This window comes from Fringilla coelebs (assembly GCF_963513975.1).
Source record: "Fringilla coelebs genome assembly, chromosome: 4".
NCBI classification, from domain to species: domain Eukaryota; kingdom Metazoa; phylum Chordata; class Aves; order Passeriformes; family Fringillidae; genus Fringilla; species Fringilla coelebs.
Genome location: NC_140032.1, coordinates 8,184,660 through 8,319,078, shown reverse-complemented (window position 1 = coordinate 8,319,078; position 134,419 = coordinate 8,184,660). Strand labels below are relative to the sequence as shown.

General features: G+C 46.1%; 1 protein-coding gene across 2 annotated transcripts; it reads right to left on the bottom strand.

Moving 5' to 3' along the window:
* Nucleotides 1-21,877: 21,877 nt before the first annotated feature.
* FGFR3 (fibroblast growth factor receptor 3) lies at nucleotides 21,878-76,641 on the bottom strand (the record flags this gene model as incomplete). Of its 2 annotated transcripts, none has more annotated exons than XM_084204905.1 (17): nucleotides 21,878-24,807; nucleotides 24,895-25,000; nucleotides 25,420-25,557; nucleotides 26,980-27,050; nucleotides 28,638-28,760; nucleotides 29,446-29,636; nucleotides 29,780-29,890; nucleotides 31,128-31,249; nucleotides 31,358-31,506; nucleotides 32,409-32,596; nucleotides 35,183-35,327; nucleotides 39,818-40,008; nucleotides 40,427-40,550; nucleotides 45,195-45,364; nucleotides 51,236-51,289; nucleotides 55,564-55,827; nucleotides 76,461-76,641. In XM_084204905.1, 17 exons carry the CDS (start codon nucleotides 76,639-76,641, stop codon nucleotides 24,643-24,645), a joined length of 2,493 nt encoding a protein of 830 aa, XP_084061031.1. In that variant the 3' UTR covers nucleotides 21,878-24,642. The 2 variants fall into 2 exon arrangements, with proteins under 2 accessions (XP_084061031.1, XP_084061032.1); XM_084204906.1 differs by having other exon boundaries at nucleotides 31,358-31,503; nucleotides 76,461-76,582.
* Between the last annotated feature and the right edge of the window lie 57,778 nt (nucleotides 76,642-134,419).

Here is a 134,419-nt window from a genome sequence, read left to right as displayed (position 1 = left end):
CATGCATATCCATACAGCAGCATGATCCCATGTATTTTTAAGCATTCTTTCTGCTACATTAGACATCATCCTCTTGGGACTATTCCCCATCTGACTTGGGAAGCATTACAACTTTCAGCTCTTGTTTTTTGCAAAGACCAACCTCGCTTTTAATGGTTGAACCTGTATGAACTTGTGGGAGAGCTAAAGCAAGTTTCCCTTCTGAATTCAAACGTCAGTATTTGGTGATGTGCAAAATTGTTTTTGGCAAAGTTCCTCTCCAGTCAACACACTATCTCAAGTTAATTATTATAATTTGACCTAAAACTGTTACATGTTCTGGAGACTCTCTGGGACTGAAGGGAAATCCTTTGAGTTGTTAATCCCTTAGCATGCCATCTAAAACCAACTAAAAGCTGATGAATTTATCTGTCTTTTGATCTTTTCTATCTGAGACTATGATAAAACTGCTGATCCATGATACCCTCAATTTGTCAGCAAAAACACTGCATATTTGTTTATTTGTTGTTATATGGATCTTTAATTCAGCTTGATCTCCCTAAATCTCCTAGGAAAGATGCAAAAAGAGTTGCAGAGGATCCAAAAATAAAAATCCCTTTTAAAAAGCCATTGATGGAATTACAGTCAGTGGGACCAGAAGGGCCAATTAGATCATCCAGTCTCATCCACTATAGAATACAGAGGTCACAGAACTTCATCCTTTTACTTTTGTAAGCTCAATACTTTGTGTTTCATTGAATTGTATCTTTCAGAGAAGTATGCAGTTTTAATGTTAACGTGGAAAGAGAGAGATAATCCCTCAGGGTAAAAGGCTGAGCATACACAGAAAGTAGGGATGAAAAAAGAAATAACCCCTCCATTCCCCTCTATTAATACAACCATTTATTTAATGTATGTTCTGTATTCTTTCATCCAGTGTCCGTAAAACCTTCTGAAATGTGACTTCTTTAATTTCCTTTGACAAATTATTCCATTATTAAGGAAACAGTGAAAACAGCAGCTGACATTCAGACTGAATGAGTTATGTTCAATTCTGTTTCCTTAAAATGGCCATAATGGTTGTTATTACTCTCGTTTTATTTCAGGAGCACTGGTCCCCTGGACCATGGAGGAATTATGGAATTATTGTCCCCCACAGGAGTTGCAGGCCCCCTGCACAGCAAAGGTAAAGATGATCCTTGCTTTAAACAACACATGCTGCATCATTTTTCTCATTCAGCCCCTGTAAGTTTCCTTTGCCTTGTCAGCAATGACACCCTCAATCTGCCTTTCTTTCCACCACGTGGACACTGGAAAGGGCTGAGCCACACAAAGGCCACAGAGTCTTGCTCAGTTTTACTCTGGGACGCGCAGCTTGCTCAGTTAGGCACTTTGAGGCTCCTCCTGCGCCTGGGATGGCTTGGTGTGATAACAGGGTTTGCCCCTTCTCGGGTCCCAGAGTGCTGGGTGAGCTGCTTTGCCCTGACACAGAGCCACAGAGATGACACCCTGGCTTTGTCTTGCCCTCTCCACATATTTAAATCTGTCCCTACGTGCCTCAGAAGAACTGCTTGTCCCAGGGAAGAGAACTCCTGTTTTCTGCTTGAGTCACTGCACTTCTGGAGGACCAGTGTGACCTCCTGTGAGACACTGGTGTTTGGGCTGAGTAACTTGACCTCCCACCATGGATTATGGTGTGAAGCTCACCCTTTGTATGGTGCATTTAAGCAAAAAACTTGAAAACAGGGGCTCTCTTCTGCTGAGAATATATTCAGTGTGGTTGAGGCTGTCTGGACAGACTGAACTGAATCAGGTCAGGGTGTCTCATCGTGCTGGGGAGGGAGCTGGTGTGGGTCTTTTGTCATCATGAATGCATTGGCAGGTTGGTACCTGTGCTCAGATTCAGTGTCCCTCTTCTGTAGGGTCCAGCAGGTTGGCCTGGATCCATGGCTGAGCTGGCACTGCTGTGTTCTTTCATCTGGGCTCAAAGCTTGCATGATCCTTCTGTACCATTCCTCCAAAACTCCTGAGAACTTTTCCAATCTGGAGAAAAAGCAATTTTGGCTCAGGGGTAACCACAGACTTTTTTCTCCTCTCCTTCACAGTGACTCCAACAGCCTGTCCAGAGCTCTCAGGGGTTCCATTGCCAGCTGTGGGCTGTGGGCAGAGGAAATCCAGCATGTCCAGGCTGGCTCTGCTCTGCTGGTCCCCATGGCCAGCCTGCTGTGCCTCTGCAGTGACACTGCTGCCGTTGCAGCTGTTTGAACTGGCCCTCCACAGTCCCAGGAAGAAGGATTTTCTTTGGAAGTGGCTTCATTTGCTTCTGAAAATTACTTTTCACTCCTAAAAGCAGTGGAAATCAGACCTGCTGAAAAGGGTTAAGCACCCAGTACACTCATTGCCTGCTCTTTGAAAACTGTCCCCTGCATTACCTTTACAAAATATTTCAGGGGATTTTGGTGTCTGTCTGAGTCATTCCATTAAAATCACCATAGTAAAGAGCTGAGGATATCTTGTATTTCCTAAAGGGCTAATTTTAAAAACTATTTTCCTTTTCTTCAGGGCTGAGTGCTGCAGTCAGGAGGCTGCAGGCAGCTCTTCCTCTCCAGCTCTCACTTTGATGGTCACTGGGAACTTCTTGGCTGCAGAGATGTCCTGACTCCTGTGCTGGAGGTTTCTCCTTTAGGCTTCTCCTCAGGATAGTGGTTGAGGCAAGCTCATGGAAGCAATGTATTTCAGTTTCCTCACCCTGAGGAAGCAGCCAAATCCCAGTTTTTTATTTCTTGGCATGTTGCCATGGCTGCATGGTGTTGAGAGCTTCCTTTGGGATGTGTTTTTGGTGAAGGTGCCAGTGGCTGCTGTACATCATGTTAGCACACCACATTCAATTGGCCCTGACATTTCATGCTGTTAGAATTCCCTGCTCAAGGAACTTGTGTATCCCAAATGGATTTGTGCAGGAAATTGTTTTTTCCTGTTTTATCTGAGGAGGAGGTGGCTCTGGGCACGCACAGTAGCAGAACTTTGATCGCCCTCTTAAATATGATGAAAACATAATTGATTTCAGCAAATTTTTTTTTTCATCAAATAGGAAATTAAAAACAAGTTGTACCTTCAGAGTCACCCCGTTGTTAATCCAGTATTGTGGCAACACAATTACAGCTGCCCCAGCGTGGGGTGGGCACAGCAGGATGGAGAGGAGGGTTAGGAAACCTGGCAGGGCTGTGCAGCAAAGCAGGGAAGGCTGCAATGCTTTTGCTTGGGAAACTGTGAGATAATGTGAGGGACAAGCTGAACTGAAAGCTGCCATGGCAGCAATTAGTGCTGTGCTGATAATCAGAGGACAATCAGGACTAATATTCTCATAGTTCTGCTCAGTCTGAACTTGAGTTAAATATTTCTTCCAGTGTCTGAGGGGTTGGGATGTAGCTCTCGAAAACTGTCCTGGATGCTGGGGCATTAACTTTAGCCATTTATTACTTGTAACTCCTTTCAGACTTCAAGAATGTGTTTAACAATCCCCTGCTTCATGTGTTGCACTGAATTTGTTGTGATGGGAGTGGAACCACGGGAAACAGAACAGAACTCAGAGCAGCCCAACTCACATTGTCTTTGCTGTTGTTAGATGTCTCTGTACCTATCTTTTTGTGCCAAAGAGAGAGAGAGCTCAAAATACACCAAATCTGGTTGCAAGCAGCAGGTTGAGAGCTGGCTTGGGTATTCGGGCAAGTCTGCACAGAGGGAGTGTGGATCCAAGGTAGGAGACCTCTTTTCTTGGAACACTGTCATGAAAATAAATATATTTGAGTTCCTCAGGGATCAGATTAACTGATCCCTTGTTCCATATTAAGTAGAATTTGTACATTTCCCCTCCTTTTTATTGTGTCTCCTCGGGGCTGTGTCAGCAGCTGCTTGGGTGAGTTCCAAGTGAGTGGGGCTGTGCACAGAGAAAATCCAGCCAGGTCAACCCTGTGCTTGAAGTTCTGCTGTGGAAATTGATGGAGGACATGAAGATGCCTGGGCTGGGTTTTGCTGTGGCTGTGTAGGATGCAAAATGCCAGCTTGGATGCCAAAGGAGCTACAGCAGCAGGATCTGGCAGAGACCAGTTTGAGCTCCTGAGGGGTGATCCCTTTCCTCTCTGTCTCTGGCTCCTGTAGTGGTCCCACTGCTGCAGAACCCAGTGGGACCCACGGTAGCATCAGCCTCAGGAATCCTAATGGAGAAAGATCTCCATGTGGTCTGCCTCAAACAGGATCCTCAGAGTTTGCTTGGGGAAGGTGTAAAAATCTTGGCAGTTGTGAACTCCTAAAACCCTTGGTTTTAAAAATGTCCCCATTAGAGGATAGCTGTTTTCTGTCTCCTGCCCAAAGTACTGCAGCCCTCAGCTGCCTCCAGAGATATTTCACCTCCCTCTCCTTGTTAGTTCAGCCATTCTTCTCCTCCAGGGCTTGTCCAGACTTGGCACAAAGGTGCTAACACGCTTGTACTGACACATTTCCAAATGAAAGATGACATATTTTCAACTGAGCAGCTTTATCTTTTCCTGCTAATACCTGCTAAAAAGCAGCTCCTTCTGTCCACACTGGGATTTGAAAACCTGCTTGTTCAAATATTTTAGCTGACACATTTCAGAAATGCTCTTTTTGCTGCCATCAGACTAGGCAGTGCACTGTGGGCTGTGTTCTGTCCCCATCTGGGAATGAGGCTCACAACAAAGCCTGGCTGATTTGAATAGTGCAGGATCAGGTTCAAAAAGAGTGAAGAGCCCTGTTTGCTTTCACTTAGCAGCTGGGCTTGGGTGGAGAGGAAAGCTCCCCAAGCAAGGCCCTTAGCTGCAGACCCTGACCTCCTGCAATTTAACACCTCTTTCAGCTGAGCTTCCAAATGAAAACAATTTGTCCTGACCTCCATCTTCCTCTTCTACTCCTTTTGGGTGATGTCTTCAGCTTTGACTCATCTCTCCTTGCCCATCTCAGAGTATCTAAACCTAATCAGAAAGATGATTATTTCTTTATTTTCAAAGAAACTGGCACCAGGTATCTGTGGCAAGGCACACTGCCTCCCAAGCCAATTGGAGTGAGCTCCTTCCTCTTGCTTTGTGGGTCAGGTCAGGTCAGGATTACCTGAGGTCTCATCCCAAAAATCCTCCAACCTCATCCACACACAGAACTGCTCATGTAAGCAAGGGAAGAGCTGTAGGAGTGATGTCTGCAGGGCCAGGCTCAGGAGTTCCAGGCCTTTTGGGTAAGGAATCATGGTCCACTGTTTTCTTCACTTCTCACACAGGAGCCAGCCAGCAGAATGGCTCTGCTAGCAAAATGTATGAGTTAAGGCTCAGTGATGATCTGTCTGGGCTGAATTCCCCTGACTGAGCTCACTGACAGCACCTCAGGTGATCATGTTTTATGCAGCAGGTCCCTTCTTGGGACTCAGGAACTGCCCAATGTGCAGGAGATTGGCAGAGTCCTGCAGGCTCTCAGATTTAGCAGCACCACCTCTTGCCTTGTCCCCATCCATGCCATGTCCCAACCCACCTCTCCCCAGGCCCTGCTTTGCCAGCCTGGAGCTCCACAGCCCCTTCTTTGGTGGGAGCTCTGCTGAAGGTGGAAGCCTGTGCTGGGAGGGGAACACAGCCAAGTGAAAGTCAGAGAGCCACAGAACCTTAGAGTGGCTGGGGCTGGAAGGGACTTAAAGCTTGTCTTGTTCTAGCCCACCTGCACAGGCAGGGACACTTTGACCAGACCTGGGTGCTCAGAGCCCCATCCAATCTGACCTTGAACTCTTCCAGGAATGGGGGTTTCACAGGTCTCAGGGATGGTGGTGGATTGATGGTTGGTGGGGCCAGGTGGGGTTAGTTGTCTCTAATCACTGCCAAGAGACAAGAAAGCTGGTGAATATTCCTTCCCAAAGGCTGTGCTTTGTATCCATGTGTTCAGTAGTGGAATACAAAACATGCACTGTGTATAATCTAGAAAGAAGACTTTGCTTCCCAATATATTTCCTTGAAGATATTAGTGTTCAATAGCATTATTGAATATATATATATTCAATAATATATTCAATATCAGGGAAAGGAGTGAGGGAAAAAAATCCTCCCTAATTACAGCTGCAGTGAGAATTGACTGGCATTGGCTAGGTTCATTGGTTTTCTAACATTGTCCCCTACAGCTACTGATGGAAGCAGATAACCCTGTTTGTTTCAGCTTTCATAGCTTCAAAGACAGTTTTCATTTTGCATAGGAGCAAGATAGAACTGTTTTAGATTGGCGTCCTAAAATGGAATTTTTAAACATTGCTGGGTTTTGGTCAAGAAGTTAATGAAAAGCAATCTACACCATACCATTACATTCCTCTGAGATATAGATTCCTCCAGCTTCCAGAAACTACAAATCCCCCAAATTTATTGTCAAACTCAAATGTCTTCAAAGGATGGCTGTGCTATGATGTGATGACACACTTTGAGAAACTGAAGATGTTCAGTGTGTTTCCCTTGCTGCCTTGAAGTCCTTTGTACACAACATTTGAAATCTCACATCATAAACCTTTATTTCTAACAAATTTATCCATGGCTCAGTAATCCCAGTAAAGACCCTTGGGTACATCCCCTCACTAATTCCCTCATTAAAAAACTGAGCTTCTTCTCCTAAATATATGTAAGACTGTAAGTCCACTTTAACCATTAAAAGCAGATGTATTCACAGAACAGATGCATTTTTCAAACAGATTAATCTTAGGGGGACCGTTGTGCTCAAGCCAATGGAGCTAAGCCAGTTTGCCCCCACAGGCCCCTGTTTTAAAATGAAGTGATGAAAATGGGTGACAGAAATGGTAATTGCCTGATGATTTTCATTGCCCTGAGCCCACTGGTGGTTCTGTGTGTTTTGTGCTCGAAGTGAGGCGTGGCTGGGAGTGCTCTGCTGCTCCTCAGTGCCTTCCTCCCTCCCCGGTTCCTGGGCTCGCTTGGATTGCTGCGGGTGCACCTTTGACTATTCACGCGTCATTTCAGCTCTGGATGTAACTACCAGGCTTTATTTGATGAGAGGAGGAGCAGCAATCACAGTGCTTGGAAGCAAAAGGCGCTGTTTGTTCTGTGATGCTCACAGGGATTCCTGTTTTGCAGCTAGGACGTGCACATTTCATAGCCGTGCAGACAGCTCCTGTCAGTTCCTGTGAGTTGTGGCTCCAGAAGCCTCCATTCCCCATAAACCTGCACTGCATTAACTCCTGAGTTCCAACCCCTGCCAGTGGCAAACTCATTGCAATGCAGATAGAAATCACTTCGAAACTTATGACTGGAAAGCCTTTTCCCTTATGGGATTGCTGTTTCTGATGCTGGGGATGCTTTCTGAGGTCTCTTGGGGTCTCTTTGCATATCAGATTCAGGCTGCAAACTCCTCCTGAAGCATGTGGCTTCTTGCCTCCCATTCTGTTCCCAGCTGGAGAGGGAAAATCCCTGCCCCTGGCATGGCAATAGTGGCACAGGCTGGTAAACCTGGCCTGTCTATCCGTGTGCAGGGAGAACAGCTGAAGGGAGAGGAGAGCCCCTCCCAGCACAGCCCAGGATGCCCTCGCAGGAGAACCCAAGAGCCCACCCAAGGACAATCCAACAGCTCATTTAGGACAAATCCCCATCTTACTCTTCTCCTTCCTCCCACCTCTGCCCCAGGTTGTGTGGTTTCCTGGCCCTTCCTGAGCTCTGGGGCTTGCCAGGGCCCAGCAGACTTTTTGAGAGGTAGATTAGTTTACTTCTGGTCATTGAATAGGATCATGGAATAGTCTGTGTGGCTAGGAGGTGGGAGATGGGATAAGGGATTTTGTGAAGCCCCAGGGTTTCAAAGAGCAGGAGTTAAACTGGCTTTGTCCTCTGGCATTGAAGGCTGGGAACTCTGGTCTCTTGAGAATTCTGAAGACTTCTTGGTAACGTTTGATACCTGTCAGGGGGGAAAAGATTTGCAGGTGTAAACAAGAGTAAATCTTAGAGAGCAAAGGGAGATGATTGCCTCTGGGCTGTATCCATGCAGTAACTCACCAGCTCGTGTCTTTTAATAGCAAGGAATGCAGGGTTTGCTTATGTTTACAAGCAGGAAGAGTGGAGAGAACTCTCTTTTTTGGGTCCACAGACTGGATGCCATGTGTGGGTATTTAGGCAGTGTGCTCAGGCACTCAGCTGTGGAGGACAAATGGATTTCAGGTGGGGGTTCTGAAGTGGAGCTCAGCTGAGCTGCCATCTCCACTCTGCTGCAGGCCCTTTTAGAGTCTTTGGTCCTTTATTAAATCTTGCCTGTGTTTCAATTACCACCTTTGAGACTAAGGCAAGGGAAAAGTCTGATCCAGGCATGTCTTTGCAGTGCACAGATCTTCTGCTTAGGGGATCCATGAAAGCACCTGGGCTGGCAGATAAAGCAAAAGTTGAAATGCTGCTTAGAAATTTCTCCTGACTGTGAGGAAAAGGTAACTTCTGCCACATGGGCTTTTCTGGATGTTGGCCCAGGTTCTTTGCAACACCATCTCTCTGGCTTCTCTCAATCCAGGGCAAATCTTTCTGAATCTGATCTTTTGACTCCAATGTTTGCTTTTATTGTAGAGTTTTCCTAGGCAGCTGAGTAAGAGTCAGCCAGCCAGAGGAGCCACACCAGCTGCTCCATACCACTATGCCAGTGCAGAGCAAACCAGAAAAACTGGCTCAGCTGCTGAGGGAGAGAGAGCTTCCATGGGCTGGGGAATCCTCTGGTGGGTCAGAGTCAGTGCAGAACCGTTCCTTCTGCCAGCACGTGGACTGGATTACAGATGGGTAAAGAGCCAGAAGTGCCTTTATCCCAATGTGTGACAGGTGAACTCGTGTAGGTGGAGTTCAGGTGATGACAGGAACCTTCAGACACCTTTGATGGGGGCCTGTGTATGGTCTGAGTTGGCCTTGCCATTGTCTGTAGCTCACCAAGTGAAGCCCAGGTGGATGTGATGCTCACAGGTTGGTCCTCCAGTGTGGCTCTGATGCTGCTGTGCTGACTGACCTCTGCTGCAGAATAATTTCTTTGCTGCAACAGAGCACTCTTGTAGCTTTTACATCTCCCAGGTGGGTTACAGAGTGGGTGTGTGTAATTTACACCTAGCAGGTGCTTTTCACTGGGTGTGTGTAGGGAATAAGGAGCAGCTTGGGGAAATATCTTACAGACACAGCAAGGTTTGTTAGCTCCTTCTGTCCAAGTAACTATTCCCGAGTGTGCAGTATATTCAATTTGCACCTCATCTGTTACCTGCCCGCACAGGTAGAGTGCCTGCAACCACTGGAGAGGGAGCCTGTGCTTCTCAAGTAACGTGAGACAGCATTAGCAACTGAAACCTTCACAGCATCAGCCTTGGGAAAGCAGTTTGGTGGGCACTGGGGTGCACACAGCTGCCCCCAGGTCTGGGGAAGTGCACAGGGAAGAGAGCTATGGCTGTGGCGCAGGCATAGCCTGCTTTGGTGTCCAATCAGCCCTTTGTAGGGAGTGTGCACTGCTAATTTATCTGGTAAACAGCCTCCAGAAATTCCCAAGACCGACTGCAGATCCCAGCAATGCCTAATTCTGTGGAATTTTCCTGGGACTGTGCAGAACTCCTGTTGATGCTGGTGCCACTGCATAGAGCTGCCCCTGCTGAGGTGGGTGTTGACCCAGCCCACACATCCAAAACCTCAGAAAGATTTTCATTTACTCAGTGGCCACCAAAACCGGTTCCTTTGCTGTGGCTTGTCTGTTGTGGGAGACTGCCTTGTGTTGGAAAGGATATTATCTGACATGCCTTTGCTAGCAGCACGTTAAATGCTGCTTTGCCCAGCTGTCCTTGCTGCTGCCAAAGGCAAAGTAAAATTGAATATTGTGGTGGTGTTGATCTAATCATGCTAACGAATATGTTTGCTACGGTGAACTTTTCCAAGATGAACTTTTCCACTGTAGACATAATCTGTAGTTCCAGACAAGTTAAAGGGTACATAAATGATTCATCTCTAGCTGGTGTCTGTACTCACTGTGGTTGTAACTACCAGCTGCCTTTACAGAGATGTTTGTTGGAAAGGAGAGCATTGGCCCATTTACCTCAACAGAATTCTTGGTGGGAAAGGTGGGGGAACTTGGAGAAAACTTACTGCTCCCTCAATTTCTTTTCCAACTTCAGGGCAGGTGGGATACAGGCATTAGGAAGATGGTGAAAGTCATTGTAGGCACAAAGTAAGGAGCTGAGAATTGTGCTCTTGCCTTCTCATTGCTGGTTTTTGCTGGCCTGACCCTGTGCAATGCACACACTTCTAAGGAATTTGGTAAATCTTTGGTAAATCTTCTATCTTGAGCCAGGAAAGTGGATTTTGAAAATTGTTTCACCAAACTCTGAGACCAAGACGTGCACAAGGGCCACTAATTCATCTGGAGTATGGGAGCAGTTATCACTTGGTCAGCCCAGTTCATGGCTGAAGTGTCATCATTCCCCAGGATGGAGAAGTTGTGGCTGCCCCATCCCTGGAAGTGTTCACAGTCAGGTTGGATGGGGCTGTGGGCAGCCCAGCCTTGGGAATGGCATCCCTGGGGTGGCAGAGGGGTTGGAACTGGATGGTCTTTAAGGTCTCTTCCAACCCAGGCTATTCTGGGATTCTGTGACTGCCACTCTGGTACTAGGGAGGCCAGAGAGGTCCATGTGTAACTGCCCATTTAGCCTTACAGTGATATTAAGAATTTTATTAAGAGATGGAACTTGAACTGGACTCAAACAACTCAGTGGCAGTTTTGTTCACTCTTAACTTTCTCCTGCAAGCCAAAGTCAGCACATCTCTTCCTGTGGGAGCCACTTCTGAGAGTCAGGGGGGGTGTGGCTGATAAGATGCGTGGCTCTGAGGGTGACTGCAGGGCTTCCCTGCACACAGAGCTCCTCCAGGGCAGTCCTTGTCTCACAAAGGGCTTTTCATGGCACAGTCTGGGATCTGAGGGAGCAATACACTCACTCAGCTGCAGGCAGTGACCTGGAGCATTTTAGGAGCTGGAGATGATGAAACTGTGAGTGAGGCAGTCCAGCAAGATCTGAGGTACTGCCATCACTTATGCCTGGATGCACTAGTTGGTAGGAGACTGGAGGCAAATTTAAATAAAAACACACTGCACAGTTATGAGAGATTAAATCAAGCTGGATTTACCAAAGCTGCAGGAGTGAAGGGAAGAAGCACGTGGCTGCAGTTTGAGTAGGTATTACAGAAACTCCCTGACCCTGAGCATCCCAGCAGACACAACTCTTGAGTATCCAGCTGAAGGGGGCTCAAGTAATTACACTTTCAGCTGTACTCTTGGGCCAGGTGGCTAACTCTGCAAAGGACCAAGTAAAAGGGTTTGTAGAGATTTTAGTAGAGGGGTGTTGAGGTCAGAGCTGAGTCCTGCAGAGCTCGTGTTCATTTCCTTTCCTTGGTGCTGTCTCCAGCCTGAGTTTTGATGTCAGCCTGTGTCACAGCAGCTATTTAGAGGTCAGGGGTTGGGTGCCATGAGCTTGAACAAAATAGTGCTTAAATAAAATATTGAGAGTGAGCCCAAGAAGCCCAGGAAAGGCTTTTTGTCCATGTTTGCTCAGAGACTGTTTGCAGCCTAATGAGAAGAACACACAATCTCCAATCTCAAAACGAAGCTCTGAAGAACAACCACCAAATCATAGAATCATTTAGGTTGAATAAGACATTTAAGGTCATCAAGTCCAACCATTAATGCAGCCCTGCCTAGGCCACAACTAAACCGTGTCCCTAAGGGCCACCCACACCTGCACATCTTTTAAATGCCTCCAGGTACTTAAATACCTCCAGGAATGGTGGCTGCACCACTTCACTGGGCAGCTTGTTCCTATGGAAGAGCACAGAGTCATTTAAGAAAAGTTCAAGCAATGAAAAACAGAGAGTACTAAAGTGTTACTTGTTTTCATATGGCTGAAGTTTAAGTGTGAAGCACAGAAGTGACTGAAACAGCACCTCTCACAGAGGCTTTAGTGGCCAGTCACCACCATAATTCTAAAACACTGCTCTACTTAAAGCAGCATCATTGGCAGAGAGAAGGAAAGAGGGAGAAGTGCATTCAGAACTGCACCATGATCTAGTTCTGCAAAACTTACAGATATTTTAATGTCTGAAGATTGTCTTAAAAAATACTTTTACATTATCTTAAATGTGAGTGAAGAGCAGAGTTGGTAACTGTTATCTTTGTTTCCTTTTTTTTGAGAGCTTAGGTACTGGGACTGTGACACTACAGGGTGTTTGGGTGTTGTGAAGAAAAGCTGTCAACATCTCCTGGAAAGTACTCTCCAAATTAAACAATGAAAATTCAAACAAAAAGGTGTCCCACTGGTGGGTTAGACTGAAAAGCAATCAGAATTAAAAGTCCTGCTTCTTTGGGCTGGGACTGTGAATGTGTGGGTCCATTAGTATAGGACATTGCTACGAACCCCATACCCTGCATTTGTCTGGCACAGCAGTGTCTCCTGCCATGCCCAGTGGAGCAGCACTCCTCCTCTTCCATGGAAGTTCAGTCTTTGGTGTGAGGGATGGAGTTTGCTGTCACCACCAGGGACTTAGGGAGGGTTGTCCTAGTTGGCCAGACAGCCCATTTCACAAAAGCCAAGGTGGAAGCCCAGCTAGAAATCCATCCCCTGGGCTCTCGCTGAGCATGGATTCCCAGGGGAAATGCCGTTCCCAGGGTGCTCTACATCCACACTCAGGCCATGACTGACCCGGGTTGATGACAATAAATGCTCTTTGAAGCCTATTATGGAGAGGGAATGGCAGGTATTTCACCTGAACTGACTGAATTAAGCTCCTTTCCTTGTGCAAGCAGTTTCCCAAAGTGCAGCAGTGTTGGTTTGCTCCTCTTCATCCCGCAGCGAGGATAATTTGTGTGGAACGCGTTTTCCCTCCTGCTAAATACTTTTCCTTAGCATGTCAAGCGTGTACATTGCTGCTGGCAAAAAGCAGCCAGACTTGCAGAAAGAAAAATTTCTGAAGAATGTGTGGGGTGTTTGGGTGGAGCACAAATGAGCAGATGTTCCCACAGAAGAGCAGGGTTTTATGGTGAATGAGCAGAGGTAAAGCCCTGGCTCCAGGGCAGCTGGATGTGTTAGATGTGCTCCAGTGTAAGAGCCACAGAGGCAGCAGGACTGCAGGAAAAATGACTGCTGGGATGTGGCTGAACCCTTGAAATGCTGTGTCTGGGCGTTTCCTGCCAAGGGGGATTATTGGGATGGTTGGATGTGGGATTAGTGGGATAATCTGTGTCCAGCTCACAGCCACCCTCAATCGACAGTGCTTGGCTTTCTGAAGCAAACTAATGTGAAGTTAAATGTCAGGCAGAAGAATGTCTGTAAGAGGTTTCACACCTGAACATTTGAAGATGGGTCATCTAAATCCACGTTATTTGGAAATAGTAAAATGCCCTTTCTTTGGCTTGTAATTACTTCATTTTTGTAACTGAGTGGTCAAAAATTACAAAATATCTCTTTCACCTCCCCCAAGCAAGGTCAAGAAACCCAGAATCTCATCCTCCACTCCATCCAGTGTGGTCCCCGTGCCCCAGTTCCATGGGGTACTGCTGCAATGTGACCAGATAGTGAACAAAGCTATTGCTTTAATTTGCAACATATTGAACCTCTCAGCCCATCTGAAAATATGTGCTTTAGCTTCAGTGTCTGTAAACCATGGTAATTAGCTGTAGAAACTCATCTTTCAAGCCTGACGTCTTTGGCACCATCCTAAAAGATTACTCAGAGAAAGGAAAAGCCCCTCCAGTGCCCCACTTGTCACTGGACCCTGCCTACGTCTGTTTTCCTGGGAGATGTGTTGCCAACTCACCCCATTCCTTGAGCTGCATTGCCCTACTAAATACTCTATTAAATTTGCCAAAGTCTTTCTTTTTCAGCACATGTAAGATGTGAAAATAGAGAGCTTAATAATTAACCTAAATGTTTCTCTGGTTCTCTGTTAATAATTTATTTTCTGCTGAAATTCCCACTCTCTGCACATTAGATGCCCCACCCAAAATCTGCAGCATTGGTGCCTGAATTTCAAGGTACCTAAGATGAATGGTGTGAGCTGTGCTTCTGGAGTGTTACTGAGAGCTTGGTGATATCTGATTTCCTCTGTCTTATTTGTATCTTGCTCATGCATGCATTCTGCACAGAAATCTGGCAAATGCCAACTGGACTAAATTGAGATGTTGCACCTTCTCTGATATTTAATGTGAACCATTCACACCTTTCAGGCTGGAATTAAGTGTCAGGTTTCAGTCACTGTAATTAGCAGTTGCTTGAAATGATAGTTAAATCCATTTTCTGAGCCAAACCTATCACTCAGATACTGAGGAAAGAAAAATAAACACAGATTAGAGCAGAATTAGTTTGGATAATTTGGAATTATATGCAAAATAAGCTGGAAACTTTGAAGGGCAAAGAAATGTGGAAGCTCATCCCTTTGCAGCCACAGATTCTCATTTCTCAGGGGGATAACAAAGCTGTGTTATAAGCCATGGGATGACTTTGCTGGCCCTGCCTGTCCTGTGTAGCTGAATCCTGAGGGAAGATGTGGGCTTTGCAGGGGAGTAACTGCAGGAACATTTTCAGATGCTTTTAGAAAGGGGCTGTTGCCTTGATAGGAGTCAGCTGTGAGGAGATCCCAGCTCAGAGTCACAAAACAGCCAATTCCTGAGTGATCAATGAAGTCTCCAATTAAAGTGTTGCCCTTTTTTTTATTTTTTCCCTTTGCAGGACAATTGCAGGTTGACTTGCCACTGAAGAACCCCAGCTATAGAATATTTCACAGGTCTTGGCCATTGCATGGAGTCACAGTGAGATGCAAAACCTCCCTGGAGGTGTTTAAAAGGCATGTGGCACTTGGCAGCATGGTCTAGTGGTGGGCACGGTGGTCCTGGGCTGACTGGTGGATCCTAAAGCTCTTTTCTGTTCTCAGTGACTCTCTGATGACCAACACTTAAATCCCAGGAGGCAACATTGCACCTGAGCATTCACCCCTAGCGCTGCATTGCTTGGCTGCTTCATTTCCCAACTTTAATGTTGCACAAACAACTGTTTTTGTGCCCTGCCCTACGTGCTCACACATGCACAGAGGCCTCGCTTCTCCAGTCCCTCCCACACAAGCAAAGCTCTATTGGCTTTGCTGGAAATTTTGCCTAACACCTGAAAGGATGGTGTTTCACAGGGTTCCTTGAGGCTGACTGTAATAATGAGGATGTGTCTCCCTTTTGGAGGGCTGCCCACTCTCCTTGGGCTCATACAGATTGTACATTCTTCTCTGTTCATAAAATCCATGAGACTCAGTGATCTGGGCAAGGCAAATCTGAGTTGTACCCCTGATGTGAGGATTGGGATGCATTCAGAAAAATTAACTTGGTGTTGATCAGCCAACCAAAATTATTTTGGATTCTGTAACCTCAGAGCAACCCCTTTTGCCAGTAATTTCTTGCCCTTTCTCTACCTTGTACAAATTTCTTAAATTCTACTTTTGAGTACAAGACTTGGAAAAGTCATGCCAACAGCACTCTGTAATGTTGCAACGAATACAACACTTACCTTTCTGTTTTGTGAATATCCAGTGACAGCCTTGCTTTTGCAAACTCAATTCCTGAAAATGTCATTAAAATCATTCTCAAAGAATGAAAACTGATAGTGGGGTTTTGCATGAAATGAACTTGGTATCTGAAGGCTCTCACTGGCTCAGGTGTCTTAACTCCTGTTTATTTTTTTAAAAGAGAAAAATAAATGATCATCACAAATAAATAATAATTTGAAATAAAGGCAAAGTGTGCATGTATCTCCTATGCTCTGAGACCCTTTTGATGAAAAATCTCATCACAAGTAATTAACAATTTGGGGGCACAGAGGAAGGGAAGGGAAGGGAAGGGAAGGGAAGGGAAGGGAAGGGAAGGGAAGGGAAGGGAAGGGAAGGGAAGGGAAGGGAAGGGAAGGGAAGGGAAGGGAAGGGAAGGGAAGGGAAGGGAAGGGAAGGGAAGGGAAGGGAAGGGAAGGGAAGGGAAGGGAAGGGAAGGGAAGGGAAGGGAAGGGCATCCAGAATGTTTTAGCACATCTGAGACTTTCTCCAGCTTAAGGCAGAATTAGTCGTCATGGTAAAGATCAGTACAACTGGTAAGCAATACTAAAAGCATCCATTTTTACCTAACAGCAGAACTGTTCCTAGGCTGAAATTGTACCTAAAAAGCATGTAGATATCACCATATATTAATCACAATGTATTTGTTAATAGCAGGAAAAAAACACTTGCAGAGTAAAGGAGGGTGATGCCCACCTGGCAGACCCCCAGGTGGACCCTCCTGCCCTCTGCACAGACATTGATCTGAGCAGAAACACCAATTTTCTGCCATTATTAGGCTGCAGGAGGTCCAGCTCCACTCATCCATCATGACCCTCTTTGCTCAGCCTGTACCAGGAGAGATGGGAGATCCTTTGCCTTCCTCCCCAGCAGCCTGGAGCCAGCAGCCCTGTCTGGATCTCAGTGTTGGTTCAGCATCAGCCTCAAAAGGTGTTGCCATTATAATTTATCATTTATTTGCTTTTTTTTGTGTGTTCTTTTTTTTTTTTTCATTATTATTTTTAATCTCATAGTCACTGTGCTGTCCAGGAGCCAGATATGGTGGTTTCAGACCTTGGTGGTTGATTTGCCAGATGAAGTCCCTGGTCATCAGGGCTATTTTGCACATCCTCTCCTCTCTCTTGAGCTCTTGGAAAGATGATAAAACTTGCAAAAGCATGACCAAATTTTCATGTGTTTTTGTCATATGAACATTTCCTTGGGTAGTTTGTCAAGGGCTTGTTGGCAGATGATTTTTATTATTTGTGTGTTTACACACCTCAGGCTGGGGCAATAAGGGCTGTTCTGAGTGGAATGGCTTTTTTGAAGAGGGAGACCCTGCATGGTCTCATCAGGATGGTGCAGGTGTTCTCCCACAGTTTGACCATAAATGCCTTTGGGAGTTACTTGCAGAGGTTTTGCATGTGTAAGCCATAAACCACCAACAGGAGCATTCCATAGGAATGTATGTGCTGACAAGGGCATTTCCACAAAAGCACTTTACAGTGCCAGATCAAAAAGGCCTAAAATTTACCTCCTGCATCCCTTGTGTAGGTTAGAGTTGGCTGCATGGTTTCTGTCCAAGAAAGAATATCACTAGATATTTGCATTATGTGTATAATAAGAGCTCTGAGATGACTTTCAGACTGCCACAACTTTGAAATCCTCACATGCAGGCTGTAAATGAGTGGCCCTTTCTGACAGCAGCACATTCCCAGTGTGTGAACTCAGAAGTAGCTGGAAAGGTATTGCACCTTTCTTTGGAACTTTCCCTGCTTTTACAAAATGACTCAGCTTCCCCTGTGCCCATCTCTGTTCTTCTCCTTTGGTTTCCATATTGCCTTTACCAGCTGAATATCTCAGTGTCTTTATGCTGACATGCCCAGCCCTGCCTGCTCAGCAGTGTCCTGAGGGTTTAAGGTCCATGGTCCTGTAGTTATCCCCTTCTGGATTCCCTTGGCTGGGCCAGGATGTGTGTGGTGGAGGCCAGGCTGCTGCTAAAGCAAGAAACTGCCATCAGATGGGAGAAAAAATCCCTGGAAAATGGTATTAGGCAAAAACCTGGGATTGGCACTGGACATCCTCTGAAGCCACTGGCCAAAGTGAATCAATTAGACACATCCAAGAGCTGATCCTGTCCCTCTGCTCAGCCCTTATGGAGATGCATGAAGGTATGAATGAAATTCATGAATGAAAATATGGTGGGCATCATCCAGGTAAGGTACGCATTTAAGCACATGTCCTTCCCACGTGTGTGCCTGTCACTCCAGGACAGGGAGGGGGCTGTTCTGGAACTCTGTAATGTGCAATGAGCATCTGTCAATGCTCTTTTGGTTTGTTCCTCCAGGATGGCTCAGGCACCATCACCTCTGGGCCTGCCATTGCCTGTGGGACAGACATGGATGTGGGACAGACAAACGCTGCTGGGAGGCACAGGAGGAAGAAAACAAATCTCTGTCTCCTGCAATATGAAGAGGTTACCTGTCAGCACTACTAAAGCAGGGTCTGCTTGAAAACTTCTGCAAAGACAAGCTCATTTGTTTGGGAGAAAATTGGCTTTTTCTGCCTCCTCTGTGTTATTGGTGTGAAAGTGGGAATATTGTGTGAAACCAGTAAATGTGTTTTCTGCCTTGCTGAGCAGACTAGATAAGGGTCTGATGGAAGGTCAGCAGAAGGAGTAATTTCTTGACTAAGGACAAAAAGTTATTTTCTCTGCTGGGGGAAAGATAACTGTGCTACTCAGGAAAGACAAGGAAGGATTTCTCTTGTGTTGGGTTTGGGCAGATTCAGCAGGATCTCAGCTACCACATAGAGCAGTAACATGCTGGCTCCTGGCTGCTGGCTGGACCCTGGGTGTCCAGGCAGCTGTTCTGGCTGTGCAGGAGCACGTCAAGAGTGCATAACAACACTTCTTCAAGGAGCTCAGTGCTGTGTCTGTGCAGGCTGTGAGCACTAAGTTATTCTCCAAAGCTCCTTGAGGCAGCTTCACTGAAGACTTGTGAGAATTCATTTGGGTTTTTTCCCCCAGTCCTACCAGTCTGGCCGAGCCCTCAAGGGATGTGCTGTGTTTTATATTGCCTTTCTCAGCCTTGATTTTCTGCTGCCCACAGTTCTGCTCCTCTCCTATTAAGAGGTTTTGCTGGTATGAGTCAAAAGTTTCACCACTCCTGCTTGTAAGCTGCTCTTTAATACAGACTGTAACATCTGTCAGTCTCTCATTACACCAACATCCATGTTGCCTTTGGCTCAGGGTTGGCTGAACCCAGAGCCTACCTGGCATGTAAGGCAGTGGTAACACCTCCCACCCCAGCTCAGTGAGCATGCAGAGGGTGCCCAGGCAGCCCCAGAGCTGAGTGTGCATGGCATTTAGCTAAATGCCAGCCACAAGGGCTAGGCAGGGTGTGTTGTCACTGCAGAGGATGTGTGCTGATTGTCCATCTTGTTCTGCCCAGTATCACTTTGTGCCGCCTGATTTTCTGGCCAAATGTGTCCTGGAGGTGGGGAGGTACCTTATGGTCTCCTGGTGCCACATTTCCTCTTGCTTTTACTGTTTAAATTTTGGGCCCAATGCCTATATGAATGTAGCACTGGGTTGGAAGATGCACTTGGCTTTGTCCCTTATTTCTGCTCTCTTCTCCCAGCTGGGGTCTTTCCCTCTGGATGGAAATACCAGTTTTTCCTGCACTGGTGTGGAACCTGCAGCAAACCATGGGTGGTGAGTGTGATGCAGACTTCGGCCTTAAGCAAAATCATTCCTGTGCCAATCCCACTTGCACATTTGGTGAGATCTCTTTCTTCTGCTTGCATGCTTCCCCATCCCCTGCTCCTGCCAGACACCACCACCCAAGGAAAAAAGAGGTCTGGGACAGGGCTGATCTTCGATGGGCACCATAACCTGGAGTTGTGTGTGGCCAGCAATGTCCCCACCAGGCTCAGATTGCAACACTGCACACTACAACAATGATTTCTTTCTTGGTTTTAGATAATAATCTTGTTGGGGCAGGGCACAAGGCTTTTTCAGCTTGACATGTTACCGACACCGGAGATGCTGTTTGTGAAAAACAACACGATGGTTATGAAACAGAGAAACTAAGTGAAAGCTAACATGCCTGAGAAAGTGAAGGAAAAAGAGGGTATAAACAAGAGTGACAAATCATTTCCCTGTCTCTGGTGAGCCCATGGTCCTGGGCCACAGAGCCCATGGAAGTTCTTCAGCTCGTGGCATGTCCTCTGGCCATTCCCTCGTGCCCTCCTGTTGTTATAGCTCTGCTGTGTTGAGCAGAGCCATCACTCACCCTTTATTCTCCTTTTTCACATCAGCACACACACATCTCCATATTCCCTTTTCTGGAGATTATGTAGCCCCCATAAGGGAGGGATGAGTTTGCTCAGAAGAGTCACCAGCAGGAAACACCTCCACTGAGAGTCTGAAATGGCACCAAGCACCAGGAAACTTTGCTGTTATGGTTCTAGCTGCCTTCTCCTACTGACACTTGCAGGGCTTCAGACTTTTCTCCCTTTTGCCAAATCCTCCCTGTCTCACCACGGAGCCATGACCAATGGAAATAAATCACAATTTTAGGAATTTATTTGAATGTTGCTATGAAACAGGTCACGGCGGCCAGCGAGAGCCTCTATTTGCGCAGTCACCCACAGAGGAAAGGACGTTAGTTTTGCTTTGAAAAATAACTCTTTCATGTGTAAAGGGCATTTTGGGTTTGGGTGGAAGGCTGCAGCCACTGAAGGGGAGATGAGCTGCAGTGGGATGTTCACTCAGTCACACAGCCTAACCAAATAAATTTGCAAATTCTCTTTGAGGCTGTTTTGTGCGTTGCTCAATGCACATCACATGCTGCAGCCAACTGTTCATCCTGGGCTTAGAACTGGATGCATTGTAGGGCAATTAAAGTAAAATATTACCCTCTCCTCCCTGGGCCACAAGCAAACACGGCTGTGGGGGAAGGCCAGCAGAGGAAGAATGACATCATGAAACCCAAGAGGGAAGGCAAACACCAAGCCAGCGCCATGTGCAGGTCAGCCACTGCACCAGGACAGACTTTCCTCTTTGTGACTTTCACTTCTGTGCTCTCTGTTTGCCCAGCAGGCTTTTATTGGGAAAGCTTTCAAGCACAGGTGTGCTATACACCACAGTCTCTGCTTTTCCAGTCCTGCTGGTGGCAAATGGAGCACAGCATCCTCACCACCCTGCCCTGATGAAGAAAGTTCCTCATGAGCCAGCAAAAGGCCATTTAACCACGCTCTGCCTGAAGCCCTGGATGGCCAGGGCTGCTCCTCTGGCCAGGGCTGCTCCTTCTGAGGCAGGGCTCAGGACTGGCCCCCAAAGTGTGTCCTTAAAGCATGGAAGCAACTCCTTTCAAGTAGCAAGACTCCTCTCACAAGACAGTGGTGCTAAAAGAACAGTGTCTTTTCTTACCATGGCAAGGAAGTTACCTGAACCCCATGTAATTTTGAATTTCTTTCAATCTAGGATGGAACAGTGCTGGTGCCAGTCCCAGTGCCACAGACAGAGCCTCCTTGGATGCATGCCATCCCATGCCCAGCTGCTTGAAGCACAAAGGTTTGATAGTGGGCAGGCTGTACACAGGTAGGCAGACTTGCATGTCAAGATCCTGGTCCCTGGGATGCAGTTTAACAGGATCACTTGTAGGAATCAGTATTCTCTGAAAGCTCTGGGAGGATTGGCCCAAGCTGCAACATCCCCTGCATCGTCTGCTAGCAGCAAAACCAGGTTTTACTGGGTTCCCTTGCTTAGCCCCCCCAAGTCAAAGCCAGGGCTGACACCTCTGTGCACACCATGGCTGGTGTGGCTATAAATGCACCCACTAACAAATACAGAAGATTGCCCTTCAATCAAAAACGGCTATAATTTATTATGAATACAAAACCTGAACTGGCCAGGACTTGCAAAGCAGCACTATAAAAAAAAATTTAAACCTTCCTGGCACTACAGGTCCCAGTGCCTGGAACACTTGGTTTTGCAAAGGACCCTCACAACTGGGAATAAACCCCAAAATGTATCAGCTTGTTTATTTTTTTTTCTTTGTTTTGGTAGAAGTCAATTTCCCATGTTAACAAAAGCAGAATAGTTTTATTTAGTGTTCATCTCACACCTTTGACAGCTGCAGCTGTCAGGCACAGAAGTACAGTATTAAAATAAACTGAACAGAGTTGCTCATTGCAAAAAATCACACTATGCAAACCTGTGGATTGTAACATCAACAGTATAAAATGTAACAAAATTGGAACTTTTAATTTTTTTTTAAGCTTTTAAAGATAATAGTCCAGGCTATAAAACTATATAAGCATTGAATAAGAAATGTTAAAGTCAACAAGTCTACAACAGATACATCTTGTAAAAACTCAATAAATTATATATATATTTATAATATCTAGTAACATTTAAAACCATGCACAGTTTTGTACATTTTCTTTTTTCAGTACAGGAAAACTCTTTGCTTCGAGTACTTGGAATGTACACAATTAGCAGACATTTGTAAGAAAATACCAAAAAATTCTTTTTTTTTTTTATTCCAACAAAACAAAAATCTATAGAAATCTACCTTCTCAAACTTCCACTGAAGTAACCTCAAACTATAAATTATTTATTTTAGGATAAGGATTCTGTGGCTCTAAGAAGAAAAAAAAAATCTTTAAATGAGATGCTGTCATCCTGTTATTCTGAAACATTGATATGCAATATGCACCAGAGAAAAATGAAAACAAAGAATTCAGGATGTAATTTGCTTTGCCTCTCCTGGTAGTACATAAAGAAGTCTTCTGGATAAAAAAAAAAAAAACCCACCCAGAAAAAATCCTCAGCCCAAACATCCCCCACTGTCAGCTTGATCCATGCTAACATTCTTTAGGTCACTCCTGTGCTTTTACACAGCTATCTGGCGTTGAGGAACAAAACAGCACAGCATCCTAAACACCAAAAATCAGGCATCACTGGCACTTTCCAATGTGTTAGATGCAAAAGAAATATGCAGCTGTAGCAGCTCTCCTGCAAACAGTGTCACTATTTTGCTCACATGGCATTTCTGAAGCCCAAAATACAACAGTACTGGCAAAGGGGAGCGAAAAAAACCTACCCTGCACCATCCAAAGTCAACATTTCACTTTGCTGCATACTTGTTATTAAATCGACCACAAAGAATACCTTCATTTGAAAATAGAAAAATAAACACCCACACCCCCTTAATGCACAGTGGTTAAACTGATGGAAGAATTCTTGGCCCTGTTTTTCTGAAATATGTAAAAATCATCTCTCTGCTGCTATTTGTTTGGTTTTAACCACTGGTGATGTATTGAAAAATAAACTTACCTTTGCTCACTGCAATCCAGGATAAACTAATATTTTTTTAATGAATACATATATATATTTATAACATTAAATGTAATTTGTTAAAGGACTGTACATCTATACATTCTTTCAATATTTCCCATAAACACAAAGGAAAAACTTGATTAATATATTTTTTCTCCATTTTTAATAAGTTAAAAAAAACACCCTTAAGTTTGGTGAAATTTAAAGTTTACAGTAACGCTATGCTATTTAAACCAATGAACAGATATGTTAATGTCTATAAATAACTTTACAAATATACATGTTAAGGTACAATTTTTAAAACAAAACTGTGAAGATACAAAACAAACAATCAAAAACATCTTTTCTTTTGCCCAGATCAGTATATCCTAGATTGCAATGCTCGTATTTTGAGACTCTCTCTCTCAGTACTGCTTTATGTTGCATTAGTATTATACATTCTTTTCTTTTAATATATTTATTTATATATATACACGATATATTTATAGATATATACACAGATTCTCTGGAATAAACCTTTTTGATATAAGTTAAAGGCTCTTGCCTACAGGTACCCGTAACTTCTTTCTCCAAGTCACTGCATGTAGATGGAGCCAAATCTCTGGCCTCGAGGGGTGCACGGAGGAGCTGCTCCCCCTTCTCACCCTTGGCAAACAAGAACAGGCAAACCCCAAAAACGAGATTTATTCCTTTTCCCCCCCACAACTGGCTGCTCTCAAAGGTCAGGGTGTGACTGGAGATGCCGTGTGGGCTACAGGAGCCAGGTGTCAGGGCACCCTCTGCTCTCAGCTGGGTGATGCTCTGCTCCCAAGGGACCCCACAGGGTCTCTGCCATCCCTGGGCTCTGCTCCTGCCTTGGCACTGACCCATCGCTCCCCAGCCCCCTGCAAGGGCCGAGGCGCTGACACTTCAGATGACTTGACCATCTCTTTTTGCCATTTTTACTTTCATTTCTCCATGACAATTTGCATTTTACTTAGCTTTGTCTTCTCTTCTTCCAGAAAGGATTCCTTCTATGTAGCTGGGTAGTACGATCACGAAGCTATAAAAACGACGACAACAAAAATATAGATATTTTTATAAATATATGAATCCCTGCAGGCAACGTGGCTTTTCAGCTCCACCAAAAAGGTTCATGTACAGATTGCATAAGCGAAGAATTTCCACATTCTTGACACTTTTTTTTCTTTTTTTTTTAAAGGAAGATTTCTTTTTCTCTTTTCTTCGTATTGCAGGCACAGAACGGTTACTGCGGCACTCGGAGCGCAAGCGCGGAGGCTGGGAGGTCAGGGAGGTCAGCACCCCCCAGGTTCAACATTCTGCATAGTAAAGAAAAAAATCCCTAACAAAATGGAAAGTAAACAAAAAAAAAACCCAAAAAAAAACCAAACAAAAAAATCATCTAGATAGATCATCTTGGCAAGAGATTAGTTCCTTCAGGCCAAACAGTGCTTCTTGACTTTTCATACAGCAATAGGGAAAAAAATATTTAAAAAAAAAATTACGAAAAAAAAAGTTACTTTTTTCTTTTTTTTTTCTTTTTTTTTGTTTTTTTACCCTGAACAGCTCGTCAACAACACAAATCTCCAGGCACCATCACACAGTTCCACTGGAAGATCCTTCAGTACGGTGTCACGCTCGGCGCCCCGCACTCGCGCCTCCACGGGCACGCTGCCCACCCGCCCGTCCGTCAGTCTGTCTGTCTGTCCGTGTGCCCGGGGGTGCTCACGTCCGGATGACGCCGTTGCAGGGCGGGTGCTTGGGCAGGCAGGGCTCATCGGGCAGCAGGTCATGTGCAAAGACCGAGTCATCCCCTGAGGAGCAGGTGCTGTGGGTGTCCTGCCCGGCCGGCGAGTACTGCTCGAAGGGCACCGAGAGGTCCAGGTACTCCTGCCAGGGCGACAGAGCCATCAGTGCTGGGTGTCCCCCGTGCCAGGGACCAAGTGACCCCCTCCCAGCCCATCACACCACACTCACATCGGTGGATGTCACAGTGAGGACCCTGTCCAGGTCTTCCACCAGCTGCTTGAAGGTGGGTCGCTGCGAGGGGACGGCGTGCCAGCACTCCCGCATGATCATGTACCTGCACATGGGGACATGGCACAGTCACGTGTGGCCAAGTGACACCCACCCACCTGCCCACCCATCTCCAAACCGCTGAAGGAACAGCTGTGGCCAATGCAGCTTCAGCCACAGCCAGCCGGGGGAAGAGGAGGGTTTTGTGGAGCAATGGTCCTTATTTACTGATCATCTGACACATGACTGTGCCCTCAGAGCAGGAGGAGGACCTGTCCTGAAGGTGACACACCAGAGCTACACCCCCAGGTGCCACCTGCCCAGTGAGGGACGTGCTGCGTGTCACTCAGCAGCCTTGGGCTGAGGAAAGTCTGCCTGGAGATGGGCACCCCGTTTCCCAGTGGGGATGTCCCAACAGCCCAGAGCCGTATTTGGCCTCAGAGGCAATGGGGAGTGGAGCAAGGTCAGCCCCCAGCACACACTCACAAATCATGGGTGCAGTTTGCAGGTTTGTCCATCCGATGGCCTTCCTTCAAGAGCTTGAAGAGTTCCTCAACGGGAATTCCTGGGTATGGAGACCCTCCCAAAGTGAAGATCTCCCATAGTAGCACTCCAAAAGACCAGCTGGAAACCAAAGAAAGATCTTTAAAATTCAATGAGGTTTTTTTTCCAAGCCCCCCCATGTCCCATCCCCCTTGCTTGGCTTTATTTCTGTGCAGCCATGCATAGCTAACAAAGTCATCAATAGCATGACTAATTGCCTAGGCCATTTTTACTAGTTACTTGGAGATCTCTGCTGATCCAACTCAATAGCAAAGAAATCCCAGGCACCAAGTCTGAAATTGAAATGAGCATTTAATCAGATAGGTGACAGCCCATCTATCACCGCCAGCTCTTTGTTAGGTCTTCCACCAGCTCCACTGAATGGAACAAATCAAATTATTCATGCACGGCTTCACTGAATTGCAGGCTTGGAACCACAGGCCACTAATTGTGCAAGCTGATACCAAAACTTGCTTGTTACAACACCCATTTCACTGGGCAAGCCAGGGGGAAAATACCCCAACAAAAATCAGCAGAGCACTAATGTTACACACTTCAGTCCTGCAGCTGTGCTCTGGTTAAAAGTCCTTTCTTCAAAAATATCTTTTGCCTTCTTCATTTTCTTTCTAAAAACAGGGATTATCTGTCTCTGTTTTGCTTTCACGCACACTCACTCTCCCATTCTCTAGCTTTGATTTATCTGTCATGCCCTCTGCAGCATTACCTAAGCAAGGAAAGTATGATTTAAGATTAATAAAAGCCAAAATATCTGAAAAATACAGAAATAGAAAGGATTTGTTTGTCCAATTGTGAGAAGTGAGCTCTGGGGAGAAGGCAGGCTAGCTACAAAAATGCCATTATTGATCAAATATTACAATAAAAAGCTAGTGTGTATGTGGAGCTGCTTCAGCCCTTGCAAAATTCAGATGTGTTACTGATTTACATGTAAGGAGAGCTCTGCTGTTTGGTTACCGTGCAGAGGCATTAAAACAGATGAGACAGGATTAGAAAAAATTAAGAAAATAAATGAAATGGCAAAATTAATCTGAGACCATATTTGTTGAATATTCTTTGATCAATTCTAACAAGAGACAGAATATTTCAAGCTCATTCTACATCCTTGACTGAAGTGTAACAGTCTGGGGCAAAGTGTGGAGGACGCCCAGGGTAATTTTTTTTTCTCATGAGTTTTTTTTGGCACAATATTTTTCAACTGCTGGATGAATCACCTCATCTATAAAGTGGACGAAATACCTGCCTGCTTTCCAGTAATTTTTCAGCAGCTCCCTAGAGACCCTCAGATGAAAGCAACCAGATAACAGCAAAATAAAACCATGTGCGTGAAGATGCAGCTTGGAATCAATTCCTGTACTTTTGCATGCCCAGGCACTCCAGCAGGGAACAAGCCCTGGTCATGCTTAGCAGTACTTTTGTCTGTGAGATAGTATAGGTGTTGATTTCCCTGCTGTATTATTTTTTTTAAAAAAGTGTAGGTTTGCTTACACATCGCTCTGGTGAGTGTAGACCCGGTCAAACAAGGCTTCTGGAGCCATCCATTTCACAGGCAGCCGACCCTGTAATTAGGAAGACAATGGGAACATCCCATCAGCATATTCCCCCAGCCACAACGGCACCATCTGAATCTTCTTTTCTAATCCAGTTTGAAACATTTTCATTAACAGCCACATCTGCCTTCCCGGTCACTGGGCAAAGCAGCAGTGGCCATATAAACAGATTAGAGCATTTGATCCCTGGATCTTCACTGACAATCTCTGCAGTAAATGCTCCCTGTAGAGGACTGTATTTCACTGCCAAGCCAGGTTTAACATATCAGTGCATCTAAATCTTTGCATGGGAACAGCATCCAAGGCTCAGAGATGCAGTGAACTCTGTGGCAGAGCATGGGACAATACTTTCCATCTCTTTGTCTGGAGAGTACAGTTGACTCCAAGTCCAAACCCAGTTTAGGCTCAACTTGAAGGGAAACTTCCAAAGAGTGAAGGCAAGGGCCAGGTCCTCTAAGAAACAAATCCTGATCCTGCTGGAGGCTAAAGGAGGAGGTCTGATCCCATCCTACATCAGGGCCATAAACACAGACTGTCATGTGAAAAATACAAGATGAGAAAGGCTAGATTAATCATAATTCTCTGGGGCTTTGTTTGGTCCCTGGAGGGAGACAGAAAGCACTGTTTTGTGTTTGAACCATGATTTGGATATGGGGGAACTTTGTCCTCACCCACTGTCTCACTGTGGGAGACAACTAGAGATGAGACACAGGCAGGATATGCAAATGGAATTCTGCTCTCAGTTGTCCCACACAGCTCAAACAGGGAAAAATCCATCTGATCTGTGATTAAAATTCCCAAGAATTGTTATTAATTTATGATTAAGAAATCCTGGCAATTAAGGAAGATTTCTTATCTGCTATTGAAGTGGATCTGGATGGACATGGTGGACTTCAAAGGACTGCTTGGACATTTAAACCCCTTGCAATCCCAAGACTCAGGTTCTGCACTGCCCTCAATCTTCCATCTCCTCACTCTGTCCTAGTTAGGGTTTTCTCTCAGGGCTCAACATCTGCTTCAGGCTCTGGACCAAGACACAGGGCTTCTTCTCTCAGCCCTTCATTTGTAAATTCATCTCTACAGAAAATATAAACAGCTCCAGGCCTCAGCCCTTGTCTGGGACCATCTTTTCACTCTCGGCAGTGGAGTCAAGAAGCTCAGATGTAAAAAAGAGAGAAATACATGAAAGACAGGTAGATCCAGGTATACAAGAAGTGACATTCCTCTGTCAAGGGCTCTGATGAGACATAAGTTAGCTCCTTGGGACCTTTATGAACAGTAGTGGAGCAGACTGGAAAGGGCTCCATTCCTGTTTGGGAGAAACCTGAGTTTCTCTTAGTCTAAAGCATCCTGGCCAGAGCTGAGACCTCACAACCAGCTGCTAACAGGACCAGGATCTGTCAGGAAAAAAACAGATGGTGGATAGACTCCTAGGACCAGCCTATCTACAGTCCCTCACCTGATAAAGTCCCTGTAGATTTCTTCCTCCTAAGCCCCTCTAGAAAGGGAAATGTGGGACAAGGGCCTCTTGCTGCAGGGATGACCGAGCACCCTGCTAGAAGAAGAACTGCGTGTTCTTGGCAGCTCTGTACTTACATTGGTGGTTTTCTTGTAATAGTCAATGTTGTGAACGTCTCTAGCAAGGCCAAAATCAGCAATTTTCATCACATTATCTTCAGTGACTAACACGTTCCTGGCTGCCAAGTCGCGATGAATGCACTGTGAAAGGTGAGCAAGCCAATAAATAAGGGCTCGTTAGCTGGAACCAACAGCACCGTGCGCTTTATGAGCTGAGCTGCTGTTTCATTGACTCCCAGGCTCATAAAGCTGTGGGCACTGCTCAGCTCCTGGCTCTGTGTGTCACCACCCCACCGTGCCTGCTCAGTGGGAACCACCTCTTAGCAACCCTGAACTGGTGACCTCGGAGCCGGCACAGCCACGCACGCGCCTTTCCTCTGCGGATGGGATGTAGGGATGAGAAAGCCAACTCCTCTCCCCTGGGACGTGCAGCTGCTTTTCTGTGCTGCTTCCCCCAGGAAGGGGAGTGCAGGATGATGTTTAAGGATCTTCGAATTAAGGTATCCTAAATAAATCCAAAATGCATAGACTCACAGGATGGTCTGGGTCGCTGGTGCTTTTATAGGCATTTTGTGGGTGCTAATGGTCCTGCAGGTGACAGCTGTACAGCTGCATGGTTCAAGAATGCAGCCTGCATAGGGGGACTTGGCATATGGATGAAGCCTCCAGCTTCAAAACCCCAAGATATTTCATCCAGAAAAATTTGGCCTCTAAAGGGATTAGCCTGCAATGTTTTGCCTGGGGTTGTCCCACACACAGAGCATTCCCTGCCTTTGAACACGTGGCTTTGACCAAGGCTTCTACCGAATGAGGTTTCTCAACTCACTTTCTGAGATGCCAAGTACTCCATGCCCCGTGCCACCTGGTAGGCACAGGAAACCAGGTCCTTAAACGTCAGCTGCTCCTCGGGCAGCTTGCAGGTGTCAAAGGAATAGTCCATGCCAGGTGGGCGCCGTGCCCTGAGGTATTCCCGCAAGTTCCCCTTTGACGCGTATTCCACCAACACGTAGAGTGGTCCTGCAAGGAGCAGCACATCAGCATCCAGGCTGACCACCCAAATCTCATCTGGGCCATTCTGGGCAGCCAGTAATTACAAAGAAGGGGTGGCCAAATCTGAGCCTCCCACGACCCTGTTAGTCCTGGGCTGCTCTGCTACGTACCATCCTGCGTGCAGGCACCGAGGAGGTTAATAATGTTTTTGTGCTTCCCAATCATTTTCATCATTTCCATCTCAGAAACCAGGTCAGAAAGGTCTTTGTCTGTGGCATCATCTGGAGAAAGTAGAGGAGGAATGCAAAAAAAAAGTCAGGAAGAGAGTAAGTGTTTAGGGGTATAGTTACAACTGCTGTGCAGCCATGCGGGGCTTTGATGGGGAAACACTACTCAGAATATGGCAGTATTTGGCTTTATTCTACTTTGGGAAGAAGGATCAAAATAAAAACAAAATCTACTACCATGGCAACAAAAAAGACAAAAGAACAAATAAGTGGAGGTAAATGTTCATATGGAAATCAATAATGCCTTTTGTCTTTTGTTTCATCCTCACAAGTATTAAAAAAAAGATTCACATTTTGGTAGCTGGTACCTACTTTTCTGATAGTTTCTGTCTCTCATCTCTAGGGGACAGCAGTTAATGATGGTGGAGGGTCAGGGAGGGGAGGGAATGTGTTTTTTGGATGAAAAGTTGCAATTTCTTCACAGAAATAGAAAAACCTATCTACAAAAGTACAAAAAATAGCAAAAACTCCCCAAAGGAATGTTTTGATTTGGAAAGATGGAAATGCCCCTACTTCCAAAACCAGCTTCAGAAAAGACTGAAGGAATTGTAAATTAACCAAACCTGTTTCAGATAAGAAATGAAGGAAATGTAAATGAACCAAACCCATTTCTGATAAGAAATACTATGTTTTTTCCCAGTGTCCCCCCAGGGACAAGCCCAAGCTGCTCACTGCCTTGCTTGCTCCAGGTGAACTCCTCAGCTGTCTGTGGTTACTATGTCTGGGGGCAGGATGGGAAATGGAGACTTATCCAGAGGCACCCACTGGATCCCCCACTTCTATCTCCCTTTAACTTCTCAGGTGTCTGGGACCAAGTTTCTTCAATGAAAAAAGTTCCTCAAGGAGTTTTACAGCTGAAATTCTGCAAACTCCCTCTGAGGTTTCTGCACAAGCTTTTGGTAGAACAGGCAGCGCTGGTTAGGGGAGGAGTAAGGAGTGGGCTGATTCATGGAGCTGGCTAGAAGTGAGGGGGATTCCCCTTCTTGTCAGGGATGCTATTACCCCTGGGCAGAGAACTGGGCTAATTCCCAGCCCCTCTTCCTGATGGGATTTGCACTTTTGCCTGCTCTCCAGGGACAGCCCTCACCCCCAGGCTATGTGGGTAAAGGGGAGGAGAGGCTGCTCCCGCTTTCTTCTGCTGTATCTATTTTGTATAAAAGACTTAAAAGAGGAGCAAAGAGAGGAAATCCCAGCACAATATACTGTTCTGTCCTCTGTGGACTCCCCATACCTTTCAGCATCTTGACAGCAACTGTGATGGCCTTGTTTGGCTTGTCCTTATCAATCCCAATGGCTTCTGCCATCACCACTTGGCCAAAACACCCCTCGCCAAGCGGCTTCCCCAGGGTCAGGCTGGAGGGAGGAACAGACAGACAGACAGACAGACAGCTATGTTAGTGAATCCTGCTGTGGGGACGCTCCCAGCAGGCACAGAGATCCCGCCCCGTGGCTCTGACTGACCGAGACCGTGTCAATTCCCACTTGGGATCTGGAGGTAGTTCCAGCTCGGAGACGTTGGCCAGCATGGGCCCGTCGCTGGAGGAGAGGCGCGTGATCCGGACCAGGGGCGTGTTGGAATTCATGGAAGAGTTGGACTCCAGCGACACCTGCTTGGGTAGAGCAAATGAAGTGTTATTGCCACCTGTATCTGCAGGGCAGGCCGTGCCTGAGATGGGTCACTGAGGAGGGCTGAGCTCTCTGGGCCCATGGACAGATTTATGGGAATTTCTAACTGGGAAATGCCCCCACCCCTGCAGAAATCCACTCCTTTAGGCACTTGTGGTCAAGTGTTTAACAGATGGAAAGGAGGGACAGGTCAGCCAGTGCCCTCCAGCATCAGGAGGTATAACCCATCCAGTTGTTCTGGTGCATCTGCACAGCCCAGACAGGCTATGAAGTGCCTTCTCCCATGCTGGCACTGTCAATGCCCACCGTGAGCTTGCAGCCAAAGCCTGAAATCTGTACCCCTCACTGTGGGGTTTCACATGGTGTCTTTTGGTCCTGCCCCTCTGCAATTTCAGGCAGCAGAACATCTCTAACTCCACAGAGGACCTTTGCCACTGTCACAGGAACAGCTTTGGGCTCACCAGTGACATCTGTGAAAACAGGAATGAGCACAAACAGTGCCCTTTCTCCCCAAATCCCCAGTCCTCCAGGGAGCCTGGACTGGGCTTCCCCTGCCAGATGTGCTTTCTGTGGCACGCACAGCTGCACTGCCAAAACCTCTTGGGCAAGGCCAACAGCAGTGGGGGCTGCTCACAAACCAGAGTCAGCTGCCACCTCTGCCAAAGCTCCACGGGCATAGAAATAAATAAAATATTATTTATTTTACACTTCTAGGCTGCAGCCAAATTATATCCCTCTTGGGCAGTGTTTTTCTGGTGAAGCTTCTCACCTAAAGAGAGAATTTCAAAGAGATGGAGGAGAAAAAAACAAAACAAAAAAAAAAGAAAAAAAAAAAAAGAGGGATACCATAGAGGGGAATAGGAATCTTGTATCTACTTTCTGTTACCTGTCTCTTGAGTGGGAATTTGGAGACTTTCTGAACAGTGGGGGTGTTCATGGCTTTTTTGTTTGGCATTTTCATCCTCCAGACAATCACCGAGACCAGCACCAGGAGAAGGAGGAAAAAGCCAGTGCCATAACTGAGAATGCCAGTGTACACTGAGCCCGAATCATCCATCTCCATGAGCTCCTCGGCTGCAGGGTGACAAGAGACGGCAGTCAGGACAGGCTGGGCAGCTGCCCACACACAGCTACACACATACAGCACAGAGAATCTGGGCAGGGCTTGTTCAGCTACATCAATGTCAGTGACTTCAGTGAGGGGACTCTCCCAGGCCAGTGGTTTTCCACCTGCAGCTGTAGCTAAAACTTTGGTTTGCCCTTTTTGAGGTAATTTTACTCGGTGTTTTTAAGAGCCCCCAGCCCACAGATTGAAAACCACTGCTCTAGGCTGAAGGCATCTTCACACGTCTGTGCTGTCCCTCTGACCAAGATCTTGCTCTCTCCACAAATCCACACGAGGTGGCTGGGATGCCTTGGATGTGCAGGACTGGGGTTTGCTGCACTTTGCTGATTCAGATTCTCCAACAAACATTTCCACCAGACCAGTGCCTGCCCTGAGGGACCAAGGGGCTTGAACAGCACCCAGCAATGGGGATGAAAGTCTCACAGGGAGAAAGTCTCACACAGGGAGAAAGTCTCAAGAGGAAAATCTGTTTAATTATTTAACAAAAACTTATTTCTGCTGGGAAGAGGCTGGAAGGTTTGTCCCAGAGAGGTGGAATAGCCAGGAGGGTGATGGCATGAGCCCACCAGCAGTGGCTACCTGCTTGCAAGACTTCTCAGAGACCAGCAAAGGTCAGCTGTGCTTTCCCCCTTGTTCCTTTCAGGACAGGCATGTCGACTAGAGGAAGGAGCCGTGGTGGGACTGGTTTTCTGTCCCCCAAAGGTGTGCTGGCATCAGAGGGACAGTCAGCAGTGGGAAGCTTTATGATGAAGTCATGCTGGTGTGGTTAGCTCAGCAATGGGTCGTGTCCATTGCTGAGCAGTCCCTTCAGCAAGCAGCAGGAGCCTTTCCCTGGCAGCAGCAGGCTCTGTTTCAAGTATTTGGTGGCAGAGCCCAGGAGGACATGGAGAAAGGGCTGTTGGTGACATTGGGGGCTGCTCCAGCCCGTGGCCATCTCCTCCCACAGGACAGGAGTACCAGATCTCCTGGGATCAGGCACTGTGGTTGGTGCTGCAGCTGCCTTGCCCTCTGCTCCCTGTCCCTCCTCCTGTAGCATGGACAGGGCATTGCAAGCTGAAGCTCCCCAGGTGGGCTGTATCCTGCACCCCTTTCTGTGGGGACCTGCTGCTGCACAGATAGCTGTCCTTCACTGCATCTGACTTCAAAATAAAGTTCTACTTTCTGATTTTTGGTCAGTTTTCTCCTGCTTATTTTTTGCTTAAATAAGAGGTGTGAATTCATTAACTGTAAAACAGAGTGAGAGTCAGATGAGACAACATGATAATCTGAAAATAACAGAGACATTAGTCTTCTAACCTAAGGAAATGTTTTCTCATCAGTGGATGTCAGAAACAGAAACAGGATCAGATCAGCTATTACAGAGCTGGCAAATGAAAAGGAAAGATCAGCAGATCCCACTGGCAGCAGGGCTGGGCATGGAGGAGACCTTCTCAAGCCTCAGTAAAAGTGATTACACCCAAATCACCCGCACAGATAAAGTCAAGATTAGAAATGCCAAAGTTTCCGGTTCCTAAACACATCCTGAGATGGATGTGTTGTGAGATGGACCCAAATGTGGTCTATGACTGGGTGAATAAATCAAAGTGGGCTCTTTAGGATTTTGGGTGCCTTTTCAGTAGGGGGTATTGAACATAGTCAAGGTTTGCTTCTGTACTGTCTGCAAGGCACAGGACATATGAGATTCAATATGAATATTGCTGGTACTTCCCTGGACCATGCTCAAGCCTGCCCTGCAGCCAGAGGCAGATTCAGCAGGTGAAGGGGCAGCACAGCCTCATTCCCCCTTTTGCAGATCAGCTCTCTCTGTTGCACATTCTGTGCTGGCTTCATTGTCAGTAAGAGCTTTGCACATGAAAGGACCACAAAATTGAGGTCACTCCGGCCTCGGGTTTCAAGCCCACTGCAGCTTTCATCGATCCCAGCTGGAGCAGGCAGCATGCAATGCCCCTGGGAGCCAGGACTCCTGTGCTCTGCCTACAGATGACTCTCCTTGACCTTCTGTTTGAGATCGCTATCTTGGCCTGCTCATCTGTGAAGTGGAAATAATGCCACAGGCAGGGAAGGGTGTGCTCACACCAGACACTTATGCATCTAATTTTAGGTTAAGATATGAGGTCAGACAGAAAGGATCCTTCATAAGAAGATCCACAGTTCATGTCCAATTTAGGTGCCCAGGATCATCTGATGGGGAGGTTTTCTTCTCCCACTGTCAGTGTAAGAAGACAAAGCTCCTTATTTTGGCACTTAGCAGCCCCAACAAAGAGGCTGTGAATACCTCCCTGTTGTTAGACAGAAAAAGAGATTCTGTGTATTTCACTGTATCATTACTGCAATCATTTAAATTTTGAGATCCAGTGCAAAAAGAGTCAGCTGCAAGTATGCAACAGGGGTCTGCAGCAAATCCCAGAGAAGGGGCCTCCCTGCAAAACACCCCTGCTCCAAGCAAGGGGCAGCCTCCGGGAACTTGGCATTTCCAAAGCAAAACATCGAGGCATCCTGGAGAGGGAAGGAGAGGCCAGCACAGAAGGAAATACCTGGTAGCACCGTCAGCCAAGCAGAGTGATGTGAGAACCCAATAGAATTCCCTGCGAGACAAGTATATTCCCCAGCATCCTCAAAAGTAACATTTCGCAAGTACAGAATCTCTAGCTCCTTATCCGTTGTGTTAACACCTGCCGTCTACGGGGAAAAAAAACACACACATATAGAAAGAGGGAAAACAGAGAATAAGCCACATTCCCAGCAAGTGTGAGGACACCACAGGCAAATTTCAAAAGCAGATTAAGGTGGTTCTTTTTTTATTTTATTTTCCAATGGCCCATCTTCCGCATTTATTTATTCATTCCCCTCTGCAACCTGTAGTCAGAAGCAAAAAAAAAAAAAAAAAAAAATTCCCTTCACCAGGTTCTTACTCTGTCCCACTACAGAAGCATGCAAGCAAAAGCATCCAAATGAAAAATTGCCCCCACAATATGACTGACTTTGGGTTAGTGAGGTGAGTACAGGGGTGGGGAAAGAGAGATGGGAAATGAGGACAGACAGACAGAAAGGGGAAATGAGGGGAGATGTAGTGGGGAAAGACTCAAGTGCTGATCAGAGGAATATACAAACATTATGGTTCACGAGTTCATTGAAAATATACAATTCTAGAATTTTTTAGGATTTCTTCAGTGGGCATCTCAAAGCCATATATGGATTACACAGACCTCAACACTGCAGGCTAATAACCAGAGGGTGCCTGTAAGGAACGTTCCTGCAGTGGCACTGAATAACACAGCAGTCAAACCCTCTAGGCTGGAGTCAAACCCCAGAGCCCATGAGATTGGTTCTCCTCTCTAGTTAACACGTTTGCTTCCATGAGCCAATGTTGGTATTTATTTCTCCATTACTTCTCCAAGGGACAAAACTGATTAACTCAGTTTTGTAGGTGAAAAAATCCAAACAGTTTGGTTTTCCAGAGCTTGGAACATCACAGGTCATTAACATGCAGTTCTGTTATCAGCACTCAATTGTAAAGAAAGGAAAGGAAAGGAATAAAAGTATGAAAAGTTGATAGGAAAATTTGACAGTCATTTTATTGTGGGAATTTTTCCATGGCAATTGCTGTATAGGCGTTACAGTCTTGTAAAAAAAAAAAATTAGCAAGAAAATAAGATAAAGCCATTCAGCGTCAGTTGACAGGGTATAATACAAAATGAATAGTAATTTTAATCACTAGATTCTTAAAAATGTTATAGCTCATTCTTGCAGTTGCCAGGGCCTTGGGACAGAGTCTGTGGTTTACCTGGTTTTGGTTTGCGAATGTGGAGCCAAAATGGCTTTTCGGCTATGCCTACGAAATTGTTGGCTCTACACAGATATTCTCCTTCATCTTGTTCTGTCACATTGAACAGATTTAGGTTAGCATCGGCTTCAGCGTTTTTACTGATCCAAGACTGCAGGAATAGACAGAAACCTGAACTTCAGTAAACCAAACAATAGCTCCACGGCACCTACATCAGCTAGGATTGACTGTGCACGGCTCTGGTGACATCCCCAGCTCACCCTGTGCTGAGACACCTCACCCAGCACCTGGGTGGTGAAAAGAAGCTGCCTTTGGCCCCCAAACCACGTGCAGGTGAGCTCCCTTCCCTTCACATATGAGATTTTTTTCAAACAGACCAGTTTGCCCCTTCTCCATCTGACAGCACTCAAAGGCTCCATGGTTTCTGAATAACTCCGCAGACAGGAGCGCCAGAGAAAGGGCTTAAGCAGAGATTTGTGTTTGCAACCCGGCTCAGCAAATACTGTTTCAATTATCAGATTCCAAAATAGAATTTGGAAACAAAATATAAGCAGTGGCGGTCTGAAACTCGCTGCTGACTTTGCCTTTCAGAAATTAGCTGTAATTTTTTCCACTGCTTATAGGAGCCTCTTCTTTACTAAATAAAGTGGTGTATATAAATCAAACAAACTTCAGACTTTTAAGCAATGGGTTTATTTCTCTTCTTCTATGCTGCCACAACAGCACACCAGCTTTTTCCCTAAACACTAAACAGTTGTTTTTATTTTGGCTGAAAATGCATAACTGTTTTAAGTGGCCTCAGAAGAAGCTTCAGTTCTGGAAATGAAAATAAAGCAAATGTCTTCTCTGTTTTGGTCTTACACTCTCCAGCCCAGGCTTGATGCCTTTCATTTCCAAGCCTGATCCTGCCAATATGACTTGCAGCTCATTAAAATCATTGGGGCAGCCAGCTCTGATAGGTTATTAGGAACTGAACCCAGAGGAGGCACCAGAGAGGAGCCCCAGTGTCCGTGTCTGATGACAAACATCACCAGTTTTGACCTGAGCTCATCTCCAAGGCTTACGTGCAAGTCTGTCTGCCCTGACTAGTGGGGAAACGTGCCCGCCTGCTGTTGCTGCCTTGTTTATAATTAAACCAGGCATGTTTCAATGCAGAATGTACTATTTAGCTTTTGACAAAGCTTGGGCACAGTGTTGCCAGCCCCCCTCTGTAACTGGAATGCATTTAGTGCTCTTCTGCAAAGAAAAAGGGGTTTTCTTTGATCACAAATTAGCTCAGGCTTTCAGGAACTGATGCAGGTGATGGCTTGGTTTTGTCAGGCTGTTTAAAAAATGGTTTGAAAGTACAGCATTCAACTTATCCATCTGGACTTGGGTGGGGTTTGACACCCCCTCACCCTCCCACTTTGATGTGGGGGGGGTGGATTTTACATGCTGGGCACCCCTCTGTCTCCCTTGCTGCGATGGAGACTGGGATATTCCCCACACTTAAACTGCCCCGTAGCAGCTCCCACACTCCAAAAAATCTCCTGAAAGCAGGAGGGAAGGGCAGGCTGATAAAAAAGCCTTATCTCCCTGCAGGCTGCAGAGCACAGGGCAGGACAGAGCAGTTCTGTGGGCTGTTAGCAGCCCCCTGCTCCTGCCAGGACGCTGGGGCAAGGCAGCAGCGCTGCATGGCATGAGGGAAACAACTCCATAACGCCGATGGACGGGCCCTGAGACGACAGCAAGATCATTTTATCAGATCTTTATGTATAAAAAACAAGCACACCACATTTAAAAAGGAAAAGAAAAAAAAAAATCCCTGCAAAGCTGGACCTGACACAGCTCTGTGGAGGCCCAGGACTGGCGCACAAAAGATGCATCCCAAAATGGAAATGCTCCGTGCCCCAGTGCTGATGCCGGCATTAACACAATTCAAAGCATTCCTGATTAACCAGAAGTAGTAAATAGACGTGTGCTGGTGCTATTCAGCAAAAAAACATAAAACCAAACAAAACTTGTGCTTTCAAACGCCTGCCTGTGCTCCCCTTCGAGGAATGTGGAGCCTTTGCTGTCCACAGAAGAGAAGGTATTTGGCAATTCTAATTACCTACCCACCCCGGTGCCGCTCCAACTTAATCTTAAAACACTATTTATAAGGACTATTTATATGTTCTTTGCCACGGCAAAATGGGGGCTTGTGCTTGTGACACAAGGCACTGTTCACAGCTGCTTTGCAAACTTCCAAAAGGTAGCACTTTATCCCACGGGGACCACACACGGAGCTCAGAGACTATATGAGATGGCATGTGACACAACCAGCTATTCAGAGCTTGGTGCTGGGCTGTGAAACCAGGGGGAAATTCAAATATGCATAATTCAAACACATTGGGAGAGGTGGTGAGGAATAAAAAGTTTTCTAAACTCGCGAGAAGCACATGTTGCCAGTCCTGAAGAACTGTCTCCAACCATTTCTTCCAACCAATCTGTTATTTCAATCTGTAATTATTTCCAGGGTCTCTGGCTTTTATTATAATGTATCTGGCTGCGTTACAGTTTTGTAGATACTGTCTGATAAGTGGTGGTTGTTTTTTTTTAAACTTCATACAAAGAGAAGGAGGGCGTGTGCAGCAGGATGTGCACAGGGAATGTCCACACACAGGACAGCCTCAGCTTGAAGCTGCAGAGACAAAATCTGCTCAGCACTAACTGCAGAGCCAGAAAAACTCCATTTGGCCCTATATATTTTAATAAACACCGCCACATGATGCCTTTAACTATTTTTTAAAGTATTTTAGAAGTCCAATGTGCTCCTCACTCCCTATTCCCTACTTTTATATTTACATTTCTTGAGGGGAACCAAATCCCCTGGCTTTTTTATGGCTGTATTCTGCCTTTCAAGAAAGATTTTTAGCAAAGTACGGTCTTACTATGTACTTTTTGCTCAATTAAAAAAAAAAAAGGGCTTTTCTGAGCATTGATAACAGTAATGTTCACAAATTTAGTGGATGGAACAAGATCATGTTGGCTCTCAGGTGCTGGTAGTTCAGCATTATTTGGTATGTGCACACTGCAATGTGCTTACTTGTAAGAGTGTGTTTTGGTTGGGAGACTTTTATTTTAATAAACCCTGAAAATACCTCCATTGAAGCTGCAAAAAAAAAAAGGGTATTTTTACAATTTTAGGTCAAATGCAATCTGACAGCTCTTTCATTATGCTGCATTTCTCACAATTGCCTCACCTCTTACAACTTTGCTTATCTGTGCCACCACAGTAGTAATGTTATCTCTGGCACACAGAAGAGTTTGGAATATGGATTTCAGGACATTTTTGCTGTATCCCCTCCAGGGCAGGCTTACAGAAGATCTGCCCTGAGGGTGAGAAGGAGGAGCCTGTACCAACCTTCAGCACTGTGACGTACGGGGTTCCATCAGGTCCATATTTGCTGCCATTGACTTCCACGTGTTTCAGCCACTGGATGTGAGGCTGGGCATCGCTGTAGACCTTGCAGTGAAACTCCACATTGCTCCCCACCACCACAGTCTGGTTGGCAGGGAGCCCTGCTTGCAGGATTGGTCGGTGGGGTGACCTTTCTGAAAAACAGAGAGGAGGGGAAATCCTAATTTACTCGTCTTATTTTTCCCCCAGCAAGTATTCTCCTCTGAAACATTCATCTTCTGGCTTTTCAGGGGAAAGGGTACAAATTAGTTTTGTCCCCCATGGGTGTCCTGATCATTGCTCTACCTAGGGCTTCTCAAGCCAGACAGGGAAGGGAAGGGGCATTTCAACTCTGCCATTCCTTCTCTGGGCCCTCTGCAGACCCACTAAGCAATTTACTGATCACAGATGTGACCCCGAATTGTTGGCCAAGAAGAAGCTTGTTGTTGGTTTTAGAAGACACATGATCCAACACTTTGGGAAAGAAACTGAGCTCCTGCTTCCCATATCCTATCAGGCAGCTATTCCACATGGCCACAGGTCAGCTGTTGAGGGACAGCAGCGGGATCTCACCTAGCACATCCAGCTGGTAGGTGTGCCTGATGTTGCCGTATTTGTTCTCCACGACGCAGGTGTAATTCCCTCGGTCTGAGGGCACCACGCTCTCCATCACCAGGCTCCACTGCTGGTGTCGCAGCTAGGAGAAGAAATCAAAACATTAACACCTTCCAAACCAACGAACCATCGCTGAGCTTCACACACCTGGACCCCAGGGGATGCCTGAACATCACAAGGACCTGTTTACAAGGAAAAGGAAAAAGCTTTTCACAGAAAGCGTCATAAAGTTCAGGAATGGTCTGCCCGGGGAGGTGGTGGAGTCGCCATCCCTGGATGTGATTAAAAAAAGACTGGATGTGGCACTTGATGCCATGGTTTAGTTGAGGTGTTTGGGCGTGGGTTGGACTTGATGATCTTTAAGATCTCTTTCAACCCAGTGATTCTGTGAATTCTGTGAAGTCTTAATGAGAAAAGGCATTAAGACCAATGCAAAAATGATGCAACACAATGTAACACATCGAGATTTCAATGAGGACTTCTATGTTTCCACAGCAATCACAAACGAAGCTAGCTGACAACTGAACGTGGCATCTCCCACTAGAATAATGACTTCAGCAGGCATCACATAGGATCTATATTTTATGTATTCTATATATTTTAATATTCTGATCTATATTTTTAAATGTGTGCACTATGGAGGTAACAGGTTATGGCATTTGTCTGAACAGAAATGGGTTTCTCCAACTGAGTTAGTCCCCTAAATTCCCTCTAAAAACCAGGAGCAAACATGTCCAGCCTCAAATCTGGTCCCTAGGATCCTTGGCCAGCCCTTCTGTTTTGGCACTGAGTTTTATATTAGTTGGTTTTCTATATGTGGCTCATGTCCAGAGCTGATGGTGGTTCAGTAGCAGAAGGGAAAGCACAACCCCTGCCTGCAGCCTGACCTGCTGCCCTGTGATCTCAGCTAGAACGTTTGTTTCTAATGATTCTAAAGGAAATAATGGATATGGAAACCAAATCTTGAATTAATACAGAAAGCAACCAACAGTAACAAAGATGACTTCAGGGTGCATACCATATGAAAGGTCTCCAAATCTCTGGATATTAATTTGATGCCTTCTGCCACCCAAAGCAGAACATTTCACTTTATTAAACATTTTGAAGGTGACCCCTTCAAGGACACAGAAATAGGAGATTTACAATAATGCTGCACTATAGAATGTCAGGGGCTGATGGAAAAAAACAAGGGTGTAATTGCTCCTGGAGATTTCTTGCTGCAGCAGGTGAACTCAAATATGAAGTCATTTAACCTCTTTTGCTACACATAAATTGCATCCACATGCTTTCCCCTAAGAGGGCCAAGTTGCAATCAAAGCCAGAACTTTGCAAAGAGCAGGTTTAAAACCATAGGACTGGACTGCTTAGGTGCAAGATAAGCAAGCAAATGTCATTTTAACAATTTGAAGACATCTACAGCCCTGAAAACAGCACTGCTGAGCACCCCATTTTTCAGAGAACACTGAATACGGCGTTTCTTTTCATTTTAGAGTGTGGGTAACAGGAGGTTGTGACCAAACATTTTGTACAGACATCTCAGCTGTGGCAGATGTCTGGTCAGCTCTGACTGCACCTCTGCCCAACCAGGATGGCACAAATGGAGGGGCTCAATGAAGGAGCAGAACCAACATCTCCTTTTACCCCTTGCTGCATCTCTGTAACAGTGTGGCAATTACAGAGTGAGAGAAGCTCTGGGAACAGAGAGCCTGGACCCTGAGCCCACAGCTGAACACACCAGACTGTCAGGGAAGTTTCAATGCAAATTTGTGGCTGCTCAGTGGCTCATTTCCATACTGGCTTGTCTCACAGTTGTGTCTAAAGGCTTCTTTAAATCCACTTTTCAGCATTGCAAAATGTTTGCATCTGGAACCCCCAGGAGCTACTCCAAGGAAATGGGCTCCAGACACATGGATGACTCCCTAGTCTGACCTATATTCTAAAACCAGGTCCAAATTAGGTGTTTTGCAAAGGATGCACTTTCAAAGACACTTTTATGACACTTTCAAAAACTTTTCTTCCTCAGTTTTGTGATGGGAACTCTGAATACAGAAGAACCTGGGGGAACAGACTTATGAGGCAGAACTAGTCTGGAAACTTAGGAAGACATTTTTAGTTTTGAAAACTTTTGGCAAAAGATAGTAATTCTCATGTTAGGATAGTCACTGCACTCGATAAAACACTAGAAACATGAAGTGACTTAGTGCAGGCATTAATCAAGTGGGTGAGATACTGGAAATCCCTCTGGTTTATTTGGTGTTGTCATTCTTGGCTCCTTGTGAAACAAACATTTACAGACACACTTGGAACCTCGTGTTTGCCAGACTGGTATGCAAGCCAGTGCAATGGTCTGGGGAAGGGATAATCCTCCATCTCCCCTCCCCCTCAATCTTCCCTTCCAGGGTCATTTAACACACACAGGCTTACAATATTAGAGATTCCAACACGGATTTAACCATTAATGCTCTCTGGGAAATTTCATATGATAAGTCATATGAATTTCTTTCCTTTACCAGTTAAGGATGAACTGTAACAAAACCAGGTTAGCCAGCCTGTCATGTTTTCAACACTCACCCTTCTCTCTTGCAGGCTTTACACTGGGCAGTCACACGGGTCTAAATGCCATGTGCAAGGGGCAGATATGGAAGAGTGGTCAGCTTTCATTTGCTGACAACAAACTTCTCACAATCAACATTAAAATTCTTTCATGCACTGAAAACAAATGAGAACATTCCCAGCTCAAGGATTTCTGAGTTAAGATCAGATCTTGAGATGAAGCGAGCCAACCAAACTCTGCCAGATCTGGATTTTGCCCATTCTTTTCAAGCTGCCTAATCCTGTTATGAAGTTAAGTTGTAACAGGGAATTTAAATCTTAAATACATGAGATACCGAGCAGGTTTTCAATCCCCTTTTCTGGTTCAAATTTCAGCCGATATCTATCAGTATATTTATACTGGATGAGATTTACACTAGATTACTTATATCTAACTGTGGCTCATGACCAAAAGCAAGCAAATAAAGGAAGGAAAATTACAGAGAAAGATGTCTATATCAAAAATGGGACAAAGAACTACACCTAGACAGAGAGCTTGAACCAATCTTCCTGTAATTGTCCTGACAGTGCCTTCAATAGCTCTTTTAAGCATTGACTTGTTGCTGGAAGGTGCCCCTAGAGAAACAAAGCACAGCGATGCCAAAGACTCACTACTGTGTTTCAGAGGATGAAACGTGTCAATTTAAACTCAAAGGTAGATTATAACTACTGGAAAGTGGGATGGGGAATTGCTTTCAGCTTCAGATTTTTTTTTCTGCAGGCATAATTTAGTGCAGCTGATGTGACACAGTTTAGTAAAAAGCCGCTGGAACGGCGCACGCAAGCCTGAAAACACTTCAGGATGATCCTTACAGCCTGCAATTAGTAAAAGATGCTTGTGCTTTGTGAATGTCATCTGCTGAAGAGCAGCTTACCCCCAGGAGTTGCCTCCCCACCTCTTTACCCTCCATGGCTTTTCAGAAGATCCAAACCTGAGCGTGCTCTCAGCCTCATCCAGACTGGAGCAGGAGCTGAGGAAGGAGCTTTAAAGGCTTCTCTGAAACCATCACAAAAGGCTCTTTCAGGAGCAGGTCTGAGCTAACAGGAAAGAAACAGCCCAGAACTGTGGGGAGGGGGGACTTTTTTTGAATCCTTCTCTGGTTTCTGGAGCATGGCACGCTTTGCATGCCCAGTCCCCTTTCAAAACACTACGGATGTGGCAGGCATCAGCACACAACTATTCCGAGTTCTGGTGAAGGTGTCTTCCTACAAGGCACCTTCTCTCCTTAGCAGCAGAGTCCTGGGATATCTCAGGGCTGGGAGAGTGCAGGCAAAAGTTGCTGCTCAAGAGTCTTTCCTGCTATAATAATTTTGTTATAATCAGCTGCAGCAGTTTTATTGTCCCCAAATAAAACCAGAAAAAAGAGTTGGACTGTGACCTCAAAGGGACAAAGTAATAACAACAGCAGCAAAATGTGAGAAAAGCTGATTTTCCTTTTAAAATCCTGACATAGTTCATATAAAGTAGCACAGAGACTTCTGGCTAATTAAATAATTTGACTGCAGGAGTTTTGTGTCCCTGAGCTCTATCTGTAAACATGAGCCAGAGCGTTTTCCAGAACACCTCATGGTAGAAAGGAAGCAGGAAGAAGAAAGCAGCCAAGGAGCAGATGCTATTACTCTGGCTACAAGGGAATCCAACACTTGACCAAGGGTCAGTGATTTATGCCACAAGAATGTTAATGACTACCAGCATGATGATCCAGCTCTTTGGTGAGGTCTTTCCTATACCTTCAAAGGACACTGAATAGGTTTTCTTTGAGAGCTGGGAGCAGCTATGGCTTGGTCCAACAAATCTTAATGCACTGGGCTCATCTCCAGAAATTAGGACAGAAGTTTCTGCTCCTGCTTTTTCATCCCTGTTCACAATGCAACCATAAACCCAACCCCATTTTTACCTACTCTCTGAATGACCACTATAGACAAACTCAGAGGGAATTAGCCTTTGATCCCAAAGGACAGCAGTCCTTTTTAACACTTCTGGTGCCAAGCAATTCCTAAGAGTGCAAGAACCACCTTCATTTCTACACACTCAGGACAGTGCTCTTAAAACTCCCCGTGTTAATCACCGCACAGTACAATTTTCTAGTTGGCAGAAACGACAAAAAAACTGAGATCCAAACCAAGACCTTACCTTAATGCCCCCAATCCTGTGCTCCCCTTTGAACTCCTTGCCATTTTTCAGCCAGTAGATGGAAGGGGTTGGGTTTCCACCCGCCGGGCATCGGAAGCGAACGGTGTTGGCGGCGGGAACTGCCAGCAGCTTCTTCTCCATCTTATCTGGCCGGGTCCAGAAGGGGACACCTGAGAAAGGAAAAACCAAGCTGAACAGGCCCCTTTCTGCAGCAGAGGATATCAGCTGGTGAGCAGATGCATCTGAGGAGTCTTTGGCATGTGCAGATTGACAGTTAAATTGCTACCTGCTGCCGTTGAGATACATGACACAGAAATGCTTTCCAGCTAAATGACTCTCATTGACATAGAGAGGGTGTTTGCATTTCAGTTTTGTGATGAAAGGTTCATGACCAGGTTCTTGTCTTGGTAATGCCAGTATAAATCTAAAGTGGCTCCTTTTAAATCAACAAGTAGAGTTATCCCAGATCAGGATGAGAATCTGGCCTCAGTGTGTAAAAAGATACAGATGTACCTTTGGGACATTAGTAGCCAAGAAGCATAAACAGCAGAAAGATGTTAAAACTGTAAAAGAATGTTGATGGGCCAGCAAGGGAGCAGACAAAACGTATGAGCTGAGTGCCCTGGAAAATGTTCCTCCTCAGTGAGTACAAATGTAGTGTAGCCTCCTCAAGGGAAGGAAAGAAAAAAAAGTGCCACTGCCAAACTGGTTTATCGTGTTTATGTTCTTTAAGTACAAGTGATTTTAGTTTTAAAGATTCATGTTACCTTTGAACAGGGATAAATTTTAAAACACCAGTGTTAGCATGAGATACTTTTTATAATCTGCCTCAAGTACAGCTATGTTCCTTGGCTGTGTTACAAACATTACATATTAACTCCAAATTAAGGCAGCAGCAGCGGCAAACTCATTATACTGGGAAGAAAGAAAAAAAGTTTTTTAAAAAAATCCTCCCAAGCTTTCATTTCTGCTTAAGGCAACACTGCAGAGCTGCACATGCTGTGTTTCCCCTGCCACACCAGGGCCACATCCAGCCCCCCAGATCTGTGCTCCACACCAAGGGCAAAGGGAGATGGGGGCAGGCAGTGTCTGGGTGCAAACAGCAAGAAGGAGGGCAAGGAGTGTAAATGGCACCTCCTCCAGCTGGGTAAGAAAAACTCACAGACAGGGAGCACCTGTTGCAGAAGCACATGTGCTGCTGGCCAAGACAAACTGAAGGCACTGGTCCTCAAAGAACTGCCTTGGAGAACATGACAGCCACCAAAGCTGTTGGGACAGCCTTGCTGCTGGCCTCTCCTGCAGTGGTGACAATGCTCAGAAACACCAACCAGCATCACAGCCCTGTCTCAGTGCTACTCTGAAGCCCCTGCAATTCCCTGCTTAATGACCAGCATGTACAAAGTTTTCTCTCTTGCTGCATCCCTTTGAGACGCATGGGAGCTGCTCCCTTTCTCCAGCACTCCTTATCCCTGATGCATTTGGCTGCATGATACCAATCACATTACAACTCCACCAAGTCACTGATTGACCCCACCTTGGTGTTAGTCCCCAGTGTCCCCCATGCAGGCTGCCTGCTGCATTCCAGCTCCAAGGATATTGCAGGGAAGGTCATACAGCTCAGCCAAGGCAATCCATGCACCCATTGGTTTTCAGCACCTGCCAACACTCTCCCCATGTTCCCTCCACCTTGCAAAGTCCCTGAGGAGCTGGATGCCAGGAGCCCCACCCAGGGTGCCCCTCCAGGTGCTAGAGACAGCCCCGCTGGGCACACCTCGTGTCCCATCTGCTTTGCAGTGGGATGGCTGGACACAGGTGCCTCAGTAACACCATCTCAGGGAGGGAAATCCAGTACTGAGGGTTTGCATCTGCCCTCAGCCTGCCTTGTACAACAGTGTGATGCCTATCAGAGTCAGCCCCACGTATCAGAGGGATCTGCACTCACACATCCCGCGTACGCCTCGTTTTTCAAATAACGAAACTGCTTAAGGCCCTTTCCTTGCCAGGATCCAGCAGGAGCATGGCTGGCACAAACAACAGCAAAAGGAGGAATCCCCGCAATTCCCATGGCCCTGGAAAATCCCAGCCACAAACTTTGCTGTGAACACACAGCACATCCAGGAGGCCTGAAGTACTACATGATAAAGCGAATTAAAATGGGACATCGTGCAGCCATCTACCGTTCCAGATGGCAGAACTGCACAAACATGGGGAATATTCCATGAAACGTTAGAAGAGAGGGTGCAACCACTAAAGGAACAGGTCATGATGGTAAAAGGATGATGCTGTTATAGCATGAAGGAAGGGCAGAAACCAGGCAAAGACTGGGCAAATCCCCAGGCAGCAGCAGGGGAGTGGATGCAGAGGACACTTGGGGTGGTGTTGGGAAGGCTGGAGAGGAGAGGGCTCCAGAAACCCATGCTGGTCCTTGGCTTCTGAAGCCTGGGCCATTTTCTGGCCAAATGTCTCCTTTTGGCAATGCACCTTTATTTTTTGGGGATGCTACAAGAGGCTAACAGGGCTACAGGGCAGAGGTATGGTAAAGGCCAGGCACGGATGGAAAAGTCCCCTTTTGCCACCACCACAGAGGGCAGCCAAATAACCTGTCCTGTTGTTTGATTAACATACCTGCCCACAAGAAATCCCATTTTATCTTGTTGGTGGCAATCATCTAGGCATGGAGGTGTAATTACATCACACGGTCACCTGGTCAGAGCCAGGTTCCTCCTTTTGCTTTTTGGGGCTCTTCCCTTTTACACAACATCTGCATGTGCTGCAGGGTGATGTTTATCACATTTTTTCATTCAAAAGATGAGTTTGAATCTCACAGGAGATCCATCAACCCACTGGCTGCAAATGTAGTCACTGAAGCCAAGGGGTATTTTGCTATCAGACATCAGAGAGGAGCAGGATGGAGCCCAGGAAATTTTCCAGCTGGGGATATTCTCCATATGGAGCAAAGGCAGGATTCACTCCTGCCTGCTGCAATTAGACACAACTTCTTCCCTGAGTGCTTTCCCTCGTTTCAGTGCTCTTCTGTAAGATTCAGGGCTTGCCAGGGCTGGGCACCCCTGGATTATTGTGCCAAAACTCAAACAGGGCATTGCTCTCAAGTCAAACTGGAACTGGAAGAAAGCATCTACACATTGAAAACAGCGCCTTTGTTCTCACTTGCAGGAGCAGCGAACAAAACATCCCTGCTTTTGCTTTGCTCTGCCCTCTGAGTCCCTTCATTACCACTTTTTAAGGGCCTGAAAATGTTGCTAACTCTTCTTTTCAAGCAAAGTTAGCAAAGCTCCAGAGAGTTTTGGGAGCAGGAAAAGAGGAAGGATGAAAGACGAAAAAATTCTAGACTAGCTCTCTGTAAATTAATTACTAGCAATGGTTTTGCATGTGCAGGTGTGAAAAAAAAAAGGGACCCCCAAACATTATCACCAGCCCTTTCCCATCATCAAACACTAAGCCTGACGGTCCGTTTTGTTCGTCAAAGACACCGGCCACCCATCCAACTGGAATGACCAATTAAAAAAAACCTGAGAGCAATACTTGGAATAATTAATACAGCCAAGCACTCATTTAGCAATTAGGAGCTGCCACCAAATTCTGTGGCAGACAGAATCAACCCTAATTGTGTAATTTCCCCAGCTGACGCCTCCGAGGACAGAGCCAGATTTAATTGGAGATTATGGGGGCTCTTTGAAGGTGCTGGGGCTGCGCAGCGGGGGCTCCAAACAAACAGATACAAGAGGGGTAGGGAGCACTGGGGCAGAAGCACAGTGTGTGAAAAGGGAGTTTTGTTTTTGTTTCGGGGCCAGGGAAAACAGCTGTAGAGAACAGAGGTATTAGAAAGCCGCTTTCTGCAAAGGCGGAGCGCGGCTTGTGACAAGGCTGCGACAAACGAGCTGATCTGAAGCTGCAGAAGTTTCTCCTTATTCTTTTCTGCTCTCCATCCCTGCTTCTGTGCTGCCCTTCAGAGAGGAGGCTGAGAGTGAGCAGAGCAGGGCACTCCACATGGAATTTTGTATTTCCAACCCTCAAGATTGGCTTCAAACTCATGATGCTGTTGGAATCAGCTTTCTGAACTCTCCACTATGTGAGGATGAGAAACTCTGTTGAGTAACACAAGCCAGAAAAGTAACTTATCATCACAAGGGGCCAGGACAAAAGCATTTCATTCAGTGACATGCAGCATGGCAACAGTCAGTGAGCCAGTCCAGGATGGATTGCCTCCCCACAAATATGAAACACTATCAGTTTTACTGACAAGACACCTTTAAGGTCGCTTCCAACCCTAACCATCCTATGAGTCTGTGGTATTTTTCTTTTGCATGAAAGCATTTATTGCCTTTCCTCCTCTAACTACTGACCACAGCTGTGTCTGATGCCTGAGCAGGGGCTCATACACCCCATCAGTAGGGCACATTTTTGCCACAGCAGATAGAGGACTTGGGGCTTTGGGCTATTCACAGAACATGGCACTGGCTACACCGCGTGTGCCTGCCTGGGATGGTCCTTCAGCCCCTGCTCCTGGTGGGATGTCCTGGCAGTGATGGTACCAGGGTTAACAACACAGCTTCCCAGGCTCAGGAGACCTCTGAGGGTTAAGTGGAGGACCTGACATCAAAGAAAGTAACACAAAGCACGCCCATGTCACCAAACACCGCTGCGAGGTTTCACCGCACTGACACATTAACCTAATCAACCATTTTTAAAGCAGAAGAGAATCCAACTTTTTATAATGAGGCCTTTAAGCAAAGCCAGCCATTACCTTCAGGTCTAAAACCAGAGACAGCCTCAAAGTCAAGAAGACCCAGAAAGCAGGCTATAAATACATGTGGTGAAATGTGTGTTTTCCTTTCCAGTGAAGAAAAACGTCTATCTGTACCATAAGCCAGCTGATGTTTTGTGATACCTGTTGCTAAGAGATTGAGTTCTCTATGAACCACATAAAAAAACGTACAGAACAATCAGTTGTCCTCATCAGAAGCTGCTCTGCAGCAGGAAAAAATCCTGACCAAATCACACCTTCCCTATGTCTGTACCATTCTTCAGCAGGTACCAGGAGCCCTGAGCACCTCTGCAAAGGTGCCTGTCACCTGGCAGGATTTGGCCCCTAATTAGAAGCTCTCAGAAAACCACAAAACCACAAGTTGCTGCTGCTGGGTCTCCTGTAACTCACCATTACTGTCCACACACTGCACACACAGCAGTATTAACTCATTGCAGTGGCAGACCTGTTTGAAAGAGTCCTGCATGTGCAATGTTATGGGCAGGAGAGATTTTCCAGTCATGTTGAACCTCTGCCAATGTACATAGCTGATTGGGAGTTCAAATGTAAAGACATTTGTTTATTAAAAATACATACACATGGGCAGCTCACTCTGAAGAAGTATAAAGAGAAGAATAAAACCCAGCACTAACACCTCTGAAGCCTGTAATGATCCTGATTAATGCTATTGCACTTAAAGAAAGCAGCAATGGAATTGAAAGATTCACTGTGAAAGGACCAAGCACTGTCTTGGGACTCTCTTCCTCACAGGAGTGAAAGAAAAAGCCAGTAAAGCCAAAGAGGTTGCTCTCACTTATGGTATCAGTAAATCTGGCCCTTGGTTAGTGTATGTTTTGTACTCTGACCCCTGTCAAGATGCTGGTAAGGATCAGAATCAGAATCGTTAAAAGTAAAGCAGTCAAGGTTTGAAATGTTATAAAACTGGTGTAACATCAGTGCAGTAAAACAAATATGCACATATATATAGTAAGTGGGCTTGTCTGTATTTACATGCAAAGAAGAATTTGTAACTACTCATCTATTCAGATTCTTAGCATCAAATCTTCAAAATACAGTTCTGCTGCTGTAGGATTCTGCAGCAGCAATACCACTCTGGCAGCTGTTTCTAAATTTTTAGATAAATTTCATCATGGTTCCATCCTAAGGTCACTGATTTCAACACAAAGCTGCTGTGTGACATCCAGATGAGCTGCACTGCTTGGGAGCCACAGCTTCTGCAAAGAAAAGGCCTCTGTATCCCAGAAAAATGAATTACCTGTATCTTCTGACTCATCATCGTCATCCTCATCATCACCTGACGAAGGGGAATCTGGAAAGAGACAAGAAAGAAGTGAAGCAGAAAGAGGATGGCACAAGGGGACACTGTGCTGGATGAGGCCATTGGAGTCACACAAGGGACATCCAAGTGATGGCTCACCCTTCCCTGCAGCTCCACCAGCCCACCCCCTGGTGCTGCTGGGCCAGGCACAACTGGACAGCAGCTGTCTCAACTGGGAGAGAGGTGTCAGGAGTTTGCCAGTGTTCTGAAAACATGGTCCAATGTCAAAACACTTCTCCCTGTGTGAAATGTTCTCTTCCTCATAAACACAAAAGGAATTCTAAACTGGAAAATTTCTTTTTGCAGAACAAGCTCTCTGACTGTTTTTTTTTTTTCCTTCCCTCTAGCATTCACTCTGAAGACTTTTTATTTCACCATGTCTCAAAACAACAGGTCAGCATTTCTAATTCACTTTCCCTGCATTTTTCTTTTAACTCAATATCCTCCTGCCACACCTCCCTTCATTAACTCCTTGTTCAAACACTAAGACCAAAACTTTTGAACTTCTTGCAATCAAACCTCTCTCCATCAACATTCTGATGGCTATTCCAGTTCCCTTTACTTATATTCCTCCCACAGAGGCACCTCAAGGCTGTAATTCAATACAGGTAAACAGGTGGGAATTTTCCATCTGTTTCTCTCCAAAACATTCTGAACTGTTTCTTTTAATGTGGTCTAACATTTCACCTTCTCCAAGCTGTCCACAATGAAGGCTCAGTCCCTCTTCCCCCCATCAACTGACTACTGTAAATGTAAATGCCATTATCAAACAGCAGCTTAGTGTTTGATTTAGTTCACACAGTTTAGTTTAGTACACTTCAGCATCTGGAAGATTTAGCATCACTGATGCTACATTATCTCCAGGAATTTTCTTTCAAATAAAGGCAAAATGCAAATAACCCAGCAGCCTTTATGCTCTGAGACAGTGGTAAGAGAACTTGGCCTTAAACACTAGAAAACAGGAAACATTATGAGTGCTCAACATGTGGCCAGAAATGTAAAGAGCTGTTTCAGATCAAGCCAGGCAGGACATCCTTCATTGCAAGATGCACTTGAGTCTTCTACTGTTTTCTGGCCAGCAGAGTGGAGGTAAAAATGGAGAAAGAAAAAGGTGGGGAGGGGATAAAAGGAGGGAAAAAGAAGGAAAACTAACAACAAATAGTTCTTCCCTGCAGAATCTGGAATGGCCCACCAGGCATTTTCACCATCCACAGAAGCAACACAGGAAACATCTCCCTGCCTTAGACTGCAGGGGCTCATGGTGCTTTGCACCTTCTCCTTGGCAAAGGCTCAAGGACGACTCCAAGCACGTCTCTAACTGCAAATGCACAGTTGAGGTCCTGCTGGCAGCAGAACTAGGGAAATGCCATGGGGCTTGCTGAAAGTGAAGTGGATGTTTAGGTGTTCTGGCTGATCCAGCAGGTTTACTCAAGTCAGGCAGAAAGTGAGCCAAATCCCCACCAGCATCGATGGAGAAATCAGCACCTTCTCAGCTCTGCTCTCAGATTTGGTTACCCACATATTAACACATGATTACAGTTTACTTCTGCTTTCCAATGAATCCATCATGACCAGAGGAGGAGAATCAATTTTTAACCTAATTCAAAATAATTTTCACAAGGTTGAGGGAAGTCTTTGACTTTGTTCGTCTTTAGGATGAGAACTGCAACTTAGATTTTAAGACCAAATATCCCATATCCCTTTTTTAAAAGGTGACTAAAAATTATAACCTATTTGTTTATCATTTACTAAAACAGTAATCCTTAGCAGAAGTTGTTGAAGTATTGGCAAGAACTGCTCAAAAAGGTTTTAATTATGAATGAAAAGGGACTTAATTTGTTCAGTCACCTGTTTTGTAATGCTTGGCCTTGCATATTTTGAAAGCTCTGTTTGCTGGTACCAGCCTGCAGCCCATGCTCATCACAGGGGTGCTGCTCAGCCACCAAATCCAAAAGCTGCTCTGTGCATGAAATGGCTGCAGAAATGGAGCTTCTGCCAACAGGGCTGGATATCAGATTGGGCATGCAGCCTCTTCACGATCCTCTCCAAGTGCTCAGGTTTTTAGGGGACAGTATGTTTGTTTTTGTAAACTAGCAAAACACTCAAGCCCTTGTCTGTCAAGGGAGGAATTTTAAAGAGATCAAATCCTGCTATTAATCAGCCTGGTTCTCAGCCCTTGAATGCCAGCTCCAGCATCTACTTGCTCTGCTTCCAGCATCAAACATCCCCCTGTGCACAGGCAGAGTCACTGCAGCACAGTCAGCTTGTTGCAGACTCAAATCTCATGGCTCTGTGTAGGAAAACCCTCATATGCCCCTAGGACATGGAAGCATTCTCAAAATGGAACTTACATGTGGATCAGCTATTCCAAGCATACCTAACCTAGCTTTGCTCACTTAAGGACAGAGATCAGAGCAATTCCAGTCTGTTAGTACAGCTTTAAACCAGTTTAATGCAGAGAACAACGCCAGCCCCAAACACCAGATACCCACATGAACACCTGACCAGATACCTGAGCTAATTGCTGGCATTACCTTTAAGAATTGGGGACACAAACCACAAATCTCTGATCACAATCTCATCTCTGCAGTGCCATGCTGAGCAATCAATACTAATTATGAAGAAATATCTGAGTATATGAGAGGCGCCACTATTGCCACATAAAGCAGAGCTTCAAAGTTTAAAACAAGTGCTGCTGACAGCTAAAAAGGAGGCTCCCACATTACCAGCACTTTGGTGGTAATGACAGTGGGCTAATAGAATCAAAGACTCATAATGTTGTCAGAAAGCAGGTTCAGGTTACTCGCCAGTTCTTAAGCTGTTATTAGCTATTATTAGCGAAGAGGAAAAATACAGGGGCTTAAACTTTTTAAAAGCAGAGGATTATCAGTCCTTCCTCTATTAAAAACAATTTCTCACTTTACAAACTTTTGGGGCTGGCAGCTGTTTCATTTGAGCATGTAACCAGCTGCCCTCTCCTGCCTCCCTGCTGCCCCTTGAACTCAAAAGCATTTTCATGTCACTTAGGAAAAAAAGAGAGAGTAACATTTCTAACAACCTGCAGTTTGCTGGATAGTTCCAATAATCGTACCTAGTTAAAGAAAACCTTTCAAGGGCCAAATACTTCTTTAACCATTTAATTGATATGACCTTGAAGCATTCACAGCAATCTCCAGTAACGCTCAATAAAAAGCAGATGTTGCTGAAGGCTTGGTGAAACGAGCTTTTATTCTCATGATGGTTTTCTCTCACACAAAATCCTATTGCACGAGAAAGTTCTCTATGGAGTGGACGTGATTCCCAATCACAAACAACTCCGTGTTTGGTTTTCAGACAGAGACTCTTACTTTTTGAGGGAACTCAACTTTTGGAGAAAGGAGCTGGTATTCAAGGATTCTTGAAAAAGCTCCAATAGTTTAAGGGCAAATGAAAGTTTTCAAAACCTGAGATCCCCAAGGGGCTAATTTTCCTGAAAATTCAGGCCTATAACCTGTGATCAGGAGAGTTTTTATCTACTCACAGTGATCCACCTACCAATGCACCAGCCTGAAATTATGAAAATGACCTTTGTGTTGGTGGTTAGCTATCTGGAAACAACAGATTTTTCTGGCACTCTGTGTTTAGTGATCCAGGCTTGGACAGCTTGTAGCTGTTCTGTTCTATCGTCCTCATCACGAAAAATATGGCCAAGCAAATGACAGCATGTGCTTTGCTAACACAGCACTTGTTTGCAATGCATGAATCCCAATAAGTAACTTTGATGAAGCACATATTTTGGATATACACAGTTTACAGATAAGCTACCTCTAAAACAAGCTAGCAATTGGTGATAACTGTGATGGAGGGCAGAGATTTACCATCTACAACAGAGAAACAGTCTTCAGGAACTTCCAGCTCTTACATGCAACTTTGCCACTGATTTGTCACATAACATAGAAAACATCACTCACTCACAAAAAACTTCAAAGCCACATGTAGCATTGCATCTGTCTGAGTGTTAGGGGGGATTTGGGGTTTAATCTGACCAGCACCCTTTCTAAGTCTTCTCAGCATGAACATCAAGGTTCAACATTTGGTATGGACACGCAAGCATTCTTCAATCGGTTTGTTTGGCCAGTCTAATCACTGTCAGGAGTTACCAGGGAGTACAGACCTTCCCAGGAAAGACAAACACCACAAACCACCAGGTGTGCTGAACATGTGAAAGGGGCAAAAAAGAAAAAAAGAATAGAAAATCACTGAAACAGCTGCATTTCTGCACATACCTGTAACTCTGACTGTAAAGTTTCCCAGGACCTCGTTGGAATGCCTTGGCTTGCAACTGTACAGCCCCGAGTCATCATATGACACATTGATTATCTTCAACAGTTTTTGTCCAATATGAGTTCTGTTGGTAGGTGCAATTCCAATACCATCTTTAAACCAGAAAACAGACACAGAAGAGCCTTGGGTGTTACAGGAAAGTTCAATGGTATCTCCATTTCCAAACACCAGCTCTTCCAGAAAGGCGGTCTCGCTCCTCAAGTATTCTGCAAAGGGAGAAAGAAATGGAGATGAATAAATAAGAACAGGTGTCAGAGACAGAGTGTTTAAAAAAGAAACACATCTTGTATTCTTGTATTTGCTCTACTGATGCTTCCATGTGCCCAGACCTTCCCCTTGCCTGCCAAGGCAGGTAGCTGTGCAAAGACAGTCAGGTCTGATCTACAAGGATGGCTTTGACCCTGCAGCAGCCAAAACACAACCAGCCCACCAGGTGCATCCCAACAAACAGCACAGACCTCCAGAAGGGTCATTGCAACACCCAGTGCTGCAGGTGAGGGGGTGATGTGGCAGAAATAAGTGTGTGCTGGCAAGTTCACAGCTCAGTCTCCAGACTTCCTTTTGTTTACTCCTGTGAGTCTGCCCACAAACCCTACGAGACCCAGCAAGGACAGAAAGGAGCAGAACCAGGGAAAACCCAAATTTCTTATGGGACTCTGGGGGACACAAAAGCAGTGTCTGTGGGCTAATGAAAACAGGTGGAAGGCTGGACAGAAGATAAAGGCTGGAAGAGCTAAAATAAATGAAAGCATCACTAGCTTCCTGCTGAAGTTATTCCATGTGCGAAAAAAGTGCAGAACCAAAGATAACTTCATAGATAATGACTTCACTGTGAAGCCAGTGCAAGTAGAGCAGCTTCAAACACCTGAGGATGTAGCCTTGGCTCCAGGCTGCTCTTTTGCCTTTAGGTGAAAGGGTTGGAGCAGGCTACAAGAGGAAAATGTATTGCCTTTCTCTTCTTGTCATGTGTGTTTTTATTCTTGTATAAATGTAAAGATTTAAAATATAAAAATGCTGTAGTCAATAGCCTTGCAGGGTAGAAAGAAAGGATTCTGGGAGCCTGAAAAGGTGGAATTTCATGGGAGGTATTGTCTAGCAGGAGGTAAAGCCCACACTCACTGGGATTACAAAGAACCTTCCCTCATACCATGGCAGCAATTCCAACTAAAATATTTTATGGTTTGGCCAGAATGTTGTGGTGTTCATGCAGTCAAGGTTAGGGTGATTGTTTTTTTTCCCTTTTAATAAAATTTTTCCCTGAAAGCATAACTTTTAGTAAATCAAAAAAGAAGACTGAGCTCCATGCAGAATCTCCTTGCTATCAGACTCATTGCAACATTTGAGTGTTTACCCATGGTCTCTTCCCAACTGGGATATATCTCTGGGGAAAACACAGCCAAGAAATATTCTGATTTAAATGTTCAAGTTTTTTCTTCCTTCTTCTAGACTATGAGGATTTTTTCACTGGTACCAACCTTGGGTTCAAATTAAAAAGCCCTGTGGACAGCTTTGCACTTGCAAGACTGAGTACTGGTCTAACTTTGATGGAACCTCTTGCTAATTTAATCTACTGGAAAACAAACCCCACACAACTGTACAAGCCCTCCACACAAAACACAGTTCTACCAAAGCTGTTTGCCAGACGACCAAGCCTTGTGTATCTTGGCTTTTGTATTATAAACCTACTGAACAGGAACAAGCCCAGACTAAGCACAGGCCAAACTGTACTGGTTAGCTGTTTAAAAGGAAATAACTCTTTTTCAAAAACCATAATGAACCTGGGTTAATGACAAAGCAACAAAGAATTTTTACAAAATGTATACAGGGAATGCTGGAATGAAGAGGAAAGTAAGACTCAGCAGACCAACCGGGGTCTCAAGCTTCTTCTGTGGAATGAGGCAGCACCTCTTGTTTCTGTCAACTTGATTTTGGCATCTCTACCCTCAATCTCCCCAGGCAGTCTCCAGCAGATGTTGTGATGCAAAGTTTGGTTCTAGTGACTTCCTTGGTACTGACCAGGAATAATCTCAGGGTAGATGGAGCAGTGAATTAAAAGGAAGACACTACTCATGGTCTTAATCTCACTTCTGTTAACTGTTTTTCAAACCTTTGTTTATATACTTACGGCTTAAAAAATAAACAGGACCCAAACTAGAGATTTCAACAAAGTATTTAAATGGGCACTCAAATGCTTTTAAGCACTTTGCCAACTGTGACCTTGGAGAACCAATTTTTACTCTCATTCCTTATATAGCTTTCAAGTACAAAGATAAATCTGAAAGCAGAGACAGTCTCATTTCCATGCTTGAAACAGCAGGAGTTCAAAGCAGAGAACCAAAGCTCACATCTCCCACAGGGTGGCCAGAGTCCAGCACCTCCTTCCTGCCCTCCAGCTGCATGTGCTTGGTGCTTCCAACACCTTTTCAACCAGAGACACCAAGACATGAAGGAGACATGAAGCTGCCCCCTCTAAAGCCAACTCTCCAGCTATAAAAAAATGGGAGGGGACAAAGCCAGGACAACTGAGCCCAGCTGACCCAAGGGATATTCCAGACATCATGCTCAGCAATATAACTGGGGGAAGAAGGAGAGGGGGGATTGTTTGGGGTGGTGGCATTTGTCTTTCTCAGTCACCCTATGAAGAGCCTGGCTGTGCTGGGGATGGCTGAACACCTGCCCTGGGGAAGTGGTGAACTAACACCTTGCTCTGCTTTGCTTCTGTGTACAGCCCTTGCTTCTCTTATTACACTGTCTTTATCACCACCCTTACAGGTGGTTTTCTCACTTTTACTCTTCCAATTCTCTCCTCCATCCTCAGAGTTGGGGTGAGCAAGCTGCAGCGTGGGGCTGAGTTCCCAGACAGGATTAAACCATGACACACAAATTACCAGGGAGCTAACCCATGTAGGGGTTACGGGAGCCCACTCTGACACTCGCCAGCAGAGCAGGGATTAACACATTTGCAGCTCTAACAGAGAGAAAGAGAGAAGAGAGAGAAAGAGGCAATCTGGGTTATGGGCTCCCAAGGTATACCTAAAACTCAACTAATTAGTAGATTAGCCAAAGCAGTAATGACTCAAGAACCACCATGAGATGCATCTGTTGGACATCAGCACTTGCAGCATCATCACTGCTCATAGCAAACACACTGCAGAGAAAGAGACCACTTTAAAGCTGTTCAGAGGATCAAAAAGGCAGCAACTGGCAGAAAACACCTTCCACAATGAGGAGCAGTTGGCCCAGCAACGCTGAAATGCTTTTGTATGCATTCACTTATAAGGATAAGATACTTCATCTCTGTGGCTGCTTGGCTCATCCCAGCAATAATTCACTTTCTGTGTGGTTCACAGCTCCACGTACTTAAGTGTGTCAGTATTTCCATCAGCTGTCTGCTCCTCTCAGACATCAGTACTTGTTTCTGGCTGAGCCTGGAAATGTTTTATTTTGGTTTTAACACATGCAGCTCCCAAGTTATTTTTTATTCAGGCACAAAAGGACGAGGAAGAGGTGGAGGGTGGTGGTCTATTCCTGGGCAGCTTATGGCCCCCAAAAAATCCAAGCCAACCTTGAGGCTGCCTGCTGCCCTCCTGTGTGTCAGGGACTATTTCCACATGCTGCTGAGGACTGCTGCTGGGCAACAAAGGCACAGCAAGGGGTGAGGGAGCCCCAAGGTCCCATGTCACCTCACAAGGCGCTAGGTTCTGGCTCCAGAAAACTTCTTTTCACCTTTGATTTTTCCCCTGGAACGACTTCCCACAACCATACTTTTTCAAAGTGTTCAGGAGCCTCCTGAGGAACTGCTCTGGTGGGGTACATGCATCCCCCATCACCATCACCCTTTTCCCCCAGTGGGCACCTTGCAGCAGAGGAACATCCACCACGCAGCTCAAGCCACACTGGGACAGCCCCACAGAGCACTCGAGGCACACAACCTTCTGCACCACCAGCCAGGGATTCCTCACCCCACCCTGAACCCCAGCAACCCCGAGAGGCTCTCCAGGACTGCTCCACAGCCCAGTGCTGGGATGGACTGAGGCTCAGCTCTAAGCAGATCGTGTTTTTCCCTTTTCAAGCTGGACAAGCTGTATTTGGCACGTTAACGAGCACAGAGACGGCAGCGCTCCTCCGCGCATTTCTCTCGTCAGGTTGATCTGAAATAGTTTCTTGTTCTGTGTATTTTATTGCACCAAATCCACCGTGACAGGATACATTACAGGATCACAGAGCAGCAGCCACGCCAGGGCTTTCTCCTGTTGAGTTTGTTATCCCATTCCCAGAGGCACCATGGCCCCAGACAGCAAGCTGGTGGATAATTGCTGGAGGTGCATGAAAACCTCCAGCATTAGGGAGGTGAACACAGCCAGGGTGGCAAAGAGCATGTGCACTATCCCCAGGCTCAGACCAGCACTGTGTCCTGTCTGTTGAGCCCTGGTTTATTCTAAATAAGTGTCCTACCTGTGTTAACTGAGTATTATTCACCCAGTGAATAACATTCAGGTGTTTTACACAACACCTGTGTGTCTGCTCTTGGGATGGAGTCACTTCCCTGCCTCACCTTGGGGCTTCTGCACTGGGAAAAGCAAACTTCCCAAAAAGGGAAATAAAACACTTTCCTTGCCAAATATTGTTCATTTAAGATCTGTCTAAATCTAAAAAGCAGCCAGGAAAAGTGACAAGTGGCCTCAGTGTCACCTCCCCATGCCATGCACAGAATCCACACCCACATTTCCTCTGTCTCCTCCCAGGGAGGCAGAGAGACCCTGGGGCAATATTGAAAACCTCCAAACCAGTCCTGAGCCCTTCAGCCCCGGTGAGAGCTGGGCATGATAAGATCATGGCATCACCTGTTTCCCCAGGAACCTGCCTTCTCAGGGTCCCTGCAAACCCTCACTGCTCTGCAGGGAGCTGATGGGGCATTTATAAGTATATTTTTATATTTATTTATATAATTATATATATTTTATATTTTTATATATATTTATATATATTTGGCAGTGCTTTATGCAGGGCACAGCTTCCCCTCCTTTCTGCACAACTGTGATGGTGCCAGAGGTGGAACATCCCTTTTCTGGCTATGGCCCTGTCTCCCCAAAATGTACCTCACCAGCCTGACACAGCAAATATATCAAATACATGCATGATATTATAGAAAGTATTTTGTGTACACATTTTCTATTATTTATAAAATAAAAAGCATTATAGAAAACCTTCTCTTTTTTCTCTTTTCCAGCTCCTTTCCCCTTGTGAGGTCAAGACCCCTCTTGCACCACACTTGCCAGTGTCAGGCTGCAGCCATCCTGGGAAGAAGGGGCTTGCTCTGGCAATTACAGCAGCACAGGATGCTTTGATGAAGCAGTATCACCTCCCAAAGTGTGTTTTGCTGGGTTATCTCCCCTGCTCAGTGGGGCTCACACCCAGAAATGAAATACTGCAAAAATAAAATATCTGTATCTGTAAAAGTCTAAACTGTGATACAAAAATATGTCTTTAGATAATCATATCTGAAAAGGGTTTGCCTCCATTATTTCACAGAATCATAGAAGCACAGAATGGTTTGTGTTGGAAAGGATCTTAAACATTATCTCATCACAACATCCCTGCCATGGGCAAGGACACCATTCCCTAGACCAGATCACTCAAAGGTACCACTTCATCTTTCCTATATTGCATGTGTTTGCTTGGGAGGAGGCAGTTCTCCTGGAAAAGCTTAAAACAGCTGCAATAATAATAATAATAATAATAATAATAATAATAATAATAATAATAATAATAAGGCAAAGCAGACTGTTTATATCGTATTTGCACTGCAGTGGCCTCTGCAATTGTTACCAGACATTTCTTTCAAAGACATTAACAAGTAACTGCACTGTGTAAAAACCCCGTAGGGGTTTTCTTAGATCTGTTTTAGGAGAAAAGCAAACCTTTTTCCTAGAGAATTAGCAAAACAATAACCAGGTTTAGTTCTGTCATATGCAGCTTTCTTTATAAACAAGAGATTATGGAAAGGAATTAAAAAAATCTCTACTGTTTAGCTTGGCTATCCCCGACTTTGGAAGAGCTTCCAAAATGGAAAAAGCAGATGTTGCAAATCTGCCTTATCTAGGGAGCAACTGTTGACTCTGTTGTGCAAATCCTAATTTACATCTGCATGAAAGGTTTCAGAGATTAAATGGCATTCAAGGAGGAATATTAGCTTTTCTCCCTCCCTCCAGCTCTCCTTTGAATGGATTTACTACTGGCAATTAGCTTTCTGTTCCATCGGCCAAGTAGAAAACAGGATTCATCAGGACTCTACAGTATCCTCCTTTTAATGGACTGTTTTCATAGATCACCCAATTCAGGCACAGAGAGTTTAAAGAAATAAACTGTCACAAAGCGAAAACAGTTACAAAAACACTTTGGCCAGGAGGATTTCCCTCTGACACTTGGAAGCCCTGAAGAGGACAGAAAAAATCTCAGCAGAGAACAAATCAAAGGGGTCTCCTGGCTACACCTAAAAAGATGGGAATGTAAACCCCTCCAAGGGGCACAAAGCCTTGGTTGCTGCTGAGAGCCCAGAACTGATCCCAAGCCTTCAGCTGGGGGTTGCTGGCTTAAAAGAACAAGCAGTGATGAGGAGTTTTCCTTAAAATCTGGCCAGATTGTACAAACAAACACTTGGTTCCTCACTGAAACAGGGAAGCAAACACCCCTTGTATGTATCTACTTACCTCGGAGTTCTGCATTGAACATTTTGAGCTTAGCATGGAACTTTTTTTAGAGAAATAAAAGAACTGATGTGAAATGTCTCCAGTTCATCAATGGTCCCCAGAGACAGGGAGCAGCAGATGGGAGGCAGCATGGGCATGCTGAGTCCCCAGGCTGTGAGAGCTCCTGCTCAAGGATGCCCACGCAGATGGCTCCTGCTCTCCCAGGTGCCAAAGTCTCTGTGCTTTGCTCCAGGAGGGCAGCAATGAGCTGCATCAGTTCTCAGCAGTTCTCAGCAGCCCACACTGACAGTGGGGCTGACACCAGCCCCAGCCTGGCACCATGAGCACACCCTTGCAGCTGCACCCCACAGGTCACACAGACCAGCTCACCAGCCCAAAGGTGGCCAGCCCACACTGCTCCCTGCTCCAGGCAGCGATGGGAACTCCCTGGGCTGATCCTCGGGGAGCACAAGAGACTGTGTTGTCATCCTTTTGGTGTCTTGCCTCTTGCTGCCTCTGAAGAACAGTGGCCAACTTGGCCTCAGCTTTTGCTCAGCACAGCAGGGGCATCCCAGCTTGATGCTGACAGACAGATCCCACCACAAAGCAGCTGATGTTTTACATTTCTGCTCTACATGCCTCAGGAAGTCCAAAAAACCCTCATCACTGCAGCAAGCAAGCAACTACCACGAGCCCTTTCAAAGCCAGTGGCAGCAGCTGTGTAAACTGAGGCACAGAATGAGGCTTCCCAGCATCCCAGCAGATTGGGCAAAGCTTGCCCCAAACTCCACTGGAGCAGAAATTCCTGCCAAACTGTGGAGGCCCTGATCAAACCTGTGCTACTCAGCATCAGCGCACCACAGCATCCCTCCTGCTCCAGGTTACCTGCAGGGGTTTTGTAGGTGACACACCCCAAGTAATCAGCAGAGTTTGCTACAAGGACACAGCTTACACAAACGACTGCTACACAGAGCATAGGGAAAGGAGAGCAGCTGTATCTTTGGAAATGTTTTAAAATTTTCTTAAAATGTTGCTGAGTGATTCTTCTGGTTATTTTTTTCCTGGGCTCTTTCTCTACATCTTTATTTCCTTCCTAAAAATTTTTCAAATATTCATTACTGCTGGAGCTTTGACCTCCAGGGTGGGCTTTCAGCTACTTGGTCAGTTCTATCAAAATTTCACCACCTCTCAAGTGCTCTTGCAGATGAACTTTTAAGAAATACGTAAGTTCCCCAGGTTCAGAAGTTTAGGTTTACCTCAGAGGAACTTTTTAAGGGATGCAAATGCTCCTGCTCCTTTTCCAATTCCCAAGCCAGTTTTGCCCTGGAAGCTACTTGTGATGCTTTCTGAAGTGGGCTTTAGGATCACATGGCATCAGAAAAAATTTGCCATAAAGCCCCAACCTTTCCCCTTCGATTCACAGCTATGCAGCTCCCAAATCCCAGGTCCTCTGTATTTCCCTTGCACTTTTAATGTGCACTCCTCTAATCTTCATTTAATGCAGGCAGCTGGCTGCAAATACCCCCAAACAATGACTTTAATCCTAAGTATCCTGAAGCCCCCCTTTCCTTCCCGCACCAAAACTGAAGGAAAAAAATAAAAAGAACAGCCTCAAGACAGCAAGATGGAGAAACCCAAGCTATCCACTGGGCCAAAGGATCAGAAAGACACAATGAGCTAAATTTTGCCGGGTTTGCTAATTAAAAACGGAAGCTACCCCACTTTGGAGCCAAGGCAGGGAGGTGGGGGGAGTTCTCATGCTATTCAAAAAATCGGCTTCCAACTGGGACCATATTCACTCCACATTAATTGTCATTCCAACTACGAGTGTCCTAGTTTCAAAATGAAAACTACTCTCCGGTGTAGCTAGTGAAAACTAACACCAGTTTTGAGGCATTAAACAAAATTTATTGATTGCATTTTCCCACCCACTAAAACTTTAATAAGCATTAAACCTGAAACTCCTGGCCCCGTTTCCTCCCTCAACCCTCTCTCTCCATAAAAAGGGTCAGGCTCCTCTATATGGAGATTAGGACTTAATGTTTGGTATTTGTTTATAAGCCTATCAATTGCCTTTATTTCAGGGGGGAGAAAAGGACATCTTAAAAAAAAAACCCTCTTGTACAGGGATTAAGAGAGGGCAAAGGTTTAGGGTAGTTTGGGTGGGTTTTTTTCCAACTGATTGTGGGTTTTAGATATATGAAGGATCATGTTCACGTGAATGAAAATAAGAAAATATTCCCCTTTTTGCAAGTTTCCCTTGAGTAACATAAAATGCTATTTCCAAAGATCCCTATTTCTCAGTAATAAGATGCAGAACTCCAAGTCTTCTCTGCTGGCCGTTTTCAGCTGTGTAAAAGGGAAAAATAATAATAATTTGGGGGCCACTCTGTCTGCATACTTAGTAAAGAAAACAAAGGTCAAACATTTGAAATGCAAAGGTCGGTGATTAAGCCCAGAAATCCATATCTATGCATCAAAATGAATAGCCAGATTTTGAGAGTGCTTAAACGATTTAAATGCAGAGCCTGACCTGGCTCAGCATCTTTCAAAACCAAGCTTGTTATTTCAGAGTCTCAAACGAGATTTAGGTGCCAGGTACCCCGGTTGGAGAAATTTAACAGTAATCTCCTTTCAGGAAGTCTGATCCACTTCAACGTTGCAAATGACAAACGAAGATTTTGTTATTTAGAAAACACCTCTAACTAAAGCTGCAACACTTTGTCCTTGTGCTAAACTCAAGTCTTATCCTTCACCATTATTAGGAAGAGTTGTGAGAGATGGCAAAGAAAAGTCATGTCAAAAATTCTTTTATTTCTCCTCTTTAAAGAAGGCTGCTAAAGGGATTAGACAGCTCTGAGTTCACTGCTCTGTTAAATCAACCTTACAATATTTTTTCAGCTTGTTTGACTTGCTGTTTCTGTATACATTTGTGTTTTCACCTTTCTGCATTCAAATCCCACATTTAGCATTTATTCTGCGCTTCTCACAGGAAACTTAGTCAGTTCTTTATTTGTACTAAGTCTACAGGGTTATAGAAAACAGATTGGAAAACAATCCCTAAATTAGCAGGACTTACCAGCTCCCATGCATAGGCGCATGCAGGCAGGGCATGGCATACCATCCAACCTGAATGCAGAGGTTTATCTTTTCCAGCAGCAGCACCAGGGCATCAGGTTCACCAGGAGGGACCTTTTAATGGTCTCCTGTAACCCTATCTATTACAGCAGGGTTGGGACTCCACTTTACAAATTAAGAGAGAGTTCAGGGAAGTCATGCGTGTCTTGGTTCCCACTGCCTCCAAGCAGTTTTAGGGCTCCCAAATAATCATCTGCAACCTGCACTACATTAGGATCCAGAGGCAGGGTAGACACCTCTGTGCAGAGATATTTTAGTGCTGTTGTAAGGAAATGCAGACTCTCTTCAGAGGGCTTTTTCCACCCTCCTACTACAAGAGGACGTGGCTGGTCCTACCTGCATGAACCAGGGACCTTCCACTGGCACTTTGGGATATATTCCCCATCCTTCTGACTCTCATTTCCCCAGCTTTTCCTTTCCTTTCCCCACCAGAAACACTTATATATTCTTCTCTGTGCAAATGAGCCTCTAGGAATCAGAGGGATGCTGCTGTGATGCCAAAGACGGCCAGTGCAGCAGGCAAGGCAATGGAGGAAGAAAAGAGCTGTTTGCCAGGTAGAAGATAGAGATGGTGAAAACTGAGCCCAGCAGCCACCAAAGGGCTGGGTTTGTCTGAAAGTCAGGCACCAAGGCTCCTGTCATGCTCCCTTGGGTGGGATGAACCACCAGCATGCACTACTCATGAAAACACAAAGCTGGACAACCTCCCTTGATGCATACCCCATAAATGGAGCAAGAGCTGCACACAGCATTCTGCCCCCTCCACTCCCTTTCCAGGGGCAGGTGGCTAATCCAGGGTCATCTTCTCTTCCTGCTTGCCCTGAAACATCCTGTGTCACCCCTCCAACTGCCCTGTCCCATGCCCAAAGCAGCTGGGCTCAAACACTGGGTGAAGTTATTCCTGCAAAGACTGCCCCTCTTGTCTGCACTTCATTTGCTATGCACAGGGGCAGGGGGGGAGAAAACCTCTACTTCAAACATTTACATGTGTTTTGAAAGCACCTGAGGAGGTTTCAGGCCCTTTTTTGCCAGGGCTAACACATCCCACTCACAAGACAATCTTGCTCAGAGCATGCAGGTGACAGGAGGAATTTGCAGTGCACAGGGCCACCAGACCCAGGCTCAGGCAGTGACCCACCACTGAGACCACAGGGATGGCTACAAACCTGCCCCTTTTTGTCCCTGCACTGAGGGGGACAGGGCAAAGGAGAACCCCTGCTGTCCCCTCTGCTACCTCTGTGCTTCCCTCCCCTTCAGGAAGACTTTTCCAATGCAGGAGCCCACTGCCTCCTCAAAATCAAGATGCCAGCATACCTGCACTTAAAAATGAGGCAGAAATCTCATTCCTTCACTAAATAATTCACAGGCTGGAGCCCCAGCACAACTTCATTGACACTTTGCAGGAGTTGTTTTCCTTTTTTGACTGTGCAGATTGCAAACCATTTCTGCAGTGGAGGCTTCGTGTTTGGGTTTCCTTTGCCTCCTAGTTCAAATAATGGCAATACTAACCAAACCACTGGGCAAAAAAAATTGAGTGTGACCCTTTTGCCAAAACTCTGGTGGTTCCCATTTGCTCCTCCAGGTCTCCTGCCCTAACTGCAACCAGGGCAGGAGAAAGTGCTGCTGTCAAGATGCCCCTCTCTGAGGTGCTTTCTTTCAGCCTGGGGTATCTGTAACACAGTACTCTGTATTTAAACTCCACGATATTCACTGTATTTTATTATATCCCAGGATGGCAGCTGGAGTGCAGGAGAGTGGTTTTACCCAGTACCTTTGAGTCTAATGCAGTATACCCCGTTAACTACTTACATCCTTCTTCCCAAGCTGGGTGAAGCAGGAGCCTGGAAAGCCTGAAACATATTTTTTATGCTTGATTACAGATTTCAAGTGCCTGACACCAGGCCCCCACTCATTATATTTTGACAGTGATGACTTTGGGCTGAGCTGGAAGAAACGCTTTGCGCTCACCCATCTCTCACTACATCCAGCAGTGTTTAACTCGAAAGAAGGTGGGTGATGGATTTGTAGCAACCTTGGGCAGGGATGCAGAGAGGACACCATCTGCTGTTCCTTACTTTCCCCCCACTCCCCACCCCACGCCTTCCTTTCTGTAATTAATCAATTCACAAATCAGGAGGCAAAGTTTTCTTGCAGCCTCCTCTAGCGACCACCCCGCTGAGGACAGGGCAGGGCAGCTGCAAAGCCCAAATGCTGCCTGCAGAGCTGGGAGCAGCATTTGGGGTGCTCAGTGGGAGCACTGGGGTCCCAGCCCTGCAGCTCATCCCACCCAGGGGCCTCCCAGGCTCAACCCACCACATGCTGGAAGAAAGAGGCTTTCGGAATTTTCTTTGGAAAAAAAAAATTATGCTTTCACAGAAAGCTGTGAATTCATGCATAACACGCTGGCTGTAAAAGTGAAAAGTATTTTTAATTTTTCTCCCCAACTGCATTCAGCTCTTTTCTTACACAGTGAATACTGGAGGTTGGAACAAGGTGATATTTCAGATCCCCTCCAACCCAAACCAATCCACGATCCTACGGTACTAAATACCAGCTAATTTATGTACCTCCATTTACTAGACCCCCTCAGTTCTGCATGAATCCCCAGCCTATTAACATAACTATTTAAACTGGACATGTTTTCTTAAAACATTCTTCTTTCATAAACTGCCAAGTGACAGTTGTTTACTGTCAACAAGCCTGGGTACTCCAAGACAGGGAGAAATATGCCCTTGAAAAAGGCAGACACATCGGCTACCGAAGGAAGATTAAAATCTGGTGTTTCTCTCCCTCCTCAGAAATGCTTTATTCGTACAGATACTCATGATACTGATCAGGAGAGATGATACTATGCCTAATTCCAATCATTCTTTTAATTAAAGAAAGGCTCATTGAGGATTTATCTTCACTTGAACATGCTAATTGTCAGGGCACACTCAGAACTCCTTAACCTTCTCACTGCAATTGGTTTCTCCTCTTCACTTCTAGCTGTGAGACTCCCATCTCCCAAGGCACATCTTGGCTCATCTTGCACAGATCCTGCTACTGCCTAGAAACAAAATGCTTTCCTGGGGGGATCTATAGAGAGAAGTTAAAAAAATTTTAAACAAAAATGAAATCACCAGTTCGTTCAGGCCCTACACAAGCTGCTGAAGTATTTTGCTGGGAGGGAATTGCTTGCACTTGAGTCTCGCCCATGAAAGCAGGGTTATAAAAGAAGAAAAAAAAAAATAACAATCCTGTGGGAAAACTTTTTCTTGTGCTCTGTCTGTCCAGGAAGTGCCAGGAAAGCTCCTCCACGGGCTCCTGAGTGGTGCAGGGTCCCAGGGCTCAGGCTCACCCCCAGACCCACAGGGGTTGTGAACACGCTCCCTGTGCACTGCGCTGCCGGCAGCTCGTGGCACTGGGGCTGATGCTGGTGACACTGATAAAACAGCAGCCAGGATGGGGCAGGAGGGGACAGCTGCCAGCACGGCAGCTCAGCCCCACAGAGGCACAGGGAGCTGGGGGGTGGCTGTCACCACTGCCTCTGGTGCTTGGGCTGTGATGCTGCCGCGGGCTCCCATCGGAGCTGGAGTTACAGACAGAAGGTGGGAAGTGAAGGTCTGTGCTACAGCTGCCCAGAGAGCAATGGAGGTCACTGAAAGCCAGTTCCAGGGACCTCCACCCCGAACTGGCAGTCCTTTCACTCGCCAGAGTTTCCTCTGCTTGTTAAAATGTTTGGGTCATTAGAAAACTTCCCAAACAATCCCTGCTTATGCTAAATAGCTGCTCCCACCACGATCCATGAAGAGCTTCAGCCTGCTCTCTTGGAAATCAATGGGGGCTTTTTTTGCCTAGGATTCAAAAGGCACAAGATCAGGACCTCATTATTATTTTTACAGGACGACAAGAAGCAGAGAATGGCAAAACCCCAAAAGAAAGCAATGACCCTCCAAACTGGGAGCCAAATTTGCTGTGAAGGGTCTTTACAGGCTCTGTCAAGCATCAAAATAAAATTAAAAATCTAATTCTTGGGATCTTTTCAGTTTTCTGACAGGGAAGGCAGAAGGCTGAGAAAGGCTGGCCTCATCATTTGGATCCAGAGACATCTCCTGTAGCTCCTTTTTCCTCCAAAGAAAAGCCTTCACAGAGGTGTACTTTACCTTCCCTAGGGGGAGTGAGCAAGAGGGGATGAGCTGTCAGTTCAGGGTGATGCCAGTTACCCTGCAGTGCCCTGTGGAACAGAAACAGCTCCAGGGCTTCACATGACCTCCTCTGCCACACACCACAATGAAACCCCCAGAAAATCCCCTCTGCAGAGGCACCTCTAGGGGGCTGGATGGCTCCTGGGACATGGTCCTGCTGCAAGGACCATGCCTGAATCCATTTTCACAGAGCCAGGTGCCACCTGCCTCTTGTGAGAGGAGGTTCAGAGATGCTCTGGTCCTCCTTGGAGCCCTCTGCCATGAAGTCCTCCCCTCCTTGCCTGTTATTTTACACCACTCCTCCCTCTGCCACACCACATCACCACCACAAGGTCTGGCCCCTAAGAAATACCCAGCTATTTTGCTGTCTCCCCTACACCCAACTCGTGCCAGGTCAACTCCAAAATGCTTAAAATACATTACTTTTGGATAATAGTCCAATCCTTATAACACAGCATTAGTCTCCAAAGCTTTAGTGATTTAACTACATCAGCTGAAATAATTTAGTGAGATTCCTTGTGAGCAGCACAAGGTAGCTCAGTGAAATCAACTATAAAACACTCCAATTTCCAGGGCAAAAGATTTAAATGAAGATAAACACACAAATACTTTCATCAGTTGTGAAAAAGCAACAGTTGGGAAGCCACCACCTCTGGAGGCTTCTGGCATGGCACAGTGCACTACCATTGCCTGTTACTGTCATTCCCTAAAATCCTCATACTCAAGGAATTTAACTGATGGCTTGGCTCCTTGGGTGGAAAGGAAAGGAGGGGAGAAAATCCCAGCCAGCAAAAGCAGAGCTGGAGTCCTGGTGCTGTGGTGTTCCCAGGGAAGAGCCTTCAGCACACACTGCAGCCTGTGGAGCAGAGCCTGCTCCCAGAGAGCAACCCTGGGCTGCCTCCTTTCCTCACCCAAAAACTTGGAACCCTTCTCACTTGAGTTATTAATTCTTTCAACCCCTCACAACCTGCAGAAATGGCACAGCCCCAAAATCTCACAGATGCTAAACATGTAAGCACATGGCAATTGTTTTGCATACAGTTCTGCATGATAAAGAGATCTACTTCCAAGCTGCAATATAACATTTTTATTTAACCAGCTCGATATCTTGCCTTGCTCTCTGGATTTGAGAAAGCAAGGCCAGCACACTAGACCTACACTCCATCTCTGCAATAAATACCACCCCTTTTTTAGATTAATACATCTGAAACTAAAGCAGTTACTGGAGAAATGTTTTCTTACTTGACTGTGCTGCTATTCTTCAAAAATAGCTTTGCTACATTGAGTAACCTGAGTGTCACTGCACAAAAAAAATTGGTTTATCTTCCTCCTGGCTAGTTCCTATCCACCTGAATGCAAAAGCCCTGATAGCCTATCAGAATAATAGGGCAGGTTTACATCTGATTACCTTTCACATTTTAACTATCAAGTTTGCTAAAGGTTTTACTCAGCTCATATCTCACAGTTCTTGTTTGCTTTTGATACTGCAGAAACTTCCTGGTCATTCAAGCCAAGGAGCAGATACTTTAGGGGTAAGCACACCAGGAATATAGCATTCACTGCAGGAATAAAAGCCCTTCTTCACACATATAGAGCTTTAAATCACATCTATGGCACTTGGCAACCTGAGCTCTGAGCAGTAGGAGGAAGGAGACACTGGGGGAGTCAGCTTTACCTCAGAGAAAAGGCTTTTTTTTTAACAAGACCACCAGATAAACAGCCAAAAGAGTAGAAACAGCTAAACTGACGAGCTATGTAGGAGGCCAAGGAAAAAAATTCAGGGTGTAAAATGGTATTTTAAGGTGCTTTTGTCTTTGTGTGCATCTTCAGACACGGTTTCAGCCCAGCGTTTGCAGAGAGGTGCTTTCAGATTTACTCCTCCTACAGTCTGGGCTGCCTGCTGCCACATACCATGAGTGGCTGTGCTGAACCAGAGTCCCATTTGCTGCAAAAAAATCCAGTGTAAGGCAAACTTTTAGCAGGCACCATCCTCTTTGCATACAGTCTGGTACATGTACAATCAAGTTTATCACTAATCGCCGTTAAGAGATGAAACGGCAAACACTGAAACAGCTGCATCAAACCACTCTAGTCAATGCCTTGGAGTCAGCAGGCAATTTCAAGGCTGGAGTGTTTTTTAAGGGACAGAAAAAAGGGAAGAAACAGATATGCAGAGTCAGACAAACTCCCAGGACACATGAAAAGTTAAGAGCATGTAGCCCATAAGGGACAAGACAGAAATCTATTCAAGCAGGGAAACATAAGAAAAATAGCCAGATTCATTGTCTGTCTGTGTATCAGGTTCAGCTGGGGGAAACTGCAGAGGGAATTTCAACTCTATTTTCAGTATAAATATCTGAATTTGTTATAAGCCTGATGGTTCTACCTTATATATAGTAAAAAGTGTCAAAAGCTAAACCATGATGACAACACAGCCACTTCTCCATGAATGGCTCATGCTCAGGCTCCTGCACTGAATCCTGCACACTTCAATGACCAGCCAGGAAAAGCCACCAGCAGGCCATGCCCTAACCTTAGCTAAAATTAAGGTGCAGCAAATGTCTTCAGTCACAGCTCCACATGCCAGTGAGAGATCACTGTCAGAAACACCTTGATCCTATGCTTTTAAACTGAAAATTGTATTTATTGCTCAGAAACCAGGCTGATTCCCTATCCTTTAGGATCCCTAAGTGAATAGCAGATGTACACAGTAAGTATTCAAAAGGACAGTTTTCTAAGCATTCAGGTGGATATCAAAATTCACTGTTATTTTAAAAGGAAAAATTTTGTTCTCAGCCTTATAAATAAAGTGCAGGGGGGAGAACCCTCCTCCAGCTTTATGAAAAATTTCAGCTTTTTGCAACCAGCAGACTGGGTCCCACCATACGGAAATCATCTGGATACAGTGGGAATGCTGTAATCAAGGGTTCTCTGGTGTTCACCTAATTTCAAAACCCACATTCAGTCAGGCTTCACGACAGGTTCACCTTCCCAAAGAGCACTGAGGATTTTTTTAGAGGGAGTTGTAAAAGTTAACATGCCAGTCAGAGCGGCTTAGTTTAATTGCATAATTTAATTAGCAGATCAACACTTTGCTACACAATTTTCAGATCTACTTTCATCACGTTTCCTATTCAGCAGTTGCTAATAAATTCTTTACTAAAAGAAAAAAATCCTCAGATTTAATTGGAGTGACCCTTGTCAGTATGTGTAGAAGAGATCATGTACTGCTACTATTGAATATATTGAGTCCATCTCTGCACTGGAACAGAGTTCAGTTTCTAGTTCACTATTTGCAAGGTAAGAAATAGATTTTTTTTTTAAAGAAGTGATGTTTCATCGTCTTTTATTTGTGTCCTCTTATTTTATTGCATATAGCAAAATATACTAGTCTCAGTATTAAAGACTTAACTAGCTTTAGCTGCTACTGTTCATGAGAACAAATGGATCAAGTTTTAATCTCAAAACTATCACTCACAGCTGCCCACTGAATCTGTAACATTTCTGGTGCAGGGCACAAAGTAAGGAGCACCATCAATATATGAGAGACTCTCTGCACAGGGTTTGAATGCATAAACCCCAAGGCCAGCTCCAGGAACAGCCAGTGCCATTTGGCACTCGCTTCAATACCCCTATAATTTCAGGATGAACTTTGAAACACTCAGATACACAAAGCAAAGTGACACAGATCGGCGTACCCTACACCTTGGACCCCTCGCTGAGCTCATGCTGGAAGGCTACAAGAGCCCAGTTGCCATCAGCTGCATGAAAAACACTGCAGCTGGCACATCACCACTTCTTTCCACACAAAAAAGTCACAGGAATTGCACATGCCCTCCCAATAAACTTAAACAAAATCCCTAGACGGTCCTTGCTCTGTCCTTCAGGAAAAAAACCTGCCTGTGCAGTATTAACTGTGGGTGACAATTCCACTCCTTGCACAAGGAAACTTCGGTTCCTGCTCCTGACAGACTGGGAGAGCTCTCCCCTCCCCTTCCCGCACAAACCTGATCAAACATTAGCAGCTCTCTATACAACACTTTCAATGCACTCAGACAGCCTCAGCAGCTAACTAGTGCAACACAAATCCTAAAGAGCCCAGAAATTGCCTTTTTCACATATACCGTGTGCAGACACGCACACAAGCAAGTTACAGGATATAGGATGGTAATCAGAAGGTTATCAGAATTTCTTAAAAGTTAAATGCTGCTGTTTCAGTTGGGCTGCTCTCTAAGAAAACAGCCAGCATTACTTGACATTCACAAATCGTACGAAGTAATATCTTTATCTGAATACTAATGCAAATTGGACGGGCTTTTTTATATTGATGTCTATTCTGTGGCTGCTGAATAGAGTGACCGCATGCTCAAGGCTGCAAAGGAGTTCACTGACCTCCCTAATCATCTCTGTCATAGCCCCTGAATGACATACACATTCAATCCTGCCTCGCCTCTCTTACTTTCATTCATAAAAAAAAAAAAAAAAAAAAAAAAAGGAGGGAGGGGGGAAATTTGACATTGTTCTTCCTACAGCAGCCCCGAGAACGGGAGAGAAGAGAAACTCAGCCCAGATGAGGCCCCTGGTGTTTTTAGTTTAGCTTCTATTCAGCAACAGCCCCGCCATCTGCCTCCTTCCTGCCAACAGCCGAACACCTCCCTGCGGAGATGTTAAAACCTGCACCCCCTCCACCTCCGCTAATAGCCAGTATTCATATTAGCAAACATACACATACCTCGAGAATGCCTCCCTTCAATGTGTGTTTTATGTAGCTGAGTATAGGCACAAAGCAGTAGCTGTTATAGCCTTCACAGCCCCGTGTGGAGAATTAGATCACTGGGGAAAAATCCTTCCAAGCCCCTTTATGGAAAATAAGGCCTTAGACTGTAAATGCAAAGCCCAGCGAACAACAACCCTCAGTAATGAGCCAATACCCCATGGCCCATTTGACTAGGAGAAAGAATTTGCTTTTTACCATTCAATTCAAATAGATTGAAAAAGTAAAATGTGTTTTTACTTGGCTCTGAAGGTTTATATTCTTTACAGTTTCTTTTGCACAACCTTTTCCCCCCCAGGTCGGACAGGCAGTGGGTGCCCTCTGGGTCGCAGAGCCGCTGGCTTTGGCACAGAGCTGGGGAAGCAGCACTGGATTCACCTTCCCCACGCACGTGGAAGATGACGGTGGGATGGCCACTAGCACTGAAAAGCTGTCTTTCCCCTCATAGTCCCTGTCCACAGGAGCTTTCAACAGCTCACAGTCATGGGGCAGCTCTTGAAGACCTTTCTAGGGGTTAGGGTTGACAGGAACCCTCCTGGTTCAGGGAGGAATCCCATTCCAGGGACCAGAGCGGGAGTTGACAGTGCCACCTTCGCTTTGGAGAAAGCTGACTGAGAGGTAAGAGAGACTGTCCTGAGCATTTCCACGGGAGGCCCTGGAAATGCCAACCCATCACGCACTTCACAGACATCACTGGAAGGATGTTTCCCTTCCCTCCGTGTGACCTCCGAGTATGCCACTTGCTACGATTCCAACAGCGTCCCAAAGCTTTAACTTGCAAAAGTATCTCAGAGCACGGGAGGGGTTTAGCACCACTTCAACACATCATCGACCCCAGCTTTGGGCTGAAGGTGAGGGTGGAAGCCCAGGGACCACTGAGGCTGCTCCTCACCCCCGTGGGATCGACTGTGCCTGAACTGACAGCACCAACGCGCACTTCAGGCTAAGCCAGAGAGAGCTGGGGACACTTCGCTTCTGTCACTCGCAGCCCTGTGGCCAGCACAGGCTGCTCGCTGCCTTCCGCACACCGACCTCATCTGCTCTGACCAAGTCCCTGCGATGTTGCCCCATAAATCAATTCTTTTGGCTGTGAAAAATGAGCCAAACGAGTTACACTAAGAATCTGGTGTTTTATTAGGACTTTCTTGAAAACAAACCCAACCCCCTGTGTGATTTATAGCTTTAACCAAAAGGGGTATGAAAGTAATGCCCCCCACCCCCCAGCCTCCACGAAGTCCATTTATTCCCCTGTCACTTTTTTGGCAAACAGGCTTCAAACCCTTTCCTGAACAATGGAAACTTTCTGCCGGGTACATGCAAACCGGAGGACAGGGGGCTGCGAGGGGGCTCCCTTCCATTAAAGAGCTTTGAAAAATAAACAGGGACTCAGGTAGCAGCTGAGGCGGATCAGAGAGACACGATGTTTCAAACCCGCCGTATATTACTTCGAAAGAAGAAGGAAAAAAGCAAAACCCAGCTTTTGCCCGACGTGTTAACTTTTTTTCACTTGCAACTGCAGCGCTGCCACTCCAGGGGAGATCGCCACCGGCTCCCCGAAACGCAGTTCCCTTCTCAGCACAGCCGCTTATTCGGCTGCAACCCAGCTTGTGCCTACCCGGAGCTGTGGCATCTGCTCCCAAGATGAGGATAAAAAATGACCTTTCCTTACTTTTCCCACCCGAACACACGCAGTCAGAGCATTTCCGATGAGCGCCGAAGATGCGCCGCTACACAGGCACGCAAGCATCTTCCCAGCTGTTACCACGGGGTGCCCCATGCACTGCCTTGCTGGGAGAGAGCTCCTGGCAGACAGGGATCCTCTTAAAAGCACTTTGTCCCTCCTGGGCGCCTCTGAGCCTACCCCGAGCCACGGCGAGATGGAACCTCCCCGGCCCCGCGTTCGTAACTCCCGCTCCACAGCCGCCTCCGGCGCTCTCCATCCATCCGCCCCACTCCGCTCGCTCAGGGACGGGGACTCGTAGCGCCGACCCCGGCCGGGCCGGAGCCGTCCCCGCGGAGCACGTGTGTGTGCGCGGCCGCGCAGCCCTTACCTGCCGGCTGCCCGCCGCTCCTCGCCGCCGCCGCCTTGCCGCCGCCTTGCCGCCGCGCCGCCGGCATCCCGCCGACGGCCGCCGCCAGGCACAGGCACCAGACGGAGCCCCAGGCCGCCCGCATGCCTCCGGAGCGGCGCCGGGGCAGCGCGGCCGCCGCCGCACCGCCCGCCTCAGACATCCCCCGGCCGCCGCATGCTGCCGCCGCTCACCGCTCCGCTCCGCCGCCGCGCTGCCGGGAGAGGGAGAGAGGCGCTCAGCGCGGGGAGGAGGACGAGAAAACCCCCCGCCCCTAGTGCCCACACGGAGAAGGAACAGGAAAAATAATAGTAAAAAGGCGGAAAAAAAGTGGTGGGAGCAGTAAAAAAAGTGCAGGGGGCCGGGCGAAGTGCGGCGGCGGGGCGCCTACCTGCGCAAGCCCCGCGGCCGGCCGCGCACCGCGCATCGAGAGAGGGAGGGAGGGAGGGAGCGAGCGCCCGCAGGAGCCGCCGCTGCCGCCCGCCCGCCGCCGCGGCGCTCCTGCGTCTGCTCGGCGCGCAGCGGGCGCGGAGCGGGGCGGCCGCGATGTCCCCGCCCGCCGGGCCGGACCGCCCGCCCCGCCCCGCCCCGCCGCCGCCGCCGCCGCGGGGGGCCGCGCCCGCCCCGCGCCGCTCCGCTCCGCGCCCGGCCCCGGGGCTGCGCGGGGGGGCGGCCGGGGCTGCGCCCGCCAAGCCCTCGGGGTGGAGCGGCACCCGCTTCCCACAGACTGAGAGTAAAGTTGGCGTGGGGCTCCCATGCGGATCCCGCGGCGGTCACTCGCCCGTCCCCTTCTCGTGGCCCTGGAACAGAGCGATTTCTGAAGAGAAGCGGCGGGAAGAGGGATCCGTGGGCTGGGGACAGCTCTGTGCGTGCAGCAGTTCGGCTCAGCCCGGGACTGGCCCTTGCGCCCATTCCCCCTGCATGACCGCTCCGTACCCCGAAGTGAAGCCGCCCGCTTCGAGCACCCTGACTTCACCCCCCCACACCCATAATCGCTGCGGTACGTGTGTGAGAATATTGACGTACTCCACTCTGAGTGTTCTCCTCTGCCAGCTGGAGTAGCTGTTTTAATAAAGTCTGACTAAATGGATCTAGTCACATTTACAGTTACGATTACCGAGCTCTAGGCACTATCACGGTTATGGTTCGGGGTATTTGTGGTCATCTCAGAGACCCCCGACACGGCCGAGTTGCTGAAGTGACACGCATCAGTTACTGCTGACAGCGAGCTGAGCTGCCTCATACAGCGAAGTCACAGCTCTGCTTTAATCCCACTTGACACAGCAGCTCATTCGCTGAAAATAGACGCAGATATTATCAGAGCTGAAAATGCCCTGCAGAAGGGGCCCCAAAAACCCAACCTGCATAAGAGTCAAGGGGAGTTTTCCTGGGTCAGAGGAAAGGCGGACAGTGCGGAGGTTTGGCTCGCAGCGAGGGCAGTCAGCGGGGATCGCCCCTGGCCGCCGTGGAGGGCTCGGCGTTCGCAGTTGTCGCTGCAACCGGGGTCTCTCTTGACACCTTTATCAGGCACAGAGACTCTGACATCTCAATACTGTGGCATTGTGTGGGGAAGGATTGAGACGGGGCTGCGGCGAGGAAATCCTACATGTCAGCGGAGACCCTCGCCAGTGACACCGTCGGTTTTAAATGAAAACAATGGAGGGAGAAGCAGACATATAAATAAGATGTGCTTATTTCACCGTCACAGAGAAGGTTTGGCAGCACGTCTAGCCGTACTATGTTTGCTCTCATAACTGCTGCGCTGGAGGTGCCAGAAAATCACTAAAAATTAAAACAACAGCGTGATAACTATAATACTGCACAAGGAGTTGTTGGTGTCATTACTTTGAAGACAGAATTTCGAAAGCAGAGCCAAACTCTGCTCTCAAGTAAAGCCATCAGGGTAAGATTGTTGTAGCATTATTGCTCCTCTTGCTACTAAGTGTTACTATTGGTACTATTTCTACCTCCATTTTCCAAGAGGAGAGCGGCAAAGGAGCACCAGGAGCTTTTCTAAGTTCGCAGAAAAAATAAAAACGTCCGTGAGAATTCAATGTGGTTTTTCACACTGTGGCTGAGTTTTAAAAGTGCCACAGTGATTGTTCCTTTCTGTCAGGTGAGGGTAAACACTCTCGTGCTGCTCCTGGAGTAACAGGATGCAAACGGCAGATCTGAACCCAGAGAGTTTTAAGGTTGCTGGGAGATGTAAAGGTCTGCACCGTGGATCAAGTTAGCTCAGCCCTTTAATGGTTTTGAACTGGTTTTCATTTGGAAAAAAACCAAGAGCTTATAACATTTGGAAGCCCTTTACAACAGGAAATCAAATGGGTATTGAGATAGTCCTGTACGAAGGACTTCAAGGTTTGCAGTTTTCCCTACAGCGGGGTATTTTTAGATTTCCCATTTATTAACCATGCAGAACACTCATGTGGTGTTGGGGAGCACAGACCCGATTGAGTACAGATTTTTTGATGCTGCTTTGTCACTGGTGGCCACTGTAAGAGAGCCCAGGATGTAGTGCTGTGCAGCAAAAACTGCAGCTCTGGACTGTGTCTCAGCCACTTTCTTACTATTAAAAAAAAAAAAAATCCATGTACATAGGCTAGTAAAGCCTGCACAACACAGTTGCATTTATTTCAGCACTGTTATGCCATAAGCCATATATTAGCCCCAAAGTTTCTCTTCCCCCTCAGGCTAGGAGCATGCACCCCCCTCAATGCAGGGATACTTTCTCTGCCAACATGTTTGTTCTCCTTTTACCCTTTATATGAATTCCCTTCCCAGAACTTTATGTTTGTTTATCCCCTTAATATCCAAAGCTGTCTGTGATGAAAATCAACCCCCTTTCAGCAGCTCAGGGACGGTGAGTGGTTGCCCTGGAGTGAGTGGCTCCAAGCCTGTCACTGTCACACACCTCCGTCTGCCCAGACCCCACTGGAAGCTCAGCCACTGAGACTGGCTGCCCTGGGACAGTTTTTGGAGAGCCTTGCAGGCTCTGGGGGCATTTGCATGGCTAAACCCCCTCCCTCCCTCCCTCCCTCCCTTCATGCCTCTCCAAAGCCCTACCTTAGAGAGAGGCTGTTAATCTCTCTCTATGAAAGCACAACCTGTTGATAGTCTCAAATTAAGTTACATGAAGGATGCTGTCAAAAAAACTGGAGCATAATTGGCTCCAGGTGTGAATGCTCTTTAAGCAGTCCCTTCTGCCTCTCTGTCCAGGAGATGGGGACAGGACAGGCTGTCAGATGCTTGTCCCAAAGCCCTTGGGACTGAGCCTCTGGAGAGGCATGGAGGGAGAGAGGCTTTGTTCATGCCAATGTCAGCCACGATGACATTGCTGTCAGAGAGCCTGCAAATCACTTCCCTTCCCCTGCAGCCCCCCTGGTGCCCTGTGCAAAGCTCTCCCCTGCACATCTGAGCTCTCAGATGTAGCATGGCAGCCAGAAGGCTCAGGCACCAGTACTGGCCTAAGCCAGTACTGGATCTTGCAAAAATTACACTGTGGTCTGGTGCTTCCATACATCTGATACGCACAGGAGCTGCTTCCTCAGCCAGCAGAAAGCAATTCCTGAATCAATGCTGAGTTGGAGCAGAGCACTGAAGTAGGTGAAACTTTAGTTCAAATTTTTATATGCTGGCAAGTTTGATCAGATTCTCGGTCACATAAGCTGCTGAATCATACCAGGTTAGGTACACACAGCAAATATTCCCGAATATTTCTTATCAAAACTGGCTGACTTGTGAGCCAGACCAAGTGCTGTGGCCTCACAATGCTGTAACAGGCTGTTCCTTCAGCCCAGCTGAATGCTACAAGCTCACATGAAACGAAACTGAAATATTGGTTCAGAGGTCAGTATCAGTGTGCATGAGTAGAATCCCAGGCTGTTCACCCTTAGCCTTCAAGGGTTAAATAGCATCAGTGGATGCCAGCACCGGGGTACATTTTCCAGAGCTCATGTCACTACCCATTTATATCAATAAGGTGCATTGGAACAGCTAAACCCCTTTTTATTAGCTAGCCAGCCCTTAGAACTGCAGTTCCAGGCTGGTTTATTGAATTTCAAGCTCAAAAGTCATTGTTGCTAAGATTAAGGATCCAAATGATTGTCAGGGTAAACACTGTGTGCAGTCAAGCACCTTGTGAAGGATCTCTCTGTGCCTGCAACCTCTGTGAGCTGGTTGCAACAAAATCTTATCCTGCTGAATTTGTTTCCCACTGAGCAGCATGGAACAGACGAGGAATAGAGGGCTCTGCAAGGAGTGAGTTGTTTTATTTGAGGTGAAATAAGAAGGAACAAGTGAACTGGAGAGGCATGCTGGATCTCTTCTGCAAGAGCTGCGTATGGAGAGGTACTGGCAGAGGTAAAATAATTTGTCAGCCTGGAAAGCAAAGCAGGCAATTGGAGAAAGCAGGGAAAAAAAAAAAAGATAAAAAAAAACTGGAGCAAGCCTGTGGAGGGTGTGAGAAGCAAGGATTTAAAATCAGACCTTGAAATAATGCTGACTCAGCACAGCAGCTGTGTGTGTGTGCAGCCAGGGCACTGCACCAGAGTCACAAGTGGCTCTCAGAGGTGTCACTGACCACCTGCACAGGCTGAGTGTTGCCTGTCCTTGGAGTAAACCAAGGCAGCACGCTGGAGCCTGGAGGGGACGAGACAGAGATCCCTGCTGCCTGCCAGACCTCCTCATGCCATGGCCACATAGGATATTTCAGGCAAATGTGTGTGCAGCAGGGTTGCCCTTGTGGGTGTAGCAGAGCACCTCACTTTGAGGGGCATTTGAAATGAAGCCACAGCCTGTTTAATCCCTTACCTGTGCAGGAGAAATCACACACTGCCAAGATGAGCTTCTTGGAGTCCCACAGCTGCCCTTGGAGTCTTCTCTCCTGGATGTGGCCAGAGACCACCCAAGGGCACCAGCTGTCTGCTGCTGCCCATCCACCTGACTGCTCACCTGCAGCAGGGGTTACAGAAACTCCCCTTTTCTGCAACCCTTTAGAGCTCACACACGTTGGACTCTTCCCCAGGTCCTGGCCCCACTCTATATTCTATTGCCTGGTGGCTCTCCTTTCTCCAGGGGTTTTCCCCTGTTCTGCCCCACTCCAAGGTAGGGAAAGCGATGAGTAGTGAGTGGCATGGGAACTTTCAGAACAAGCAGCCACATCCTAAAATAAATACAAGTTCAGGTTTTCCATCTGTAAGGGACAGCAGAATTGTGGTCAATATTAGTCATTATTGCTATTCCTTTTAGGCAAGCTCTTTCTCAGTGGAAGATTGACTTACTTGGGAGGAAGCTCGAATATGGGGACAATTCAGTCATGCTCAATTCTGCTTTAATACAGACTGTATGCTCCCTCAAGCCAGTGCTGACACAGTCTGACATCAGCCCAGCCACATGTAGAGCCTGATTTGTATGGCTGTCTTCTTGCAATTCCCATGGTAGTTTTATTTTTCCAAAGGGCATGGTGCAAGCTCTGCTCTGGGTGTATTCTGCTGCAGAGGTAGGGTGGGTGGATCAAACATGTATTAGCATATTAAATATACAGGATGAACTACAGAATTGGGTGACTCCACAGCGTTTACTGGCCTTTGAAATAAGAAGCAACAGAAATATGTGTTCCAGATTCAGTGTCCAGCAGCTCTGCAGAGGAAAAGCAATTGAGGGTCTTTACAAACAGAGATAATCCTGTAAGGAACAGTTAAGTGTGATTATCTCTGTGGTACACTCAGTAATCCCAAAGCCCAGGAAGGCAAAATGCCTTCCCAAATATCACCTCCTGGTCTGCAGCTTGGCTTGTGGGACCATGTCCAACTCTGTCACAATAAAGGGATAACTACCTCAGGGATCTAGTGCTTTTGCAGGAATGTGATTCCCCTCACGCAGCTGGGTGTCCAGATCAAACACAATGAAGAATGCAACCTGTGGTCAGGGAGGTTTGGCCTCCATCAGCCCCAAAAGGCCTCTGCGTAGTAATTGTGGCATAAATAATTTCATTTATCATTAAGGGAAAAACATTTGTGGTGTGGAAAGCAGCAGTTGCAAAAGAAATTGGATAGGAGGCAGGTAGGCATTGACTTCAAGACATTTCATGGAGCCAATGCCTTTAATCAACAAGGGAAATGTTTGAATGTTAATAGAACTAACAATGAAACCAGAGTCGTGTTTTGACAAGTATTTCCAAACATTCCAGGAACACTGCGATGCTCTAGCAGCCTCTTTCCTAGGGAGGGAATTGATTGCTGGAGTTGTAGTGCAGTCTGCAATGTTCAAACAGCCTTTCCAGAGGAGCTGGGATGTGCCATGGGCAGGTGTTTGTCCTGATGTACTGGGAGAGATGGGCAAATTAATGTTTTTAATAAATGAGAGCACTTTCTTCCTGTACTGGACAAATATCCTCTTAGAAGAGACGTGAACCCAATGCTGGGAGCTTTTCTTGTGATAGATATTCTCCTCCTTATTATCCTTTTATATGAAAAAATTGCTCGTCATACATTTTTCCAGAACATGGTGATGGCTCCATCCTCTTTTGCACTTTGCCCCAGTTATTTTGCATATACTTTTAACACATTGGCTCTATCTGTTCTGAAAGGAAGCTCTGACTCATTTAAAATGTGACCAGAAAATTGCTGGGGGACATGGGTACCAGCCCTGCAAGGCCTGCATGGATTTGCCATGCTTTTCACAGCTAATTTTGCTTCAGGTCAATGGATCAGATGAATCATTAATAAGCATTTGGAAACCCTGGGTGCCAGGTACCACTGATCTTGAGCACCTTGTAAAAGATTCACCGACAGGTCAAAGGTTTTTATTTATGGAGGAGACCCAAGGCTTACCCCTAGATTTGCCATTAACTGTGTGATTCTAGAAACTCCCCACCCTCTCTGAGCATCTCCTCTCTCTGGGACACTGTGTTGCCCATGTAGGCTGAAAAACTCCCATGATTTCAAGTGAAGTTAGCAAACACCCGAATTAGGACCGTGAGGGATCTCAGCTGTGGTTGATAAGGACAATATGCCTCCAAATCCTGACTTTGTGAACTTACATTTCTCCTAATGGTGCATGTCTCTCTCTGCTGATAGTGGAGGGATCTGGGATGCTCAGCTGATGAGAGGAGGTTGTTTTGCACCCCTTTTTATCAGCCTCCAGTGATGCTTTCTGATGATGGAGGGGCTGGAAGGCTTCCCTGTGGTGTGGAGGGAGACAGGTCTCCACTGACTCCATGGACACTGGCTGGAAGTGCCACAGGTGGGTCCAAGGCAGGAGTCCCATGGTCCCTTAAGGCTTCACTTCTCCAAGCTAGAGCCTTGCAGGTGGCCAGGATATGTGGCCTTCATTTCATCCAGCCCCATTTCTCATTTGTGCATCATCATTAACTCCCAAGATCACAATTTCATTGCAAACCCCACTCAAATATGTTTTCAGTACTAGGGAAAGGTAAATAGATCCTTCTGAAAGCATTTTTGCAGCATAATTCCAGTCCTACTTAAAAAAAAAAACAAACCCAAACAGCCAGAGTAGCCAGTGGTTTTCAGTTAGTGATTTTCAATCTTTTTCGTTTGCAGGCATTCACATTTTTTACCAGCAGAGCTTCAGCCCCTCATATAGTTAAATTGAAGCCTACTGACAATATGTTTGTTTTTCTTGTGAATTTTTGTAGACCATTCAGAAGTCAGTGCACCCCAAAGACCTACAAACTGCAGTGAAACTGATTGAAAACTGCTATCTACTTCTTCTTCTGTAACTAAATATGATGGGCAATAGATATTGCCATATATTTATGTGAACTGTCTGTTTCAATCTCTATAGTGTCTGGAATCTGTGGGCCTTGTAGGTAGGTGGGACAGACATTTTCTCCAAGGTGAATGTTATTTAGATATTTTCAATTATTTTGTGATGTCCCTATGTGGAGCATAACAACAGCTGTAACTGGGATCAATTATTAATGGACAAAATCAAGTTACTCCTCTTAATCACCAGTTTCTGAACTTGCTGCAATGAGGGGAGAAAAGACTTTAAATGAATCAGAATAATAGCAATAATTGCCAAAAGGCTTAATGTAGTTTACCCAGAAATTATTTCTTAATTGCTTATGGTGGGCACATGGAAGACAGCAGCAAACAGCACAGATCCCAGGAATCTCTGTAGCCTAGCTGGAGAAAAATCCTCATTTTCTGTGAGGAAAAAAGGACAAAGCTGTGCACTTTGGAAGCAGTGACAAGGAGGTGGCTGCAGTATCCACTCTGGCTCACACAAGGCATTTGATTGTGACAGCAAATTTGTGTCTTTCCCCAAATTTTAGGCATAGTATTAATCATTTGCCATGGTGAGACAAAAGCATTGTATATTGCCAGGAATATATTTGCTCCTCTTTCAATTGAGAACACAAGTAGGAACTTGGTTTAAAAGGGCATATTTTCTCTGTGGCTGTTGATGCCTCAAACCATAGAAATATAAAAATATTTGTAATAGTTTGTATCTTACTACAGAGTGGAAGGGGGATAATCACTGTCAGGCTGATCTCTCTGCAGACAGCTGTGAAGCTCATAACATGGGATATCTGCATATGAAAAAAGGATACCAAAATCAAATTATCTGAACTTTGAAAATATATTCCTCTGTGCAGCTGACAGTGCTAAAGTTAACCCGGGAGCCAAAGAGAACTCTGTCTGCAAAGAAAATTAAAGCCACTATTTGCTTCCAGCCATATGACTGGCTCATGGGGTAATAAAAAAGACAAGGACACTAGAGTAAAGTTATCTTTTTTTTTTTTCTTGAAGGCTGTGTGAAAAATTTTCAGTCACTTCTTTGCCAAAATAGTTTTGTAAATACTGGAGACGCTTGATTTTATCCACCCTGAACTCATCAAAATGTTGAAGCATGTTCTCACAGGTAGCCACAGTTAATCTGTGTAATCTTGAAATGGCTTCCAGCTTTTAGAAGTTTACATTAAGTAAAGATTATCCAATTATAGTTTTCCTTAAAGATAATAAAGATAAGGCTGATGGAGAGACATGCTAGATGACTGAAGTATGCTGCTTTTATTCCATACATTTTTTTCAGCGTGCTGTGAGATGATTCAAAATTAAAGCACTGATTTTGACTATGCAGGAGTGTATGACATAACACAGTAATGAAACATAAACACAACAAAAGATTGCTATCGTGGTCATCACTGCTGGTATCTCAAACACATTATGGCACAATGGATATCATCCAGAGTTATACATTAGCTTTCAAAATGCCTCACTTCATGTTTTTGTCTCAGCCAATAAATTACTTGAGGCCTGACTCAGCCACTTGAAAAATAAATGTTGACTTTTCAGGAAATTGCAAGCATTACTGGAAGGTCTGAAGTCTGATAAACAGCTGGTTATGGATCGTTTTGTAGGAGGAATATTGTGTTCAGAGAAATTAAAAGAGCATTTGGGAGTGTGGTGGCAGGAAATGGACTCTCATGCTAACTTTGGGTTCTCTTGGTCTCCTACTATGTGTGAAATACACTGTATTTGCTTCTACCTCACTTCAGCTTTCAAAAACATCCATAAGCAGGCTTGGACAGATTTGAGATACCAGATGAATATTGGTCCCGAGAAGACCAAACATTAAGTTAATATCCCTTAAGTTAATATCCATTTCAATTCTATCAGTAAGGTATTTCATGGAATGATTTGAAAAATAAATATTAGTGTAATGTGTCAAATAGTGTAAAACAAGGTATTGTGCCTTATCAGAATTAACCTCCCAGCTGAAAGCCAAAGAAAAACCCACCTGCAAGTGGAAACACAGGGTGTACCTGAGGGAAAGGTGTTTCCCTGAGGATGCTTGCTCCCAGGTGGCCAGGAAGGCCAATGGCATCCTGACTTGTATCAACAAGAGTGTGTCCAGCATCCAGGACAGGGATTGTCCCAGTGTGCTGGGCACTGCTGGGGCCACACCTTGAGTCCTGTGTCAGCTCTGGGCTCCTCACAAGGAGAGGGGTGAATTGAGCACAACATTGGGGTGCTGAATGTGTCCAGAGAAGGAGAATGGAGCTGGGGAAGGGTCTGGAGCACAGGCTTCATGAGGAGCAGCTGAGGAACCTGGGGGTGTTTAGCCTTTAGGAAAGGATGCTGAAATGTCAACCATACGCTCAGGCCTGAGAGTGAGCAAGCAAAATTCTCCAAACCAAAGAGTCACTTGCAGCACTTTTAATGTCACAAGTGTTTGGGTTTTTTTTAGGTGGATGATGTTGGAAAACTAGAGATCTGTGAATTTAACTGGTGTCAGCTAAATTTTCAGGGTGAAATTCATTTTACTGAGAGACTGTGATGGTTGTTTGGGCAAAAAAGGAGAAAGATTTGGACTTTAGCTTCTTTCTTGTCAAAAGCATTGGAGGGAGGAAGACTGAAAAATGTTATTTTTCCTTTGGTTATTATATGCAATAACCACTTGTCCTTATACTGGCTTCTTTCATTCTGTTGCACTCAGTCTTTTTCCCTGCCTTCATCTGATGTGCTTCAGCCTCACCTGTGTGTTTGCAATGACCCATGTGAAAGGGAATGAATTGCTGGGCCATTTTCACACCTGCAGACTAATCTTTGTACAAAGCTTCTCTGTTTTGGGACCTGGCTGTGCTCTGACACCACAGGTCACCACTGGCAAATTCAACTTAGAAGTTATTTGTGGGGAAAAAATGTTAGAGGGCATTGCCTGTCCCGTGGCAGTGAGGGGCTCAGGGGGGTCCTGAGGACTGTTCTGAGGGAGGATCTGGGGAAAGAGTTGTGGGGGATTCATGCTGAGTCCTGCAGATCCAGAAGAAGCAGGGGAGATCAGATCATGCCTTGCTTAAGTCAAATGTGTTACTCTTGCTCTAGTACACTTGGTGGTACTTGCTTTGGTACTTGCTGTTTTCTGTTTCCCTCCTTGGTCTGCACTGTAATTTTAACTTCCCAAGGATGTTAAACCCTAAAGGGAAGGCCTGAGGACTGCAGTCCTGTGCAAAGGCAGGGAAAGGTAACCCTTCTCCTCCTCAAAGCTCTGAGTATGGCCTTTCCACTGGGGCAGAAAATGCAAGAGGTGAGCTTCAGGGAGCTTGGGCCAGAATTGGTGCAAGGTCAGTTTTCACATCTCACCTCTCCATATTCACAGTGAGTCTAGAAATTGCCTACAGCAACTCTATTTTTAATTCCAGATGAAAGACTTTGCAGACTGAGCTGAGGGTGAGTTTCTCAGAAATGAGAGAAGGTGCAAGAAAATGGGGACAAGCTGAGTGGGTGGGTGGATGGATGGAGGGTCTCTGCTTACATATTCTTCACAGGGATCATTTCCACTGACCTGTGCAGTGCTGCACCTTGGCAGTGCAGCGTGCCAAGGGAATACCAGAGTTTAGCAGAAATGTGTCCAGAATAAATGCAAATGTGAGGAGAAAACAGGGCAGGCCAAAACCTCTGGGGTGCACAACTCAATCATGGGTGTGTGAATCTTCAGGGTCTTGCAAAGCAGCCAGCAAGTCCCTCTGCAATATCAGGTGTCCTTTGCCCACAGACCTACCTCAGAAAGTGGAGCTGTTTTCTGACTCCCTGCTCTGACCTCCTTGGGATGCTGCGAATCTTCTAAACAGGAGAGGGTTTGTTCATGTTTGTTTGCAATTATTTTTCTCTGAGGCCCTGGGATTTTGTTAGCATTGCAAATTCCCATTTCACAATCTGCATTCTTCCAAGAGGCAGACAAAGGCATTTGAGAGTAGCTGCATTTATCACTAATGCTCGATCTGGATGAAAGAGGGCTGGATGGCTCCTCAGGCACAGGGATTACCCAATCACTCCATCCACCCTGGGGGAGCCACTGATTTACCACAGCTGAGGATCCACTTGGGGGAATTTCATCTGGGCAGGGTTTGGCGATGCTCTGATCAAAGGCAGCCTCTGCTGAGGCTGAGCTCAGAGGGCTGAAGGATGGGAGCAGGGCTCTGGGGACATGCTCTGCTCTTGCTCAGGAGGTGGCCCAGAGTCCTGCTCAGCCTGTTGCACAGCAATGCTGCAGCAGATAACAGCCATCTGCATGCTTGGCAGGCTGTCTCCCATTGCATGTCCACCCCTGAGGCTATCACTGTCCCTTGGATGGCCTGTTAGACCAGGTTTGGGCAGGCTGATAAGATTAAAGAGGTGAAAGAAAAGATAAGGGCAGCAGCATTTACCCTTGAAAGCTCCTTTGCTCAAGGGCCATCCTGCAGAGAGGTGCTGGGGAGGACCTTTGCTCCCAGCTCTGTGCCTGGACAGCTGAGTCCTCCTCAAGGATGTGGTGAGCAGGACCAGGCTGCTCTAGCAGCTGGGAGCAGGATTGCATCCATGCAGATGTGTCCTTGGGGTCCAGCAGGTTTTAAACTCTCAGGCTAGTTGCAAATAAGCAGCTACCAGTGATGTTTTCAAGAAGCAGACTGGGTTTTGGGTTGGTTTGTGTTTACCCAGCTGCACTTCAGTCACTTAGTTTTAGCTCTGAGGGCACTGAAGGACAGTAGTGGAAACAAGCTTTAAAATTAATTATTTCCTTTTGTCTTCAGCTTCTGCTGCCCAGCTACAAGACTGAAGAAACTGAATTTGGATGCTTCCCTCACCATCGGGGACTTGAGACAATTTCTTAGTCACCCCTGTCTGGCTTGAGCTGCTCTTTGAATGTCTCCTCCTTTGAGGAGTGTCTTGCAGCCATCCCCATCTGTGCTTCCTTCCAGGTGCCTGGTGACAAAACAACCTCTGCAGATGTTCTGCTTTCATTTTGGCATGTGCCTGCTGTGTGCCTCTCCAGTGCTGGGGTCTCAGAACTCTGAGAGTCCCTTCTGCCATCAGTGCTGTGGCTGAAGCATTGAGCAGGTTAATCCAAACCATGTAATTTTAGCAGCAGCCAGGTCCAAAGTAGTGACAAAACCCATCCAAAAAAGAGGTGAGTGTGTGGGTAGTTACTCCACTGTGCTTTTGGCTTAGACTGCTGCTAATTATTTGTTTAAAGCTGCTTCAAGGTATGTCTACAGGTTATCTCTTCTGCTGCAGAGCCTTTGATCAACTTCTGCACTGTCTGAAACAAACTCCTTTAGTCATATATCATTCTTCCCAAGGAGTTTGCATCCAAAGTCCTTTGGCTGGCTCTCTGGACCTTCAGAGGATTTTTTCTGGTTTTCTACCCATTTGCTAACATGGTAATAACATATGAACTGGAGCCTGAGTGATGGCAATTTAAGTTGTAGATTTTTGAGGCTCAAATCTTGGTTAACACTGCTGTGCTGACTGTGGATGTGATTTCCTTCCAGACATTCCTACTGAGCTGCACGTTGCTGCCAAGATATGTAAATTGCCTCACTTAGATTCCTCTGCTTTCTAATATATCACATTCAGTTAGGCATTACCTGGCTTCTCATTAAGTTTGCTTTTTTAAAATAGCTAATTATTTAACTTCCTTTTTTTTGCTGATCTGGACAGCATTTTGAGCTCTGTTTATATGTGAGTAGGTCTCATCTAAAAACTGTGCTGCTAGTAAAATCTGAGTGATGTAGGGCACTGCTGCTCAGCCACGTGAGGCCTGTGTTGCATCTAAGTGTGGTTTTTTCTCCTGATGAAGTCCTGGGCAATGCCAAGGAGGAGAAGTGAAGAAAAAAACCCCTTGTGTGACGTTAGTTGTCTGTGAAGGCATTTAATGATGCACTCTGCACCTTGATATAAAACATTATTAATGCTCCTTCATTTTGCTGGCATACAAAAACAGGGTGAATCACCACAATGGCATTACCTGAGACAAATAAAATATATTTAACAAGTCCTTCAAAGCCAGTGACCTCTGTAGACATGCCACAGTCGGGACTGCTGGTCATATTTTACTATCATCATTCCTAGAGAGAAGTGTCTTTCCTTAAATAGAGCAGCTGACTTTGGAGAAAGAGGCTGGAAGAGTAAAACCCCGGTTAATGGTTCATGGGTGGAGCTCACAGGGAAACGACCCAGCCAAGCACCTCAGAGCCTCACCTGGGAATCAGCTCAATCTGAAACTGACCTTGAGAGATTGTTCTCCAAACCCTGTGTTGCAAAAGTGTTAGCTGCTCTTGACAAAAGGAAGGTGCATATTTGATTACAAAGCTTTTTCTCGGTTGTTTAATTAAGAGAATTAATGATTAATTTAATCAGCAGTTTCTGGGTTGTTTTGTCGGTGTCCTGTGGCTGAAGGACAGCAAAGCTGTTTGAGCCTTTGGCTGGGAACAACCATAGCTTATTGTGCATTTTGCTTTTGTCAGCATTTCCAATAATTGAACCAATTTCTGATAGGAATTACTCACCCTCCCTCTTCACCCACCAGTCAATTTTTGCAGCAGTCAGTTTTCTTTGGGTACACTGATACTTTCCTATTCATTTGGATCCCTCTGTGCTGCATCTGGGCCACCATGGTTTGGTTCTTCAGAAGGAAGTAAAAATGCAAGTTTGAGGATGCACAGATGCCTCAAAGGCTTGGCTTTTGGGACTTTCCAATCTTCAGAGGCTGTGGATCTGCTTGGAAGATGTGTCCATCTGCCATTTGTTGCTTATAGAATTGCATACTTAACTTCTAGGCTTCCAGAAAGTTGATCAGTGTAAGAAACAGTGCTGAAATCTCTGTGTTACTTTGAGTTCACCATAATGGTCACCTCTGAACACTTTGGAAACTCCTCACCTGATAAAAACTGAAGGTATCATGGCTCTGTAGAAGTGTCCAAAGCTGCACCCCATCACTGGCTGCAGGTTTGTTTTCACTGGGGAGCGTGAGTCAGTGTGGCTTTAAGTATACAAACTGCAGCCTTGTGTCCAAAAATGCATTTGAAGAGTGGGATATATGTCATGTAGCTTTGAGTGGGTATGGGAAGGCACTTCATGGGGGTAGGCACCCCCTGCAAGGGATTGGGATTGGTGCCCCAAGGAGTGAGTCACAGAGCCCCTTGGACCCGATGGAAGGGGATTTTCAGGCTCCTTGGACTCCTTTGGGGGATGTCCTTGACTGAAGCATTTCTGGCTTTAGGTCAAAAAGCTGATTCAGTAGAAGTCTAAACTTCTGTCCTTATGGTGTTTAGGAAACATCCTGGTTTACTTAATTTAAACAAAGGCAGATATCCGGTTAAAATCCCTGGAGCTGCAGCCAATAAGTGCCTTATTTCAGCACTGTGCTTCCAGACACAGCTACCCAGCATAAAAACACAGTTCAGGGGAATAAGAGCATTAAGAAAATAAATGGATGTAATACTTGAATTAGAGGCAGATTTGAAATATGTGAGGAAAGATGGAGCAAGCAGAAAGAGCTGACAAAGAATAAACAGACAGGACCTGGTGACAGCATGCTTAAGCCAGGCTGCTGGCTTTATCTTGTATTTGATTTCTTCCCTCACACTGTGTAGGTGAGAAAGGGGCTTGCACTGCCAGACATCTTGGAAAGAATCTGCAAAAGGGTGATCCACAGTGTGGAGAGGGCACAAGGAGCTGCAGGGGAAGACCTCACTGCTGTTAGTGGATGCACTGAAGAAGGCTGGATATGGGCAGGTTAGGGACAGTGATAGGGGGTATTTGAGACCAATTAGTACTTTCTCAGGTTTCTTGCAACTGTCCATACCTGCTGGCCAGGTGGATACTTCATGTCTCCAGCATCACTATGTAAGTGTCTCACTATTATGAATGGATATCATGGTTTAACCCCAGCCAGCAACTCAGCCCCACAGAGCTGCTCACTCACCTCTCGGTGGGGTGAGGGAGAGAAGCAGAAGAGTAAAAGGGAGAAAATTCATGGGTTGAGATAAAGGCAGTTTAATGGATAAAGCAAAAGCCCCAAGCAAGCAAAACAGAGCAAGGAGTAAATTCAGCCCTTCCTCAGGCAGGTGTTCAGCCATGCCCAGGGCAGCCAGGCTCCATCACACCTGATGGTGACTTGGGAAGACAAATGCCACCACTCCAAACACCCCCCTTCCTCCTCCTTCCCCCAGCTGTAAGTACTGAGCCTGATGCCATCTATAGGGTGTGGAATGTCCCTGGGTCACCTGGGGTCAGCTGCCCCAGCTGTGCCCCCTCCCAGCTCCTTGTGCACCCCCAGCCTCCTCGCTGCTGGGGTGGGGCGAGGAGCAGGAAAGGCCTTGGCTGTGTGTGAGTCCTGGGCAGCAATAACAAAAACACCCCTGGGTTAACAGCTCTGCTTCCAGCACAAATCCAAAACACAGCCCCATACCAGCTTCTAGGAAGATTAACTCTATTCCAGCCAAGCCAGCACTGCGGGTCTGTCAGTACACATTATCATGGGTTTGGAAAAGCAGGAAGAAGTTAGATGTCCTCCCTGGCCTCATACAGGAGATTTGGCATAAAGACCCAATCTCCCCAAACCCACATCTAAATTAAACAAGTATGTGGAACTGTAAAGAAAATTATGAAGACTGAAAAATTGTTGAAGACCTTGAGAGGTCAGTGAGTCCTTCCCCCAGGCCCTCCAGTGCTTAATGAAAACAGTTGATCTTGTCCCTCTCTTTGACACAGCCCTTGGGTCACTGCTCTTGGAAGAGAAACAGATTTGGTAGTGGGGTAGGGAGGAGAGTGATTTCTTGGTTTGTTTTCTGCCTCTTTCTAGGCTGGGACTCATTCCTGATTAGGGTATCTGTGTGAAAAGACAGCCTGCCTGCAGCTTGGGCTGGCAGCCTTGTCCCTGCTGAGGACAGTCGGTGGGTCTGCAGGATCAGACTCGGCGTCCCTGCTTGAGCACTTTGCAGAGACTCTAGCACTGAGACTTGAGACATGGTCTTTGCTTTGCCTTAGGCTAATGATACGAGCTGGAGTCATCCTGGCTCTGAGGTTAGACTCATCTGGTATAAAAAAGGCGAGTTCAGAACAGGCCACCCTCAGACTCTAAACAAGAATGCTGTCGCTCCGTTTATGAATTCAAGATGTCAGTTTTACATCCCCAGATCTATTTTCTGCTATGGTTTCTATTCAAGAAGGGCTGTGCCTGTGTAATGAGTAGCAGCTGATGAGGTCTTACAGCTCAGCATTACGCAACCAAAATCAATCACATGTTGTGCAGGAGCCCCTGGCATGGCACAGTGAGGAGCTCAACCTGGGGCCAGCCCTGTTTTAGGGTCCTCCACATTGTTCCCGTGTCTGTCTGTCTGTCTCACAGCTCTCAAGTCTATGGACAGGGACAGATTTGCTGCCTTTTTTTCTCAGAGGGCAAGTTGTGAAACCTGTCCATCCTGATTTTCTTTCCAAAGCCCATAAAATCTACTCTGTCGGGATGTTAGGGTGTCCTTTGGGACAGAGCTGCGCTTTAGCAGTGACCATGCCTCATCTTCCAGGCAAGGTAAGTCTTGTGAGTGCAGATAATATCTTTCATTAATCTTTTATTTTAGTCTAATAAAAAATCTCACTTCTCCCCACATCTGCTTTTTCTCCTGAGGGCACTGTGGGAAATACAGCACCTAAGCACTTCTCCTGGGATCAAAAAGCCCAGACCCCACATCAACCCTGCTGGCAGCAGCTCAATGTGGTCTCTCTTAATCCCCTTGATCTCCTTAATTCCCCCAAGAAAAGGGTGCCAGGGAGCTGATGAGTTGATCTAGGTAAACAATGGCATTTCATGTTCCAAGAATGATAAATAAATTGCTTCAGGTCAAACCAAAACAAATTATTTGCATTTTCTTGGCAAACTGAGGGGGGAAAAAAGGGAAGAGATTCCTGTAGGGTCAAGACCAAATATTTTCTTCAGTCCAAACCCCAAATGTTTTATTGCATTTATTAACCTTTTCATTCAACTTTGTTTTCTTTTGATTTATATTAGTTTGTAAAACAAAAAGGCTGTTTTGAGACCCGAATGGGAAAATGTCGAAATGCAACATTTTTGTATTTCAGAAAAAAACCCAACCCATTTTGTTTAGAAGATTTTGAAACAATGTGTTTTGAAATTTTTTCAGAATTCTACTCCCACTCTATTCTCTTAGCTTCTTTTTTTTTATTTCCCCCCTCTGGCTGAAACTATTAGCCCAGATCACCCTGAATTTGCGAGCAAATTAATCTTCCAAAATCTTTAATTTTTGATTTACTTGCTGTTACTAAAAAGAAAAAGCCCAACCCAGAATAAAGCAAATATGAAATGCCCTGCAGTACCTCTGAGAATCAGCTCTGGATGCTGCTGTTGTATGGATGGGGAGGAAGAGCAGCTGGGCACCTCTGAAATGGACTTTGCATTGGCCCAGGACAAGGACAGTGGATAGCTCTGCCTTTAAATCCTCTGCTGCAACCACTACAGAGAGTTTTTTCTCACTCTGGGGGATGTGAGTGCCAAATTGGTGTTGCCTCCCCATCCCTCTCTTCAACAGTCCACGCTCCAGCAAAGCTGGTGGGATGGTGACTCCCTTACTGGCTCAAACTAAGGCACTCCCCCGGGGCAGAGGTGATACAGTTGGTGAGATTGGTTGCTCCAGAGATTGCTGGTATCCCTGAGAAATTGCTGAGGAGCAGCAGCTTTAGCTGGTTTGCAATCACAGAATCATAGACTGGCTTGGGTTGCCTTAAATATCACCCTGTTTCCACCCCCTGCCACCTTCCACTAGACCAGGTTGCCATCCAAAGCACCCATGGTCGCTGTGTTTGAGTCATTTCCACAACTCTCATGGCACCAAGGCCTGCAGTGCTGTCTGCCTGGAGCTGATCCTGGCTGCTTGGCCTCTCTGGGCAGCCAAACCCATTTTTGGGGAAAGGCCCTGGGGTGTCACCCCCTTGGAGAGCGCAGTCGGGGATGCTCGGAGCTTCCCAGCGACCTTCACCACGTGCTGGGCACTGAGACAGGCAGCCCTGGGTTTCTGTCTCTAACAGGGCAGCCTCTACCAGCAACACCCAGGACTGAGGGAGAAGAGGCAGGAGGAAGAGAAGGAGCAGGAGTATGACCCTGGGTGAGATCACTGTCTCCTTCCATAGGGGCTACAAGAGACAAAAGCCAGCTTTGAAGATTACTGCTTTCACTCGTACCCAGCTGCTTTTCAGACCTTTCTCTCTTCTCTGTGCTGGTATTGTCCCTGTTTTGCTCTTGCCCACAAGAAGAATGGCATGAAATATGAGAGCTAGAATAATTAAAAAAAAAAAAAAAAAAAAAAAAAAAGCTTTTCTTTTTGAATAAAGCAAAAACAAAGTAGCCAACAAATTGGTTCTTTGAAACTGATGGGGTGGAAGGAGTCAACTGGAAATAATTTTTGCTATATAGCCTTAAGACTATTTCCCTTAAGACCCTGGCAAACAAGTCATATATTTTCTTTTGCATTTATAAACAACAAGTCGCCTTTTTATTTTAGAATGTTTGGGCAAGTAAGCACAGATTAGTTTGTGGGACAAAGGGTGGTGGCACTGGTGGGGGGTATTTAGGCATAGTTAGGGTTTTTTAACTCTGGTGTGAGAGAGCTCAGGGAATGCAAGGAGGGGTGTGGTGGGAAGGAATGAGGTTGTGTTGTTTGTGATGGTGCTCCTCACACACATGGACATCCGTGGTCTTTGCTGGCATGGAGGGAGAGCCCAGCTGTCTGCAGCTCCCCCAGGGAATTTTTGGGACTGCATCCTTGCTGCTGCCAACCTTCTGCTAACTGTCTGTATATTCATTGACCACAGCAGTTTTTGCCACAGTAACAGCAAAATTCATCTCCAAACTCTGGTGCACCCCTCTTGTAAGGGTATTTGAGTGCCTTGATGGCAGCAGCCACATGAGGAATGGTATTTTGTCCCTGAGAGCTGTTAGAATTCCACAGAAGCACTTGAGGAGCATCAAGTGGGAAGATGCATGGCTCAGCCATGGCATTGGTGCTTCACATCTGCCAGTCCCCTGCATCCCACCCTCACCAGCAATAGGCACCTCTGGACCTCTGCCAGAGCTCTGCCATCACACCTCCTGCCAAAATGAGGTGACTCAGGCAGGATCATACAGAAAGTTTGTGGCAAGGGGATGAGTCCAGAACAGTACTTGTCCTTTCCTTTTAATGATCCACACACAGCACAGTGGTGCACACATACATTCAGAGGGTGTAGGGGAGGACTGAAGGAGGACAAAAGGAAGACATTTGGGTTTGGTAGCATTTTACATCCACTTCACACCAGCTGAAATAACTGCATGCAGTGCAGAGCAGTGGAGAAATAGACTCCCTTACCATGGGACTATTATATTACATATCCCATAAAACAAGCCCTTCATTTTGCTCATTAAAATCAGGCATGCTTGTTTGTTTGAGTTCAGCAGTACAGTATTTCTTCTATTTGTGGGTTTAGCTATAAAACCGAAAGAAAACTTTTCTTATGGTTAATTTTCTTTTTAATTGCTCGTAGCAGAGTCCTTCTGACTCCAGACCATTTCTATAATTACTGGACTGCATTCTTGCCCCCTGTACCTCTTTTATAGGGTAGGAGCACTATTTGCCTCTCCTGGGCCCGGAATCCTTGTTGACATGAAACTGTAGAAACACAAACACAAATCAAGGCTTTCAGCTCTTGTGTGTTTGTTATTATGGTAGCCAAACTGAAAATGACCTTTTCCTTTTTTCTCCAGAAATAAAATAATTTTTTTTTTCAAATCCAGTTAAGATACCTTTCTTGCATTCTGGGTCTACAGTTGAGTGAGAGGCTGTGCTCTGGCTGCAGTGAGGGGATGGGGACTCCAGAATTCTTGAGAGTGCTGCTTTGGCCACCAAGTTGCTGTGTGGCCCATGGCTCTTCCCAGCAGGCAGGGCTTCATGGCAGAGCAGAGTGAAGCTCAGCACACCAGCCCTCCCAGGCTCCCTGTCCCAGCAGAGCTGCTTCTCTGTCCTGCTCCAGGCCATAAACCCTGGCTGCAAACCATCTGGGCAGTGTTTCACAGATCTTTGGTGGTCAGTAACACCAAGCTTGTCTTGAGGGGTAGTTGGAGATGTCTGTTCTTTGGGGCAGGCGAAGGACCTCATAGGAAGGCAATATTTGGGATGCTTTCTGTCTGCACCTCCATTGCAGAAGGAAAGCAGTGCCCCAGCTCCAGTCCCTGTTAGCTGTGCCTTACCTCTCACCAACCTCCCCTCCCCTTTTTTGGGGATTGTTCATGTCTCAAGTAATTTTTCCCACTCTGCATGTGCCAGAGACTGATCTCTGCTCACTACAGCAATGAACAGTATGAGACAAAAATTCCATTTAATTCTCTACCTGATGCTGTGATGATTCCAAACATGAGCTCAAGGCAGAGCCTCAAGACCAGAGCAAGCCAACCAACAGGACTTGCACCCTAATTTTCATCAGCCCAAACTGCACAGAGTCAAATTCCCCTAAATCTGGCTGAAGCCCAGTTGCTGCTGCCAGCATGGTGGCCAAGGATGCCCCAGGGCTGAGGAATTCCTGCCATGGATTAGTCAGCGATGAGCAGGTATGACCAGCAGTAGTTCAGGTGAAAGGACTTGATGAGCTCATGTCAGCTCCTGTCTCCTGACTGATGTGTCCCCATGAGCACTGGGAAAGGACAGGTTCACCCAAAGGCACGGCAGTGGGACAATGGGGGCAGACTGTCTCACAGCTCTGGAGGAACTGTGGGCAGGATCCTTCCAAGAAAGTCCCCATGGACATCTCACCACAGAGACAAAAGCTGAGGCACAAACTGAACGCTCCTTGTGGTCTGCTCCAGCCAGAGGAGCCCCAAAGTGGCTGCTTGTGCTGCAAAGAGTGTGCTGGCCGTGCTGGTTGGGTTGAAGGTGGGGTGTCTCAGGCTGCCCTGCCACGCAGGGACACTTCCCAGGCTGCACAGTCCTTGAGCAGCAGTGCCTGCTGAGCCATCTCACACCCAGCCAAGGAGGGGATGGGACTCCTCTAGGGATGTGACACTGGGAGAGGACTCTGATGGTTCCCATGTTTCACCTCGGTCAGCTGCACATCTGGTCTCAGCTGCGGATCTTGAGTCTCTCTGCTTGCGCTTTTGCCATATGTCTCTGAGCTTGTGACAGCTTGGCTTGTGCTCCAGGGTAATGCTTATTTACTGGCAGTAGGTTCAGCAGTTGCCAGGGTAGGCAAGTTATTTGCAGAGTTTCTATTTCCTAATAGTCTTATAATGCAGCCCACTGTTGATAGTTTGTTTGAAAAGTCAGTTTTCATATATAAACATATTCCAGTCAGTTATTATTTGCTTTTCTAACTCCTGTTATCAATAGAATTTATTATTAACACCCCTCCCCACTTCATTAGAAAATGTTGTTCTGGAATATTTGTGTGTCTGAAAATGATAAATATTGAGATTTCTGCTTTTTATATTTGTGAAAGGGCAATTCATTTATTCAAGTACTCAACTTTTGACCCGATCTTTGGAGTAGTCACTTCTGCTGGTTGAATTATTCATTGTGAATAAATTATCCCATGGATTTATCCCCTCCTGTTTGTGAAGCGTATGCTGAGTAATCCTGATTTCTGAGAACAGAACCATCATTTGTGAGAATTCACTGAATAGTTGCATATCCGACACTTTCCGTGGCAGCCACAGTCTGGTCACCTCCTTCCCCGTCTGCTCTCCTGGAGACAGCCAGGAGAGCTGAGATGGAGGGAGAAGATTAAAGACAAGACCCTCTTTCTGGGGGAAATAAGACCACCCTTCATACCCATCAGCTTGGAGGGGCTGGGATTGAAGCCCACAGCCAGTGGAGCAGATCCTACATCCCAGCTCCATCTCCTTCACTTGAAGTTTCTCCACTTCTGCATTTGGCCCAACATGGGTAATTTAAGTCCTAGGAATTGGGAAGGAAAAAAAGGAAATCAGCATAAAACCTAAATACAAATCCATTCTGCAAGCAGCCACGCTTTCAAGCAAGGTCCTAAGGAATGTTTTTCGTCACTCCCAGTGAAACTCTCGGACTTTCATCTCTGGATGCTGGCAGAGCTGCAGATGAAAGGCTCCTGACTTGGAGCTCAGCTTTTGATCTCCCCACTGCCTGCATGCTCGGCCGAGGAGCGCTGCTGCAGCTCCACATCCCTCTTCCAAAAGAAAACAAGTGTTTTCTTGGCCTCTCCCCATTTAATATTATCCCAGTTTACCCAAGGGATGGATAGCCCTATTTTCTGAGGGTCAAATATTATGACAGCTTTGGATATCAGTGTTCTTACAGTACCTCTGGCAGTTGTCTTCCAAAATAACTTCAGTTGTCCTTTTTAAAGAATAAACTTTCCTGGATAGTTCAGCTTTGATTCTTGCTGGGATTTGGGGAGGGGTTCCCTCTGAGGAATGGGGTTCAGAGCTTTATTTATTTTTTCAGAGGAAAACTCTGGCTGTTTTGAGACAGCTCTTAAATGAAACATGGAGCATTGCCAATCTCTGTGGAAGACAAACAGCCTCAATGATGCTGAGCTATCACTTGCTGTTGGAATTTTGAGGGCCAAAGGACTGAAAAAGTGAAATAGGAAGGATTTCCAAGGACATTGTGTGTGTGTGTGAGATTCACTGCTGGGAATGGTCCAAGTGAGGGCTGCTCGCCGCTTAGAGATCTTGCAGGTAAAATTAGGGAGGGAGGAGCTGATTTTCCACTGTTGCATATGGTATCCTTTGCTGCTACAGAAATGGAATTTAAACCTCTGACATGCCAGAAATCACTTTTCAGGAGTTGTTATTGATTTACACCCACTTAGCACTCAATTTGTGCTGGCTTAAACATCTGCTTGAGACAGTGGCAAATCAGGATAATTTTGTGGTAGTCCTGAGCCAAGTAATAGTGTAATCAAGGGTAATGACCTTGGAGCACTGGAGGTTATTTTTGTGCATGCACTTGCTGTTTCTCCTCAGTGGAAAGGGAGTTGTTGTGGAAGGACCAGCAGGTGCTCAGCGCATCTCCTGGCACAGCGGCGCTCCCACGCCTCCCATGGCTGGGCAGACTCATCATCCCATGCTCTGAGATATTCTAAAACCCACCATAAAGCAATTCTCTGCCTCTAAAAGCTGTGACTCCAAAGTAACAGGACACAGAAAGCTGGTTTTAATTAGAGGGAAAAGTGTATTTTAAGAGCATTTCAGCAAATGCATCCTAAGGCCTCCCGTAGAGGGGACCAGTTTTATTTTCACACCTGCTGTGTTACTGAGGGGAACTCCCAGGGATTGCTCTGATCAGCTGATGTTAATGCACAGTTTTAACCATCTCAATTAGGAGTTTTAGCAATTTTCACTGATACATTACATGCATTTTTAAGCCCTGTTGAGTAAGGCTCCACGTCTCCAGTAGTGAGAGGGAATAAACTGGTTGCAGGTTAGCTGGGAGGTGAGAGGAAGCTCTGCAGTGCCATGGCATGGCTCTCTGCACACATTTAGCCAAGTGGTTAAAGAAAAAAGGGGTAGCTTGTCTTGCATTAGTTGTGGGATCCCATTTCTGGGATCGTGCTGGGAGCACATCTACTCACTCCTGCAGGACTTGTACCTTTCCCTCTCTGATGCACAAGAAGACAAAGGTTGTCTCTGCCTCCCTCAGCTTCTCCAGCTTTGCTCTTTATTCTCATGTTGGGGCTCCTCAGAGGCTTCCCCAAAATCCCTGCAGAGATGTGGGATGTTCACTGATGTCCAGAAGAGTCAGTGAGTGCAATGCCTTAGAGTCAGCACAGATGTACCTCGAGCACCTGATGAATGGGAAGGGCTGTGCTCATCCCACGTCTCTTGTTGCGCCCAAATTCAGTTCCTCTTTTTGCTGTGGGATCCTCAGCACACGAGCAGCTCAGTTTTTCTTCCCTCTATTTTGTCAGTACAGCAGCACTCTTCCTCCTTGGAACTCTAAGGACACACCAGGAGCACTTGGATGCTGCTGTCAGGGCACCCACATAATTCCATGCACCCTCCATGCACTAAAGGGATGCTTGGGACAATTTTTCAGAGACAAAAATCCCATTCCAAAAATTAACTGCGTCAAGCGCGGTGAGGTTTTGCTGAAACTCCCCTTTCAGATTTATAAGCCTGACAAATACAATTTTTCCCCAGCTTGCTGGCCATCTGCTGATCCTCTATAAATATAGCTGATAGAGTGCTTCGTCTTAAAAAGGAATAAGACACACATTTACCCACAACCTGCAAGGGGGGTGCCCATGAAAGGTGCTAGGAAATAGAGCTGGCCAGGACCCATGAATCACACAGTTTCAGTCATCAAGCCAGATTTAGCCAGATTTAACCATTAAATGGCTAAATGTGCTGTGGATCAATTCACTCAAGGGCTGAACAATCTTCCCAAGCAGTCTGACACCCACTAAAGGCCATATTGATGACATTGCTTGTCTCTCCTAGTTGTCTCTCCTCTGACAGGATTCAGCATCCCAGTGAGTGGTTGCACTCAACCCAGCTTTCACCTTTCCAGCAAGGTGCCAGACGGCTTGAGAATTGTGCCCCATGTCAAGAAAAGAGGCAAAGGGAGGAGAGGGAAGGAAGGAAGGAAGGAAGGAAGGAAGGAAGGAAGGAAGGAAGGAAGGAAGGAAGGAAGGAAGGAAGGAAGGAAGGAAGGAAGGAAGGAAGGAAGGAAGGAAGGAAGGAAGGAAGGAAGGAAGGAAGGAAGGAAGGAAGGAAGGAAGGAAGGAAGGAAGGAAGGAAGGAAGGAAGGAAGGAAGGAAGGAAGGAAGGAAGGAAGGAAGGAAGGAAGGAAGGAAGGAAGGAAGGAAGGAAGGAAGGAAGGAAGGAAGGAAGGAAGGAAGGAAGGAAGGAAGGAAGGAAGGAAGGAAGGAAGGAAGGAAGGAAGGAAGGAAGGAAGGAAGGAAGGAAGGAAGGAAGGAAGGAAGGAAGGAAGGAAGGAAGGAAGGAAGGAAGGAAGGAAGGAAGGAAGGAAGGAAGGAAGGAAGGAAGGAAGGAAGGAAGGAAGGAAGGAAGGAAGGAAGGAAGGAAGGAAGGAAGGAAGGAAGGAAGGAAGGAAGGAAGGAAGGAAGGAAGGAAGGAAGGAAGGAAGGAAGGAAGGAAGGAAGGAAGGAAGGAAGGAAGGAAGGAAGGAAGGAAGGAAGGAAGGAAGGAAACACTCAGCAGGTGAAGGGTGTGAGCACTGCCTAACAGAAAAAGAAGGTGTTACTTATGTTCTCCTGGATTTTGCTACATGTTTTATCAACTGTAGGCACACAGAAGATGTCTTACCCCTGCAGAGGTGAGCATTCAAACATGCTGGGTTACAAACCAGTCCATCAGCTGGAAAACAGCCCCATCACCATGCTGATACCCTCATGCCCCTGCTCCTCCTCACTCCTAAAGAGTCTGTGAGTCCTTGGCATTATGTCCTTGGTGTATTATGTCTGTGAGCTCTTACATAGCTCCCAACTAGGAGCTGCCTTTTTTGCATATAAACATTTCCCCCTTTCTTTCTGGCTATTGAAACTCTGAATTAATTTACTCTTGGGTTTTGCAATAAAGGGAGTTCTTGGCAATTTATTTTCCCACCCTGCCTTGTGAATCCAGAGCTGGCTTGTGGGGAATCCCTGCAGGAAGACACAGGCAAACAAGGGGCACAGCATCTCCCCAGGGCATAAAGAAATGGCCTCTTGCCTGGTTTTGTAGCCTGAGAAACCATGGCCAGGCCCTGCCAGAGGATGGGAAGGACAGGGGCTGGGTTTTTCTCCAGAGAGCTGGGTCTGTGAACACAGTCTCATGGCACTGGGCTGGAGCCTTTTGAGGCTGCTCCTCTCCCCAGGACTTGTCTAAGCCAAGTGGGATGAGTGACAGATTTCTCCTCCGAGACCAGAGAGGAAAAAGCTCTTCCATTGCTGCAAAGCAGCCTCAGGAGAGCATCTCCATGGCTGCTCCCCCAGCCTGGAACCCAGAGCCTCTGCAGCTTTTTCCTGCCTCTGAGTGAAGGTCAGTGTCAGCATCCCTGGCCAGGGAGGGTCCCTTGCCCAAGCCCTGCCCTGTGCCCTTGCCTGCCCTCTCTGCACAAGCCCCTGAAGCGCACGAGTGGCACTTGGGCACTTGGGCACTTGGGCACTTGTCCCACGGCTCCTCCAGTGTCCCCAAACCCTGCAGGCAGGGCCCTGTGTGCCTGTGGAGGGGGAGACACGGCCCATTGTGCATTGACAAGGGCTGGAAGACAGTAAACAAATAAATCAAAAATAATTGAAATGACACCATGGGAAATAACTCCCTGGGGCTTGCAGGCAGACAACTTCTTCCCAAGGAAAGTTACTGGGGATGCTGTGCTGGAGATGTCAATGCAATGACAACAAAACCAAAACCCCAAACTGGGAGTGTTTCACTTTAACTAACGGGTCCCTTTTAAGTGTAGGATATTGACATTGTGTTTGAATGGGGGCACTGTAGGAGCCCAAACTTGCCATACATGTATTTCCAAACCTACCACCTTCTGTAGGAACATCAAGGGAATACATTTGAATGGAAATAAATTCAGCTAGCGCCTATTGATGCAAATGGGTAATTTCAAGTGCATTAAAGAATGCGGCCAGAAACGCTTCAGCAAACAATCCAGATCATGTTTTAATTAAGGTATTTTCTTTCTTCTTCTTTCTTTTTTCTTTCTTCCTTTTTTTGTCCCCTCCATTTGTGGGCACAATAGCAAAGAATCCTCTCGGTGCCTGAGAAGACAAAATTACACCTAAAAACCAAAGCTGTCTAAAAACATGTGCTTTGATAAACATACATGGACATGAATTTAATTGTGCCCGTGCGCTTTCACTCTGCAGAGGTGACAGCTGAGCCAATCATCTAACTAATTAACATACACTGCAAACGAGATTCCTCTTTTCTCAGGCCCGGGACAGATGGCCTATGCCACTCAGCCAGCTTCCTGCACCTAATCCCCTGCTCCTATTTGCTCCAGTGGCTGCAGATATTTGCATTCACTCAACAATAACCCATTGAAACAAATCACTCCCTTTTTTCTCGCCACCTCCAAGAAAGCCCTGCACACCCCTGCCAATGTGGAAATGCTGCCACAAAAGAACCAATTATTATTTACAGGAAAATATCTGAAAAAGGAAGAAAAAACCCCAGGATTGCTGCTAAAAATAAAACTAAGCCCTTAAAAAAATTAGGGGGGGGGTCAACAAGAAATGAAACCATTTCTGAAAGGGTTTAATTCATAAGGGCTGTATTCAGAGCGCCTGGAGAAGGTTTTCATATTTTTTTGCCTGCTCCTGTTGCCATTGAATCCAATAGTGTGCTTTGCTTGTTAACAAGTTTTATGCTTTATTTTGGACAATCGTTTTCTGCCCTGGCCAACAATACAGAATCAGTTTTGTTTTCTAACAGTCCTTTTTCCAGCGGCCCACCCATTGCCAGGAGTAAAAACGGTTGAAAAGCAAGATTTTTCTCAACAATATCTTTTATCTAAGCACATCCCTAGATGCTCCATGGAGAAACCCTGGGCTGGGTAACCCGAGGCTGTATTTTGTGCATTGGAAAATTCTGGTGCTGCAACATCCCCAGCTGCTTCCCACCAACTGCTGCTGTCCCCTGGGGGTCCAGGGTGGACTCTCAGGAGGGGGTTCTGAAGCATGGCCAGACCTTAGAGGCGGGTAATGTGGCTGCCTTTGGTGCTGTTGGGGTTTTGGGCACCCTACTCCAAACTATCCCAGAGCCCAGGGTTGCAGACCTCCTCCCAGTTTTCTCAGAAGTCAGGGTGTGCTGGTTTTTTTGGATCTCATGAGAAGAGTGGTTTTAAAAATGTGACAGAGTGTGTGGTGTGACGCCCTGCAATGTGTTCTCAAGGATGCAGAGGCTTTGCCATGGCTGTGAGAAGAGTCCTCATCCAAGCTCTGAAACGAGGCAGCTCCCAGTGCTCTTTGGCAGTGCAGAGCAAGGAGTAGGCAGTGATGGGGAAGAAAAAAAATGTAAAACCAGTGGGGCATTCGGGAGATCAAAGAGAAATTTTGGGGGGAAAATCCTTCAAAATGCAGGAATACAATCTAAGGATAAGATTCCTCTAGAAGAGCTTCTTCAGGCAGTGGGTAGTGCTTGGGTACAAACCAAGACTGCTAGGTCACAACAACACACCTGTAACACGTCTCTAGTCTCAGTCAAAAACACTGCCAGCTGCTTGGATAAGCTTTGAAATGATTGCCTTGGCGTTTGGTTGGTTGGTTGGTTTGTTTTGTTTTTCTAATACAGACGAAGTTCAAAATATCTGACATCCAAAATCCTTCCCTGTGTTATTTTTGGTACAACTTTAATCAGTGGTATTTTTGGTACAACTTTAATCAGTTTCATCACATTTATGCTGTACTTTATTTCAGCTGACTGAGGTGAACCCAGCAGTTGATTCAAGTGCTGGGTGATGTGACCAATTAACTGAGTTTTCTTTCCTGGATTATGAGATACAAAAATATCTACTCTTGGGGATGGTTGCATGGCTTCATGTGTGCCTATTGGTGCCTTGGGTGAGCCCTTCTGGGAAAAAAAAAGGGTTTTTGACATCCATCTGCTCTGGTATATTGGTTCACATAGTGGGATCTCAATCCATGATGGGTTAATGCCATCATTAAGATAGTATTAACCACACTCAGGAAGAAACCTGCAGTGACAAATTGAATAGCCTCCACTCCCTCTTGCAGTCTCAGTTCAGTAGAAATGCTTGCAATGGTTCTGGAGGATTAAAAACATCAGATTTTCAATGAAATTTCACAGGAGTGTCCACTGAAAAATTTAAGATACAATTCCAGACCAAGGAATTCCACTCTTCCAGAAGAGTTCAATGCATGAACGTTTGCTTCTAGTTTGAGAAGATCTTTGCCCAGGCTTTGTGTCCAGGCACTCATGTGCTTTGCTGGTGGAATGAGGATTTGCAGAGATGTGCACAGCCTGGCCCTGTGGACAGGTTGGTCAGGACACCAGGGCAACTTTGCTCCCTTGAAGGTGCAACAAGAGTACTTTATAATATAAAACAGAGCTTCCTAGTGATCTCAAACCCCAGTTACTTTTACCTGTTTTCACAAAATTTATACTTCTTCTCTCTCTGTTGTCAGAGTCACATGGACAGACCAAAGCAGAGTAGGAGAGGCTCTTCCCCATAAATCTCCAGTTTGACCAGAGTGATGACAAGCAACATCTGAGCAGGCTGTGATGAAACTTTCTGCTTGGCTGTGCAGTCTTTCTCCTTGCAGATCAGCAGCCACACTACAGGGTCCTCATGTGATCTGCAGCTCCTCAACCTCAATTTTCAAAGGTTGGGTAGCCTAATTAAAACCAACAGAAAATGAGAATGCAGTGCTGCACACTGCACCTCAGCCTACAGGCTGGTTTGATCATTCCTGTCACCTTTTTCACACTTCTAATATCTTTTCCACATCCATCCAGCATGCAAATAGTTACAGGAACATAGCTAAGAAACCCATTACAGGGGTGGTGGGCCCTCTTGCTATTCCCTCTTATCTTTCCAACAGATCCAGTCCCTTGGTAGAGGCAGGAATCCATCCCTGCTATTTTCCCCCTGGAGCAGTCTCCTACTCTAGTCATCGAAATGAATATGCAAGGTGGAAAGATTGCAGCCTGGTGAAAAGCTGTGCTCTCCTTTGCATCCTAAACAACCACTGATCTCCCTGTAAAAAAAAAACTTCTCAGAGGACTGCACGAATTCACCGGCCGGTTTGCATGCAATTAAAAGAAACCCAACGACAACAAGAAAAATCCCCTGTATTTTTAAGACAGAGCTATTTTTCATAGCAGAGCTTTAAAACTCCTTATAAATGTGAGATGCCAGTGGTTTCTCATGAAAACAAAAGATCCCGGGGCTTAGCTCTCTGCTGAGAGGGGAGGAAGCGCCAGGCTAGGAGCGAGGGAACATTCAATCGGGCTGCTCTGACAGCTTTATAGCCCAGATACAATGGGCAGAGCCTCGGCACCGATGAGCCCCATCCCCATCCCCGCGGCCCCGCGCCTCCGCTCCGCCCGAGCCGACACGGCGCGTCCCGGGCCGGCCCCGCACCGGGGCCCCGCACACCTTTGTGAGACCCCCGCCAGAAAAAGCGGCTGTTTAGCAAAACAAAAGGACTCCCGTAATCTACTTATTGTGCCTCATTAGGATTGCGGGCGCCCTCTTCTAATGGGAAAGTTATAGGATCAAGCCGGCGGCGCGCTGCGGGGTTGCCGCGCCCGGTAATAAAGACATTTTTTTCCCCGTTCGTGTCCAAGCATGACAAGACACAGCGGCTCGCTCCCGAGAAGCCACTTGACATCTTCATTGTTCCACCTTCGCCGCTCAACACTTTTTTCCATCGTTTCTTGGGGTGAGCGTCACGAATCCGAGCGTGGCTTTTCCCGGGAGAGGGAGGGGGTTTGGGTCGGGTTTTTGTCCGCTCCCGGCTGCTGAAGGGAGCTCGCTCGGGCAGGATCTCTGCTCATTTTCAAAGGAGAGTCCTGGGCAGATGTTATCAGGGATAGTTTATATAAATCCGAGCCTAGGTTAATTCAGAAAATATGTCGTTTCTGCAGCAGCTGTGAGCCGCACAATGTTATCGTGCTCCTGATATGCGGGCACTTAGATAACATGACAGTCCCTAGGTGATAGGGTCATATCAACCTTTGATGCTGAAACACATGCAAATTCCCCTTAGAGTTGGAAATGCAGCGCTTCTGGGGGCTGTTTAAAGAAGACATTGTTCAGATAGGGTTTCTCACTGAAGCTGCAGTTTCTTATTTCCAAAGGAGGGGAGCCAGCTCTGTTGGATATTACAGAGCCCCTCAGAAACATTTGAGAGAGAGCTTAAAATTAACCGTTATAGCCCAATTTAAACGGATTTATGGAACATAAAACAAAAACTTGGCTTCTTTAAGAAACTGTAGAGTCAAAAATCTGACGTGTTCAGTAAATACAGCAGCCAGAGTCCTGCTGCAGAAAACATTTGTGAAACACTGAGCATTTGACTTTTTCTTCATATGCATTTAATTCTAATGGACCATTTTGTGTCATCAGTTTTGAAGTGAGAATACTTGATGGAGTCTTCAGGGAAAGGGCTTAAAAAAAACAGTGACACGGTAAGGACACAAGGATTTCAAAGCCCTTCAGCAACCTAAAAAGGCCTCAGTCCAGAGCACTTTATTAAGGTGAAACACAGAGGTTTCCAGCATCTGAACTCAGACTAACCACACAGCCTTTTTCAAAAAACATGTAAAAGTAGGGAACACATGTACAATTTAATGGTTCATGACAACGCTGCCTTTCAATTTGTTGAAACACACTTGAATCAGTGTTGAGGACTATCACACCCAGGGGACTCTGGGGAAGGAATTTTGGATGGTACAAGGTCATTCCCTACTTTGCCTGAGATAAACCTCCTTCTTCCAAATGCCTGATATCCTTCCTACTGCCTACAGAAAATCACTATGGCTTCTTAAAGACAATGAATGGTCAACACTTGTTCTACACAAAAATAAATTCCATTTATAATCTTATCCGAAGAGGACCTATCAGTATGGTGGTAAAATAAAATAAAGTATGATATTCATGATATATCACCATGATATTCATATTCAATCACTTTTATATTGCCAGTGTGGTAATATTAAGGTGGGTTTCTCCTTTGTTAGGTGTGTCAGGGTTTCTGTGAGGGATTATGGCACTGAAATCTTTGCTGTGGGTGATGAAGAGCCCAGGTCTGTGAGCCCTGGCAGTGCTGCTGCCCGGTGACACAGAACCCAGCTCTCCTGACCACGCGCGAAGGTTTGCTCTCCAATAAGCGCAATTCCGAACGCGGTCTGTGCTTGCAGGTGTGACGTGCACAGAGCCTTCAAGCAGAACGCTGCAGCCAGCAGGAATGGCCTTGCCAGGAGTGCAGGGAGCAAAGAGGAGCAGTCACTGCTCTTTGGAAGGGAAACAGCCGAAGTGGGAGAGCAATGACTGGGGAAGGACTGCCAGGGTGTGTAACCTGGGAAGATGCTGCCCTTTCGGGAAAAGCAGATGTATTTAGCAGAGCTCGAGGCAATGACAAGCTGGAATGTCACGGCTAATGCTCCACCCAGTAGCCTGCGTGGAGACCAAATTTCTTGGAAATGCAACATTTCTCATGGGTATCTCATAAACAAATTATTCTTGCTGCATCCACTGAGCCGTCCCTTCCTAGAAGGGCAAACACACAACAAAACCCAACCAAAAATGAAGTCGAGCTGTGCTGGCACAGAGAGCAAGGCATGGGCTGAACCTGGAGTGGTGCCATTTTCCTTAATCAGTTGGTAGGGAGGTAACAAACAGCCAGTTTCTCTAGTGTATCAGCAGCTTTGAGGCCTCTTTGTCAGCAGAGCTAAAGTCAAGTGCATCAGTAATGCCTGTTATTGTGGCAGACACCACAGAGAGGGCATTAGGAGCTCCCTCCTCACCCGGGGAACACAAACCAGGGTGTGTTTATGGCCCAATAATTGCTTGTTTGTGTAAAGTAATGATGTCCCTGTTTGGCTTTTAGACCAATTAGTAGAATAAAGGTGGTAAAAACACCAACATAATTAGTCTAATGACTATAAACCACTGACACTAAGTGTAAAATCTCTAGCCTTTTTGACACCCCGGTTTTATAGTGCAATATAAGGAGGGCAGTAATGCTAGCATGTAGGGGAGTTCCTCTGCTTTTGTAGCTGACTTTGAATGCCCCTGCACAATCCGATGTGTTTCCATCGCCTGGGGTGGCTGGCTGTGGCCTCGTATTAAAGGAAAGTTGCCTCTGCTAATTATTCTTTGTTCTGCTTTTCCCTCTTGCTAATTAAGAGTGGCAGAGAGATTTGATTATCATGTTTTCCTAATAGTTAAAAAAAGACAAAATCGAACCTCTACCCACCCCAGATCCCCGGGCTGAAACAGATGCTGCTCCTTGCACCCAGGGTTTCATTGCTTCATCAATATGTTACCAGCTGAGATTGCCAGGCACTTGCTGCCAGTAGTTGAAGGCATTTAAAATCAGTTTTCTAGTGCCAGCCACGATGCCAGAGCTGTGTTTGGTGGGTAAACAGGAGAGTTCTCTGGATGCACAGCTCCCTCTGAAAACATGAACAGCTTCACTGTGGCACCACAGCTCCATTCCCAGTGCAGTTCAAAAGTGGCTGTGGAGATTGGGAAGGCCAAGATTCACCCTGGGATAATTCTTCACCTGGAGACTCTCTTGAAAAAAGCAATGCAAACAGCAGAGAGCCAGCCTTCATTCCCAGATGTTGGTTGTTGTACCCACTGCTGGTCCTGCTCTCCAACAAACCCACCTGCAGGGTTTGGTTTCCTCCTGGTCCATTAGGGAAGATGGTCTGTGGGTGCCTTTGCAGAGGAGCAGAATAATGAGACAAAACAACAGGGACCTTTCACGTGGCAGATTATGTAATAATGCTTTAAAAGGAATTTTTTCCTAAGGACTCAGCTGATAAAAAGGAATTGGGAGTGGCAGCATTTTGACCATAAGTTTGGACTTCTCAATGCCTAGGACTCCCTGGATTCAGGCTACTCTTGCTGAGGGTTTTTAGAATTTTGTAATAGTTTCAACAGATGTGCAAACCAGAATTTGTTGAATTAAAGATGATGGTAAAAAGGATATCTCATGCTCAGAAAGCTCAGCTTTGCAGTTTTGAAGCATTTATCTTTTAGCAAGAGGTCCATCTTTCTTCCAGCCTCTGCTGAAGCTCAGCCCTCATGCTCTGGGCCGCTCTCTTTCCATGGCTTATCTAAAAAAGGTTCTGCCTTCCTTCACTCTTTTCAGATCAAAGGGAACATTATCAGTTTACAAAGCACCCCTGTTTCTTCCTGTCTCCCAGCAGCTCTGTCTCACTAACCTTCCCTCCAGGGTCAGGGGACTGAGACCCAGGCTGCTGGGAGCTCTGCTTCCCCTGGAGCAAGGGTGGCCATGGAGCTCTTCTGCACTGGGAATTAGAAAATCATGCCTAAGTTTCCTATTCCCAGGAAAAGTTGCTTAGTCTCATGATACAGGCAGGCAAACGAAGATCTCTGGACCCAGGGAATCCTGAGGGATTCAGTTTGACCCCCTGTCCTTGATTTGCACTGCGGGGAAGAAAGGAATAAAAGGCATAAAAATGTAAGTTAAAGACAGAGTGTCACCCTTTGCTTTGAGCTTCCTGCCTTTTGTCAGGCTAAGTGCTCAATGCCATTTAGATGCAAGTTTTCCTAAGAGAATCCTCCCCCAGCCAGGCTTCCACGGAAAGTTTTGCAGTGCCCATTGCCTTTGTGGCTGCGGGCTGGGGAGCAGTTCATCCAAAATCGCCTGTCATCAGAGAGTTCACTCCATCTCAGGGTTTCATTATGGCTGGGTGATGTTTCCTTGAGGGTTGGAGCAAAGAGAGGAGGAAGCACTTCCTCCTCTGACGGGTTTTGGCACACAGTTGTATTACTTGACCATTCTCTGCCTCAGTTTACCTGCCAATTCAATGGTTAACAGCAGGTTCTGTGAGGACATTACAAACCATAACATTTCCAAGTGCCTGAACATCTCTTGCATTTAGGTTAGAACATCTTCTTCAAAAATCTCTTTTGCTAATGCTGCATTTTTTTCCCTTGCCAAGATGTCCAGATGGATCTTAGTTAAAAAAAATAAAATTAATTTTTTTTTGCTAGATTCTCATTACAATATGTTACTGATAGAACACTTGCTTCTTAAATATTTCTCCCTTCTATCTATCCCACCCCTGTCTTGCCCCTAAACAGATTCTCAATTAACCACGAGAACAGATTCTCAATTAGGAATGGGCAAAACTCACAAGCTCATTTTCACATATTTATATGGTTGGTCAATGTTTTTCTGTCTCAGATGATATTTCTCATTGGGTTTCAATTAAATAAAAGCATCTGCTCACTGGAAAAAATGTTTCAGCACAACTGAAGCTACAAACCAGTCTTGATCTTTGGTAAAATATGTGCTGCATCTTTTTTCAGGTGGTGGTGACCCTAATTCTTGACCTTATTTTTTCCCAGAGGTTATTGAATCCTGAAATTTCCCACTGGTTTAATAAGGTATGAGGTAAGGACCCTCTCTGAAAGCCATATACATGAAAATAAGTGAGAATGCAGTTATTCAGGTGTAGACATGCCTGCTTCCCAATCCTGCATGGACTGGATATACCTGATTACACCTGGTTTCACCTGGAGAGCACACAGGTTGTTCTTCCCCTTTTGGGTTTGGTGGAAGTCCAGGATAACTCCATCAGCCCAGTGGATCTGTACCCAGAGAGGCCATGCAATTTTATGGCTGCAATTCCTGCCTGAGCAAATCACTGTGATTCACACTGTGACTTGGAAATGCAGTGGATGTGCTGAAGGCCAGATCACCCCAGAAAAAACCCCAAATGCCCTCTGTGTTGGTCACTTGTTCTTTCTGTCCAGGAAGGACAAAGGGGGCTGATTCCCCTTCACCACGCTGAGCTCGCGCAAACCCCAGGCAAAGCTGATTTCTCCGGAAGCGGAGGTGAAGAAAAGTTAATTTATCTGCTCAGGTGAGAGCATCCTTCCTATTGTAATTTCATCTTTAAAAACACAGCCCTGGCCCAAAGCCCGTTTTCAGGATTTCAGCCTGTCCCAGGTCAGCCCTGGAGCAGCAGGAAGGTGGCACAGCCTGTCCCTCCACGCAGGGATCTGGGGCTGGGTTTAAGCACCGGATTAGCTGCAGAATAGCTAAGCTCCTCTAAGGCTTGGGAAAACATGCTGCCCTTCCATGCTTAGTGGGTTTGCCAGGCTCTCCTGTCACTTAGAATGAATGGGGAGAGAAATCATTATTTAATTATCTGGGAAGCCCTTTAAAAGACTAATCAGCAAGGAATTTCTCTCCAGTAGTAACAGCTGGCTCTCACACTATGAGTCACAAAGAGAGATATTAAAAGGCTGTTTTTCTCAGTTAGTGAACTTATTAACTGTGCTCTCCTCTTTTATAGAAATGCTGCTTTGTTCTCTAACAATGGTCCCCAGCCCTTGAGAAACATGACAGCATGCTGAAGGGGATGGGGAGCTGTCTTCCTGTAAGTTGAGGTTTACCTAGTCCAGGATCTCACACTTCAAATGCTTTTTGGGGGGTTCATATGAGGCTCTTCCCTGCAGCCAGGTGGCAAAGGGGTCTGTCACAAGAGGAGTCAAATAGAGGAAGCACCAGGAAGGGGCACAGCAATTCCTGCAGTGACAGCCAGCAGTTTACTTCCCTGCTGCCCTTGCAGCTCGGGAAAATTGCATCCAAGCTGGCTTCCCCTTGGAGAAGCAGTGGTTTGCCTCAGTGCTGTGGGAATGGCAGAGAGGAATGAGCTCAAAGTAGTGGGCTGGGCAGGATGAGAGGAAAGATATCTCTGAAGGAGACTGGGACATGCAGATAGAAAGGGAAGAGGTGTTTTTTCCAGGACAATAGCTCTCCGTGGATGCTCCTGCTTGGGGCTGTGAATTGTCACCAAGCTGGGAACACCTGACCCAGCTCTGCCCAGAAACCTCTCTGCACGAGTTCCCTCATGCCAGTGCTCAACAGTGGATTCAGGAATGAGCAGCCACAGGGCACCTATCAAACCTCAGTGCATGGAAGTGGCTTTGAGTTCATGTGGCATCTTAAGTGACATTAAATGAGGGAAGCCATGTCCCAGGCAGTGTAATTCCATGCTCCCTGTCCCTGTCTCTAGGTTTACACCTCGGGCACCAGGTTTGCTCTCCTCTGCAATCTGCAGTTGTGTAATGAGCATTTCAAACCTCAGCAGACCCCATCAGCCCCTCCAGGTCTGTCAGGCAGAACCTCAGCCTCATCAGAGCCTTTTAGAGAGAAGAGCTGCCTCCCATCCCTGGGCCTGCCAGCCCTTCAGCATGCAGCTCTCCAAACACAACTGGTCCAACAATTGCTGTGGGGATGGGGACCAGATCCCTCCAGGAAACTGGGGCACCAATGCCTGGAGAGGTGCTGCTTGTGTGGGAGAGCAGTGGGGCAGGGCCAGGGGTGTGCTTGGCTCTGGTGGGGTTGGGGTGTACACGTGTGGTTGTGTGCCACTGTGGGTGGGAAGGAAGGGAGGAAGGGCTGAAGGGGAATGGGATTGCAGTTTACTCTATATGTACTCCCCATATGTACAGTGATTTGCTGCTTGGAATTTTTCTTCAGAATCATTTTTCTCTGTGAATTTATATAAATTTCAGACCTCCAAAAGAGACTTCCCTCCCACCCAAGATCAAGCATTTAAATGTGAAAGATATTTGCAGGGTCAAATTGAATTCCTGCTGTTTGAGCCAGTGTCCTGGCACAGCAGAGAGAAGGAATCTCGGTGCAGGTGACATTGGGCTCTCTGCTGCAGGGGAAAATGAGCAATAATATTTACCTTGCACAGACAAAACCAGTATGAACACAACCATCCTCTCCTCTTCTGGGGCCCTTGCAGAAGACAGACGGCTCAGCAGTCTGGCAGTAATGGATAAATCTCAAAGGGCAATATTTCAGCTTATATAAGGGGATGGGGCTTCCTGCCAAGAGAGCTTCTACAATTTACATCAGGGAGGATTTGGCTGGAGATAAATCAGGTAATCATTCCCCTGGAGGAGCTGTGGTACCATCAGTGCTCACCTGTCTGCTCAGCATCAGAGCCAAGCCCGTCCTCCCTGGGGCAGCTCCAGCTGGGAATTGCACATTTGGGTGCTTTGGGAGAGGGAGGCCCTGACAGTGAGGAGAGGCATTGGCAAACTCAGGTGTGCATAAACACTGGAGAAGTAGGTGTTTAATGGAGTGCTTTCCTTAGAGAGGAGACCCCTCCAGGTGGGTGAATCACCCCAAGGGATCCCTGTTCAGCCCCCTGCTTGCCTCTTTTTTCTGTCATCAGTCTCTTGGTCTTGGTCTGCTGCCTGCCAGCACCTCCTTCAGTGCCCTGGCCTGAAGGCTGAGAATTAAGCAGGACTCCTCCTGTTTGTCCTCTCTGTGCAAGAGATGGGATGGACAGCAGGACAAGCAGTGAGCAGCATTTCCATCTCCCCTGGCTCACACCCCTGCAGAGCAGCTGCCGTGGGGGAACACAGACCATCCCTGTGGGGCTGTGCAGGCTCACCCTTCCCTGCTGCCCCAGGACAGGTCTGGGGGAGCTGGTGAGTCAGAGCTGTCTGCACAGAGCTTGTCCTGGGGCTGCCCTGCTGGAGCTGCTGGAGCCAGCCCTCCCTCCAGCACTGCCTCCAGCTGCAGCTCTGGGAGCAGACACATTCCCAGCTCCTGGCTGTCTGCCTCTGCTCAGGAGTGGGATTTGCTCCCAGGATTTTGCACATGCATCCATCACTTGTAAAGCTCAAGCTGGTGGGGTGCAAGCCACAGCACTGTGGTGCAAACACAGCCCTGCTTCCCCCTCTTCCCTTCCACCAAGCAGTGCTACCCTGGAGCTGCTGGGTGCTGCTGAAGCCTTGCTGAGCTGAGTTCTACCTGGTGCTCACAGGGAGGTCTCCAGCAGGCAGAGAAGGAGCTTCCTTTGCCTCTGCCCTGCTTGCCTGCAGCTCTGTTGTATAAACAAAAAGCAATTTGCTCCTTATTGTTTGTATTTTGTTTTCATACTCAGTGGTCTCACAGTATGCAGGGGAGGTACACAAATGGGGAGCTCTCCAGCATCCCAAGGGAGATCAATAAACCTCTATCAGTGCTCTGGGAAAGAGCTCTCCTCTAGATTGCTTTGCTGTGTGTATGAGAGAAGGATATGATGGTGCCTGCTTAAGAAAGAGCCTTGCTGGAGATCCCATTCCCAGATCTCCCAGGCTGTTAAAAAAAAAAAACAAAGAGGAAAAGGTATTTCAGGTTCTGCAAACTGGAGCTTGATGCACAGAGGATTAGGAGTTTGATCTGACCACCCTGAACTGGGTGTCTGCTGCTCTGGACAAGACTGGGAGTTTGTCAGACACCTGAAGGGGCCCAGCACATCAAACAGAAGGGCTGGGGACATTTGTGTCACCTGGGGGCTAGAGGGACCCTGAAGACCATGTCTGAAGGCACTGGATGCCTGTGCACAAACAGCTGAATTGAGCTGTCTTAAATCAAGTCACTGTCAGAGAGAACTGAGGCAAGATTTTCTGCAACAAAGGCTCGTGCCTGTTTCTGCAAAGAGCACTCATATCACTGGACACTGTACAGTATCAAAGCGTTTCTGGCCTAGGCTGCTATAAAAGCTCCTCAACAGATAAGAAAATATGTCTTTATATTTGCCATTTGATTATGAAAGGAGACACTTTAATCAACATTTGTCAGCCTGTCTGATGTTTAAATAGTGTTTTATTCTGTTACACGGCCCTTACTTGTACCCTACAGCCTGTTTGCTCACAACCAGCAGAAATTATCTCATTTGTAGGGAAATTGTGGCTTTCTTTCAGTTAGTTGGGCAAAATTCCTGCTGAAGTTCCATCAAAGTTGATGGGTCCCAGCTCAGGTGAATGTCCTGGGGGGCAAAAAGGAAAAGGGGTCAGACACAAAAGTATTTCAGAGCTGAATTCAGAAATGAGAGGACAGGGGTGGCTGGTGTAAGGGGACAAGAGACAGCCACCAGGTGGGAGGGACTGGACCCCAAGGATGTGAGCTGGTGCAGATGTGGGTGCAGCTGCAGCAAAGATGTTGAAGATTGTGATATTTGTGAGATACCCAGGGAAAAACCAGCCCTGCAGTGCTGCTTCAGCCTTTCTTCTCCCTCCATCTGCCTTGGGCCTGTGCAGTGAGCCCATGCACCTCCCTGTCCTGGCCCAGCACCTTTGCCCATCTCCTCTGTGTCATGGGCACCTGCAAATCCACCAGAATGAAGAGTCCTGCTGGGATGTGCCATGGGCTGGCTGGTGTTTTTTGCACCCCAGGTAAATGGATGCTTAGATGCAGGAAGGCACTTTGGGGCTGTGCTGACCTGGGATGTGTTTTGACTCACAGTCAGCTGGAGGCAGCTGTGCCCCCTGGAGAGGTGATGTGCTCTGGGCTGTGTCCTCACCTGACTGTCCCAAAATAGTGCTGCTGATGGGGATCCAGCCAGGATCATGGAAGGGCTCCTGCCCTGAGTCCTGCAGCATGCAGGGAATGTTTGTACCCTGTGCTGCTGCACATCCTTCACCTCAGATACACAGTCTGCAGCCCCTCAGCTGAAACCCAGGCTATTTCAGCTGTGACAGATGGGGGTTTATGATGTTCAGCTACATTGGTGCTGCCTACAAATCCCTCTTTGCTGTTCTTTCTGGTATTTGCAGTGTCCAGGTCTCTCTCTGTGCTGCTGATGCTGAGGATGGAGCTGATTTGTGCCATGAAGTGTTGTGAGCAGCGGGGACTCTCAGTGCTTCAACACAGAGATAGAAATTTTCCCAAGTCTGAGAGATTTCCAAATTCCAAGGAAATGCCTGGTGGCCCCCATTTCTACAAAAACAAAGCCAGACACCAAAGGCACCTGTTTAGGGGCAAAGCACAGAGCAAGATCTAAGGCCACGGCTTGATGCTATTTCTATGCCTTCTGCAACAGCTCAGTTAAAAGGCATTTTTGCAGAGAAAAACGTGACACTTAAAAGGTAACATATTCTTTTCACCTTCCAGTTTCCAATTCAGCTTGTAACTTAGCCCCAAGAAGCGATCAGGGGCTGCTTTCTTTTCAGCTTAAAATCTCTTTTTTTCATGCGCTGGTTGTCAGTGCTCCCGAAAAGATTAAATAAGGCAGAGGTAATGTAGATTTAAAGAATTTTCCAGATGAAGTGCCAGAGCACTTTGAACTGAAGAAGAAAGGGGTTGCTGTGAGGGGACTGGTTGGTGCTGGGGTAAGGCACCATGGAGTCATGGGGCTGGCAGAGCACCACCAGCTCTGCTGTGGGGCACAGTGCAGAGCCTGCAGTGTGCTGACCAAAAAGCACCAGCAGGACGGTGTGTCCAGTGTGTCCCTGGGGAATGGTCCTTCCTCAGAGCTGCAGAGGTCTCCTGTCCATCGCTGGGGGCTGGAGGAACCCTGCTCAGCTGCCTGGTGCTCTCACATGGAGTGTGAGCAGCACTGGTGGGGCAGAGGGAGCCTCCACCCCTGAGCCCTTGCCCAGAGATCCAGCTCTGCATGAAGAGCAAAACCCCTCCAAGGGGAGGCAGCATGGGAGGAAAAGCTGGAATTACAACAAGTATGCTTCCTGTGTCTGTTCTGTGGCTTTCTCAGCCAGGGAAGGGGCATTGGACATCACCAGAGTCAAACGTTGCTGCTACCAACATAAAAAGAGTTATCAAGGGCAATTTCTCCTTCCTGTCCTCCCAGGAAAGATTCCACCCTGCTTCAGCACTGAGGATGTCTGGGCAAGAAGATGAGCTGCCACAAAAGATAAATTACTCCTGTTATCTCCAGATGGATCAGGTCTCTGACTGATGATACCAGCCCATGAGGAGGGAAGTTCTAGGGAGATTTGTGGAAGCACTTGCTCTGCAATGCTCTCAAAAAGTGCAGAGTGGCCTGCTGGCCATGGGCAGTGGGTGGAGGGAGTAGTGTAGGGGGGAGAGGAATAAGATTTAATAAAGATAATAATATTTTTTTTTAATCCCCTTTGTATTTCAGCAACAGGTCTTCCAATATTCCCAGACCGAGTTAATTAATGAAAAATTCCTGGCAGGTGGGTATGAATTCCATAGATAGGTGAGAAGAGATTGGAGGTAGAGTGAATAAACAATTTTGAGTGATGCAAAATGGTATTGGAGTGGGTAGAAGAGGAACCCAGGACTCCAGCTCCTCTCTGGCTGTGTTTTCCACGTGCCTTTTGGCCTCCAGGAACACTGTGTGCTCCGTGGGAGTTTTGCACCTTTTCTGGGGAATCTTTGTCTGAAGAGCTGCGAGGCAGCACGGATGGAGTCTGGAGCACTTCAGGCATCCCAAGCCAGGGAGCAGATTCTCATCTCTGCCTGTTCAGGCTTGCTCCCCCTTCGGGGTATGTGGGTGTGAACCTGTGGGGCAGTGCAGGATTATTTGGGAGCAGGAGGTAACGGCAGAACTGCAAGTCTGGACAACACACAGGGCTGGATTTTGGGTGCTCTGCACCTGCAGACAGCTTGCTTCTTTCAGAACTCTCCATCACCCTCCTGGGCAAGCTTTCAGGGTGGCTGCTGACCTGGTGAGCTCTGGTGAAAAACATTTGTTTTGAAATCTAGCCACGGTTTGAATTGTGAGCTCTTGGGAAGTTTGACACTTGATGCACAGCCAGATCAAATACAAAGCCACCAGATGCTCACATCCTGCTTCTGCAGACCTACAACACAGCTGGTGAGATACCTGGGCTCCCTTTCATCAGTTTTGGGTGTCTCTTTATTTATTTTTTATTTTATTAAGGGAGCACATCCCATGTTAGTGGCAGGTGTAAGATTGTGTCTGGGCTCCCAGCACAAACAGAACTGACTGCAGACACGATGATGCTGAGCTCTGTCTTCCTCCATGACAGGCAGCTCTGCAACACATGCCCAGTCCCAAAGTCACCACTGGGCAGCTGCTCCACATGCCCACCTCCATGGGATAAAAACATTGCCCTGCAGTAATAAACTGCAGATTTACAGGCAGAGACCCAGAGCTGTGCTGTTGGTGGAGGATTCCCCAAGAGCATCTTTCATCACAACATAGGAGAGAAATTGTAAAGCAGAATTCCCCCTTGACTCTACAGAAAGGCTCACAGCCCTTGCTTCAAACAAAAGGAAAGAGCCCCACAGCTCCTGCCAGTCAGAGCTGAGACTGCTGGTCTCAATTGTGGTGCCAAATGCAGCCCTGAGTGGGGTTTAACCCCTCCATGAGGATCAGTCCCTCTGTCCTTCCCTGCTTCACCTTCCCAGCTCTTGTCAGCCCCAGGTGCCTCTGAGGAAGGTGAGGAAACCCCAGCAAAAATAGAAGAAAGAAAAGAAGAAGAAAAAGAAGAAAGAAAAGCTCCTCACAGGTTCTATGGCACCCATGGATGGCCTCAGGTGATGGTCAGTCCCATGTGGAGAGGGACAGGAGCCTGCCTGGCACCCAACAGCCCCTCTCAGGCACATGACCTAATGGGGTTTTCATGGGGTTTTCATCATTTTGAGGCAAAAAGGGCTTGGTTTTTAGGGTGCTGATCATGCAGACCCACTGAACCTCAGACCCAAATCCTCTGGGAATCACTGCTGCTTCACAAGACCAAAGCAGGCAGCTGCAGGCAGACGAGACTGAGGGCAGAGGCAGGGTCCTTTTCAGCTGTAGACATAAAATATTGCAGCACAGGTTGGATTTCACCACTGGAATGGGGCTTTGCACACTTCCTTGGGTGCCCAGGAGCAGACAGTGGCATCCTGCCTTCCCTGTGTGCCCCCCCTCAGACCCTTCATAAACACAGATGTTCCTTCTCCTCTGACAAAAATCATTCATGAAAAATTCAATGGGACGTTCCTTCCCCCTCTTTCTCCCTCTCGTTTTTGTTGTATTCTTGACAAGCTTGAGCTCCATAGGGGGGGAAAATAAAAGAGCAGCCCAGCCCCTGATCCTCCCTGCATCCTGCTGCAGTGCCCATTTTACATGGTACAAAGGTCATTTAGCATAGCATGGAGCCCTCAGCAAGTTGCACAAGGCAATTTCATCTGATCCGTGATGGAATTCCACTCAGCCAAAGTCCTTATTATTATGCATTTTTTACACATTAGGATTTTCCTTTTGTTGGCAGCCAGATCTCTTCATGAGGTGTTAAAAAGTGCAGAGGGGCTCTCTGCTCCACTTCGGGTAGCTAATCCTGCCTTTAAGGCTGGGATAACTGTTTCATTACAGGATGGGCTCAGATGTTTGCTGACAAGGATCTCAGAAACCAGCACAATACCTGAGATGGAAGAAAACCCAAAAACCCATCTCTGCTTCTCCTGGGACAGCCACAGCCCTGCAAGGGCTGGAGTTTCTTAAGTCTCTTTTCTCTTTCCTTTTTTTTTTGTTTTTTGTTTCCTTTCTGAAGTTCTAGCCCCTAATTTTCTAAATGTTTTCCAAGCTGGCAAACACGTGATGACTCATTTGCACCTGTGAAAAGCAATCCTCCCGGTTTGATGGATGATATTGCAAACTTTAAAAAATAAAGGTTAACTGGTAAAGTTAAATAAATAGATTTTCTCCCAGCACCGAATGGAGCGATGTCACAGGCAGAGCAAGCATCTGCCTCATGCCAATCACAGCCACGTGCCTCTTGAGCAGCCAGAAAAGCAGCTTTATTAAGTAGTGTGGTCCTCAAGTAATAATTAGATAATACCTGAGCCTAAGAAAATACATAGCTTTTGTTCATAGCCCTCATAAAATAATACTGAGCTTTATTCCAATGCTTCTGGCTGGAAAAATAATCAAATCCAGTCTCCTTGAGTCACTGGGACATTTCAGTGATTTTAAACTGGTTTGACTTTATCACAAAAGATGAATTCAAACAGGAACAGGTGCAGAGAAAAGCAACTAGGATGGAGGATAATCAGGGCCTGGAAAGCCTGTTTTATGAGACAGGACTAAAAGAGATTGGCTTGTTAAGCCCAGCAAAATGAAGGGAACATGACTGCTGTCTATAAATACAGCAGGGATGCAAATACAAAGGAGGGAAAAGAGCTATTAAAGCAAAAGGCAGAGCTGGCACAAGAACAAATGGCTGTAAACTGGTCACTAATAAACATAGCCAGGAAATCAGAAGATGTTTTTCAGCCACCTGAGCAGGGCTGCTCTGACACAGGCTTCCAGCAGCAGTGGAGGGAGAGAGGACTGGGCTGAGCTTGGATGGTGCCTGGCCATTTTCTGGCAGGGATGGCATGTCCTGAGGGCCAGGATTGAATCCAGAGTCCCGGGAGAACCCTGCCATCCCACCTTCTTCTGTCAATGCAAATACTTCATAACAAGTGGGGGTGGAAGGAAAAAAGATGGAAAATTGTAACAATGCTGGCAGTTTGCTGGGAAAATATTGCTTCTGGGATAAATAATTTCTCATTGAATAGAAATAAGCACTGAGAAAAATTCAAGCAGCAAGATAAGAACAGATAATGAAATGTGGGGTAGCAGTGAAATGTTTTTAATTTTTTGGTTTATATAGGAAGCAGACAGAACTGGCACCACTAAATAACCTGAAACCTCATTTCTTGATGATAGTATGAGTTTTCTCCCCTGAAATATAGCAAAACTCAGAAAAATTATACAGGAGAACATCTTGTAAGACCACCTCAGCCGCTAGCAATGAACTGATAGCATTTGGTAAGTTATGAAAGGATAAACTTAATTTATCTCTTTCTTTCTTCCGTCTTCCCCATTGAAAAGATGGACAAGGACTTCCCTTTGACACCCTGCCCAAGGAACACGGGGAAGGGGTAAATTAGTGCAACTATTTAATTCCCTTGCTGGAAGTGCCTTTTATTCCCTCCTGATTTAGACAAACGGAAAAGTTTGAGTGAATTCAGCAGTCTGGCACAGCCTCTTTGGCTGAAGCTGGTCTGCTGCATATGAAACCCTTAAAGGGATTTTGGCTCAACAGAAACACACTGTTTTTGTTTTGTGAGTAAACCCCAAGTGTTATTTGGAGTCATCCTCTCACAAACACAGGCGCAGAGCAGCATGTTTTGGTCAAGCTGATTCAGTTCCTGCCTCAGCAAAAGGATTTTAGTTAATGGGTTTTTAAGTGATCTAATGTTCATCTTGTGAATGATGAGAGGACAAAAAAAAGTCTCTGTTTTGGTTTTATTTACAGACCAGAAAAACCTCTCATATTCCATGGAAATATGGGATACAGAGGGAAATAACTGGGAGGAGATCTTGATCCCACTCTCGGCGGCTCCTCTACTGAGTCACTGACTCTGTAAGAACAGTAAGTTTCCCTCAAGACATTGTTCCTATCCTGTTTTTCTGGTTTATCAGGTACATGTCCAAGTCTTTTTTGCAATTAAGAACACACTGGTCCCCCTTCAGTAATAATAAAGGCAAAGAGAGGCAATGCAAATAGTTACCAAAGGGAAGTAAAGCAAGCGTGACGCTTCTAAATAAGCAAGTGACCCCTGGTCCTGTGGCTGCAGCACATCAACACAGGCACACATCAATACCAGTCAATGCTGTGCCAGGAGCCAGCAGCCAGCACTGTCCCACAAGCCATTACCACCCCGCTTCAGCCACCCCAAAGCAGCCCAGGTGTCTGCCCTGGATCCATGATGCACGGAGCCCTTTTTCCTGTGACTCAGTTGTTAACTCAGGTAACGCCATGGAGAAATTACACAGACCCAGCATTAGTAACCAGGTAATAACCTGCTCCTAATGGTCCAAATGCAAGATCAAAGGTGTTTAGAGAGGCATGGGCAAGGAAAGTGCTGTGTTAAAACACAGTTAAAAGTAAATGACAGCCCATTGCTAAGAGACATTTGCTGAGAGACATTTACTCAGAGGCATTTACTGCGCGTATTAGCAGGGGTGATGCAGAAGGGACAAATTCATTACCTGGGTAATGATTTTACATTACTATTTGCATTCTGTGGATTGTCTCCAGGAACCATCTTTTCCTCTGTCCATATGTACATACTATTATTTGTCCCTGTTTGCTTTCATGAAGATCAAATCTGCAGTGAAACTTGAGATAAAGGCAGAACATAGAAATGTGGCAATGGCCTTCAACTCTTGATTTGCTAAAAAGTGGGATGAAAAAGTACTCTAACAGGCTTGCAGACTGGGTAGCTGTCAGGACAGAAAGAAGCACTGGTGTTACAGGTCTGCAAGCCAGGTAAAACCTCCTTGAGGTTTGAGGGTGAGGAGTTCACTGGAGGTTGTGCAGCAATTGTGGCGTGACAGTGGCTCAGTCCCATCGATCTCCTGAAAAATGCCTTTGAGTAAAGAAACCATCCATGGTGTGAACTGCACAGAGGAGAATAACTTCTGGTTTGTGAGTTTCCTGTTGGAAGGATGCACTGATAACATGCATAAATTAATGATTAGTCTGCTGCAGGAACACTTATTGATCTGGTTTGTAAAGGGCCTTTTCTTACTGTCCCAGAAATGCCCTTGTTGCTTCTGCTCATCCTTTAAAATGAAATTCTTTAAGAAAATGGAAATCCTCAAAGGACACTTGAACTTGAAATTAGAATTTCTATGACAAGGCCATCATCTAGAAATGGGACAGGGTGTGCAATTCCACTTAGAAAGATGGAGAGAAGGTGGGCAGGATGGGAGAGAAGAAGAAGGAAGAAAGGAGGAAGCTGTAAGGAAGGAAAATATATAAGGATGGATCAAAAGTATCCAGCTCAGATTGAATTCTGGAGCCTGGCCTATCCCCATTCCAGCCCAGCTTCAAACAACCAATTTTTATGGAATGAATTCATATAAATTGAAATGGGGCTTTGGGTTGGTCACAGACCCAGGGCTCCATGACAGAATACAAATCAAGGTGCAAATTTGGATTTCAAATGTCCTCAGATCTGGGTGTGTTTAGATGTGCAGTTTGGCACTACATTTCCAATAACGAGTTTCCTGAACAATCATTAATCCTCAGCTCAGGGATTAAACACTTTGCTGGCCAGGCTGTGCTTTGCAACTGCCCCATGCTGATATGGCCCCTCCCTTGCTGCCAGCATCTTTTTTCTCCTGTACTGAGGAAGATCCTTCCTCCTCTCTCTGCTTTATCCCCCAGCCATTTCTCTGCCTTGAAGCCAGGAGGAGCCCATTGCAGAGAAGATGCCTGGCCAGACACCCGTGGGTGGATAGATGAGGATCCACACATCCCAAAGTACACCTAAATCTTTTTTGAGGTGGTGCTACACCAAAGGACTTGAGCCCGAGGATGGCAGAAGTTTTGTTGGCTTCAGCCCAAATATTTATTTATTTATTTATTTTTAAGATCACTCCTGGGAATTACTTGTGGCCTATCCTGCACCTTTCAGACTCCTAGGGTGGAGGATTCTCGCTGTCCTGGGCATGAGGCTGACTCCTCCTGGGGAATCACACCTTGCAAAGGTTCAGGGTGAGCACATCAGCTCTCTTGGTACCTGTGGCCAGCCTGCTGAAATATCTGCCATGAAGGTGTTCAGTGCCCTGTCCCATGGGCTGGGGACCTGCACAGACTGTCCAGGCTGGAAGTCAGATGGGAGAATAGGGTGATGCTGCTCCCATGAGATGCCAGCCTAATGTGGCATAGGTGCCAAGCAGCTGCTGCACTTTTAGGGCTTCTTGCTTTGTGTTTCAGGGCTTCTCACCGTACCCAAACTAAAATAGGTGTCTTCTGGCTTGGATGTGACCTGAAAGCAAAACTAGACAGTATGTTCAGATCACTAGAGCTCAGAGAGATGCATCTCCAATTCTGATCTTTTTACTATCTATTTATTCCTCATATACATTAATAATTTCTGCCAGATGCTGAAAGCACTTTGTGTCATCTGAAACTTAGAAAACTTACAGAAGGGAGGCTAATAAATACATGTATGCATAGCACTGCATCATGACTGCCTGCTCCGAGATGATTACTGCAAGGACCCCCAAATTTCATGCTGCCGAAATGTATTTAGACATGAATATCAATTTGAGACTTCAGTTCTGATCATGCTAGATGACTCTTAACAACCATGACCAGCCTCTCCTCAAATCATTACCATTCCTATAGCCACAAAAGGCAAACTTGATGAGAGAATGAGAAGCTAGTAGGGTCTCAGGCTAAGCATACAACAGTGGGATAGCTATAAATGAACCTTTTCAACCATAAATTACATGTGGCCAGTAATTCCCTTTTCTCCCTCTCTCCCTCCCTCCCCATCCTCCCCCTCCACTCTAAAAACCCTGGGACAAAGGCTTGCCTCTCTGAAGGATGCCTTTCTGGAGGATTAAGCAGCTTTTGTTGACAAAATACAAATTACAACTCCTTTGCTTGGTGTCCCGCCTTCTCAGCTGGGCTCCAGTCCCCGAGGGACAAGGCTCTATTACCCCTGCGTAGATGAAGAGCTCAGAATAGGCAGATGTAATTATTAACACCATTCAATGGAGTGTCTTTCTGAATTATCAATTAAAAATCTCTACTGTTTTTCCCTCACACCAAATAGAAAGCTGACAGCAGTTAATCTATTGTGCAGCAGAGCTTTATATGCATATTTAAACAGTGTGCTTCTCTGCTTTTTGATTCCAGGGGCAGTGCGGGGTGAGAGGGACTCCCATGAGGTAGCACAAAGACCCCTGTCATTTGATTGAGAGAAGAACCTTTGGAAAAATATTGTAGCCTTCCACCCTGGCAAGCAGGTCCTGTGGAGATATCCAAACAGCCCGAGCTGCCCCAAATTGTGGGAGATGACAAACGAGCCCTCCCTGCTCATCCTCCGAAGCGCGGCGGAGCAGCCCCTTTGACGCGCTGCTGTTAAAATGCAGAGTTCATGGGCAGCATGAGCACAGAGTGAAAACAGAAATTAAGCAATGTGATTAAAACCAACAGCCACGCTGGGCTGGGCTGCCAGGAGCTGTCAGCTTTTGGCTGAGGGGAAGAATGATGAGCTGGGTTTTGGGGAAGGGGCTGCGAGGATGGCTTGGGTGCAGGAGATGGTGGGTGCAGTTCTGTCAACTCTCCTGCTGCCCCACAAGAATGTCTCCAGTTCTCACCAGAATAAACTGCCTTGCAAACATCCCCAGCCAACATGTTTCAACTCTGCTGAGAGCTTAAAAATTTCCATTGGTGGCACTGGGAAGTCGAGCTATCACTTATTTATTATCATGTACCCCTAACCACAAGTTGCCACTTGTCAGCTCCAAAGTTCAGTCCTAACATTCCTAAAAATAATTTTAGCCCAGTACTAAGATTCCTAAAATTTTTTTTTTCTCAAATCCTTTTTCTTTTTTTTTTTTTTTCTTTTGGACAACTTCTCTGCAGTCATAAAGTTGGAGCTACACCTTGCACAGAGCAAACTACTGATATATGGGTAAATTATATCCTTTTTTTCTTGTATGCATTCTTCGTATTCGTGTTTTGTTCTTGTATATATTCATGTATGTCATCTTTTTTCACAGCTGGGATTCCCACCAAACCCACAAGTAGAGTGAGACAAGTTTTTAAACATTGGAGAAGTGGCATTATGCATAGCAGAAATTTCAGTTCAAGCGTTTCAATTTCCAGAATGGTGTCAAGTGAAAAAGCATCCAAAGAAAGACAAAACAAGCCAAATTTGGGAGTATATCTGGGCTTGGAGAAGTAGAGTTAAAAATGCTATATCAGACAGAAAAAGTAATAACTGCTAAGGAACTGGAGAGCATTTGGTGCTGGACATGTGCCTTCAGCAGTTTAGAAGCTTATTTTATTAGCACTTAAGTCCTAGAAGTAGCACTGAACTCTTGACATGTTGGACCACTTCCACCTATTGCCTAATACAATCCTTACTCTTTTTCTAGCACTTCAGAGTTACCTAAGAGCATGCAATACCTGGACTGGTAATTTTTTTTTCCTTTTTCTTTTTAATGATTTAACTCCCCTTGCCCCCAAAAGCCAGATCCCAATAATGCACCCTAATGCACATGCAAGTGTTTCCAAGCTGCCCTGCTCTGCTCAAAAGCCTTTCTCCAAGATGAATAGCATTTGAACTTTGTCCAATTTTTCTTATGTGGTATGTGCCCTTTATTTACTCCGTCATGTATATCTCACTCCATTTAAAATATTCACAGTTTGTTTTCAGAGCTATCTGGCTGGCCTTCAGTCTGGGTTTAACAAATGTTAGACATTATATTCACTTGCATATATCAGGTTTTGTCATGAACCAGAAGGGGAAAAAAAGAATTTAAAAAAAATTGCCTTCACCATGATTTAAATAACATGCTCAGATCCTTTATTTTTTTGTTTTAAATGCCTTCATCTCTTGGCCTTATAAGGTGCAGACTGTCTCACACTCAACTCTAGCTGGGTGGCCTCAGTCAGCCAACAGCCCTGCAAGCTCATCCCATTAAAGTCATTATGTTTACTTCTTATTTCAACAAACCAACCTGGATTTTGAGGCAGAAAAAATTGAAGGAAGAAATCCTAGGTCCATTTCAGAGAGAAAGGGTGTGAAATTCAGTCGCTGCTAGGCTGAAAAATGAAAGCTCTCTGCATCTGCTGCTAAAAATGCCTCTTTTTTTTTTTTTTTACTCTGGCAAGGGCTGTCCTTTTTCTCTTAAAATCTATGGAACCAACCAGTTCATATCTGAGTACCAGTGCTCAGAGCACTTCTACACCAGACCTCTGGTCCCACTCCATGAGGAGAGTGTGTTCCTTCACAACAGCACTGATAACCTCTCTGAAATGCTTTCAGGGGCTGGGAAAACTGAGGCATGGGCACTCCAACAGAAAACTGCTGGACAAGGCAGGGAGCAGACCTGTGACCAAGGCACTGGGGGCTGGAGAGGCTCACGTGCACCAACAAGCACCACCTTTCACACTGGGGACACAGCTTGGCCCCCTTGCACTGGGGATGCCCCTGGTGCCCTGTAGATGTAGGGAGACTGGGATCAGGAATTTGTAGTCTAGGAGTCAGAGAGAAAGGACCAGAACCTGCTGACAACAGGCCTTGAGGCAAAAATGCCAGTGCAAGGCTGTTGTAAAGGGGAATGAAAGCAAAGCATTGAGGGTTCCTGGTAGTTGTTAATGGGCTGGGCTCAAGGTCCTCAATCCCATCCCAGAGTGGCTGTGCCATCCTGGCATTCCATTTCCCCATAATATCCCTACATTTTTCCTGGGGCAGGGGTGAGTTCCCAAGGCAGAGGGTGAAGAAAGGAGCCCTCAGCTGAATGGCTCTCCTGGATTGAATATAAAAAGCCAGGAGTGGGTGCTTGGGAGGTGTGAGGTAATCCCTTGAGAGCTGGACACAGCCCCAGCTACCTGTGACTCCCCTCGGGCTGTCACCATGTGACCCATTTCCCTCCTGTCCTCCAGATAAATAGGACAATAAAAGGAAGATTGAGGAGTTGAGTTGACAGTGTCCATGGTTGTAACATTCAAACAAGTTTATAACAAGAAGAAGCACAAGAAGAACCAGTAAGAAGAAGCTCAGCCTGGAATTTCAGGACCATCAAATTCACAGGGGAGATAAAGCATGGAAAAACAATTTAAATAATTAAAACAGCAAGGCAGATTAACCCTGAGCACAAAATATGGAGGGGAAGCAAGACATTTTCAAATCTATTTCCAAATTCTTCATCCAGTCAAACCCCTTTCTGGAAGGCATGTTTTGATCATAATAAAAGTGATTGTCTCAAGAGAAGGAAACCAGGGTGAAATCCCCATGGATGGTGATTTCCAGAGGACCTCCCCAGCTGAGCAAATGGATCTTTTTGAGTTTAACAATATCCTGAGCTCTTCATTGTCAAGATTTATTTTTATAAACTCAGTCCTGTCAGTTGTGTGGCAAGAAGTGTCAGCACTAGCCTGGCAGTTTATAGGAGAACTTTTATCCTTTTGTGTCTCACAAATGTCTCTGTGCACAGGGAGCAGGAGAAGAGAGTGCTGAAGTGGCTCATTCCACGGAGCTGGAGAAGTGTCTGGTGGAAGGCTGCGCCCTACCAGTGCTTGCAGCAGGGGAGAATTGCTTAGCAAGCTCTTCTGAGGTGAAATAGCAAAGCAGCAAATGCAAATGGGTGAGCTGGATAAACAAAAACATCCCCCGGAGCAGCTCTGGGAAAATGGATTCAGGCTGCTCCATCCCAGGGCTGTACTCTGCATTCCTGCCTGGCTGCTGACCCTGCAGGGAGATCCAGGCCGTGCTTGGGGAGGCTCTGCAGCCGCTGGGAGCGATGTGCTCGTGTGCCAGCTCAGGCTCAGACCCAGACCCAGCACTCCTGCAGCTGGAATGGACACTGCTGGGCTCTTTGCAGCTCTGTGGAGAGCCACGACCTCACGCCTCTGCCCCGTGGAGGAGCTGCCCATCACTCACCTGGCTGACACCTAAGTTAAATTATAGTTTCCTGGAGGTCCCTGCAGGCTGAGGTGGGATCAGAGCAAAGGTCTGACCCTCCATAGCCAGACCCATCCACTGTGACACACAGCTTTCAGAATTTGCTGCAGCAGGAGCCTGACTCTGGAATGTTCTTTGGGTGTTGGACTGCATACCCACATTACAAGGGAAAACAGCTTTAACCTGAAAGAGATTGGTTTAGATTAAATATTAGGATAATGATGATATTTAGATTAAATATTAGGATGAAATTCTTTCCTGTGAGGGTGGTGAGATTCTGGGAGAGGCTGCCCAGAGAAGTTGTGGATGCCCCATCCCTGAGAGTATCCCAGTATCCAAGCTGGGTGGGGCTTTGAGTGCACTGGTCCAGTGGAAGTGTCCCTGCCCACGGCCTGGGGTTGGAATGGGATGATCAGTAAGGTCCCTTCCAACAGAAACCAGTCTGTGATTCCATGGCATGCATGCTGCATACAGACTGATGGATCTCTCTCTGTGACTGCCACAGAAGACATAAAATTCCAGCTCTTGTTTGTAGGTGAGGTGGTGCCTGTTTCCTCTGTGCAGAGGTGCCAAGCAAAGACATTTCCCTGGCTGTCCCCACGTCACACTCGGATATAGGGAAGCATATCCTGAACCACAGCACTTGGAATCATTTTGCATCCTGACAGTAGTTGTGTCTCAAGTTTCTCATGCACCAGAACTGGGTTTCCCACAGCAACCTTCCAGACAAGGCTCAGAGGTGTAAAAGGTGATGTTACAACATGCTGCTGTTTACATGGCAGCTTTACCATTCACATTTCACTGTTGCTTGAGAGGAATCCAAGCTGTGCATTCCTTGATTTCAGCTGTTGCATCCCAGGTTTGCAAACTGGGGCCATCATTGAATTACACCTTTAGAGCATTCTCAATGCCCCAGAACTGGCTGCTGTTAATATACATGTTTTTAAAAGATGTACAGACTGGTCTGTATATAAACAGCACCTGTAACAGAGGCACATGTTCAATTAGTGTCCTCCCTGTGCAATTACCTTCAGATTTGCCCCAGGTTGGCTCAGTATTTTGGAGTACCACCAAACTCCCAATCCCATGGCCTGAACCCTGAGCCAGGCCTTTAGATCCGAGAAACTCACTCAAAAATGTTCATCTCACTGTGAAAGTAATGCCTCTCAGATCTGAATCAACATCTGAGCCTCACACATATGAACATTTCTCTGCAATGCAAAAGCCTAGATGTCCCTTTCTTTTCCAACTGGAAGCTGAATTTTCATGCTCATCTCTTTATCCCACCTGATGGAGCTTTAGCAAAACCACAGAACAATGTGAGATTTCTAGTAAGAACATGACATTTCTGTCTGCATTTATCTAGATAAGCATCTGACTGAACCGAACTCACCAGCCTCTGTGAACTTTTTATGACTGATTTCCTATGGGTGACTACACAAGAATTCACCTTTAAGAAAAACCAAAAAAATAAGCAGCAGTTGCAAAGAAGAGGCTGAGAATATGGGGCATGATGCTTTAATGTTTAGAATTCAAAGTAGCAGAAATTTGTTGCTCATGTATCAAACATCTCATGATTTTTTAAGAAAATCTCAGGATTTTGTAAAGAGTGCTTATCTATGATTTTTTCTAATATGGGCAACCTGTGAACCCTGAAAATACAGAAGTTATGACAGCACCCAAATAAATGATCACTTCAAACATGTTTCCTTCTCATTCTGTTCAATGGTTTTCTTTGCACACTCACTATTTTTTTCCCCCCAAATCAAGCTATTTGTATTGAAGAGATTGGAGGCAGAAAACAACTTGCAGCCTGGGTGATGGAAAAATGACTCTGCTAACACTGCCAGCATTTGCCACTTGTGTTTCCAAGTGACTGAGGCTTCCCAGAGACAGAGCACCCTCACCCTGCAGAGACACAGCTCCTTTATCCAGGCAGCTCATACAGTAACTTGGAAAGAATAATGACATTGCCTAGAAGACTGCAGATCAAGGGACACAAACCTTGATGCTGCTGCTCCTCCTTCATCTACCCTCCCATCCAGGACCTGGAATGATTTTTTTCCTTGAAAGAAGTTTCCTATTTCACTGGCACTTATATGTGCACAACTGAACACAAGCAGGCTTGGAATCACTGACTGTCACGTTTGGAAATTCCTCTTGTACTCCTCCATCAGCTTGGCTTTTAATTTAAAGGGAAAGCTGCTTTCTGTGTTATTTATCCTAGGCAATTTCCAAACTCTTCAGTATCCTGAACTCTTTCTAGGAGGTATTTTGCATTACACTTATTGAAGTAGATTGGCTAAGATCAAACAAACATTATTACTGTAGCTGCATAAGCATATTTATCATTAGAAAACACAAAATATTTGTTTTCATTTCCTATCATTAAGTCCCACGTGATTGCATGTTGGTAATCTATTGGCTAGAGTGGTGTTTGACATGTGTCATTCCATGCTGGTTATTATAATTTTGGGTGATGTGACACAAAAAGTGCTGCAATGGCAAAGTGGGGCAAGGAAGTGTGAGGGGTGGGCTCAGCCCCTGTGACTCCTCTCAAACACCTTGCCTTTGCAAAGAGTGCAGGACTTTTCAAAATTCAGGGCTGACTGATGCAGTGCTGTGGAAGTGAGGCCATGTGGTTTGGGCAGAGCTTTTGTCTTTCTGGTGTCTGTGGATTGAATTAAGGTTACAGCAGAGAAATCAAGTGTTGTGTAGAACAGCTTTGGCCACTTGGACCTCTTTGGTTTGAGCTCACACTGGACATCAAGCTTGGAAAGGCAGGAGTCTTCAAAACCAGGCTTAAATTTCCAGCAGAATGTGGAATCAGAGGGTAAATGCTTGGAGCAAATGGCAGTAGCAGCAAAGACCTCACAGCAAGAGCTTTGGTGACAACTCTCCTGGGACCACGATCCTCACTGGCAGTGCCACTGCTAAATCCAGCACCAGCATTTGGCAGTGCTGCTGTGGATGTCCTGCCTGGACTGAGCTGCCATGGCTGCAGTCACACCTCCTGTGGAGTTGCCAGTCCTAAATTCCTTTGTGGGTGAGACAGAAAGGATAGTCAATAAGCACGCACAGATAAAAGAAGAACTCCTCATAAAAGAAGAAACATCCTTTTTCCTGAAAGTAACACAGACTCATCACTCACACAGATTTATGTTTATTATAAAATAGCAGAAACAATGTGTTGTAAAAGCTCAGGAACACAGGAATGATTTTACAAAGACCTTGGTATCCCACTATCTTATTCCTAAGTCTTGGCCAGCAGCAGATGCCTAAGATGGGTGTAGGAAAAGGGTAAGTGCAAACAAGATTCAACAATTTGTACTTCAAGGACTTCCATAGCCTAGTCACATCTTTGAAAATACGTAATGCTGGAATAGTCAAAGGATAGTTGGAGGGAAATGGACTTCCAGTTGCTGGAAACATCCAAAGTGATTTGACCCCAGTGGGTCAGAAGGTGAAGAAATTAGATATAAAGTCCAAGAAAACAAAGGTGGGTTGTGGATGTAGCTGAGGATCAGCAGTGGGGGCAGGACTTTAATTTCACTGCTGGGAAGGGGAGCTGGCACCTGGGGAGGAGCTGCAGCCCAGCAGGACATCCCCTGCAGCCCCTGGAGACGGGTCTGCCAGGGAGAAAGTGCTGAGGGAACCACTGGAAAAATTATGTTGCATTCAATGTGAGTTTGACAGCCCTCCTCCTTCTCAAATCACGCCACAGTACCACATATGAAGAGCCTCATTCATTTAGGCAAATGTAATTTAGTTGCCTCTTGGACTTGATGATCTTTCATGTTAAGATTTTCAGCTTTAAACTCCAGAGTGTTGGCCCATTTTTTACATTCCATCTGTTGGGCCAGGTCTCCAGTCCTTGTCCCTAAACAACATTCCTAAAATCTGGTGAAAAGCATTGATCCTGCCTGGTTGTCTGTAGCTCCAGCCATGTACAATCAGATGAGCCAAAATAAACACAAACTGGGCAGCTATTCCAAGAATGAAAACACCTCATTTGTTGAATCTCCAGGTCTCAAAGGAGCTTTGTCCACTTCTACTTCAAACTTTCCAGAAAGAAAAACCCGTTCTTCCAAAAGATCATGGATGTAAAATTCCAGATGGATTGTTGCAGACTTTGAAAATTAGGAAAAAAAATTGTCTGAGACTGGGTAACTACTGTAACATGAATACTGTTTTGGACTTCTGTCTCTCCTCGAAATGGACCCAAATATAGCAGCATTGGAC